The 144,179-nt window shown below is 39.3% G+C and overlaps 1 protein-coding gene across 3 annotated transcripts; it reads right to left on the reverse strand.

Moving 5' to 3' along the window:
* Window positions 1-4,078: 4,078 nt before the first annotated feature.
* ZNF365 (zinc finger protein 365) lies at window positions 4,079-105,395 on the reverse strand. 3 transcript variants are annotated; one of them, XM_054436321.2, is made up of 5 exons: window positions 104,960-105,395; window positions 102,485-103,240; window positions 90,885-91,065; window positions 24,593-24,649; window positions 4,079-4,495 (listed from the first exon to the last, which is right to left on the reverse strand). In XM_054436321.2, the coding sequence occupies exons 2-5, from the start codon at window positions 103,225-103,227 to the stop codon at window positions 4,472-4,474; spliced, it is 1,005 nt and encodes a 334-aa protein (XP_054292296.1). In that variant the 5' UTR covers window positions 103,228-103,240; window positions 104,960-105,395; the 3' UTR covers window positions 4,079-4,471. The 3 variants fall into 3 exon arrangements, with proteins under 3 accessions (XP_054292296.1, XP_054292295.1, XP_063526002.1); XM_054436320.2 differs by lacking the exons at window positions 4,079-4,495; window positions 24,593-24,649 and adding exons at window positions 78,021-79,953; window positions 80,707-80,744 and having other exon boundaries at window positions 104,960-105,363; XM_063669932.1 differs by lacking the exons at window positions 4,079-4,495; window positions 24,593-24,649 and adding an exon at window positions 78,021-79,953 and having other exon boundaries at window positions 104,960-105,377.
* Window positions 105,396-144,179: the final 38,784 nt, after the last annotated feature.

Here is a 144,179-nt window from a genome sequence, read left to right on the forward strand (position 1 = left end):
CAGTTATGTCTTTATTAGCAGCATGAGAACAGACTAATACAGTATGCAATTAAACTACTCATTTGAGCCATGCTGCATAGTACTGTATGCTCCAAGTTGAGTAGCAATAGAAATGTATTTATTTTTCCTGTACACAAATACAGTATAGAAAGAAGATAACTATATTTTAGATCTTTATCATGAAAATCATTAAAGAGTTCCAAACTTATTTTTTATTGCTTAGCTTAAACATTATTCATTCAATATCAATCATTCTACTGAAAAAAAATGCCAAAGAATACAGTTAATTTAAAGGAAAATATTGTCTCCCACTATCCCCAACCCACTTTGATCTCATTAGACCCCTCACTGGCCTCCAAATGCCCAGAGCTTCTTGAAGGGTTTGCTTCTTCCTGTATCCAGGTCTTCCTCTATACCTGTATAACATCTGGCAAGACCTGGCTCAAGACCCATTGGTGCCTCAGTATTATCTATGGGAAAGAACCCTGACGTCAACTAGTCTTGGAATAAAATTCAACTTCAACACCTAATTGTTATACGACTGTAGAGAGGTAAAGAAATATGGCTAGGTACTTCTGTGTCTTGGTTTTTACACAGATAAAAATGAGGATAAGACTTGCCCCAGAAACTTAATTGAATGATTACATTTTCAAAAATAGAATAGGATAGTCCTAGAACTTAGTTATTTCCTCTTTCTTTTCCTTCTTTCAATCTGTTGCCTGGAGAATGTAGTGCACTGTCATTCTTTTCATCTCTGATCTCATATTAACTAGACCACAAAGTCTAGTCCACAATTGGTTTCCATTTTTTCAAATAAGTGAGTTTTGTTTCCCTAGCTGGACTGAGAAAGCTCCATGAAGACAAGGAATATTTCCTGTGTCTTTTTCTATCTCCTATAGAGCTTAGAACAATATTCAGTGCATAGTAACAGACTTGGAAAATAGTTGCTTGTTGATAGAAGAAATAAAATAAAACCTGCCTGAATAATCTTTCTTCTTTTATTTAACTTTTGGTGGAGATTATAAATAACAGAGGAAACCACCAAAATAACAGCAAAGAAAGGAGCCCGGAATATTAGACCCTTTCCCATAGTCAGATTCCTGTACCCAAGTCTTACTAACAAGGAAAGCAATAAATAGGGGAAATATATGCCCATAGCTTCTGATATCGAGTTTTCTAGGAAAAAAGTCAAATTTCTTATTTACTGCTTGACCTTGCAGATAAAAATTTGAGTGATTTTTAATGATTTCCTTTCTTTGGAAGGTTCCTATTGTAACAGGTACAGGTTTTCCAAGTGTAAAAAGGCATTGCAAGCAGGTATCTATGTTTAGCTGTGAACCTCTCTGAATCATCTTTCGATCCACAGAGATTTGCAGAGGTCATGGAACTAGGGGACGCTTCCAGGGGATGTTTGCAAATGAATAATTGAGTGAATAAATTAGTTAGGCACAATTATAAGCCAGAAACCAGAGTTTACACCCATGCAGATTGGGATGTCTCCTTTCAGAGTTGCCTAGTCTAGGAATACACAACTGAGGTAGGCAGTGGCCTAGCCCCAGGGGAGCTCCAGTAGAGAAAGGAGCTGCTCTAAGGTACTTAACCTCTATAACAGAGCAACCTGGTTCCCACAACAGCTATAGCTGGGGTTGCTTTTGATGCTGAGCTAGGCCAGGATTGGCCGGTGGCAAAAATGTAAGCAGCAAGAAATTATGTTGTTAGTATTCTACAACCTTCCCTTTTATGGTTCTTTGCCCTTTCTCCACTTCCTGCCTCAGGTTTCCAGCAACTAAGCCACACACCCATCTAAGAATCAGCATTCCATCAGTCCCCTCCAAAAGAAAAGAGAGTGGGCAATGTTAGTACATTAAAGGTAATGAAATAAGATAAGAGGTAGGGAAAGGGGTAGAAGAGAACAGTCAAGAAGAAATGTCACCAACATCTATTTTATCTGGAAAAATGTAGGAGATATTGTGCTGGGCATTTTTTATACCTGATCTCATTTAAATCTCATTTAATTCCCCCGATAACACCATGGACTCAGTATCATTATGCCCAGAGAAGTTAAGTAAGTTGCAGAAGTCCATACGGTTAGGAACAAAACACCAACCTCAAAATCATGTGTTTAATTCCAAAGTCAAAGTATCTCCATGACATATGACAAGTAAATAGTTCGATTAATTTTCCAAATGATATTAGAGAACTGACGGATACTAGCTTAAAATACAGAGTGGCCGTAAGATCTGGCGGCACAGATAAATCATTTCTTACAGATTGAACTTACTTGATTACTTCTTCTGGGGTATGCTAATGATGCAGGTTTCTTCATTGAAAATCAGAGACACAAATAAGGCAATATGTCACATACACACGTATGGGGAATGATGAAATACTGCATCAATGAAATGCATTACTTGCAATTCTGCACAGCACATTGAGCTATGTATTTTTACCAAGGGACAACATAATGAGTGTTATCATGTAATGTCATTGAACATATCATGTCTTTTTTATATCAATGATCCATTTATCTTATAAAATTACCTGTGTTTCCAGACTTCATGGCTATCTTGTACAATCCAGGAATCAAGAGGTAAGAATACCTTGAGCTCAAAGGAATAATTGAATGATTTTCAAGCAATATGAGAGAGAAGTAGGAGAGATATTTTGGGAGTAGCGAGAACTCCTAAAATCACAGTACATAAGTGACCTGTTCTCCTCCATTTGGTTCTGGGCCACTTTTCACCTTGTGCTACTGAAATGGTCTGACTGTATTGCCATGTCGTGCTGAATCTCCAAACTTCTCTATAGGAAAAGGACCTTAGAAATCAGTGAGTCCCTGGCTGAGCACAGTGGCTCATGCCTGTAATCCAAGCACTTTGAGAGGCCAAGGCAGGTCAATCACCTGAGGTCAGGAGTTTGAGACCAGCCTGGCCAACATCGTGAAACCCCATCTCTACTAAAAATACAAAACTTAGCCGGGCGTAGTGGCGCACGCCTGTGGTCCCAGCTACTTGGGATGCTGCAGCAGGAGAATCACTTGAACTCAGGAGCTGGAGGTGCAGTAAGCTGAGATCGCGCCACTGCACTCCAGCCTGGGTGACAGAGTGAGACTCTGTCTCAAAAAAAGAAAAATAAGAAAGAAATCAGTGAGTTCCTTATCCAAAGTCCCAAAATCCAAGATCATCGAGAATAATCAGCCTTGTACTCTTGTTATTGACCACTGTGAGATTACCTGTGGTACTGTACTTGGATCACACACCCCTCTCTCTGCCACCACTCCTCCAGCTTAATATTATATGAAATAGAAAATGGCAAAGACTGGCAAAAATGGGAACGAAGGTTTGTTCCTCTTATCTTAATTAAGCTGTGGTCCTTAGCACAAGTCTATAACATCGATCTTATCGAATCTCAATAAATGCTTACAACTCATCACTACTAAGACTCTAATTAGACATTTATTGCTTATGTAATTCTGAATTAATGACATAGCAACAAGATTTATGTCTCACATATCTGTTACACCTCAGCACTTTCCATTTTAATAATCAATTGATATTTCGTTAACATACATTAACTATCCTATTAAAACTAAATTAAATGCTATTCTGATTTGATTTCATTAAATAAATGCTGGCAACACTAATGAGGTGCAGGCCTTTTAAATCATGACAGGACCGCCAAATTTGTACCCCTCTGTTAAGTGAAGTAATTTCACAGTGAAAAAAATGAGCAGATGTGTTTCTCAAGCTGACAATTTCATAAATACTTCAAATGAAGTCATGATGGATTTTCAACCAACATCTCAAAAGACTAAGAGAAACTCTCAGAATACACTTCATTTTGAATAAGGCTGTGCTAAAGATGCCTTAAAGAAAAAAATACCTCACCCTTATCTCATGTTGTAAGGTCACTAATTCTGAGAAGAGCAAGATAGTGTTGCTTCACGAAAGAATTTCAGTATTCTGGCAAAAATACTTCTGAAACAAACTAAACTGGACTTCCTCAAACAGTTGAGTGTTTTGCTTTCGGTGTGGTACCAGATTTTGTTTCACCAAGGGAATGGAACTTAATAAATAAATTACTCAGTAACTATTTTTTATTTAACAACTGAGTTGTTAACAACTGCCATGTCCCAAGCTAAATAGAATATGATTCCATCTCATAGGGACAAATATTCTGAAGCCTGTTCCACTTGCTATGATGGGTTATATGAGAAACTCAAAGCATGAGGGATGGGCTGTGCCCTCAGGAAGTCTGCAGTCTTGTTAGGGAGGACCTGGAGCTCATCCATCAGAAGTCTGAACCCACTCCTGGTGAGTAAAGTCACCAAGTAGCCCAAGTTTCTTGTAAAGTTCCTGGCATGTAAAACATGCTTAATAAATATTTGTTGAATGAATGAAAGCTTCTCTGGCACAATTAACTTGTGATTCTCTCGATCCAAGTCCTCATCCAGAATCACATCATTCGAAGTTCATTCTTCCACAATCACAGACTCCTAGTCATAAAAGCCGAAAGGAAAGTTAGTAGAGTTGCAGTGGTATCCAGGTGCCAGCAACAATAGTCAAAAAAAGAAGTGGTTTCAACCATGGGTCCTGGCAAACAATTGTACTGGCAACTCTTCACTTATGTGCTGCCAAATTATGATTGACACGAAGAGCGTCTTTTTCTACAACTGAGAAGTCACACCATTCCAGCAATGTCTGTAATTGAGATCATGTGCTGAGTGGGCAGTTCAGGTAAGGAATTATACATCCTGATTTGAACAGAACAGTCTCTGTTTTTATCCATTTCCTGAAGTAATTATTAATAGCACCAACTCTCAAGAGTGTCCTGGTTCAGATGATAAGTTATATAATCACCATGAGTACAGGATAAAGCCTGATGAGCCAGAGGTATGGGGCAAGATTTCTATTTAAGAAAGTAGTTTGCACACACCACTTTTTATCTTCCTACCTTTGTCAGCTATGTTTGTCTTTTCATATGGTTAATGTTTTTAGTGCTCCAATTCTACAGTATAACTGTAGTTGTCTTCTGCGCTTTTTCTATATGTTGACTCTAAAATTAAGAGTAATTATGACAGATTATGTTCCTAATTATAAAATGTTCTGGTTTTCTTCTATGTGGGAGGAATATGGATATGTCTTTGAACAACAAAGTTCTACTAAAATTCAGCCTCACGGCAAGGATCAAATCAAGGAGTTTCTACAGACCATTTATTGGAACTTTTCAACTTAGTAAGACAACATTCAGTAAATCCCTTTAATTGGACAGAATGACTCAGGGAGAAGAGATTAAGGGTGTTGGTCTCCTTGGAAAGTCTGATAGATGCAAGGCACTAGCAATTAAGGATGTCTAGAGAGGCATATTTCAAAACAGAATAGAAATTCTTTGACAAGAATCAAGTAGATATGAAGTTAAGTTTTTTAAAGCATTGTACTACCAATGGAACTACTAGCCTAAATTTTAAAACATTGTTTAAGACAAAAAACGACACTTGTGGCGGGGCGTGGTGGCTCATGCTTGTAAGCCCGGCACTTTGGGAGGCCGAGGCAGGCAGATCATGAGGTCAGGAGATCGAGACCATCCTGGCTAACATGGTGAAACCCCGTCTCTACTAAAAATACAAAAAAAATTAGCTGGGTGTGGTCGCGGGTGCCTGTAGTCCCAGCTACTTGGGAGGCTGAGGCAGGAGAATGGCATGAACCCGGGAGGTGGAGCTTGCAGTGAGCGGAGATAGGGCCACTGCACTCCAGTCTGGGTGACAGAGCGAGACTCCATCTCAAAAAAACAAACAAACAACAAACAAAAAAATGACACTTGCTTCTTCCCCATCCTTCCTGCTTGAGCTGAAGCAGGAGGAAAAAGTTCTCTAGATCCCAAGGAGATCATGTTCTATAATTCTTCCTTGAGATGTAGCCAAAGACAATAATGTGAAAGTAAGACTTCTCATAGGATAGAGCTAAGGGCTAAGGGTAGAAAATGTCTGGGAGATATGCCCAGGGAATAGAACCATGTCCTAATCAAGGAATCCTTCCCTCTCTGAGATAATATCCTCCTAGAAGGATTTCAGAATCAGTAGAGACTGGTGGCAGTCGTGAGTCCCCTTTCACCTTTCCAAATGGGCATGTTTATTATGGTCATTGTCCCTGTGCCATCACTGTATATTGGGTATGTGAGAGGCAGATGGCGTCTCCTTTTCTTTCTGAAGCTTTGGATCAAGAAAGCTGTATCCATACCTGATACAGAGACCATCTCCTATCACCTGAAGATACTGGCATTTTCCTTAGCAGTTAAGGTGAAGTCCAAATTACTGTTTAAGACTTCTGGTTGTCTTTCTTGGAGAAGGGGTGAGTGTGTTCAGCTTGTGGGAAAAGGAGGATGTGAATAGCTGAATACCAGAAAGGTGGACTGTGAGAGTTTGTATTACCGTTCACCAAATATTTTTGTTTCTATCTCTGTGGTGCCACCTGTTGTAAGATTATAAACACCACCCCACATTGAATTCAAGAGTAGCCATGTGACGTGCCTTGGCCAATGAAATGTGGGTGAAAGTGATGTTTGCTATTCCTGGACAGAAGTGTTAAGAGACATGGGTCACCATGTCTCTTTTCTCTGCCATGAGACTGACAACATTCAAGTGAAAGCCTGGGCCCCAAATTAGATAACATACATCTGGGCTTCAGCTGACCTGTAATGGGCATTTAGTGTGAGGAAGAAATCAGCTTTTGATGTTGGAAGCCACTAAGACTTCAGGTCATATGCAGCATAACCTAGTTCATTCTGATGGTCACAGCAATAAACAGTGCTAATAATATTAAGATAATGTGAAGATTATTCGCCATAATGCCAAGTAATGTTCCTGGACCTATAAAGAAGAAGATATAATCCCACATATCTAAAGGATGAAGCACTAAACACTCAGTGACACAAAATCTTGATACATTTGTTTGCTTCATAGTTGAACTGATTTTCTTATCTAGCATTTAGTTTTTCCTGGACTTTCTAGTTGCCTTTCTTTTTTTCCTCTAGAAAAGTTTAGGATTATTGTTTTATCTTTAGTGTCCCAAAATTTCACCAGGATACCTCTAAGATGTCAGTCTCTTTTCATTTATTTAAGTTAGTGTTCTCTTTCTCCACTGCTTCATCTCAAAAACCTACCCCAGCCTCATTCATTATTTAGCTTTCCCCACCTCATATACCCACTTGCAATTTTCTTAGAATTATATTCAGTCCTTTCTCTTCCATTAGATTATGGGCCACTGTGCAGGGACTGAGTCTGGCTCCACTTTTTAATCCCACCCCCCATGCCAGGCATGGTATCTGGCACAGAAAATGAACTCAATAACAAGATGCTGAATTTTTTACTTCCTGTATGCTTCCCAGTGACAAAAGTAATTAATCACAATATAGTAAATCTAATTTTAAGATACAACTATTTTTTATCTCTCAGTAATATATGATGGACATTGCCCACTAATAAGACAGAACAGGAAACATGAATGGGTTCCAGTGTACAAATGCCCTAACAGCACGAAACAGTAAAATAGTATTTTTCTGCTGAAATTCAAACAGTGATGAGAGACAGCATTCATGACATAGAACAAGGCTGCTTCAATTATAAAAACAATTCAGATCAAGCTCTTAGAACAGTTTGATGTCTAATTTGCTTCCTTAATCATTTGACTTATGCATTTCACTTTTTTCTCTAGAACTTCTATGGAAGAAGAATTAGAGAAGCCTATATTGAAGTTCCTAACACAAGATCTTAGTCTTAACAGCTTCTTTGGCATCAGGTAGCAGAACAATCTTTTCCTCTAGCTGTAACCTTAACTATGACCTTAGTTAGGACGTCATGTAGTGAGCAATACATGTACAGTAAATTTCAGAGCTATGTGAAAGTTTCTCATCCCTCCAAAATATCGAATTGTTGGCTGATATCCCAAATGAAGCCTTCACTTCCTTAACTTAGAACTTTAAAAATAAAACTTTTTTTTAATACCTGAGAGGAAAGATCAGTTAGAATCCCAACTGTGGCACACCTTTTCTCCCAAATCAGGCTCTGTAGAAACTCTATCAAACTTAGGTGGTTCTGAGGAACAGTTTGAAAACAACTGCAAAGCTCAAGTCTATATAACCCTAGAGATACTTGCATAAAAATAACTAAATTATTCAGAGGTCCTTTTCTAAGAGAAGATTTTTCTCCTGCATGAGGAAAAAGCACAGTAGGTGTAGGTTCCTGGGCCATAGAAACACTTCCCCACCCCACCCCTCCCCACAAAAAAATAGACATAGAACAGGAAAACCCAAGGTTTTTTAATATGTCTCTAATAACTTCTCAGACAGTAAACCTTGACCTTGGCTCCCTCCACAGTATCCTAACACCCCTCATATGCAGGAGCTTCAATAAGATCCATCTGTGTTTTAAGAGGGTCTTCATAAATACAAATCAAATTGAAGTTTTAGGCAGCCAAGAGTCTGCTAACTTTCTAGAAAATTCCAATCCAGCCCCCACACTACCCAGCTGCCTGCACCTGATTGGCTTTTTAGATAATTGATCACAGCTGGTGGTTTAATTGGGCCTGCCTCAGAAAAACCAGCTTCTTCTCGAAACAAGGCTTCATCCTGCCATGGTGCCCTCGGGGCCAGTGAACTCACTGGGAGGAAATGTGACTCCCACTTTTCCATTTGAAGAACGTGGGGCATTTCCTAGATGGGGCTCTATGCCAGGGATCTGGTTGCAGCTTGATGAGCTTGAGAAAAGAGTGCAAGCTCCCTCTCTTCTACCCTGACCTGAGAGAGCCTTGTAGTCTCTCAAAGTTTTGTAATTTGTTTTCAAGGTAGCATGAGATGGTATGGTTTTCTTTAATTCCAGTTCATAGTGAACAGTCACAATTATACAGTATCTTTAAATGTCTTTTTAATTTTATTTTATTTTATTTTATTTACAGACAGGGTATCCCTGTGTTGCCCAATGTAGTGTTCATTTATAGGCACAATCATGGTGCACTTCAGCCTTGAACTCCTGGGCTCAAATAATCCTCCCACCAGAGCACCCGAGTAGATGGGACTATAGGTACATGCCACTGCAGACTTTAAAGTGTCTTTCTATTGTATTTGAGTCATCCCAATTACAAGGTTTCTGTCCCCCAGTCCCATTTGATAGACCACTTGTCCATTGTGAGGAATTAAGTGATGATGACAAACTTGTAACCCTCCATTGTTGAAATAGGGGAAAGGAGCTGGCCGTGGCCTGAAGAAAGCCATGTCTTGCCAGAGTGGCCATGGGAACTTCATAAGGGACAAGAGAGCAGGCTGGAGAGCTCCAACTGTGCCAAGATGCATTCTTGTCAGGACATAGCCCAAGAGGCATTGTCTAAAAGGAAACCACTTACTTGAGGATCATAAAGTAAAGAAGCAGAGTTGGAAATTGAGACAGTTAATGGAAAAGTTGGTCAAATTGACAGGACAAGATCCAGAGAAATTAAGCATGTCAGAAACATACAATCAGAGACAAGACCAGGTGAACTGGAGCTACTCCACTGTGAACTCCAGAAGGCCCCATTCTCCTTGATGGTTAGTTATGTCAACTTAGGAGAAAACGTTTAGTTTTGGACTTCTTTGTGATTCCTATAGGATGGACAAATAAAAACTGCCATCAAGAAGGTGAATATGCATATCTGAAGCTCAGAAGAGATCTGAGGTGGACAATGAGATTGGAGAATCATTGGCTTTTTGGCAGTAGTTGAGACCATGAACACTGATAAGATTACCTAGGAAGTGTGAACAGCTGGGTAAAGAAGATTGAATGGTGGTTTCCTTAGAGGAACTGGAGAGAAAAATAGGCTGTCACAGAAATAGTCTCTTTCTCTCTCTGTCTCATTCTTTCAAACACACACACACACATGAAATGGCAAAGAGTATTACTTTCTATGACAATTTATCTGAGGCCAGAGGTACACATTAAGGCAAAACAAAACAAAAATAATTTACCAGAATAAATAAACAAGTAAGAAAACTTAAATTTCAGCAACTCCATCCAGAAATCAAAAGGCAAACTAAGTGTGGTGGAGACACCTGTTGCTGACCTACTGCTGTTTTTCTAGGCTAGCAGAGTCCTGATTTTGTGTGCCTTGCTCTGGATGGCCATATCTTTCATGGAAGATGGCCCCAGCCATGATCATGGGGTTCTTATTGCACATCCAATAATTGGTTAAGCATGGACATGTGGTCTAATTCTATCCAATGAAACATGAGAAAACTTCTGGCAATTTCTGAGAACACTCTACTTGTTCTTTCAAAGGGACTGGTGGTGATGGGGGTACTCCCTCTTCCAACTCTCTCTCTCAATGTTAATATGTCTATGTGTGACTCCTGGAACAGTGACAGACATTCTGTGACCCTGAGGAGAGAAGACTAAGGACAAAAGTCAACATGTTGAGGTGCCCATCCCTCAAACTTTGGTGTTCTAAAGAAAGAAGGAAACTTCATCCTTGGTGCTGTGAACCAGCCACTGAATTACCGACCCTGACACCAACCTCTGGAATTCTTGTTACAGTAAATAATGAACATCTTTATTATTTGAGTTCCTGTTTGTTTGGTTTTCTTCAACTTGCTGCCAGAAAAGCATTCTAATTGATACACTAACAAACCCACAGTGGGACAATTTATAGGTGATTAGTAATACATCTAACACAGCATTTACTATGTGCCATGCATGGTTCTAAGAGCTTTAGCCCATTTAATCCTTATAACAACTGTAAGAAGAAGAAGATACTATTTGTTTTCTTCATTTCCCAGATGAAGAACTTCATTACAGAGAGGTGGAAGTACTTGTTCAATATCACGTAACTAACTAGTAGTAGAACTAGTATTACAAACACAGGCAGTCTGGCCCCCAAATCGAAACTCATAACCAGGATACTAGACGCCTCTCAGATTAACAAACAGGAGCTAGGTTACTCCTATTCAAAGTCAATTACTAGGGAACTATAAGAACAGCGAAGTAGAAGTCAGATCAACAAAGTTTTTACTTCCTATTTGATGACTTTCTTTCCACTTAATCTCCCCAATTTTGCCCAGGTTCCCTACTGTCTCCTTGCTCTACCTCCAAGCAAAATATTCTCTAAGGTCCCAATTGACCCACAAAGGTGTAAATGACTAAATAACAGGAGTGTTTGGATTTTACCAGGAATTGGAGCCTTAAACCTAGCTTGAATTTTATGCATCCATCTGCCTGAATCTACCCAGAAAACAGTTCTGTAAAGTCACACTTATGGAGAGCTGAGATTACACAGAATGAATGAATGGTCTCTTTCCCCAAGGGGTGTATGGCCGATGAAACGAAATGAAGACCTAAACTGGAGATGATCATGAAACTAAGAATATAAGATACAGGTCACAGTGGTTGCCTCTTGGAAGGGAGCTTGGAGGGGTGGGGTAGAGTGCACTAGGGAACCAGCTGAGGAGACTCCGTTTTCACCCTAAGTCTGTTTTTGTGCTATTCTATACTTGGAATTTTCCCCATATCCATATTACCCATTCACCAACAATTAGGAAAAACTAAAGTTCAATAAAATGTGATAAATCTCTTCTAGAAATATAGGCAGAATGCTTTGAAAGTACAAAAAAAGTAAAATAGGCAAGGAAAGTATATTAGTTTGCTAGGGCTGTCATCATCACAAAGCACCATACACCAGATGGCTTAAACAACAGAAATGTATTGTCTCATAGTTCTTGAGTCTAGAAGTCTAAGATTAAGGTGTCCACAGAGCCATGGTCACTCTAAAAGCACTAGGGAAGGCTCTGTCACGGGCCCCTCTCCTCACTCTGCAAGCATCAGGTGTTCCTTGTCTTGTAGATAATGACATCTCTTCACATTATCTTCCCTCTACGTGTTGCCTGTGTTCAAATTTCCCCCTTTTAAAGAACACCTGTAACATTGGGTTAAGGTCTACTCTAATGACCTCATTTTAAGTGGATTACCTCTGTAAAGACGCCATCTGCATACTCAGGATTAGGACCTTGACATAGGAATTGGGAGTGGGTCACAATTCAACTGATTACAGAAAGATATTGGAACGCTTTCCGGAGAAGATTTATTCCATTGACACAGTATTGACAGGAGGCCATTGTGAGGCTTCTTTTCTTAGAACAACAAATTTTCTCAAGCACTTGTGATAAGCAACCCTTTGACATTTTAACACAGTGGGATGACACCACATGGACTCAGCTTGAAGGGTACCACTTGGAAAATGGTAAATGTAATCTATGACAGGTGCATGTTAAATCAGGAAGCCTGATAGCTAAGTAGCAGGCTGTGTATTGTGTTGTGCACCCCAGCTCTGGCTCACTTCTCCCATGTAACTACACCATCAGAAAAGGCAGATTGTTGAAGCTTGAACACTTACAGGCAATTTCCATTCTTATGCTACTGATAATTGCATTTGTGGAAACATAAGGAGTCCCTGATGGCTGATTCAACGTGTAACAATTTTTAGAATTTTACTTTATAACCAAATAATGTATCCTGCTGAAGACAGTGCTGCCTCTTGCGGACAAGGTAATTTAAAAATGCTCAAGTTATGTTTACAATAAAAATTCAGAATAATGTTTTCTTTCTAGATGACGTTATGAGTGTGACTTGTAGGCTGGAATATTAAAAAAATGCAGGAAATTAGAGAACAATCATGCAGATTTTTTTGTACGTCCATGCCAAGAATATAAGCAATGGTGGGTATACGGTATAGGTAGCCAGGATTTTGCAATAGTAAGCCATATAATCATAAATTAATATGAATATCAACAATTTAAAATTTTTAAAATAGCAGTTACTATGATATACTGCCTTTTGCTATTCCAAGTATGGATGCCAGAAAATATAAGAAATACAAATCAATCAATCAAGAAGTCCCTTAGTTTTTGTTTTCAAGATTGATTCGTTTAATAAGAATTAAGTAAATGATGCCATTTCAAATCATTATGAGAAAGATAGAGTACCTTTTTTTTTTTTTGAGACAGAGTCTCGCTCTGTTGCCCAGGCTGGAGTGCAGTGGTGCAATCTCGGCTCACTGCGAGCTCCGCCTCCTGGATTCACGCCATTCTTCTGCCTCAGCCTCCCCAGTAGCTGGGACTATAGGCGCCTACCACCACGCCTAGCCAATTTTTTGTATTTTTAGTAGAGATGGGTTTTCACTGTGTTAGCCAGGATGATCTCAATCTCCTGACCTCGTGATCCACCCGCCTCGGCCTCTCAAAGTGCTGGGATTACAGGCGTGAGCCACCGCGCCTGGCCTAGATTACCTATTTGATCCTTACCTCAAACTATAAATTAAATACCAGACATATTTACCAGAGGTTTTAAACATTTTTAAAGTAACAAAATATGCACGAAAAATCCAAGTTTATGAAGGAAACTGATGAAGGTATATACAGATGAAGGTATATAAGAGGTTAAAACTCTTCCATGTTAATAAAATTATAAAAATTAAAAGGCAAAGAATGAACTAGGAAAAAAATTTTTGCAACATATTAAAAAACAGTAAATTAAAAGGATGGACACTCCAACAGAAAAAATAATCAAAATAAAAGAAAGGCAACACACACACACAAGCTAATTTTACTAAAAAGTATATATTAATATTTTTAAAATTTGACTGCAACACTGATCAAGAAAATACAAAATGAGATGCATGTAAACATAGCAAACCCCAACACTGTCATGGCACGGAAAGTATGTATAAACTGCTAACAACCTTTCTGTGGATCAATTTGGCAATCAAAAGTTATTATATCTGAGATTTGTATCTAACCTAAATTTATCCAGAAAGAAAGCATCAAGGACATAGGCTGTAGCAGATGTTGTCAGTGTCTCTCCTTATGCTGTGTATGCGTGCAATGTAGTTTCCAACTGCCAGCACTGGCAACTTCTGCCTGGGATCCTTTCTGGATAAGGAAGTGTGCTAAATCACAAATTAGGCTGGCTGGAAGTCAAAGGGTTAACAGCCCTGGAAGCAGTCCTCCACCAATGATAGAAGTTGAGGATTCCTCACCCTCAATGGGGACAACTGTGAGTTCAGAACAGACTCCCAGGGGTAATAGTGGAATAGGGCCTCAGTTGCCCATGGTGGTGGCTTGCTCATTAACAAATCCTCCAAGGACTTTCTTCCTTTCTCTTTCTTATTACCTTACTGATGTTTCCTGGATCACTCCTAAATAAGCTATTCAAATCTTTCTATCTAGGTCGGTATTCAGGAGAAACTAACCAAAGTTATAGGCAAACATTTATCTAAAAGGATGCTCATCACACTGTTATTTATACTACTAGAAATTGGAACTATCATATATTAATAATAGCAATAGTTTAATCAATATTATGATACAATATATACACGTTAAAAGACAATAGAAGAACATTTAATGTCTTGAGAAGGCAAGTGGTATTACACAATGGTTAAGAGACAGGTTTTGAAATGTGATATCATTTCAAGTTCTGGCTTCACCAGTTGCTACCTCTATGATTTCAGACAGTTAATTAACCTCACTAAGTGTCAGTTTCCTCACATGTAAAATGAGGGTGACAATAGTATCACACAGGGTTACTGTAAATATTAAGTGAGATAGTTTCTATAAAGTGCTTAGCCTAGTTCCTGGCACGCAGTAATAATATTTATCATCACCATTATTGTTAATATTATATAATAAAGTACAAGTTTACAAAACAATATGTTGTATCATTTTAACACACACACACATACGTGTTTAATGAGACTTCAGAAAGTTCACGGAAAAAGGGAGTTAAAAGATAAATAAAAAATATAAACTTTATTTCTCAATACAAGCTCCATCAAATTCAAGGCATTTTTGTAAGTCATGGTACCAGCCATTCAGTCCATTGCTAGAAAACTGAGAATATTTAACTGTGTCAATGCAGTCTTTTTTTACATTACTAACTGAAGTAAAATGGGTGACCTTTACAGATTTTTTTAAGATTATTAAAGAAAAACAATTCAGAAGAAGCCAAATAAGGACTGTAAGGTGAATATGTTGTGATTTCTCATCAAAATTCTCACAAAATTGCCCTTGTTTGATGGGAGGAATGAGTAGAAACATTTTCTTGGTGGAGAGGGACTCTGGTGAAGCTTTCCTAGGCATTTTTCTGCTAAAGCCTTGTTTGACTAAAGCGCTCAAAACAGTCTATAATAAGCAGATGTTATCATTCTTTGGCTCTCCCGAAAGTCAACAGCAAAATGCCTTGAGCATCCCACAAAACTGTTTCCATGACCTCTGCTCTTGACTGGTCCACTTTTGCTGTGAATGGGTCACTTCCACCTCTTGGTAGCCATTGCTTTGATTGTGCTTTGTCTTCAGAATCATACTGGTAAGGCTATGTTTCATCTTCTTTTATAATTCTTCAAAGAAGTGTTTCAGGATCTTGATCCCACTTGCTTACAATTCCCATTGAAAGGTCTGCCCTTTCTACAGTTAATCTGAGCACAATGGTTTTGGCACCCATTAAGTGGAAAATGTTCTCAGCTTTAATTTTTCAGTCAGAATTGTGTAAGCTGAACTGAGATGTCTATGGTGTTGGCTATTGTTTCTGCTGTTAATCATCAGTCCTCTTCAATTAGGGCACAAACAAGATAAATTTTTTCCTCACAAATTGATGTGGATGGTCTGCCGCTGAAGGCTTCATCTTCAACATCATCTCATCCTTCTTAAAATAAGTTATCCATTTGTAAACTGCTAATCTGGGGGCGGGGGCATTGTCCCCATAAACTTTTCATAAAGCATCAATGATTTCACCATTCTTCAACCCCAGCTTCACCCTAAATTTGATGTTTGTTCTTGTTTCAATTTTAGCAGAATTCATGTTGCTCTGATAGGGGCTCTTTACAAACTTATGTCTAAGCTTTCTCAGTGCCTCAAACTAGACCCTATTTCAGCCATGTTATAACAAGTTAGTATGAGTTTATTTTGGTGCAAAAAATTGAAATTCATGCATAGTTTTTTCATAATATGCATTTTCCATGAACATTTTGATGTCCCTTCATATATATTCATAATACATACATACATATATAAATTCTCACACATGTATATTTATGGAAGTATAGAAACATAGGAAATATATGCAAAGTTATTACAGTATATGACTGTATACTAAGGTGGTGGATGTTTTTTCTTTGTGCTTTTTTATATTTTCCTAATTTTTAGAATTATTACTTTTGTAGTCATATGACAAAAGCTATTTTTAATGAATTTTATAAATAATCTTAAAGCAACTCATAAAGGTACATTACCTGAATTTCTTCACATAAAAATGTGCAATTTTTGGCCCAGGGCTAGCCAATTCTTGTTGATGAAGTCAGGGAAAATATCACTATTTAGCACAATTCATCTTTTTGAGAATAATGGGTATATTCTGCTCCTGAGCTTATATTGTTGATGATGGGTCTCAGTGTGAATTAAATAGAACGTTTTGTCACAGAGCCATGCAAATGCAAACACTGCCCAAAGATTGAGCAGCTGAGTGCCACAGTTACAATAGATACTTGATCATTCAGGAACTTTCCTTATTTAAGCATCAAAAGCAAGTAAAGAGGCTTGAAGCATGATTCATAGCATCCAAATGAGTGAATTGCCTCTGAAAGGGTGACTTCATTGTTTCAGACAGTTCTGCACTTCTTCAGAGTTTCTGATTCCATTAAGTCCAGGCCAGGTCACAATGGAATATAAGTCCAACTTGGATTTGTCATCATCCTTCAACCCATATGTGTAGTATGAATATCATATACCTGTACACTCTTGAACAAATGAGCAATGCTCTCATTCAGTGTGCTCAGATGAATATGTGTCTGCCAAAAAAGACAATCTTGCATCTCTGAGGGGTCTAACAGATTCTTTCTCTCAAGATACTCATTAATTCCCAGAAGTCTTTGATCTGAATTTGATAAAGACCTCCAACAACTTTCTGCTACTCAGCCCTCTAACTGGATAAAATAATCTAATCTTCACAGCCAGTTTTCACTTCTTCCAAATTATCTATAAACTGTCAAAGATGAAGGGTATTGGAACAAAAAAAAATCTACAATTTTGACCACTTTTAGCATTGAATCATGCAGTGAACTAATTTGAAAGCTTTACAGTATGAATTCTGACAAATCATGCAACAAAAGAAGAAAACACCTAATATCTCTTTGGATTTTAAAAAAAATTAAAAATTTAACATTTTATTCCAGTTGCCTTGCCTATGGCAAATGAAATCTGCCCTTTTTTCAGGTTGAAAGCAAATTTCTTAGGTTATTTTACTTGCAAATGGTTAATGTATGCTGAATTTTGGTAAGAAATGTTTTTCTTATTAAAGGTCTCAGCCAGATGAAACTCCATCTCTATAAAAAATACAAAAATTAGCCAGGTATGGTGGCATGCACCTGTGGCCCCAGCTACTCAGGGGGCTGAGATAAGAGAATCACTTGAGTCTGGAAGGTTGAAGTTATAGTGAGCCATGATCACACCACTATACTCCAGCCTGGGCAACAGAGTGAGACCCTGTCCCAAAAAATAAAAACAGTCTCAGCCAGGTCAGACCCTTATAAGGTTAGCATTTCAGGTAACCTGTTGAATGCTCTGGTTAGGCAAAAGTTTTAGCAAATGTTGGTGATTAAGAAAAAAAAGTAAACTATAGTATATACTAAGTGTAATACAAAGGCTAGAGCTATAGATGAAGAAGCAGAAGCTAGAGACCTTGCGCCGAATGCACTGTTGTCACAGAATGCTTAGGGTGTCATTTCACCAGCCAGAAACCTCTATGGCCGGCAGTGCCTCTGCTTGGGTTTTGCTCACTCCTGCTGGGCTTGTCTCACCCATACAGCCCAACAGGCTGTGCTTGGCCCGTGCTACCGGCCCAGATCCCACACTTGCTAAGGGCAAGCCAGGCACAGAGTGCCAGGGGGTGTGTAAATGCGTGAGCAGGGGCAGGGTCTCACTGCTGTGCACAGCCAGGCACACCAGCTGCTGCAGCAGAGTGGGCAGCTCCAGGTGCCAGCACAGGCTCTGGCTTCATGTGAGGCTGCATGCCCCAAGTGACTGCCACTGCAGGCACCAGGGTCTGGACAGACAAGGGGAATGCAGTGGCACCTGAAAGCTTGGAGATGCCAGGAACTACAGAACCCCAAAGAGGGTGTTACAGTGTGTCACAGCTCAGGCTCAGGAAGCCCCAAGGTCTGGGCTTCCAGAAGGGCTGCAACTCTTCTCTCCTTCTTGTCGCCCACAGTGCAGTGAGTGGGGGTGGGCACAGAGTGGGGGATATGTTTCAGCCTATTTGTGTTACAGCTATGTTAGTCCTGCTGCCCCACTCAGGCCCACAGCTCTTGGACTGGCCTGTCCCCACTGCTGCTTCCCATCCCATGGGGCGGCTGCTGGGTGCAAGTGAAGCATAGGAGGGCTGTAGTGTTACAACAGCTCTGGCTCAGGGAATCCTGGGGTCTGGGCCCCGAGAAGGGTTGCAATGCTTTACTTCCACAGTCTGGGAGTGTGACACTGCCTGAAGCTCAGTGAGCCAGCCAGGAATGTGTTACAGCTCCTTTCACTCCCATCATTCAGTGGGTGCCAAGTTCTTGTCCCACATCCAGGAAGAATGAGGTTATGTGGATAACTGGAGGGTGAGCCAGGCAGAGAGGAGCTTTATTGAGCTGCAGAACAGCTCTCAGGAGACCCAAAGTGGGTAGCCTCTATCCACAGGCAGGTTGTCCCAGTGAGTGTCTGAGTCTGGCTGAGTCTGGGGTTTTTATGGGCTCAAAATGGAGGAAGTGCATGCTGATTGGTCCATGGGAAGCCATGGGTGGGCCTGGAAAAAACACCATGAGTTCTCACTCTGGGTCATGGACTCCACCTAGAACTGGCAGCCCAGCCTCCAGAGCATTCCTGGCTTGAAGGTGGGTTTTCACTAGGGACACACCCCTTCCCACCTAGGAACCTGTCTGCCCCCCACCACCACCAACATGCCATCCACAGTGCCCAGGCTGTCCACACCAAAGGGCACCTGCAGGCCTGCACCAAGCCACCCTCAGTACCCTGGCCTCCCTCTCACACTTGTCAGTGCCCAAAGTCTGGAGGAAGCTGAGGTAGTTGGAGAGGGGACTGGTGTGTCAGTGCTGCTCCAAGCATGTGCAACCTGACCAGGTTGCGACAGCACCCAGGCTCAGCTACAGCTTTGCTCTGCACTGAAGTGGGCTCCGGGAGCAGGACAAGGCCAGGGAACAGGAGCAGGCATTTCCAAGCCTGCAGGGGTAGGGGGCTTCCTGGGATCCTGAGAGCAAAGGGATGCCTGGGTCGGAGCTGTAGCTGGGTGGCTGGGCAGCTGCATCTGCACCCAGGAGCACAGGCTCCCATCCCACCAACTTGATAGGGTGCAGGGCTCCTGTTGGCATCACCTGCTTCCAGCCCCTGCCGGTGCTGCAGAGTGCACAGCCCTGGCTGCGCCTCCCTCGCTACAGCTGGCATCCTTGTAGTGGCCACTCCAGATAGGCCACCGCCACCATCACCATCACATAGATTATCTGACCCTGACAATTAACAATTTCTCTTATGACTTCAACTATTGTGTCCCTAACATGAGGATCCATAAAGTGATAATCCTCCTATACTCCCAGCTCTAAAATTATTATTCGTTGCCAGGAAATAAAAACTATGGAGTTTGTGGAAGAAAAATGGGGAAAGGAATACATCTGTCAAACACCAGTGAAAGAAAGGAGGAATAAAGCTAAAATGGATTGATGTGACTGCTTCTATGTGCAGATTCTGTTAGACACATTGCCTCACAATCCTTACACCAACCTCAACAGACAGAGCAACCATCCATTCATTCAACAACTATTTACTGAACATCTGCTATGAGTAAGGCTGTGTACAAGGAGCTTGGGATATCACAGTAAGCAAAAGAAACACTCCTTGCCCCTCTGGAACTTAAATTCCAACAATGGAGACAAATTACAGAGAAAATGATTTAGTTACAATCCTCTTACGTGTTGGGAAGAAATAGGATGGGGTGTTTTGAGAGGAAGACCATGCAGTGGGGGCTAACATATATGGGAGATCATAGCAGGAAAGTTTTTGGAGAAAAATCATATTTACAATGAGCTAGTAAGCATGAATAAGAATTAGCAAGGAAGGAAGAATGAATTGCACAGGAACTTGACACAGAAAAGAATATGGTGAGTCCCAAAGTCATTATAATGCTCACCCTACAGGCAAGGCTTACACATATATTTATCTCTTAAGTTATTTACTTATCCAGGCTCTCATTGCTCAAGACTGGGTTGTGAGGCTCAATATTAGGCCTATTGGAGTTGAAAGACTTTTGTTTTTTTATTGATAATATCTACCTGGCTCCATTTTGATGACTACACCTACATCCCGCTGGTGTCAGTGTTTTAAAGTGATCCCAAAATGCACAGTTTGAGTCTCTCATCCATTGGAGGGGTGACCTGTTGGTTGGTAGTAGATCATTGGATGCAACCTTGAAAAAGCTACCCAGAGTTGAGCAAGTCCTTCTACTAGAAATCCCACAGCAGGAAGGGCTAGAGAAGAGCTAGAAAAGGGGCTTTCTCTTCTTTATTCCTGGAAAGATGGATTGAGCAAGTGTTCCTGCATTTTGCAAAGCCCAAAGGGATACTGGGCATTATGTTTACACTGTGGAAAATATCACCACTATGACTTATTTACCATCTTTAAAGTTTCTAGTTACTGTGTAACAACACTTCTAACCAACTCTAAAGGCACTGAGTTGATTATAGTTATTATTAAGCTGAAAGTTAAGAAATTGCTCACAAGAAATCTGCATCCTGTCATGTACCAAAGCCGCACATATTTGTCCCGGCTCTTTTTCTGAGTGCAGATAAACATGTCCCATGTCAGGGAGCTTTTCAACATTTCAATGGCTTAGTGGGATGCTCTTTTGAGCCCAGAGGGCAATTACTAAAACTTAAGGTAAGTGGGGAGGGGAACAGAAAACGTGATTGCTAGCCCAAACAAGTGAGGTCCAGGGGACGGCTTAAGTTGTGCATTAAGTATAATCTTTTGGCTTTGACAAGAAGGTGAGGTGACCAGTAATTAGCCATTCAAGTTGAACCCTAAGCACCATGACTTGGATGGGAAGTAGGCGGCTGCCTGGCCCACAGTTTCTAGCTGTTGAGAGCTTTGCATGCAGGAGCTCATCTTGAGCCTAATAAAGTGATTTTTAAGAGTGAAGCTGTTTGTTGGTTTGTTTTTCAATGTGTGCACTTTGATGTTTGCTTTTTTTAACCCTCAAAAGTATTGGCAAGGATAGATCAGGGCACTAGCTAAATGAACCACAAAAAGGCCTGGGAAAAACTGGGAAACCAAACTACTGGTATAGTTCAACCTTTATGGCTTCCCACTGCTGACATGAGCTCACCTTTCAGAGATGTATTTTCATAGGACATATCCATCCCAAGCTGGCAGAGATAGATCCCTTGTAGCTGTCAGCAAATCCTTCCCATTAGCAAGGCATTCAACATTTGAAATAGGTGTAATCTCAGTCTATAAATTCATGTGTTCAAGAAACAGATAAAATTTTTAGATTTCCTTACATCAAACTAAATTTGGATTCTGAGTAACCGGCCCACCAAGCTGGCAGGAAATTTCATCCAGCCATGCTTGGGCTGCTCTCACACCCCCACGCACCAGGATTCTGCAAAAGTCTGGGTCTTACAGAGTACAGGGTCTTATGCAATGTTGAGGGAAGACTACTCCAGTATTTTGTCATCTGTCTACACTGGTTAGTGCTGAAATAGCAATTGTCGCAGTCTACATGGCCCACTTAGATCTCATCTCTGCTATTTCAGGCCACATGTGGGATGCCAGGGATCTCTAGGAGGTGAGAAAACCCACCCTTAGGGTCTAGCCTCCCTTGGAGTACACACAGCCTCCTCCCTTCTGAGAGGTACACTTATGGAGTGGTTCCTGGGTCCCACAGCTCACAGGAGCAACAGGGCAGTCTCTTCTCCAGCCTAAAGAAGCTTTCTGTAGGCTTTCTCCTTTCTTGCCTTAAGCAAGGAAGAACAAGTCTGACTACCTATTTGATATGAAGAGAAAGTGTAAAACATAAGGAGAGCAAACACAATTGAGTTCACCACAGTCAGCCTCCTCTGTGTGTGTGTGTGTGTGTGTGTGTGGGAGGGGAGATAGTGGCTGAAACATCTGATGGTTATCAGGTGAGAATCTCATGTACTCAAAACTCACCCTGTATACATGGTTGGGTGGTGGAGGTCCAGCCCTATACAAAGTACTCTGATGTACGCCAGAGTTTGAGAATCACTGAGTTAAACCAAAGGAAGGAACAACCACCAAAAAAAGACTATTTGCAAATGTCTAAAATCCCTAGTAGTAAAAAAAGGATGGGGAGAGAATTCCAAAGTATTCCTGTTTGCCCACAGAATTTACGACATTCTGATTTAATATAAAGCCTCTATATTTTTAATGTAAGTTGATAGGTTTGCTTATTGTCAAAAGGATTAAAGGAGAGAATGCAGATATTTTAGGCAGGGATTAAATTCTAATTTAATTTTTTTGTAATATTTTTTTCCCTTTTGTGTTCTTTAGCTTCACTATGTATGAATTTATTATTTTCTCTTTAATCCTATTTGCTATTTGTGGAGCACATTGAAGTCCGCGATTGTCATTCTTCAATTCTGGAAAATTCTACAGCAAGCTGTTAATTTAATCAGGACTGATGTGACTTTACTAAGTTGTCCTTATTGAGCAGCTACATCCAAGGCCTTGTATTTATTGGAATGGGAGGGGGATGGGATGGATGCACTGTGTGCCAAAGGGGAAAAGCTCCGTGCGGAACACGGTCAGGAAAGCCCAGGCAGGGCGTTCACCCAAGCCCCCATCTGAAGAGCAGGGATGGAGTTTCCCCATCTGTGTCATAACTATGCTCAGAGGCCTTTCCCTGTTCAGACAAGATTTTACTCAGGAGCTCAACCTGTGAAACAGCTGCTCTGGTTGAAGCTCTCCTCCTCCCCCTCCAACTGGGGGCAGTCCTAGAAAAATCACAGGAGACTCAGCCAGCTCTACCAGCTCCTCCAGCGCTAGGCTCTTGGCCCACGTGTGATAGAACGCCCTGCGAAAGCTGATTAAACTGCCCTTTAAAGAATCCATCTCCCACAGTGGAGATGTGTACTTGTCTTTAAGGCCTGCTCCCTCATATTTCTGGGAGGATCAGCCCTAGAAGATTCTGTTAGTTACGGAAATATGATTGTGCGTTTGAGAGGAAGCTTGGGTCTCTCTCTGGGGTGGAGGAGTTGAGTCTGAATGTAGAGGCACAGGGAAGCCTTTGTAGGACGGAGAAGATCTGCAGACAACAACATGAATTGTTTGCATTTTTAACATGAAATTGAAGATCTTTCTGTGGGGGCGTGCCCGTCCTTCTCTCACAGGTTCCAACACTCCCGATTGCTTCACACCTGGTCAGATTCATATATATATGGGGCTTGTCTGGCCCCTATGGGCATCTGAGTTTGTGGACCCCTGGCCTATATGTAAAGCCAATGCTGCCCCGGAATTTAGCCAAGCCAATGAAGTGAAGAATCCTCCCCATACATTTCCATATTGTCGTTTCAACTCTTGTCTTCTGATATGTACACCTGTCTCCCAACACCACATCAGAATTAACCTCTATGGTTCCCATTAGCCTGATTTGTATCTCTCTTAGGGCTTAGAGCAATCTGTCTCATACTACCATTTTGTATACAGTAGTCCCTACTTATCTGAGGTTTTGCTTTTCTAGATTTCAGTTACCCATGGTCAACCATGGCCCAAAAATAGATGAATACAGTACAATAAGGTATTTTAAGAGAGAGAGAGAGACCACGCTGACATAACTTTTATTACACTATATTGTTGTAATTGTTCTATTTTATTATTAGCCATTGTTGTTAATCTCTTCCTGTGCCTAATTTATAAACTAAACTTTATCACAGATATGTATTTATAAGAAAAAACATGTAAGAGTTCAGTACTATCCACAGCTTCAGGCATCCACTGCGGGTCTTGAATGCATCCCTAGCACACAAAAGAGGGACTGAAGCATTACTCCTTAAAATATATCTCTGCAGGGACTTGGACAAGTACTCAATAATTATTTTTTGACTTATTCTCAGTTTGGATCAGCTCTGACTGCCACAATGTACAGAAGAACCGTAACCATCGTTACAGCCTCCATGCCATCACCACCTACCTCCCAGTGATATGGCCCCTCTCAAGAGCTGTTTGGAGGTAGAGAAGAGAATAAGACCAGTGGCAAATCACTCAAATCTCGTACTATTCAGTTAAAAGGAACATCATATATAGGGAGAAAAGCTACAGAATATAATGGACCCTCATTTTAAAGGAAGAAACAGACTTTCCTCCTTGCTAATGATGGCTTGGGAGGAGGAGAATGTGAAAATGTATGTTTTCATACAGAAACCAATGGCCTGCTGCGCCCCTTCCAGTCTCTCTCATATGGACTCAGATGGGCTGCTGGTTATTGTAACCAGGCCCAACCCACTCATCCAGGTGGTGGCTTTACCTCCAATTCCAGGTCATTTTGGCACACCAGGCAAGCTTCGCCAGCACCTTTCCAGCTCTGAAAGGAAAAGAAGGGTACTGCCATCATGAATGGAGCTAGTGTGTAGACTGAATAAGTCACAGCAAGACTACAAGCAGCGCCATGTTCCATTCATTTAAGTAAAGAGAGCTGACATATTTTCCCAGGCTAGAAACAGAAATTGCATTAATGTGCTAATTGCAATCAGGACTATATCACTTTGCCTTTTTATTCCATTCAAATTTTTGTTACCCTATATTAAAAATCATACACCACTCTTCATTTCCCTAAATATTTTAATTGGTATATTTTAGTCTGGATGTGTATACATTCTCTGTTCCCTCCCATCTGGGTGTAATTTTCCATCGTCTCCCCCTGATGATCTGCATTTTCTCCTTCAAGTCCCTCCTGTAAACCCACTTCTGTGGATCTTGCTTTCACATTATGCCATTAAAAGATCCAGCTGGAAGGAAGTGCCTCTGAATGGAGTCCAAGAGAAGAAACAAAGAAGATGGAAACCAGATGCCATTGAAGTCATCCCCATGTGAGTCATGGTTTTCTCCTGGAAAGTGTCTATCCCAATGCTGTGCATCTTTTCAATTTGAAGCCCACTAGACAGAAGCTCTCCCTCCATCTATGTGTGTTTTAGCCATCCTCAGTAGAACCATATATTTGAATACTATTGGCATACAGTAAATGTATACATAGTACTAACAGTAACAAACAAATATTTACTAGTTAGGTTTTAGATCCAACATAAGATAGTCATTTCTTTCATGGGTCATTTACCCACTCTTATTCTAGGCCCATTCTTCACCAGCTACTCTCAGGATTTGAAGTGAATGCTCTAGTTTGATAAGGGTGTATGGTTTAGGATTGTTCAGTATTAAAAACAAATAACAAAAAAACAAAACATAGATAAAGCCAATGCTGACCTCCAGAGGTTAGAATCAACATACCTTTTCTTGTTTTTAAGTACAACTTAAACTGATTTCTGTGTAACAGATCATATCGTCTCTGAAGTTTATCCCTTCAGGTAGGAAAAAAAAGACCAAAAACTCAGCTAATATTATTAAAAATAATAATAAAGTGAGAGGAAGATCCCTGTTTTCCCCAAGTGGTCTTAAGAAACAGCTTTCAAAACTCTTCTAGAGGGTATTCAATTAAGCCAGTAGCAAAAATGTAACTGGCGAAATCTAATGTTGTCTTAAAAAAAACACATGTGCATGCACCCACATACACACACATTTATATACCCACACAATATTATATATATATGTGTGTGTGTGTGTGTGTGTTCAAGATGGTGGACTGGATGCTTGCATTTATCTGCATTCCTTTTCAAAATTCTGCTGAAAAGTCAGTTAAGGAAATAAATTCATAACCATGCTGAAGACAAAAAAGGAAACCATCAGCAGACATTTTGATACTTTTCTGGAAGAAGGAAAGACAGTGAATAGTATGGATAGATGAAAGACAGCAGAGAAAGCAGCAACCCAGATATACTCAGGAGGAGGCTGCAGAAAGGGTGGAATGTTCTTTCCAAAGAAGCCTTGGGAAATCTTCACGTTGGACATGAACAGATTCAGAACTCAGGAATGGAAAGAGGAGCAAAAACCAAGTGATTAACGGAAGATTGTCCAGGGAATGGTTGCACCGTTTGACTTTTGTCATCTCTCTCCTCTTTTCCCATGCATACAGATGGAGCAGCAAGAAGGGATTCAGAAACCTTCGTCCCCTCCCCAAGATCTGATCTATTAAGAAAATAAGATGTCTCCCTAGGAGAGCTAAGGCTTGTTGTATGGTATTTGGCATTCCACAGTGAAGCCCTCTGTTTTTGGTGTTTTGAGGTGAAAAGAAAGTCATTTGCATGATTCTCTGTACTTGCATCCTAAAGGGAAGCTTGTGGTTGACACATCCCACCCACATACACAGCCAGCCACCAACCTCAGATATGCTTACTGAGGAGACACACCTACTCAGTGGCAGGGAGCTGCACCTGACACCCAGCCACCATTGTTAATTACCTAGCCCTTCATTCATAAATATAAGCAAATAGCATGAATGATTGAGCCGACAGAGTGGAAATGGGGAATGAAAGAGAGCTGTTATGCATGTGGAGTCAAAGGATACTATCTAACACCAAAGACTCAAGAAATAAAAGTGTAAGTCTATTGTTTAAAGTTATAATTGTCACTGTGGTTTGCCATCTCACATCCATTTCCCCTATATGTAGCTAGCAGAACCCTGACCTTCATTTGAAGTAAGCCTTCCTTCTCCTCTCTTAGCTCACATGCTTTGGCAAATGTGAATGTAATTCTACACCCATGATGGAATATGGGACCTAGGTCTAGGCCAAAGTATACAAGCTATGCCCTTGGCCACATCACTTGTTTTGAAATGAGCAAGCCAACCCCATTTGCTTAAGTGGTATAGAAAATTATTGTTCAGAAATACTCTCTGCCTCCTTCTCACTCCCATGGGAGGAGAGTACTTCTCCATTCAGTTGATTTGGGATACGGTCATGTGACTTTCTTTGGCTAATGAGATGTTAGCAGACATGACACAGCATAGGGTACACATGTTTGTGCAGCTGGTCTTGCACTCTTGTGCCTCTGTCATCACCATGAGAATATGCTTGGGAAGGGTCACTGGCCCAGGAAAGAAGATAAGAGACATATGGAACAGGCTGAGCTACACTAGCCCAGAAGTGTAAGCAAGATCAGCAGAGCTGTCCATACAAGCCCAGCCTAAATTAGCTGACCCCCAGCTGACCTCAGAAGTGTGAGCAGCTCCTACTAAGATCAACAGAACCCCCAACAAGCCCAGTCTAGATCATCTGACCTCAGCCAACCCACACATACACATGTTAAGTAAATGCTTGTTGTTGTAATCACTGAGTTTGTGTGTGTGTGTGCATGTGTGTGCACGTGTGTGTGTTTTAACTGAGCATCATTGTGGCCACAGCTAAATAGCATGACAAGAAAGACAGATGCTTACTTTCCTGCTAGTCTAGAATCTAAGAGGATATGAAACCAGAGCTACAGCTGTGGTCACCACATAGAACTTGAAGATGAAGCGTGCAGACTGAGGACAGCTGAGCTGAAATCGAGTCCCGCTCACATTGAGCTCTCAATTTAGCCTCGTCTAATGCCAGTTCTGCCTCTGATCTTGTTTATATGAGCCAGTAAATTCCTTTTTTATTGCTGAAATCAGATGGATTTGGCTTTTTCTATCCCACTTGCAATCAGAAGAATCTTAACTAATACCAAAGTATATAGGTAACCAATAATAGAAATAAATTCATAAAAATGAGAAGAGAGGGGTGTGGGAGTGGTGTACACAAAATAATTCTTCATCTTACGTGGCATGGACAACATAATGTTCAATTCAGTAAATCAAGAAATATAAATATAGGCATGTTTTATGGAGATGATCATGGGAAAGGACTGAAATAAGAAATAAAGGTGGTTTTACTGGAACAGAGAATATGACCAAGGGATGAGGTGTTCATTTTTTTTTTTATCTTATAGAGATCTGTGCTGTCCCATGGGTGGCCACTAGCAGCAGTTGGTCATTTAAATTTAAATTAATTAAAATTTAAAACGCAGTCTATTGTTCACAGTAGCAGCATTTGTAGTGCTCAACAGCTAGCTACATGTGGCTAGTGGCTACTGCACTAGATTGAACAGATATTGAATCTGTCCATCACCATCACCGCAGCAAGTTTAGTTGGACAATGCTGTAGTGGAGTGTCAGGAGTCACTGTGTAAAGTCGATGAATCAAACAACAGAAGTTTAAATACATCATTCAAAATTGCCCCATCACGATTTCATGGTACAGGCCCTGGAGGAAAAACAGCTTAGTTTCATTTCAAATCCCAGCTCTGATACTTACGAGTTACTGAAACTTGGGTAAGTCACATTGATCTTTCTGCACTTCAATTCACTTATTGGTAAAATGGCACAACACATGCAGACCTTTCTCACAAGGTTGCTGTGAGAATTAAATAACCAACTATATGTAAGTTCTTATATTTTGTGCCTAGCATGTGGTAAACATTCAATATTTATTTTTTATTTTCTATCCTTCTCTAAGTTAATTTTATTTTACTATATGCACATAGTTTAAATAAACTATGTATATATGAGATTTATAAATCAGTATTTAAATATAAATATAATATTTAATTTTTACCTCTCATATACAGTATATGTACATATACATATATCTCAGCTCCAGTTCATGGGATTATAGACGCTTTCATTTTCTTCTTTGTAATTTCTATAGTTTCCAAATTTCTGTATTGAACATGTATTATCTTTATCACCAGAAAAAAAAGTTTTTACTTTTAAAGATACCAACATATTTTGAGATGAACAATGTTCTACATCTGGATCATTTGCTTTTGCTGATTTAGTCCACAGGGGCCCATTACATAATCTGTTGTTAGCCAACTGGGGCTTCATGACCTCTTTCCTTGGTTATTACAAAATCCTCCTGGCTGTTCCCCTTCCCTGTCCAATTCTCTCCCAGCCTCCCTGTGCTGTCTCCACAGTGCTGCCAGAGTGATCCTTCCACAGCACAACATTTATAACACTCCCCTGCTTAAAACCTGTCAGTGTTTTTCTGTCTTTTACAAGTTAACTGCCCAGTCCAAGGCATGCCCCACCAAAGCCTTCCTATTCTAACTTTGCCTGCCTTTCCAGTCTTTTAACCCCCCACCAAATGTATCCAAGTCTCCACCCACAAACCACAAGGAGGAACATTCTTCTACCCCTTCTCCATTTCCAGTTGGAAGTCCCGTTTATCCCACAAGATGTGCCTAACTTTGCACTAATCTCCAAAAGCAGAGCTCAGAGCTCCCACTCCAATCAGCACCACTGTCTCAGAGACTGTTCTACTGAACAGCAATTATTTGTTTACATTTCAGACTCACCCTCAAGTATGTGCTCCTTGAGGGTGTGGCATCTTTGCCTTCCTGTGTCCAGCCCAGAAATTGACACCAAATAGTGCTTAATAAATGGTTGTTGCACAGATTCAGGAAGAAATTGTTTTAATTAAAATAATAAATGTTCACTGCAGAAAATTAGAAAGTCTAGATAAATCAGAAGCAAAAAAAAAAAAAAAATGTGAAGCACATGTAACCCCACCTCTCAGTAACATCAACACCTTGGTATATGTCCACAAGCTAGATTAGAGGTTCTCAAGCTTTCTCGGTTCATGGCAGTCTCAGTGTTTCAGTAAATTTGTCTAGCATTTTAGACCAAAATAAATTATGTTTATTATGTAGTTTAGTCCAAACACCTTAATGGTAGTATGTAGTTCCCAGTGTCCAAAGGTGTCACTGTGTTTCCCTAGAAATTTTAGAATATACTGGGAGGGGTGTTGCTGTGAATTCACCACAGTGCCCCAGCATGCCTTGGCACACAGTCTGGGAATTACTGGTCTAGACCTTCTAAAAGGATCTTTTAAAATACAATACATTGTCATATTGTACAGACTTTTGTTAACCAATGATTTGTATTTAATAAGAAGTAATACATGACTTTCCTGCTTGGTAACTGCTTATCTACCAATAGCTAATATTTGATAAGTACCTGGTAAGTTCCCTATGAGGAAGGTGTAATGTTACATCATTATCTTCATGAAGAAGCTGAGACACTGAGTTGTACATGAACAGCAAGGTATACGTTTAAAAAGGAAAAAATGAAAAAAGAAACTGAGGCACCGGCAATTTAAGAAACTTTACCAACATCTAACATGTAGTAAGTTCACAATCAGGCTGAAAACCCAAGAAATCAAGTTTTAGAATCCGTACTCTTTTAACCTTCACAGCATCATTTAAATGGGGTGTGAGGCTACAATGGTGTTCTATGGTAAAGATGTATTACAACTTACTTAAACCATATCCCAAATATTAGACATTTAAATTGTTTCCAGGTTTTCACTATTTTCAACAATCTTGAAATGAACATCTTTATGGCTACTTACTTTGATGTTTATTTCCTTGGAGAAAAAAAATCTATAGAAGTAGAATTTCTTTGTCAAAGAGTACAGCTTCTCAAAGAACGAAAAATAGAACTACCATTTGATCCAGCAATCCCACTACTGGGTAACTACCCAAAGGAAAAGAAATCAACATATTAAAAAAGGTACCTACACCCACATATTTATTGCAGCACTATTCACAATAGCAAAGATATGGAATTAATCTAAGTGTCCATCCAGCAACAGATGATTGGATAAGGAAAATGTGGTACATATACACAATGAAATACTATGCAGCAATTAAAAAGAATGAAATCACTCTTTTGCAGCAGGATGAATGGAACTGGAGGCCATTATTTTAAGTGAAACAACTCAGAAACAGAAAGACAAATACGGCCTGTTCTGTCTTATAAGTGGGAACTAAATAATGTGTCCACCTGGACATAGAGTGGGAAATGATAGGCACTGGAGACTCATAAGGGTGAGAGAGTGAAAGGGATGTGAATGGTGAGAAATTACTTAATGGGCACAATGTGCATTATTTGGTGATGGATACCCTAAAAGCCCTGACTTCACCACTACAAAGTCTATCGATGCAATAAAATTAAATTTGTACCTCATCACTTTATTTAAAAAATTTTTAAAAGATGTACAAACTCCAAGTTTTTTAGTACTTGTATTCCAGCTATTCTACCAAATAGGTTGGATAAATTTCTATTTCATTATTTGTTTTTTCTAATTCAGTGTTTCACAAACACTGAATATTTTTATTATCTAAAAAAAGTTACCAATAAATCTCCCTAAGTCAGGAAGATACACTTACATTTTACAAACCTTTCCACAGCAAAGAATATATTTGTGGAACAGTGAAGGTGGCAGTAGGAAGGATTCAAGGGACCTTGGGCCTGCGCAGTCCTTCTGTGACCATAGGAGAATAATTTAATATCTTCATTTCTACTTGTCTACTAACATGACCAGTGCTTTTCAAACTTTTCACAGAAATAGCCCAAAGATACAGGAGAATAAAAACTTATTCCTAGAGTTAGGACCCTGCGGTGTATTGATCCAAAGAGACCCATTGTAGGCATGCAGTTTTTCCTCCTCTCAGATTCAGGCCAAAACTGCCTTCTTCTCCATAAGATGTTGGTGTTTTTAATATAGTAACATGAGTTTTGTTTTTTCATTTTTATCAAATAGAATTGTTGCTCCAGGGAGATAGATGTGCAATAACTTAATATGTAGCTTCAAGGACCCCAAGAGACTGCTGTGTACTCCACTTTGAGAAACAAGGAATTCTCTTCAAGATTCTTTCAACCTTGGTCAGTGTAAGATTCTAGAGAACACGATCTGTTCTCCAGTTAACCATAAAATGTGCAGTCCTTATTCTGGGGGTGGTTAATTTTCCTAGAGGGGTCAGCATTTTTCTTTCCCGTCAATTTCCTTGATTCCTGATATAGAAATGGGCTTTCCTCTCTGTTCTGACCATGCTTGGCCATCACTGGAGAGGCTGACAATTTAGATCCACATCCTAGAGTCACTAATAATAATAGTATTTCCATCTTCACCCTGAAATCAACACCCAGCTTTCTTAATTAACTTCCTTCTACTCTAAATTTGTTTCATGGCAGAGGTAATGTGATGCAGCAATGAAGAAACACTGTTCTTGGCATAGAAAGATCTAAGTTAAACTCCTAGATAGACCTTCGGGAATCACAACTTCCCCGAAATTCAGTTTCTGCACTGGTAATATAGGAATAGTAATGGTTCTTATCCTGTCTGTCTGACAAGTATGTGGTGAAGATCCTACAAACAAACCTTGGGGGTTATGGGTAAGTATTATTTTTATTATTTAATATCCATCCTCAATTCAGAAGTAGGAAAAAATTCCTTGTCACATTACCCATGACAATCCTCCAGTTTGGAATGTTGGCGGTTGGGAAGCATGCTCCAGCTCTGAGGAGGCTGTGGCGTCAGCTGGATGCTGCTGTGGAGCTGCCTGTACAGGTCTGCACCAGACACAGGGGAAGCCCTTTTGGAAACAATGATGGGCATTGTTGAGCTGGGTGGGGCCAGAGAGGGAATGTCGGTAACCACCAGTGAACTGTAGCCAAGCCCCTGCATGGCAAGAAAAGCTCTTTCTCCTGGGATTTGACTTTCTGATGAAGAAGTCACAACTAAGCTAAAATATTTTAGACTTTCAAGGCATCTAAGTCCCAAAGCTCTCCAGAGGCAGGTGGTGAATGCCTCAATGGGTCTTGAATAGGAACTGGAACCTCTGCACCAGTTTCTGCTTTTTTGCTACCACCAGCCCTAACCCTCACCCTCCACAGAACAAGTCTCACCAGGGAAGAGTGAGAGCCAAGCTTTTTGTCGCTGCCAAGCCATGAAGACCCTTGAGGCCACATCAGACAAGCCATGAACGAGCAGCTCAAATTGAGCAACTTGAATAAGGAAACAAGCACAGGCGGGCACCACAAGCAAAACAAGGGCAAAAATTGCAGAAGGATGGAAAATGGAGCTCCCAAAGCAGTCACAGAAAAAAGGAGCATCAAGATTCATATCAGAAAAAGTGGGAAATAAAGGAATCACAGGCAAAAGAAGTGACCAAACTCCTCCCTACATCTCACACGCACGAGTTTGCTCACAACTCAGCCTTCCTCATTCTGTAGCCATTGTTTTTCTGCTGTTTCCTGCACGTAGTTTCAATTGGGGCATGTGAGGATGAATTTACAGGTCTAAACACCAGGCAGTGAGAAGCTATTCCCAGTTGCAAAAAAACAACAAGCAAATCTACAGATTGTGCTCTTGTTCAAAAACGGTTGGTTTCAGAAAAGATAACTCTTGTCTTAACTATATGTGATGAATACAGAAAAAATAAACTTTATGTCAGGGGAATAGGTTCATTTCTTAAAGGAGAGGAAGTCTCAGATATTAATTTCATTTACCAAGCACAATATCCAGGAAATGTTAATCTAAGCACAAAACACCCACTTTTAAATTATTCTTCACAGATTTGTTTCTTGCTGTCTTTACTTACATGCATATGCCATATCAGCTGGTCACCTGTTTCTAGTTTTTTTGTTGTTATTCAGTTGTTTGTTTGGGGTGTTTTTGTCTGTTTTGGTTGTTCTGTTTCCTTGCTTTTTCCCTCTCCTAACTTTATTTGGAGAAGAATAAAGCAGCAGAAAGGAATAGGGGTTAGCGGCATGCCTCTGGAGTTTCTGGCCCTGTTCTACCTCACAGTGCATAACTTGCTGAGCTCAGTGTAAAATGAAAATACATGGCTCCTTGTTCAAGAATTATTAAGAATCTCAAGACAATGACCTCAGAGCATTAAACCAGGTACGGGGCCTTCTTTGACAGTTTAGTTCACACGGTAACTGTGTGACTTGGAAAAATCATCCTGAGAAGCCTCAGGCTTCTTATCTTTAAATTGGGGACAATAATAGTACTTATCTCACAGACTTATGGAATGATTAAATGAAATGATGTTTGTAAAGTGCTTTGCACAGTACTTAGCACACAGCAAGCACTTAAACATTATTAGCTATTGTTGTTACAAATTACCTGCTTATACGTAATACCAAGAAACTGAAAATCCAAACGAAATGAGGAATTAGGCAATAATTAGGTCATATAAGACAATCACCACTAAGTCTTAAAATTTTTTTTAATAGAGTTGGGGATCTTGCTATGCTGCCCAGGCTGGTCTTGAGCTCCTGGCTCAAGCAATCCTTCCACCTCAACCTCCCAAAGTGCTGAGATTGCAGGTGTGAGTCACTGCACCCAGCCTACACTCTTTTCTGTGCTTACATTTGAATTATCTGAACTGGAAATCTTTAACATAAATTACCCAAATAATTACATTAGTTGCCTCATTCACTTTGGCAATGAGTAGATCTGGTCAGTCAAGATTTATTGTTCAAATGTACAGTACAGTTCAAATGTACAAAAAGAAATGAACCAGGCTAAGACTCGTGCAAAAAAGTTGACCAACTGGGAATATTTGGAGATGGAGGAACTACTTTGAGGGGAAGGTGCAAAAGAAAAAGATGATAGTGACAATTTTGAGATGATTGTCATTAACTGCCAGTGTGGACAGATCTCAGAATGAGAGCCTATATAAAATGCCCATCCTTTATAGAGAAGCTAGAGCTTATGGAAGAATTTTTTAATTCAAATATTATATTGTAAAATGTTCCAATGATGCAGAAAAATACATTCATAATGAACCCACCCCATAGCTTTATCAAATCTTAACAATCTTTACATATTTGCTCCAGATTTTAAGATTTGTATTGTAAAATATAAAATACAAACATAGAACCCCAGCAAAATAAGTGCATAGCTTAATATAAGGTGAACACTCTTGTAATCACCATTAGGTCAAGAAACAGAACTTGGACACCCACACTGGAACCCCTCCATGAGCCCATTCTAATCACAAGCCTTTCCCTTGCCCCCCAAAACAACCTCTATTCTGACTTTTATAGAAATCACCAAAGAGAGACTTTTATTTTGGTTTGAGACAAAGAGAGAAAAGGAAATCAATATTGGCCATACAATACCAAAATAACACAACCGATAAATAGTATCATAAGCAAGAACCAAAAATCTAACAGTAGAAATTTCTCTTGGGCAATAAAGACTTCCTTTACTCCCCCTCAAATAATTGAAAGCTTTCCTCTCTTCTCTCTTCTCTCACACATGGATTCAACATTTTCCACATTGGATCCATTTCGGCATTTTTCAACCTATTTCACCTCTAACAGTGGAAACACACTGCCTCTGTTTCTGTAATTATTTAGCTAAAGCCACAAAAACTAGATAATGTTCAAAGTTGGAAATAATAATCAATAAGTCCATTAGGGTCCTGCTTCTAATATTAATAACTATACTTTTAATATTGAGGTTATTCTGTCATTTTTTTGCTTTTGCTTTTATTTAAGTTGGAGATTATGCTTTGAATAAAGATGCTAGTATCTGTGCAAAATTGTTTATTTCATATATATGATGGATCCGTTGCTAGGACCTAGGTAAGACCAATGCTTTCATTTTACCAGATCCATAGTCTCCTAGATTTGAAAGGAATCTTAGACTTTCGTAAGCCGTCTCCACTTGGTAGATACCTATAATAGACACCATATCTGCAATAGACACATAATGCGTTAATTAGAATTAAAGGGGACAGTTTATGTGTTAGGATTCTGGGTGCAAGTAAAAAAAAAACTCCAAATCATTTCAGCAAATATGGGAATTTACAGGCACATTTAACAAACTGAATTAAAAAAGGGCGAAAGTGACTGCAATACTTTCAACATTATTTTTATCTCTCAGCTCTGCCTCCACATTGGTATGTCAGCTCTCTTATCCCTAGCTGGCTTTCAGAATCTGAAGGCTGGAGTCATAGCTGTCCCCCACTCTAGGCTCACATTTTTGAGCCTCACATTCCTGGTGGGAAAGGGACTCTGTCTCCACCCCTGATGAAAATAAATCCTGAGTGTGTACAACTGCCAAAATTCTGCAAATATACCCTTAAGATATGTGCATTTCATTGTAAGTAATTTTTATAGCAAAAAGAAAGCCCACTGTAAACAAATACTGAATCCTACTTAATGAACACAAGCTGAAACATTTATGGAGATGTGTATAATATTTGCAATCCACTTTTAAATGCAACAAAAAGAAATCGAATTAATAGCTGGTGAGATGGATAGATATGAGATAAAGCAAATGTAATAAAATGTTAATGGCTACTGGTAGAGTTTGGGTGGTGGGTGTTCACGATACAGTTCTTTCAACTTTGTGATGTTTGAAAATTTTCGTAATAAAGGGTTGGGAGCAGGAATTAATCCCAAGGAAAGATTGTACTTTAACTAGCTTGGGTCCCTTACCCAGTGCTGAACCAATGTGAGGGTTAAGACACTGACTGCTCAGCTTCCATCAGTTGCCTGCCATGAAACCATCCACCATGACCTGAAAGGCATTGTCACACAGCTCTTGTTCAGGACACATGTTAGAGGAGGGAGCAGAAAGAAAAGAGCTTCCAGGGAAGCGTGATTCCCCCCAAAGAAAGGGGTAAAGCACAGACAAGTACTGGAGCACACCATCAGGAGGCAGGCAGCCACCCCATGTGACTCTTTGACCGTCTTCAGAACAACAGGGTGAATGGTAGGTTCTAACTGAGTCCTGCATTATGATGAAGTCCCTCCTTGCCATTCTCAAATCAAAACTAGCAATGGAATCCGACTTTTCTCAGCCAGTGACTTTTAAATACATGCCACAAGGGGCTGGAGGAAATAACAGAATATGCCAGAGCATGAGTGACCAGTATTTCAGAGTGAAGACATACTTCTTTACAGATGGGCTAGCTTTCAACCATTTGCTAGATCCTGGCCTAAGAGTGAAGCAGTTTATGTCACTTAGCATCTCACTCCTGTGAAGCCCAGATTCCACAATAAAAAACAAACAAACAATATATATATATATTTTAGTTTAGTAGATTAGGTTAGCTTGTATGTAAAGGGGAGGTTAATCTTTTCCTCCCTGCCAAGAGAGGACTTAAGCACTTGTTCTTTAGTACAACCATGTATTAATGTATGTGTTTTTGTACTCAATTATTAAAAGGCCCAAATTTCTTTCTCTCTGAATCTCTTGCTATTCAACTTTTGGATATTGGCTTTTATCAGGAATTTTAATAGTCAGCATTAGGAGATAATACACCCTTGTCTACAAAATTCAAAACACATTTGCATAGTTTTTAATTGACAGGAACATGAGGTCAGGTTTGCTAAATGAAGCCGGGTGTCCTCAAATTGGCTGAGAAAGGGTGTACATTAGCCAAGGCCATCTCAGCCTTTTGTCTTTTCCCACTTGATTTAGGAGCATCCTAGATGCTCCTCCATTCTTTCCTCCGCTACCACCTCCCACACATCAAAACTAGTAACTCAAGCCACTCCTGACAGTCCCAGGCCATAGCAGGGAAAGAGCAGTTTCAGGACCAGCCAGCCATTTCACGCAGTGTGGCAAAATCCCAGAACTCTACAAAACGACCAGCAACTACAGAGTAAACCACACAGGCTTTTTTGAATGGATTTTTTTCCCCAAAAAATTTTGTAGCCATTCATTTCTTCAATATCTGCAGCAGTAGTTTTCAAATTATATTATGATAAAGAAAAAAATCCCTGGAAGCTCTGTATCTGAAACTGTTGCATTTCCTTCTGCCTAGCTCTCCAAAGTTATAAATATAAATTTAAGGAGCAATAATGATAACATCAGCTAGCATGTATCCAGAACTTACACACCATACACAATGCTATTCCCTTTACATATAGTAGCTCATTTAATATCCTCAACTACTTAATGATGTGGTTTCTATTAATATTTCCATTTTACACATGAACAAATGGGGGCATACAGAAGTTGAACAATCTGCCCCAAGTCACATGGTTAGGAAGTGGCAGAACTCGGGTTCAAAGTCAGAGACGGTGCTTTCACTACTATGCTATGAAATTTAAGAAATTCTAAAGGGAATTGTCTTCCCAAGATCACACAGGAGCAGGGACTGGAAACCTGAATTTGCTACTTGGAACTCTGGGTTCTTTTCTGGTACAGTACAAATAGAACTGTGGGACTCCTGAGAACTTTCTCATAAAGAAGGGAAGGAGAGCCATCCCAGAGTGCAGTGACTCGGATTTTCCAACCTTACACTTACAGAATTTGGCTAAAGGTCACAAATTGTGTCTATGTGAGTGGGAGCTGCTCAAAAAAGACCAATAGATTTGGCCAAATCAGCTCAACCCAATCTATAAAGGTATCCGATGAGACAAGACCAGAGTTCCTGGGTTTATGGTGCCTAAGACTACAGTCAATAGAAGATGCTGGATCTCTGCCTTGTTCCAATTGTTTACACATATGGGGACCCTACCATGGTCTGACTGAGGCCGATGAAGAAAAAGAACAATGAGATGAGCAAAACAAATATCAGATTTCCACTCTGAATCAGTGGTTCTCAACTTAGAATCTTAATATGATTCTTTTTTATAGTGAAAACTTTCAAACATACACAAAAGTAGAGAAAATGGTGTAACAAATCCCATGTACCCAGCACCTAACTTGAACAATTATCACCACCTTGCCCTCTTGCTCAGATCTTTTTAAAAATAGAAACTGTAAAACCTCACTCTAGAAAAGTGCCATTCAATAGGTGGGGTCTCAGAATCTGCATCTTTTTCAAAGCTCTCCATGCAATTCTGATGAGCGACCTGGTTGGGGCTGCCTCACCCCTGCTCTTAGAACTGGGGACTGCATCTGCCTGAAAGAGGTAAGAAGGAGTCCCTGGAGTTGATGGCATGGCATTACATGACTTACAAGAAGAGATTCAAACATTCAGAGGTTTAACTGCCAGGGCCCATGCAGGAAAGAATTCATTCCACGTGATTTGAATGAAGAAGACGTAAGGACAGAGGAGAGGGAAGGTTAAGGAAAAGTTAGGGTGGTTGATGCATCCAGAGACTAGCAACAATAGGAGGCTAACACCAGCCTCCTAGGGCCATTACCAGCCCTGGGGCCCAGAGCCAAGACAGTTGCTAGAGTCTACTGAAAACTGGAACCGTAGATAAGGGGCTAATTGGCAGAAGCTGTAATTTGAAGTAATTGAGCACAGCTACTTCTAGAGACATACTACAGAAGCAGAGGGCTCAGAAGTTATACACTGACCTCTCTTCCCACTCTCCTGTCTCCTACCAGGGCCTCTCAATGGCCAAACTCAATTCAAAACCAGCCAGCACACCAAGAGATGTATCTGCAGGGATCAGCCTCCCAGGGCACAGAGAAGAGCAGAGAATGCATCTGGGGAGCAGAACAAGATGGGAAATGGGGGCAGAAAATAATCAGCAGGGGAATAAGTCAGTCCTTCCTGTCCCTGGAGTGAAAGGAAATGGCTGATGCTTCCTGGAGTCAGTCTGACACTTCTCAGCCCTAGAAGATGCCAAGTCTAAGAGCGGAGGGATTGCCTAATCCTTGATAATATCAGTCCAAAACCCTTGTCATGGATGGCATTGAGAATGCTTTGGTGGAACAGATGAATGTACCCCTTTCCTCACAGTCAAACTGTACTCCATGGGGGCAAAAGTTCAAGACTGTAATCATTGCCTATTTAAGTTGTCACAGTGGAGAGGCCTGGCTTAATTTTTTTTTAAGTTAACATTATTTACTGGTCACAGGGACATTAGCTCTCAGTGAAATGCAGTTAAAGGCGATTACCTCCTCATTGCCACTTATTCTCAATTTACCAACTAAAAGGACAATGTAGGGGTTCTGATCACAGAAGTTTTATGGAGCCCATTTTCCCCTTGAAACCTTGAACTCTATTATTTGCCAGTTGTTTAAAAGCTAGCATTTCAGTTTTCAAAGCTACAATCACATTTATTTTCTGGTTAAAGAGCAGGAGAAGAAAAACAATTCCCCAGGTTGAAGTTAATGTTTTTAACTCCTTCTCCCCAAGAGACATATACATATGCAAGCTTGCACCTCTAGGCTCTGGAAACATGATAAGCCATGTAACTGCACGGAACCAGGGAACTGTAATAAGACCAGAACATCTAAACACAAGGCAGAGGAGCCCAAGAAGGAAGGTAAAATTCTAAGCAGTCTCCTTTGAAAGGGTCACTGACCACCAGGGGAATACACAAAAGAGGGAGTGATCAGAGAGACAACAGACATTGAAGGTCTCTATTTGTCTCCAATTTTCTGAAGGAATGGAATAACTAATTATATGCTTTCAAAGGGCAGAACTAGAACCAATCATTACAAGAAAATCCCTTTCACCCCAGAAGGAAAAAGCTGATAACTGATTTATTCACTGCTTCAGTGCTGTACTCAGTGCTTGACTTATAAAGGGCACTCAATGTTTGCCAAATGAAAGGTCATCACGGGCACTGGTCAGTGGTAAAAACTGCCACTGTAGCTAGAGAGCTACGTGTCACTAAACAGAGTGTCCAGTGATTCAGAATTTGAAGCCCGGTTGAGCCCTTGCAGGGAGCACTGTCGAGTGCATCCCTGTATGCCATGGACAATTGAATCTGTTTCGTTTCTGGGGTTCATCAATTCTAAAGCTAATTGACTAGCAAGTGGACTAGAACTTGGTCAGGAGTGGAGAGTAAGGAAGTTATCAGGGCAAGTCCGTCCGCATTCCTGAGGATGATCAGGAGTGGAAGGTAAATCTCAGAAATTCCCCCCATATTGGGGATAAAGCCAGCCTCTCAGATTAGAAAAATAAAAAGCCAATGTGAGGACTCCCTGAGAAGACATCTGAATATTTTCCCTTGTTGGAAAAGAGGAACCAGGAGTTGAGTCCACCATAGCTTGTGTGGAGGAGCAGGATTTCAAGAGACAGGGCAAAGGTGTTTCTGCTAGGTGCAGGCACAGGAAGAAGGCCAGGAGGATTATTTAGAAGTTGACCTTTAAGCAGCCAAATGACATCCATCCCTCCAAACTTCTAAAGGTAACAAGCAAGAAAATGAAGCCATCGTTTCAGCACCAGCAATTGTAACGTAAGCCTGTGAGTATCTCCCTCCACCCCACCCACCACCAAGTGAACACCTTTAAATATCCTCGATTTTGCATACAGTTAATTAAAGAATGTAGTTTGATTGCTCATCTCATCTGTTCTATAGTTGTGAGTCAATGTATGGAATTTACACTCTGGCTTTGATTCATCTCTGAGCATTCAATTTAGCAGGGAAATTTTCCTTCTCTCTTTCGACTTGGGATCCTGGCTCTTTAAATTCTATCCTTATTGCCAGGCTGTTGTCATGGAGAAAAATAACTTTAAGTAGCTCTTTGGAAAGCTTTGAGTTGCTGTTCCTTGCTATTTAAAGATCCCCCAGTAAAACGAAAAGTGCACTCTGTTTCCATATAAGGCTCTGCCACTCCAAGGCAAGAGTGTCACTGGGGTTTGGTTCTGTGTGCTTATAGCAGTGTAAGACATGTCCCAAGCATCTGGGGATCACATTTCCTAAGCATGTCTACCCAGCTTGGGAAGGCAAAAGAAAATCAGAAATCAAGACTGTGCAATCTGAAATCTTTGATTGACAGGGCTCCGGAATCATTATGAGCTGAAGCAAACGAGACAAGCCAATCTTATAATCACCGTCTATTCTACCTCCCACCTGAAGTATTTGCTGTTATGTGGCCTTACTAAATTGCTATAATCCATTTCCCTGCCACCTCCTAGTGAAATATCCAGTATCTCAAACTTTCTTCGATTCAATTCACAAGCATATATTAGACATGTAAAATAGGTCCAGTTATTTGCTGGACATTGTAGGGATCCCAAAATATAGAGCAAGCTTCCAATTAAAGTAAGGTTGGAGAGATAAGACAACACAGATGAAATGCCAAGTGATATAGAATATGTGATTCCCAACTTTGGCTGATGACTGGACACAACCATGGAGCTGTATTACCAGGCCCTTGCATCTGATTTACACACCCAGAGACTTTAGAAGCGGGCCTCAAGAATCAGTAAAGTTCTGCCCTGTGTGGACGACTGAGGTCTGTATGACTTCTAATAAGAACATGTCTCTGAGCCTCAATTTTCTTATCTGTAAAATAAAGAAAATGGTCTAGATGGCCCCTGGGTTCTTCTTTCTCTAGCATTCTAGGATTTTGCTATTTAAATAACTAATATGTATGGTATAGATAAAATCAATGCAAAAAGTCAAAGAAGGCTTCATGAACAACGTGGGACCTGGAAGCAAAAAGAAACTGCCAATGGGTGTAGAATGGTTCTAAGTATGGACTTTAGAATCAGACATCCTTAGATTTGACTCTCAGCTCTGCAACATACTGGCTGTGTTGACCTTAGCCAAGCAATTTAACCTCACTGGTTATTCATTTCTTATCTATAAAATGGGGATAATAATAATATCTGCTTCTTGGACTTTTTATGAGGATTCAACCAAACAACATAGATAAAGCACAAAGAATACTCATAATAAACATCAATTATGAGTAACTGAATATTTAAATAATTTATTTGTCTTCTTAGTTATCAAGGATAATATTTTGCCCACTTGAAGAGGGCCTTTTCTCTTTTGTGAAGGAAATATTTGCCTCATCACATAAAGACATTATGTTTTAAAGGAATGACTTTAGAGATCGGATCACGTGTTCATTCCGTTATTTACTAAATATCTAATATGTAGGAAGGACTTTGCCAGGCACTGAGGCAGTAATTCACAAGTGAGTAAATCACAAGTGATTCCTGGGTGTACTTTCAGACATTTTGTTTCTGTAGTTTTGAGGTAGGGACCAGGAATCGGATTTCAGCAAAGCTCCAGCTGATTCTGAACAATGAGATGACACTTTTACGAACACTACTATAGAGATACACAATTAATAAGGCAGCATTTTCATTTCAAGGAACTTACAATTCTCTATCTCGTATCTGTCAATTTGCTAAATACATTTTGCTGCTTCTAACTTTCTTCCCTTTTCTCTCCCCCTACTTATTTACCCATTGTCTGTAAACTCTGTACAAGGCACAGTGCTGGTAGACATAAAGATGGAAGAAAAACCTCTGCCCTCTAGAAGTACATTTTTATGCAAAGAAGGAAACAACAGACATTGCAGTCTGCTTGAGGATGGAGGTTGGGTGGAGGGAGAGGAGCAGAAAAGATAACTATTAGGTACTAGGCTTAATACCTGGGTGATAAAATAATATGTAGAACAACCCCCATCCCGTGACCCAGTGACACAAGTTTACCTATGTAACAAACCTTCACATGTACCCCTGAACCTAAAATAAAAGTTTTTAAAAAAAGAAAGAAACAAGGAGATACAAAAATAAATAAATAAATAAATAAATAAAAGTATGCATTCATAAAGCTCATAATTATTAGCATTTGCATGGCAAAGTGAGCCTAAGGTATCCTCTGACATACGTGCATTTTGTATAACAGACTCCATAGGCAAAGTTCCTTATTCCAATTTATCAGTCTCTTAGATAAGCATATGAGACTAATTTCAAGAAGTCCATTTTGTGCAGGAGAAAATGCAGAGAGGACAAAGGAAAAACATGCAGATTGCACATGTTTATTTAGCCACCACTCTGTCTCAAGCACTGGGCTAGGTTCTAAGAAGTATCAAAATTAAAAGTGAGATGATATTTTTGAGGGATTTTAATATTTAGATTGTGTCAGTTAGGATATGTTTGGCTCTCAGTAACAGTACACCAAATTAATAGTGGCATAAACAATAAAGACATTACATTAAATAATAGAAGATATAAGAAGCTGGAGGATGGTCATTTCAGAGCTCATTTACCAGCTCCACATTATCAAGGTCACTGGGTTGACATCTTCAAGAGTCCCTTGGGTTTCCCATTTTGTTCACAAGATAATGTTGCAGATCCAGACATTAAAGCTTTTATAACCTCATGCAAAGTCAGGGCAAAGGAAGAGCCGCAGCTATTAGAGGGCTGGCACATATGCTTTCCCCTCTTTGTTATAAAGAATATGTCTTTCTCAGAAGATACCAGTGTATTTCCCCTATGCTTCATTGGCTAAACCGAGCTACATGTCCCATCCCTAGCTGCAAGGGAATCTGGGAAAGGGAGGCATCGTTAGGTAGTGAGTCAACATTTTTTTTGCTAGAGTTGAAATAATCATAAAATTCTAAGTAAAGATTATTTAATCAATTGCTCAATCACGTGAGTGCTTCTGGAATAAACACAATGAAGGAAGACACATGGCATGAGGAAAATGTAAAGAGAGAGAGGAAGACAGAGAGAGACCGAGAAGAGAAAGAAGAGACCCATTATTAGTTGAAAGATGAGAAGAATTTAAATTGGTAAGGATGAAGGAACTTTCAAGTAAGGGAGAAAAACTAAGAAAGGGGGAAATGGAATTAAAATATCTATAATGACCAGAAACCATAAGTGTAGTATCAACAGCAGCAAGGTGATAGTCTTACTGATATTTATATCATTAGAATAATTTTATTTTCCATGCTAAATGACCTTAACTGAGCACTATTTTCTATTTGAAATGTGTTTGTGTGTGTACGTGTGTGTGTATTTCTCAAGAAGCACTCTAGCTAATTAGACAAAATGCTTGCAAGTTACTGAGGCTGTAATGCAGAAGGAATAGAGACCAGGCAAATTCTTTCTGCTTGATGCCTACCTTAATAAAGCTTTCCAAGTACTGTGAGAAGCATACTGAGGAAGGATACTGTTGCTAGATACCATTCATCAGCTATTCCAAGCTTCAAAGGCACCGAAACGCTGAGTTATGAGGATTTTGCCAGAATCTATTCAAGTGGAAAGCACCCGGAGTAAGGCACAGTGTGCCTCTGAATCTTCTGCTTACATAAGAGAATAGCAAAGGCCTTAGATAAGGGAGTGACTTGATCTAATGTTATATCTCTTCCTTAATGCCAGTTATTCTGTATCTGCCCCTCATGGTTTTTTTTTTTTTTTCCCTTTATCTATCTTGTTAACACTCAAAATTACTTTATGTATGTGTTTGTTTACCTGGTTTTTGTAATCTTTCCCCTTTCAATAAAAACTCTATGTGGCTGGGTGTGGTAGCTCATTCCTGTAATCCCAGCATTTTGGGAGGCCAAGGTGGGTGTATCACTTGAGGCCAGGAGTTTGAGACCAGCCTGGGCAACGTGGCGAAACCTCGTCTCTACTAAAAATACAAAAATTAGCCTGGCATGGTGGCCGCGCCTGTAATCCCAGCTACCAGGGAGGCTGAGGCACGAGAATCGCTTGAGCCTGGGAGGCGGAGGTTGCAGTGAGCTGAGATAGAGCCATTGCACTCCAGCCTGGGTGATGGAGTGAGACTCTGTCTCAAAAAAAAACCGAAAACAAAACCAAGAAAATACTGTATGAAAACAGATATCATATTCCTGTTCTCCATTGTATCTTCAGTCCTTGTCACAGGATCTGTGGACTGTCAATATTTATGAAATGAATGCATGAGTGAATAAATGCTCCTATCTGTTAACTAATTTCCCATACACAGTTACTTGAAATCTACAAAGCTGTCCAGCACCAGCTGTTATTCCAAAAGGCCCATGCTATGCATCACGACAGAAGAATGATGTTGGATGTAGAGCGCGTTCAGCAAATAAAACTCATCAAACCAAATCTCACCAGGCGACCAATAAAAGAAAGATTAATACCTACATAATCAAGCCTGTGGTTTGTCTTAAAGTATGTGGATACATTATCAGCTGTCACCCCCTAGTGGTAGAGAATACAATTATCAGGGCTGCTTGTTTCTGGTCAAAGGAAGGAAAGAAGCCAGGGGATTTGCAGAAAAGTGCATTTGCTACCAATCTCACAACCTTTGAATTACATATACTATTCACACACACATGTACGTATATGTGTGAATTTAGAAGGAAAAAGCTTTATGAGTTACACCTTACTCTGATGATCTGGCTGTTTGTTAACTGCCTGGAAAACATAACATGAGATGTAAATAACTTGCTAAAAACTCGCTTTAAACTTTGTCTGCTTCCGTCATTACAATTCCTTATGAAATCCCTTCCTGAGAAAGAATTAAAATAGCTACTTATTCTCAAAGCCTCTTAGAGAAGAATATTGATTTCCTATTTAAAATTTGACATTTACTCTATGACGTGCGTAGAATTTCCAGAAAGCAAGGAAACCATGACGAAGTTACCCTAAAGCTTGATATAGATCAACTTTTTTAGATAAATTTCAGAAAACTACATTTTTTAAAGACAAAAAAAAAGTTAAATTCAGCCAAACTGCTACTTACAAATCATTAGTCGCAAAACAGCCAGTTGCTTAACTGAATTCAACCACATACATTTCCCTGCCTCCACCCAATCCTATTTTCCAAAACACCCACAGACACATATATTTGTATCTATGGGTATAGATTGTGGAAGACTTTAAAATAAACCATCCAAAATGATCTCTGATTCTGAAATCACTGGAAACAGAGAATACATTTCTCATACATACATTTAAATGTGGTATTTGACTCTCCCTCTTAGCTAGAGAGAATTTATGTGGAATTTATAAGAAAGTTTATAGTCAGAAGTCCATCTGCCTATAGGTCTTGTTTGAAATGCTTGGTGTGTGTGCGCTAGCAACATTTTTTGGAGCACTCGTTGTTTACTGTGCATTGAGCTAGGCATTTAACCCTCCTAACCAACTTATGATATAAACAGTACTATCATAACCATCTTACAGATGAGCCTGCTCAGGCATATTAAATTCCTAGCACAAGGTTACCAGCTACGGGGCTAGATCTTACTAGATCCCAATTGGTTGTCCTTCCGTCATTGGCTTTTTCAGTTAATTGGCTCTGCTCAACAAGAAGCAGGAACTTAGTAAGTGCAATGATGTTAGTCATGAAGGGTGCTGGCAAGATTCAAAAGGCTTCAGGAAATATTTATTTCTTAGTGAATAAAAATTTCTTGGTGAAAATATTCCTGCCTTAATGAAATAATGAACCTAATTAACAACTAAGGTCTTGTAAAGCATCAAAATTATCCTTTTTAGCATTATATTTTTATGTGCTATTACAGAAAATCTGGATATGTTCTATAATTTTCTTGTGTAATTAAATCTCAATTGTTATTTATTTTTTTGCCAGTGGCTTTTTTTCTCCTAAATATAAAGAATGATTCCTTGTACCCTCTTTTAACTTCCCCAAAATAATCGCTTAGTTTAATTAAGTGTTTTAGTTACTCTAGTACCAGTTAACCAACTTTTTACCCTATTTAATTTATATGGCTATTGGAACTTTCCTATTTGTCTAGAAGAAAATTCCCACGGTCCGGAACATTGCTTGCTTGCCTGGTGGGATTGCCAGTTACACGCTAATTATAGTATCTTCTATAATGCATTAGATGGTGGTGGCTCGTTTATATATATATAAGTGAACCTCACAAAGATGTTCAGACCAGTGCATCAGTAAGGTTGAATAAGAAAGAAAAGTAACAGTCTTAAAGTATTACGGTATTACAAAAAAAACCAAATACCCATGAAGTAAAAATTTTGAAGAGTCTCAGGTGTGAAATCCTACATTCCAAGCATTAAGTAAAAAGGACAAAATACCACAGAACTGTCAGAATGGGTAGCCTTCTTTTGCACCAATGCTGAAATATCATTTTTTATAGAACTAGTCTTTTGCTAGATATTTCAGATAATGACATCAAATTTGAGTAGGCTGTTTATCCACTTTGCCTATGGGGAACAGACTGGTTTTTAAAAGAAATGAGTTTGTTTTCTTGTTATGGAAGAATTTAGGCATTGCCAGAAGTCTGGATGGAAATGTAGCTGTAAATATCCATGGTAAAAATAATATGCTTGGTAGCTAAAAGAATGGATGAGAATTGGGATTGATTTTTCATTTCTGATGATCAAGCCATTATAGATCTCCATTGATTGGGAACAAGCCATTTTTCCATAGTCTTTGTCAGATGATATTAAAAGTCTATGGTATCTTGCTATTATTGGCTGAGTGTTATCCTTTAATCTCCTGAAAATGGGCTACTAACATTCTGCAGCATTTATGGTGGAGAGCCTTGCACTGTTCCAGATCGCTAACCTTTTTCATCACTTAAACCAGAGCTAGTGCTGAATACAAAAGGACCCAGATAAATATATCTCAGGCATCTGTGAGGCAAAAAATGAAACCTTCTTCTTGGGAGTATTATTCAGAAGGTTAAGTTTATCAGAAAAAAATTTACCTCCAAACGCTAGACCTGGGCGCTGGTCTTGCCATTTCCTTGGTCAGTCCTTTATCCTCCCTGGACCTCAATTATTTCACCCACCAATGCAGAGACACATGCTCATCTGTGAGTGAAGAAGATCATGTCTAAATAGTCCTTCCCAAATCTCAGCAAGACCTATAAACTAAGATCTTTCTTAGTCTGTCATTAGCCAGTCATTCTTTAAGTCGGTTTCTCTGTTTAGTTTCCAAAATACCCCTTTCCACCCTCTGAAATGGTCTTATTTATTTGTCAGATTTTATTGTCTATCTCTGCTTCTGGAATTCAAGCTCCATGCATTCAGGAAACCATCTTGTTCATTGCTGTATCCAGAGGGTCTGAAACAGTGTCTGATGCATGGGAGGTTTCAAGAAGTAATGTTGACGACATGAATAAATAAGTTTCCTCAATAAATAATACTGAATACTAAAAGAAGAAATGTATGATTGATGAGTTTTCACTCATCTGAATAAGGTTATTCTAATGTCCCTTGTTAGCAGATGACTTTGTGAGAAGAGATTAAAACAGCTTAAGGAGGCTGCCCAGAGCTTGCACTCTGAAATGACAGCACTAATTTTGTTCTGTTTTCCAGTATACTTCCTTGCTTAGGGGAGAAATGTCCTATTTTACCGTCCTTCTGAGGCAGGCTTTCCTACTTCAAGTGGGGCCGGTTCCGTGCAGTCTTCCAAGTAGGTAAAGTCATTGACTGCTTTCAGTGCTTTCCCTGCTAGTCTCAGTCCCACCAACTTCTAATTATATTAATATGCCAGAGAGAAAATGCAAGAAGGCTCTTCATTCTAGGATGAATGAATTGTTCAGGCCCTTCCTAAGAGGGAGTATCAATTTAGAGCAGGGACAACACACAGTCCTTGAGCACCTGAGGTTAAGTATACCCACAAACGTTTGTAAGCATTGTGATTGAGTTGCACATTAGCCCCACCAATACCTCTCCACCCATCAGCTGATTTGTTTTTCATTTGATTCTTGTTTCTCCAATTTACAGGGAGAAAAAAAATAAGGTTTGGTGTGTTGAAGCATCATTGAGCAATCTTAGACCTGAAACATATCTTACTGATTATCTAATTCAATGTTTCCCAAACTTGTCTGAATAAAAAAATCACCCAAGGTGCTGGTTAAAATATCAATTCTCAGGACTCACCCTGCTGATTCGGATTCGACAGGTTTGGGTGAGGCCAAGTGCGTTCAGATTTTTTTAACGAGTGCCCCAGGTGATCCTTGTGTTCAAGCAGGTTTAGGAAACACTAACACACACATTTTCATTTACCAGCAGAAGAAACTAAGTCTGAGAAAGCCTTGAAAGTACATCTGGGTCACACAGCTCACTAAGAATCTTCAGTTCCTGGACCTGGATTCTTTCCCTTGTACCAGCCTGCCTCCACTAAATCTCCATCCCACTAAAAAACTATAAAAATACACACAAGGAAACTAAGCACCCCCAAAACGCCTTAACTTCCTCTGTATTTCCAAATGAAAATGTTAGCTGACTTATTTCAATATTTCCTTGTTGTGAAAACATTTTTTTAACTCCAATCATAATGTGTGTTTGGTCTGGATTGGTGTCCAGGCTTTAAAGGCAAGCGCTACAGATGCCATCTCAGGATGCTCTCTCGACCTGACTTGGAGCTCTGTGGAGTTGACCTTCTGCTTCTTAAATCCAAATCTGGATCGTCATCAAGTATCACTTGGTTTATCTGGTGAGTAAAGAATCCAGCGAGGTAGGTGTTCAGAGCCGCTTTTTCATCATCAGGAACTAAAAGCAATTACTAATCTGTTTTCACTAATGCAGTCCATCTGTGCATGAGCAATTTGTGTGGTTTTCCTAAGAAGGACATCATATTCTCTGTTTTTTTAAATGCTTAATACTTGCAATCAGAGAGACAGAAATATCCAGCCAGCCCCAATTCTTATAAAACAGAGCTGAAAGCAGGTGATTCAGCTGAGTTTAGATGACTCAGCCCGCCTTGATGGCCAAAGTTGGTGAGTCATTTGTCTGCTGTCTGAGAGAATTCATTTCAGGAACCCAAATTTCAGGGGCCTCCAAAAGCTCATTAAACTGTTTAGTAACTCATTACTTCTATTGGAGTTATTGTAGCCTTTCCTTTACCTCAGTTTTTATTCCTGTTCAAACAAATCCAAATCAAACTTCATATCAAGCAGTAGGTTCCACAAGAAACAGTCCACGATCTAGGATGAATTTGAAGTTCCTTTTGGTTTGATTTCCCAGATAATCTGAGTTTTTAGGGAAAACCCAAAGTGTGGAGTGGTTTTGCTGTGGACAAATCCTTAAGTTTGTTAAATCTCATGATAAATGAAAAGTGAGGAGGAGTTAATGCTTAATTTGGGTTTACTGGGAAAGATCTCCATGTACATTTTAGGGCTTTCAAGAGAATATTCTGGGGACTGAAACTTTTTCATATTATTAGAGATAAAGAAGTGGTCTTCTATCCTGATTTTCATCAATCTTACTGATATATTTGGAAATCTTTTAAGGCCTGATACTTACCGTAATTGGCTCTTGCAAAATTGCCCATCTTCTGTCATTATAATAATGGTAATAGTTGCTATTATTTGTTGTGCATTTACATTTTACCCAACATTAGGCTAAACTGAAAATATGGAGGTATTAATATACTCACAATGGTCTTAAAAGGCAGTGGTCTTTTAAAAGATTTCAAGGTATTAATTGTTTAAGTAGGGGGCTTAGAAAAAGAACTCAGGAAATGTCAATGGTCAATCCATCTGTGCTAGGTTCGTAAATACTAAGGTACCCATTTCAGTGAAATTCTTCCTGGAAATCAGACTCCAAGACAGAAAAACAGAAGTCCCTCAAACTATAGGAGCAGCCCTGACCTCCTGTCATTCCTAAGGTTGCTTCCTGCTGTGGAAGATTGAATTCAGGGTTGAATTAATGAAGTATTGGCTCAAATTACTTCTGAAGCACATGAGTAAAATGTCTGGGACCAAATGATGGAGACAATATGGGAAACATGAAACTGCTCTCCTAAAAACTGCTCTCCTAAAATATCTTATTTGCCCCTCAGCTCCCAGCAATGCTAATCTGGACAAAGGCTGGACCCCTCACCTCCAGAACCCATGTTCACAGGGCCACGGCTTGCGATTTTAACCTGCATCCACTCATGAACAATACTGCTGGAAGTCTCAAGTGGCAGACAAATCACAGTAAACCAGACTAAAAAATAACTTAAACATTTTCCAACACTTATTTTTACAGATGTGAAAGCTGGGATCCCAAAAAGTAAGTTGCCTATGCTCACAGTATGTTTTTGTGACCAACTATAAGTTACCTCAGGTCTCTCATTCTTCTTTCAATACCAAACCCTGCCTTTGTCAGTTTGGGATCTCAATATCACTATTGGAGTTTCTGTTTGCATTGGGTACTTTAAAAAAAAAAAAGGCAAACAAACAAACAAAAAACCCAAATGCTATTTAAGCCTCTCTAATTAAAATGGACTGGAGAACTTATCAGATGGCTCTTTTTAGGAAATCCTTCTTAAAATAATACCCATTCTTATATCAGAAGCTCATCCTCTGTCTTGCTTTGTCTTTATCAATGAAAGATTATTTTGTTGTGCAAACCCTTTTGCCTAGAGGCTCATCATAAACATTCACTCCCATAAATATACTGAGATCTGCATCGTGGCATTGGTTTGAACCATCAAAAATAGGGTGGACCCATCAGTAGGAGACTGGTCAAAAAAGATGCATTAGACTATGCATTAGACTATTAACAGCATAGACTATGTTGCTGTTAAAAAAAATAATGGGAAAGATCTCTACTTATTGATATAAGCACATGTTCAGGATATGATGTGAAGCAAAACAAGAACAGGATGCATGTATGTAGGATGACTCTGTGTGAATTTGTTAAGTGTGTATATATATACACATATCTTTGTTTCTGCATAGACAATTCTGGAAGGACCCTCAAGAGAAGTACTGTTTTTACTATTAGCATTATTACTTGATAAGAATTTCTTAAGTAGGAAGAAAGAGCAGGGGGGGAGAAAGCCACTGTGTTTCTCTACTTCTAGGGCTGTTGGCCAAAATTAATAGATTTGACCTATTTGTAAAAAGAAGTTAGTCCTCCCAGGCAGGGCTGCTGGAACTACAACCAGGGAAATGTGATAGAGACAGATGGTGAAGCATTTGACTTTTACCAACTGCTTTGGTTTTCCCCTTTGGCTAAACACATTAAGAGCCATTTGAAAGGGAAACACTATAATTATACCATGCATGACAGATAAAAACAGCCACAAAATGATAGTATTAGATTCTTAATCCTTATTACAACCTCCTTGAAGACGGGTGTGACGGCCACTCATTCAGGAATACACCTAAAGACACACCTTATTTGTCATATTACATCTTGTTTGTCAGGTACCTTATGTTTGGTGTTCAGCAGAAAGAAAAATAACGAAAGAAATTCCACCCAGCAAGCTATCCAGGTTAGCTAAGTATTTGCATAGGCCGGAAACATAGCCAATGTCTCTCTCGTCTCTTTCTCCTTCCTGTTTTGGCAGCTTGCATTTTGATGATGGGTGAGGAATGATTGTTTATAAAAGTTGTCAACAAAATACCATTTCCTGTTTTCCCCAGGGCTGGAGTTTTATGGCAGATTAAGTTTAAAACCTCACAAGGGTCCATTCCATTCTATTTTTATTATGTTATTAAACTTCAAATAAGGAAGGTTTTCACCCTCCTCTTTTTAGGAAGACGTGAATCTCATAGAAATTCAATGTGATAAAACCTTTTCCATCACGCCTGTAATCCCAGCACTTTGGGAGGCCGAGGCAGTGGATCACGAGGTCAGGAGATCGAGACCATCCTGGCTAACATGGTGAAACCCCGTCTCTACTAAAAATACAATAAATTAGCCAGGAGTGGTGGCGGGCACCTGTAGTCCCAGCTACTCAGGAGGCTGAGGCAGGAGAATGGCGTGAACCCGGGAGGCGGAGCTTGCAGTGAGCCAAGATCGTGCCATTGCACTCCAGCCTGGCAGCCTGGGTGACAGAGCAAGACTCTGTCAAAAAAAAAAAAAAAAAAAAAAACTTTTCCAAAAGCAATTTTAGGTCTACAAAATAAGAACCTTTAAAAATGTCTTTACTTTTTGATCTAACAACTTTGTATCTGTAATTACATCCTAATAAATAACCAAAGAGTTAGATTTAGGTACAAGGATGTTCTTCAAATTTTTATTATTATAGTGAAATCATGCTTATGTTAAATTATTAGTTGGATCAATTACAGTACATTCATATGATAGACCAGTACAATGTTACTAACAATGTTAATGACAAGATTCATATAAACCCTGCATATAGAATATCATTCTAATTTTATTATTTATATGTTAACTGTCACTGTTTCTGGTATTTGGGATAATTTTATGCTAGGACTGAACCTGAATAAGTTTCTCTGGTGAGTAACGCTAGTGCAAGAAGATCTGAGCTTTAACCTTTCACCACTTCCAACTATGACTCCTAGTGGTAGGCAAAACATCTAGCTTCAGTCTGTCTTAGTTTCTGATGGGCAAAAGAAAGATAATAACCCAATACCTATCAGGAGGAAAAAAGCTAATTTCTCCCCTTATTAAATAATATGTTTCAATTACTGAAATTGCCCAAGAAGTTAGAATAAATGACATTTGGTGGTACTATGTTCTCAATAAATTGAACTGTGCAAAACTAAGATAAGTAAGGATATCCATCCCTAAGAGCAACAACAACAACACCATCTCTCTCAATAATTGCAAACACAGTCTACTCCTCATGCCCCCAATCTCACGTAACAGTTAAGTACATTTATTCATCTTCTAGTCTATGTTCAAGGTCAAAATCTAGTTCTGCTTAGAGTTAAGCATTGTGTAAAGGTCTTCACAATTCTGAAGGAAGTTTATTGCAAACAACCTCTTTAAACGGCAGCTATGCTTATAGTAATTGTTTTTTAATATAATGAAAACCACTTTGAGATCCTCAAGGCCAGGTGCTAAACAGCAATCAGTGATTACTTAGTCAACACCAACAATATGTGAAACAGAACATCCCTGAGAGGTCAAGGCTGAGATTAGGACATACACTGTTAGACATGCATAAGATGCAACAATGACAACCATTCCCACTTCTTTCTCTATGCATCCCTGGTTTAAATGGAGGCTGGGAAGCTCCCATGGAGAACTAAAACCCTGTCCGTAACTAACGCTGGCATACATTGGCTTATCTAGTTAGAGATAGAGGCCAAAGGCACAAGGAGATGAAGAACTCAGAGGTGTGCTAGAGCCAGCTCCCATCAGCTAGCAAGTGCCTACTGCGTGCCTCTCATCTCAACTCTGTTTAGTGACTGCACACTGATAGCCTGAAATTGGCCACAGTGTAAGCATTTATCCCAAGAAAAGCAGTAAATGCTATAAATCAGGCTACATCACCCCCACTTCTCCCCTCTCCCAAGCCAGCTGTTAAATATTTACTAGCATACCACTGGGAGAGCCCCTGAAAGAGAACATATCTAGGGAAGGAGTCTAGAGTGACAAGCCACATTCAGTGCCAAGTGGGATTTTTACTCAGTATGGGGTTGTTAATTGAGTGAGTTTCACCCCACCAACCCTAGATGCCCCCCTCCAACCCTAGATGCCTCAGTGTGCCCTAGAAGGAGCTCCTCTATGGACCTGTATTAGTCCGTTCTCATGCTGCTGTAAAGAACTGCCCAAGACTGGGTAATTTTTAAAGAAAAGAGGTTTAATTGACTCACAGTTCCACAGGGCTGGGGAGGCCTCAGGAAACTTACAATCATGGCTGAAGGGGAAGCAAACACATCCTTCTTCACATGGCAGCAGGAAGGAGAAGAATGAGAGCCAAGTGAAGGAGGAGGTCCCTTATAAAACCATCAGATCTTGTGAGAGCTCACTCACTATCACGAGAATAGCATGGGGGAAATGACCCCCATGATTCAATTTCACCCACCAGGTCCCTCCCACAACATGTGGGGATTATGGGAACTACAATTCAAGATGAGATTTGGGTGGAGACACAGCCAAACCATATCAAGGCCTCTCTAATGTTGGGCTGGAAAGATAGGGCATGAAGTCCAGCATGTGTTTTGAGTACACATCTACATCCCAGAAGTCTTTCAAAAATCTAATATTTCCAACCTCACAATAGTACTCTAAGGTAAATATCATAATATTTGTGTCCTGACAAGCAGGGAATTAATCACGTAGGATCAACACTATAGCAAGCAAGGTGAAAAATGATATAAAAACTGGTTCTCTAACTAAACCTGCGGCTGAGGCTGCAAAGTTCCTACGTCACTCTTGGTTTTCCATCATATTGGCTTCTGTGATGTTCAAATAAAGTGAATATGGAATTTTCCTCTGTGTCCAAGTTTCCCATGGCTAATTTCTTCTCAACTCAGAACACTTCTGCAAGGCAAGGAGTTGTGATCTATAGCACTAGCACCTACTGCAACAACAGAAACAAAGAAGATCCCCAGTGCAGGAGTTGCTTTCTAGCACCTACAAGCCTGTTAACACAGAGGGCTAGCAGCCATTTCCGTCCTCATTTCATAGACCCAAGACATTAGCAACATAACGGGTGATTAGCAGGCCAACATTCCTCCAGGGTAACACCGTGAAGCAATGCAAGTACACAAAGTACCAAGCAGATGTAAAAGAGAAATGATCAAGTGTTAAGGGGTATGTTTGGCAAAAGATTTTCTTTCTACAACAGCATACACAGAACTACTGTATTGCTTATATTTTTCCTTTTCTGTGTAAGTCACGCATCCTTAAACAACAGGGATACATTCCAAGAAATGCATGTTTAGGTGATTTTGTTGCTGTACTAACAAAAGAGTGTACTCACACACACCCAGCTGGCATAGCCTGCTACGTTCCTAGGGTATGTGGTATAGCCTATTGCTCCTATGCTACAAACCTGTACAGCATGTTACTGTACTGGATACCGTAGGTGATTGTAACACAATGCTAAGTATTTGTGTATCTAAACATAATAAAGGTACAGTAAAAATATGGTATTATAATCTCATGGGACTGCCATCATAGATGAGGTCCATTGTTGACCAAAATATCATCATGTGTCATGTGACTGTAGAAGGAGTACACTCTAAAATAATGATAAACAGTATAGAAAAAGCATAAGCCAGTAACATAGTCATTTATTAACCACCACCACAAACATGTGAGTAATGTGTTGCGCTAGGATGTTAGCACAGCTACAACTTCACTAAGCTATAGGAATTTTTATGCCATTATAACCTTATGGGACCATTGTCATATATGCGATCCATTATTGACAGAAAGGTCATGACTGTTATTATGATGTTTTAACATTTTACAAACCTTGCTGGCTGGAGAGAAGACTCTGCCCCTCCCAGGGCTAGCCAATTCTTAGAGTTGGCAAAGTGCTCTCAGTGGGTTGCTCACCTTTGATGTGCAAACTAATCATCTAGAGCCACACTTCTATCTGTCCAGTACACCCCAGGAGGTGACATTCCTCTAATTTAATCATCCCAGGGCCAGGTATCAGGCACCTAAGGACCATCCCTATAGCTTAGAGCCCCATGAAATGATTCAAACTCTCCAATCCTAAACTGTTTGCCCTGCCCAGCCTTGCCTTTCCCACAGAAACCCCAGTAAAAGCTCTAGCCTTGCTTCCTCTTGCTCCTGTCTTCTACCTCTTGACCAGAACCTGGTGTTCCTCAAATGACTTTGAGTGATGTGGTGTGCCTCCTATTTTTAGGGCCTGTGAGTATAATAAACTTTGTTTCCAGAGCCTCCCCTGTAGCTGCACCATCACATTAAAGAACACAGAACAACTACAAAGGAACAAAGCTCTGGGTATATTTAGGATTCTGGAACTTGGGCTGTGTAAATCTAGCAGGGTAGCCTGCAGGGAGGTTTGACTGGATCGTGGAAAACCTAGACAATTATGGTGAGGAACAGACCACAGAGGCTTCTGGACAGGGGAGTGACAGGTGCAGAGCTATGATTCAGATTAGTTTCAGCTATGTTTCAGATTAGCATGGCACTGATCAAAGCTGTAGGTAGGGGAACCAAAGAAGTTATTTCAGTCATCCAGATGAGTCAACCAAAAGGAAGAAAGAGGAGTCAAGGATTAGAAAGACAGTGACATCATCAATCTAGTAGGCGAACCACACAATCAGGTGTGGGGGCAAAGATGAAGAGTTTGGTTCTGGAGTTCTAAAAATAAAACCACTAGTATAGGCTTTAACATATAGGGAGGGATTAAAACATTTTGACTGATTATTGACAAGTTTGTCAATCATTACTGAGTCAAAACGGTTGTTTGGACTTGCATTTCTTTAATTATGACCAACTTGAGCATCTTATTATTTATTCATTTATTCATTCAGCAAATATTTGTCAAATTCCTACTATATGCCAGGTATGAGTCTAAGTGTGAAGGCTATAGCAGTCAGCACCATATTCCCTGCCTTCATAGACCTTGTCTTCTAATGTTGATAAATGAACAATAACCAGATAAATAAGAAAATATATGGTACATCCGATGGTGATACATTCTATGAAGAGAAGTAAAGCAAGGAAAGGAAATGGGGAATGCCGAGTGTGCAGTGTGAAGTAGGGAAGGCCTCCTGAGAAAGTGACATTGACCCAAAGGCTTCACAGGTCAGCCTGAGAGCCAAAAGAAAACCTGGGGAAGGGACAGTTTAGGCAGAGGGAAAGGTAATCACACAGGTTCTTGACTGGACCATATCTGGCCCCCTCTTTTCAAGTAATCATTGAGAATCTGTAGTTGTTACTCTGTGAACTGTTTGTTCATATGCATATTTGCTCTTAGCTTGCCTGTCATTTCTTACTGATTAGGAATCCTTCACATGTTAAAGAAATCATCCCTTGCCTAGCATATATATTACAAATGTTTTCCTCAGCCTACCATTGTGTTTTTATTTTGTTTATATTAAGATTATGTATTTTTATATATGTCATATATTTAATCATAATTGCTATACAAAAGAATTACATTTTAGGTAATAAAATTTATCAACCTTTTCTTAATGGCTTCTAGATTCTGTGTCTTATCTAGGAAGGTTATCCCCACTCCATGAATGAAGAAAAATTTATTCTTTTTTTTCTTCTTTTAATTTTATGAACTTAAACATAACATTTAAAGTGTTAATACATCTGGAGTTTATTTTGGTGTAATCAACAAAGTCAGTTTACTGTTTGAAAAACAAGGGACTCTTGAAATGAAAAACTTCTAAGACCCAAAAGGATGGGTTTTTAAAGGTGACAGAGCAGGGAGGTTGTGTGGAAATTGGCTGCAGAAGACCCTGCTGAAGCCTGCATTCTCGGATGCCAACAGCCATTCTCTAGCCTCATTTCCCAAAGTGCTTCTGTGGCACTCTGGTTCCACAAGATGATTACAGGTATCCGGCAAAAACGTTTTCCATCTTGAAATAAGTTTCAGAAACCTGGGATAACTGTGTAGTAACTCATTGTAAGTCCCCAACTGGGGCACTGTAGGCCATGGAACATTTGTCTCATAAAGCATCTTGGCTACCAGTATTCTATATTTGGAGCGGTACTTCCCAGACTTTGGTTATATCAGAAATATCTAGAGAGATTTTTATAACACATACTGCTGAATCCCATTCCTGATCAATGGAATCCAAATCAGTGAAGACGGCATGCAAGAATTTTTAAAACTCTCATTGACAGGTGTTTTGTGATCAGTGGTCCAAAATAGCCTCTGTTTAAAATGTTTTCACTAGAGAACTAGGCCTACAGAAAATTATCAAATGACTATTTTCTCGATTATCCCAAGGATGAGACATAGCTAGTATCACTTTAGATGCATAGGAGGGAAGTTAATTCATTGCATATAATAGATTCCTGAGAGCATCATGCTTCAATTCTCTCCTAAAACCCTGGTTGAGAAGAGCTGGACATGGGACTGGTGCCTGCAAAAAGGTGTACTTTCTTGGACCTTACCACCTCTTCATCTCCTATCACTTACAAAAAGAACGTTAAGTGCTACATTTGATAGCAAGGGGGCAGTAATGGGATCAAAATCAAACTAAGCTTCGTTGGATAAGCATACTCACTCACAGGCTTCTCAAATTAATAGAGTTCTCAGAAATTTGGTCTGATCAATCATTTTTTGTTCTTTCCGCAGATAATATTTGCTATATTCTGTTATAAAAGTTCATTAATAACACAGTTATCTCTAATAAGATCTAATTTTTTTCTTTATCCTAACCTCGAGCCCTTATCTTGTTTACAATTCTTTTCTTCCATCAGCGTCTCAAAAGAAAGTATAATATACTTCAGACTCCATAAACTTCGCATTGTGCAAAACTATGTACATTCAATTTTGAAAATAAGAATGATTTTAACAATCTGAATAACCTAATGTGTAATCATAGTGCCAAATATCATGCTTATTATTATAATTATTTCCTCTCTAAATCAATTGATTTGTAAGCTCAAAGCATGCATTTTATTAGTCCTAATTGGATTCAGAGAGCTGTGATCTCCTTGTAACCCTAATCCCTATTATAAAATGGAAAAATCATCATTAAATTTGATTTACATGCTCCTTTTGGGTAGTGTCACCTACGCTACCCTCATGGCAAGGATTTTCTATTAAAATATCTTTTTGAACTAAGAATTCTAGTCATTTAGAATAGCCAAGATGAGCACATCTCACATCCTAGAGTTAGTATAAAAATTTAATGCTTTCCTTCCTGGCTATCAAAACTAATATTCTGAAAAAACTGGAATGATTCAAAGTACCCAAATCATTCCTGGTTATCAGAACTAATATTCTGTCCAAGTCTGAATTGCTGAAATTCCCAAGGTAGATTCTGAAAAGCACTAATCCTGTGAAATACTCTGTGAAGTAGGAGTCTTGGAGTCAAATAAGCTTGAGAAATGCTGAAATTCAAAATGTATCTTAGTATACCAACTCCTTTAGAACTCCTAAAGCTTGAGAAATGCTGAAATTCAAAATGTGTCTTAGTATACTAACTCCTTTAGAACTCCTGGAGTTTTATTTTTTTTAAGTTTTTATTAAAAATTTTGTATAGACCAGGAATTCTTTTCAAGTATCTTATTTAGTGACATGCTACAGAACACAGTTTGGAAATTGATAAGAAAGACTAACATTTATGGAGTACCTATTATATAAGTTAGTTGCCACTATAAATTCATTTAACATTATAGTAAGTCTCCCCCTAGCTGATGCCAACACATTGTGTGAAACCATCCATGAAAGAGGCCCAAATATTTCCTTCCTCAGACAACTCATTAGGGATATTCCTTAGGAGACTAGAGGTGTGAGTTGAGAACAAGTTGGCAAGACAGCAAAAGTAGGTGCCAAGGGAGTCTGTGCCAGTTACTCACACAACTTAGTTTCTTCTTCAAGATCAACTTCATTTCGATCTCATATGCAGTTTTGTTTTCTTGTGATCATGGAGTACTCTACGAACACCCAGTTGTAAGGTTTGGTGGATGAGATAACACCTAACTCATGATAGGCTACTTAGGTGGTATGGCATTCCGTCTCTACTAGGGCCCAGTAGAGAATTAAGAACCATTTCCAAACTGAAGAAATGATCATTTTCAGAATAGAGCATGGCCGCGCTCTAAAGCCCTAGGTATCTGCACTGTTTCTCTTACTGCATTTTCTCACAGCTCCATTTGTACAGCACCTCTAGCTGCCATAGACTTGTTGTGCATCATTGGGTCTGCTTGGTCATTAGGCCTAAATAGTGGAGTGGTTTTCACAGCAGTCCAGACCAGCTGCAGTGCCTCCTTTAGTCTAGGTCCATTCAAAACTGGCAAATTTACTGGTTATCATCTGGTAAATGAGTCAGAGCAGTACACTCAAATGTGTGGTATGTTGCCTTTAACAACCAAAGAAGTTCACAAAATATTGTGCCTCCTTAATGATGAGGGTGTAAGGCATAGCAACTTATATTCTCTTTCTTATGAGATATCACATTTCCCAGTCTACCCAACCCTAGAAGTTTCATTAAGATGAACAAGATGACATGCCTTGAATTTTCATGGGGTGTTTCTCCCACCTCTGGCATGCATGCAGTTATCAAGGCATCTAAAATACTAGTTCCTTCCTACTCACATAGACCACTCAGCATGAGTCATCAATATAATGGACCAACATGCTGCCCTGTAGAATGGTGATACTTGGTTTCTCTGGACTAGATTATTGCTGAAAACCAGAATACTAACATAACTCTGAACTAAGACAATGAAGGTATATGGCAGTACCTTGCAGATAAGAGGAAGCTGCTTCTGATATTTTTTTGCTATTCAGAATACAGGGGTAAAACATTATCCAAATCAATAGCTGAGTATCAGCTATTGATCCAGCAAGGAGTTCACATCTGTAACAACTATAGTTGTAATAATCTACTGTCATTATTCCAGATTCATCTGTATTCTGCATAGAGCAAACAGATGAGTTAATGTTGACCTGAAAGAAATCAATAGCTCTACAGCTTTCAAGATTTTGATGGTGGCACTGATCTTTTCAATTACCTCGGGGATGTAGTATCAATTATTGTTTGCTATTTGGAGAAAGAAATCCCAAGGACTTCTTGCATATCTCTATCATTAAAGCCTTTACTTCAATAGTGAGCATGCCAATGTCGGGAGGCTGTCAGTACATAATTAAATCTATTTCAACCATGCTTTCAGGGATTAGCACAGTGTGGTTTTGCAGAGTTCCTGGTTTTACGTGATATGGACTTGGGTTAACATTTCATTTTATCACCCGAATTCTAAAGCCCCCCCTCTAACTAATGGAGTATCGAGGATTTATGGTCCTGAGGAATTTGCATCAGCTCAAGGCTGATGAGAAGTAATCCCTAAAAACATTGAGTATTTTACTTTATCAACTGTGGATTCACCCTTGTAAATGGCCCCAGATTCTTTTGGTAAAGGCCAGGTAACAGATTTGCAGTACATAATTGTGCCAGTGTTGTATGATCTTTCATCAAGTTGACTAGACTCTCCTACATTCACAAGACCTGTTCAATTTGTGAACTAGCTCAGTTCAGAAAATTGGTGATGACAATAAGATTGTTGATGACTTAGACATTAACAATCAAATCAAAATAGACAAATACATATTTTTCCAATATAAGCAATGAGCTACCACTATCAGTTGCCAATGTCTCTAAACCCAAGCAGGCCACATTTCTATCTTTCGACGTCTGTTTTCCGGACTTCTTCTGGTACAAAATGCTTTATCAGTCAGTGTTCAGTTAAAAAAACAAAAAACAAAAAACCATCTCTACAAAAATATAAAAAACTAGCGGGGTGTGGTGACAGGTGCCTCTGGTCTCAGCTACTCAGGAGGCTGAGGTGGGAGGATCACTTGAGCCAGGGAGGTGGAGGTTGCAGTGAGCTGGCATGGCGGCCACTGCACTCCAGCCTAGGTGACAGAGTGACAGAGCTTGTCTGAAAAAAAAAAAAAAAAAAAGCCTGAAAACAAGAAAAACAGAAACCATTCTAGAAGAGATTAGGTGCATACAAAACCAATGGAAGGTCCAGATGACAGAAAGTCAAGGTAGGTCATCCCTTTATTTTCAAGTTCACTGCCAACTTGCAATCAATCAAAGTATTACTTCTGTAGTCCAGGCCAAGAACTTATCGAGGCTGCCAGAGACAGTAAAGCTTGCTAAGTATTCTATTTACTTTCCTTTATTTCTTAGCTTCTTTGCAGTTATGTGGGCCAATTAAAATGTGAAAAAATATGTGAATCATTTCTGAGTTAAGACAGAGAAAATCCTATATGCAATTCTCTTGTCTCTTTCTGTGACATAGTTACCTACAAGAATACAAACTTAAATTGAAGCTTAAGTCTGGGTGTTACAAAGATGGTGGAAGCTCCATCAAACTGAACAATAACAAAAAAATTGAATCACCGGTTCAAAGAAAACAAAGTCCCAAATGTTTTTACAAGCATGTTCTAGCAAATATTTATTATGAGTTAATTTCAAATTTGCACAAACTGTTTCAGAAATAGTAAATTCTAGTCTAACATTGATATCCAAATAAGACAATGTCAGTACAAAAAAGGAAAATTGTAGGCCAATTAATTTTAACCTAAATGCAATAATGTATATAAAAGTAATATGTAATGACCAAGTATGATTTATTCCAAGAACTCAGGTTTATTTAATGTTATAAAATAAGTTAACATAGTCTACTACATTAAGATTTTAAAAGAGAAATATAAAACAAAATCTCATTCAATAAAGGAGAAAACATCTCATAAAATTTACTTATTTTTGTGATACATCTTAGCAAACCAGGAATTGATAGGAACTATAATAACCTAAAAATTATACATACCAAAAACTTACAATAATGATCATACTCAATGATAAAATATTAATTATTATATGAGGATATTTCCATGACCTTGGGTAGGGAATAAAACAAAAAAGCACTAAGCATAAAGGAAAAAACTATTGATGAACTTGACTACCTTAACATTCTGACCTTTTGTTCATCCAAAAACAACAATAAATAATACAAGAAAAACCCTACTCCCCACTTTGAGCCATATATTCATCTTTCAAAACGTTTGCTGTTGCTACAAATAGCTATAAATTAACTGAACAATGATGTCACATCAGACACTAAAATCCATGCTCAATAGCTTAACAATGTGCACCCAATCATTAATCAGTGTTACCTCTGTTAACCAATGAGAATTCCTGACAAACCACTTTGTATAAGCCCACCCTGTCCTTTTTTTTTTTTTTTTTTCCTTTAAATACCTGCTTGTAACAAAAACCAAATGGAGCTCATATTCAAGGTTACTTGGATCTAAGTCTTCCAGATAGCTGTCCTCACTTTGGCTCAAGTAAACTCTTTAAATTATATGTTTTGCCTCAGCCTCCCTCTTCCTTTTAGATTGATAAATATCATTATGTGCAGTTTTTACATATGCAAATGGAAGCTCAGAGAAGTTAAGTAATTTGTCTAAGTTTGCAAACATAGTAAAATTAATCCAACTGTATAGCCTCAAAATCAAAGCCAGGACATAGTACCATCTTTAAGAGTAACATGGTCTGGAGATGGGCCATGTAACATATGTTACACTATCTTCAGGAGTAGACTGTATCAAAGCAGAATGCACACATTTACTTTTAGATTTCCTTTCATTAGATATACTGACCACATTGTTTGAGGAAAGCAACCTTGAAGTCAATGTTGATATTGGCAATAAATTTCCAGAGTATATTTATAATGTTCTTCAGATGTGTATAATATTAGTAAGATTGTTGGCTATTTGCTTAAGGTTCTTTGTTTCTATTGCCTATCTGAGCTTGCACTGAAAGAGTTCAGAATAAGTAATCACAAAATTATACCACATTGGCATAAGGATTATTTTGAGCTAAAGGCAATTGAGACTCAACAGATGCAGGAAGAGCTCTCTACTCTTCTAGGCTTTATCTGCCTAAAAGCAAGGTATGGATTGCCCTTTGAGGAAGATGCCCCTTTTATACTAGGGAGAGAAGAGCTACTATTCTTACTGAAGACAGAGCCAATACCAAGATGAATATGCTTAAACAGACTTTAATAAAAATAGCCCTTATCTTCCATTACTTCGCCCGCGTATTTTCATACTGCCTAATCACTTGAAGCCTGATTTTTTTATTATGAAAAATTTATTATAAACATCTAATTGACTTTTTCTAGAATCATTTCAAAGTTAATTTCCCTAAAGCTATAACGGAGAGGAGACATCCTTATGCTGTCTCAGGCACCCCTTCTGATTGGTTGCTGCACATCACTTCTTTTTTTGAAAAGAAGTCATTTTAAAGATAGATTACGTGGCACCTAGCTCCAGAAACTCCATTCTGGTTAGGTCATTTCACACAATGGCCTCCTATAAACTTTGTTTAAAAACTCCAAACCTGTTTTTATCCATTAGAAGGGTAAATAAGCCCCTGCGTCAACTTATTCAATTCTAACCAGCCTATTTTTTGTGAACCCCAAACCATATAAATATTGACAAAATGTATGTGCTTTTTTTCTGTCAAAAAAACAAATATTGACCAGAGTTGAGACTTTCGTTTTGATGTTCAAATATCAACACTATAAGATAGACCACTTAAAATTATTCCTGATAGTAAATATATTAGATTCTATTTTTTATTCCTTTAGTTGTTTGTGCATTTTTGTCGTTATTTTTCTATATTTTCAATTTTTCTACATTTAAACTGTTTATTATGTCCAAAATGAAAATCATAAAACAAGGTAATTCAAAGTCTTAGTTCCATTCTTTTCCCCTCCTTCCTGTTCTCTCACTCCCTTTAGAATTAACTATTTTTATTAGGTTTTAGTTTATCACTTCATTGCTTCCTTTTGTAAATACATATGTATTTCCTTTTTCATATATATCCCTTTCCCTTTCACACAAAAAGTCAGACTTTTTAAGAAAAGCAAATTTGTTACTTGTTGTCAAGGAGCTTGAAGTTTGAGAAAATTAAGAGACTCAGGCTGTATTCCGTGCTACTCTCTAGGTGATTCCTGGAATGTCACTCTATTGAACATGTTTTAGTTTCCCCAAGTATTAAAAAAAAAGACAGGAGATTAAAGATCTCTAAGTTCTGTTCATTTCTAAGGCAAAAATAAAACAACAAAATTTGAGCTGTGGATGTTGAATCACATCTAGCTTAAGTTGGAGAAAGAGATCTGAGGAATATTAGCAAGTGTCCCAATGTTTTTATTTAGATGAGCTGATTTTCATTTCTTCTCATGTTCTATGCCAACCCTTTAGAGGTAAAGCCTGTAGGAATGAACTGTAGCTGAACCAAACATGGCATTAGCAAATTGATGAGAATAGACATTTTGTTCATTTTTATAGCAGGCTCTATTTATGAAAGACTATTAAATGTTTTATCCACTGGGATCATTACCGGTATTTTAAAAAATGACTGCTAGGGCACAAAGTACTAAAGTAGTCTACTCCAAACACTTCAGACAAGATGCACAGTAATAATCAGCATTAGGCTGATGCAGGAGCAAACGTTATAATGACGCAAAATAAGGAGAAAGAATCACATGTTTAGTTCAAGTACATTCAAGTCATTGAGGACAAATGTTGGAAATTTTTAGGAACAACACAAGTGGCCATTGGTAAACAAAGTAAGTATACTTCCTGAGGTTATTTTTCTTGAAAAGGAATATATATTTTAATATTATTTCCAGTAAGTCTTATGCTAGCTAACAAAATATCTCTATTAGACCTCAAATAATCTGAAATTCTCTGGGTTAGTGAATTACCGAGAAACATGCCTTCAAGGGCCCTTTAATTAGTTTGGAGAAGTACATTAAATTATAGTAATACAGGTTAAGCATCTCAAATCCAAAATACTAAAATCTGAAATACTCCAAAATCTAAAACTTCTTGAGTACCAACATGACACTCAAATGAAATGCTCACTGGAGTATTTTGGATTTCAAGTTTTCTGATTAGGGATGCCCAACTAGTAAGTATAATGCAAATTTTCCAAAATGTAAAAACAAACAAACAAAAAAAAAACACCAAAATCCAAAACACTTCTAGTCCCAAGCATTTCTGAAAAGGGAGGCTCAACCTGTAACTTCATGTTCTACAATTATGTGTCTGCTCAACTCTCTCTGCCTCAATAAGATTCAACATGAATAGAAAAAGTTATTTTGAGCTGCAAAGGATCCATGACCTTTCAAACATCTTTAATCCATCCATTTTTTTTTTCTCATTTTCTGTCATCAAGACATTCGAAAAATAGACTATCCATTCGAGATATCGGACATTTGGTTTTGAGATTCAGTATTAGGAAAACATGGGAACATTTCATATGAAAAGCATTCTTCAGAGAATGAATACCTAGAGAAAGTACTTCCCTTTCTTTTGTTAGGAGAACATTAACTTGGGTACAAATCACTCTTTTACCAAGTTATTTCTTGCATTTGGCTTTCTTTGTGTTCAGCTTATGCTGAGTTTTAGTTTCATAGTTGTTGTTTTTTTTTTTCTGGTAATATTTTATCTGACCAGGTAGAAGCCTAAGACCCTTGACCTGTGTAAGGACCTGTGCTGAGGGAGGAATCAAGAGATTTGCACATCTCAGCGCTGAGGGCAATCTAAGAAAATAGAATGCAAAGGTGAAATCAAAATGAAAAGCCAGGGAAATTATGTGATTGAAGTGTCAATCCAAGAAGCAAGATAGGAACATCCAGTTCTGAGTAGAAGGGGAATAATTTGTGGCTGACCAATGCCTCCTTCAAGAAAACTGTAAACAGAAACCTGAAAAGAGCCCAAATAGCCAAGACAATCCTAAGCAAAAAGAACAAAGCTGGAGTCACCATGCTACCCAATTTCAAACTGTACTACACGGCTACAGTGATGAAAACAGCATGGTACTGGTACAAAACAGACACATAGACCAATGGAACAGAATAGAGAACTCAGAAATAAGACTACTCAGCTACAACCATTGAATCTTCAACAAACCTGACAAAAACAAGCAATGAGGAAAGGATTCCCTATTTAATAGATAGTGCTGGAAGAACTGGCTAGCCACATGCAGAAAATTGAAACTGGACTCCTTCCTTGTACCTTATACAAAAATTAACTCAAGATAGATTAAAGACTTAAATGTAAAACCCAAAACTGTAAAAACCCTAGAAGAAAATCTAGGCAATACCATTTAGGACATAGACACAGGCACAGATTTCATGATGAAAACACCAAAAGCAATTGCAACAAAAGCAAAAATTGACATGTGGAATCTGATTAAACTAAAGAGCTTCTGCACAGCAAAATAAACTATCATCAGAGTGAACAGACAACTTACGAAACGGGAGAAAATTTTTGCAATCTATCCCTCTGACAAAGGTCTAACATCCAGAGTCCACAAGGAACTTAAACAAATTTACAATTAAAATAAAAACAAACAATCCCACCAAAAAGTGGGCAAAGGGCATGAACAGACACTTCTCAAAAAAAGACATTTATGCAACTGACAAACATATGAAACAAAGCTTAACATCACTGATCATTAGAGAAATGCAAATCAAAACCACAATGATACACCATCTCGTGCTAGTCAGAATAGAAATTATTAAAATGTCCAGAAACAACAGATGCTGGCAAGGTTGTAGAGAAAATGGAACACTTTTACACTGTTGGTGGGAGTGTAAATTATTTCAACCATTGTGGAAGACAGTGTGATCATTCCTCGAACATCTAGAAGCAGAAATACCATTTGACATGAAAATACCAAAGACATGGAATAAACCCAAATGCCCATCAGTGATAGACTGGATAAAGAAAATGTGGTACATATATACTGTGAAATACTATACAGCCATAAAAATGAATGAGATAATGTCCTTCACAGGGACATGGATGGAGCTGGAAGCCATTATCCTCATCAAACTAATGCAGGAACAGAAAACCAAACACCACATGTTCTCACTTATAAGTTAGAGCTGAACAATATGAACACATAGACATAGGGTGGGGAACTACACACACAGGTGCCTATGGGGAGGGAGGAAGAGCATCAGGAAGAATAGCTAATGGATGCTGGGCATAATACCAAGGTGATGGGTTGATCTGTGCAGCAAACCACCATGGCACATGTTTACCTATGTAACAAATCCTTCACATGTACCCTGGAACTTAAAAGTTGAAGGGAAAAAAAAAGAGAGAGAGAGATTCCTCTATACATTCTACATACTGCAGGAATTCCTCAAAGTCTTTTCATTGTCATCTCCTGGTCAACAGTAGCTATCCCTTAGCCCTGCTCCAAATCACAGCTCAAGAGAATTTTCTCTCCAGAACCAATTTATTGGTTCTTTGAACAAGGCTTAGTTAATCAGGATTTTAGTAGTAGTCAGTGAACAAAACCAACAAGGCAGTCCCGTGAGGTAAAAGGAAGGGAAAGACAATAAACAAGTAAACCAATAAATAAGATAATTTCAGATAGTAGTCAGTGCTGTTGAGAAAATACATAGTGCCATGGGACAGAGAATGACTAAGTCAGGGATTCTGTTGAGATCCTGTGATCCTAAAAGGCTATAAATGCACTAGGGCCAGTCAGGGTAATGTGGACACCATCACAGAGAGGAAATTGGCCCTGATAGTTCAGATGGGATTGGCCCTGATGGTTCAGAAAACTTCACCAGCTACCCCCATATATATCTGGTCATGAGGCAGCCTATATCTCCTGTACCCACTATTGCATGACTGGCTTATACAGGAACCAAAATAAATATTGGTGAATGGTTGGTTGGTTGGATGGATGAATATCTAGTTAACTCTAGTGATTCTGACAAGATCCATCTGGTGAGGCCTTAAATCAGGGCTTGTTTAAGCTATTGAGCCAAACTGATTATTCTGTTTGAGGAACAGCTCCCTCCTATTAGGCATAGGCAGTACTCTGTACCTGACCCTGAAACACAAGAAGGAAATGGGCTAAGAACACAAAAAAACCCTTTTGTGCCACAGAATCAATGACCACTTCATTACAGCCCAACTGGAATGCACTACAGACCCTTAAAGGGAAATGTTTCCTCACTTCCCCAAGTACTTGAAGTGGATGTGGTCTGTTCATCAGGGTTCTTAGTTGCAGGCAGCAGAGACGGATTCTAGCGATTTGTTAGAAAAGAGTTCATTAAAATGGCATTCTTACATCACATTATCTCTGGGGAGGACAGAGAACCAGATGTGGAGGTGCTAGCCAGCCAGGAACAGTGCCAAAATTATACCATTGAATTGGTCTACTGAAAACACTAGGATTCTGCTGTCAGAACTGTCATTGCCAATGCCTCAGGCAACTGGATGGAGCTGCTGCCTCCACTCTCTTCCATGACCACACAAGATTTTATACACACCCTACCTCTTTAAGTTAATTCCTTTGGACTGAAGCTTGGGGTGGACATATCTGATAGGCAGAGTCTAAGTCACAGTTTCAGGAAAAGCCAGGAAAATGAGCATGTGGCATTTTCAGCTTCTAAGTAGGAGATGGCCCTACCCCATTAGGGAAGGAATCTCCCTGCAGACACAAGAAGGGGGTTTGAATTTCGAACAGCCAAAAAGAACAGCAGATGTCAACTACAGCTGGAGTAGAGAAAGTAAGACCAAGAAAAGAAGACCAGGGGCGCTATCTTGACCCTGCTGGGGAATAAAAACATAGGACGCTAAGAAGCAAAGCAAAGCAATTGCATGAAGGTACAAAACCAACGCATCAAGATATGAGTCCAAAGGCTGTTCTACAATCTAGTCTTGCCAGTAGCTCTGATATTTTGGTCTCTAGGCATTGGGCTTGTGTGTTAATAAGTATAGGTTAATTCATAACTTGGGAGGGGAATCTTATTTAATGGCCCATATATCCCCCAACAGATGCTGTTAGTATTTGTTTTCTGACACTCTCTTTTCTAAGTCTCCATATTTAGCCAATAGTCTCAAATAAACAAATATATTAAGTACTGACTCTGTGCCAGGTATTATGCTAAAAACTTTGTATGGATATCTTATTGAATCTGCACCATGATCCTGAATACAAAGAGAGACAATGAGGCTCTAATAGATTAAATAAGTTTCTCAAGATAATAAAACTAGTAAGTGGCAGAGTCTGATGTCTTTCTTTAGGTATGTTAATACCTATCTGTTTCTATTAGATAGGTTAATATCTTCAAACAGGTTATAGTCAGTTCTTTACCACCATTCAGACTGTTTAATGTAACTTAATGATTTTCTGCTTTAGTTCATTAAACGTTGCCTTTTGTTTTAGTACACAGGGAAGAATCTTGTTTTTCTATTTTCAAGGTCTTGGTTAGAAAGTTATTAGGGGAGAGAGAAGACTTCATGGTTGTTCCCATGTGCTTTCCACATGGCCAAGGCAAGACATCATTCTATCTATTTTCCAGATGAGGAAACTGGACCCACAGTCAAGGCAGATGTTAAGTTGTAAAGCAGGATGCCAAGATCAGTGCCCTTTCAACGGCACCATTGTTGAGGAAGAGCAAATAGATTGTGATTTGTGTGCTGACTAGCTGGTATACTCATTTTCTATGGCTGCTGTAACAAATTATCACAAGTTTAGTGGCTTAAACAACACATAGTTATTATTTAAAGGATTCTTCCAAAGTCAAAAGTTTGAGTGGGTAGACATTCTGCCTACCACAGCTGGTTAAGGCTGTGTTAAGAAGGATTCTGAGGCTATGTCTGTGTTCATCAGGAAAGATAACCCTGGCCAATTAGCAATGTCTACCATGGATTCAGAAGGAAATGCCATGTATTTTCTATCTTACCATAGATGCAGGCTAAAAGAAGGAGAGTACTAAAATACCTACTGATAAGGCTTTAGGACCAACAGGTTCATATGCCTTCTACACAGTAATAGTGCAATACACTGAGGCAGCAGGGTTTGCAGCAGAGAAAGAGTTTAACAATCACAGGGCACCGAGTGAGGAGAGGAGAGGAGACCCTCAAATCCATCTCCCTGATTTTTCCTGGGCTGGCGTTTTTAAGGGGATCAGGGACAGTGAGGGTCAAAAGTCAAAAGTTTTCCTAAGAAGGGTAAAGGCGATGTGGGAACTGCATTCTTTAGTGAGTCAGCTTCTTGTGGGGTCCTTCAGGCAAGCAGGTGTCAGTAGTTTCACTGGCACACAGGACCTGAAGGAATATCTCAAAGGAAAAGTTTAACGTTTTGTAGTGTTTGAGTTGTTATCTATACAGCAGTTCAGGGGAGCTTTAGTCTTACAGCAGGGTCTGCATGATTCTGGGGCAATAGGCCACAAAGCACTATGAGGAAGTAGGTCGGAGAGCAAGCTGACCTCATAACAAACACTGACTGTGCTGCCAGGTTGGTTTATTTTTGTTTCTCCCCTCCATGCTTCTCTGATTAATTTTATAAAGTTTGTAGGAATGGCTTCAATAAGAGGAGTGACAGCCAGTTTGTGGGCTCCAGCCCTTGCTGGAAGAACCCTTAGAAGCAGAAGCAGAGTGCTCCAATGCTCTGCCTGGTTCCATACCGTTGTAGTTTTTCTCTTCCTAGAGCTGGAGATACTTGATGCTCTGGCAAGCTGAGCCCCTGCCCAGGTTCCAGGAATGATGCTGTCTCACTGGATCTCCTGAATCCCTACACAGCGGCAGGCCCAGTGCTGGGTGCTAGAGCATCAGGGTAGATACAATTCTCTCACAATGGGATACAACACTACAGGATAGCTGCAGACCTGAGGGGCTTACCCTTAAAACGGGAGACTGACTGGCCAAGAAATGGATATTCAAGGAAAAATTATGTTACTTCCCAGGGCTCACTTGTCCTATGCTTTCTACCTCCATGACCACGTTCAGACTGCCTAAAATGCTCTGCTCTGTTTTGCTAACTCCAATCCTGTTCATTCTGCAAACACTACTTCCTCTTTGATCCTCTCCAGCTGGAAGAAAGTCCATTTTCTCATTGTAGTTTTCTTTTTTAGCATATCTGAGGCCACCGATGTTCCCACAAATACCTTACTGAGGACCCACCCTATGCTGGGTACTGCATCTGGCACTGGGGACATACTAGGGATAAAAGGTACAGACTTGACCCCTTGTTATGGAAACGACAGGACAGTGGGGAAGACAGATATGAGTCAAGTCGTCACACCATTAAATATTATAAAGGGGCACCTAGAATCAGTTCTACAAGGAATAGGTATATGGTATTCTGAGAGTTAGGAAGCTGCCTTGGGGAAGTGACAATTGATCTCAAATCTGAAGTCTGAACAGAAATTAACTAGATGAAAAAGAAAGAGAGGGCCATTCCAGGCAGAAAACACAACATGTCAGGGAAGCAGTGCGTGGAGAAAGTAGGGTATCTGCAATACTCTGAAAGGAAGGCAGTGGCTGGAAAGGAGCAAGAGGTCTGGTGCTGGCTGGAGTGGAGAGGCAGGCCACAGCCAGGGCATGCAGGGCAAATTCAAAGCTTTGATCTTCGTCCCAATAATTAACTGTGTGTCCACTCCATTTGCCCTTACCCACTCTAAGCTCCTCGGGTATCCCTTACCCTTTAAGAATCTTGGTTCCCTCTACCAGATCTCTGTGTTTAGGACTACATGAGAAGTGTTAGCTATAATTTCAAGCTACAGGCACACTTAAAGATAAAAATAAAGTACATTCCTGAGAATGGGGAAGTGGGGTTCACTCTTGAACAAATAATTAGGGCTTGGAAAGAGGAGAGGTTGAGATATAAAACCATCTTTCTGTTTCTCTATGATATACTCAACCAAAGTGAACAACGCCACTTGTTAGTCAGCAAACGACCAATGTGAAATGTCCACAGAAATATGCACTAAAATCTAACAGACTTCAATCTGAGACTTTGAAATTCCTTGGCAAGTTGGGGTCCTCATCTCTAAGGGGTGGCAGGAGTCTGGAGCTTACAGAGTGGCAACGTCTATAAACCCCACAGTGGCTTGCATAGGTGCAATAACTGATCATAAATGTTAAACAGAATTTTAGGACACTGAGAACCTTATGTAATCAACAAATGCATATAGGATCATTTTTTGGAGTTTTGTCAATGAGGAGGCAGAACACGGTGAAGGAGCATTGGCTGAGATGTAGAAGGACAATTTCTTTTTCTCACTCAAGCTCTGTCACAGAGGCGTTCCTGGGCCCTGGAAACCCTTTCAAGCCATCATAAGCCCCCCTCTCATTGCAAAATGTGATGATGTCACCATCTTAAGTATATTCATAAGAAAGGCAAAAGCTGAAGAATAATCAAAACTACCTGGAAAATGCCTGAAGAAGGCACGATGCTGGAGCCTGACATGACACACACAATTTCTAAGTCCAACATTGCCAATTTATCTTCCAGTGCTGGAAAGAACTGCTGTTGATTTAACTGAACACCAGATGAGGTTCCTGGCTTGCACTCAGGAGCCATGTTGTAACAAAAAATGTACCTTCTCTTTAAACACTGAAATCACATTCAGGGAGATGAGATGCTTCCGTTCCAACAAGCACATCATGCTGAGGTAATAGTACAAGATGTACATCTCCTGTTTCCCCAACTGCTGTTTCTCCACCTGCTATGAGTAGAAAATTGTACCTCCTCAGCCCTACTTGCTTCAAAAGGATTCTGTAAGGATAAATATGGGTGCGTGTTATCTTTGTAACTTGACAAAGTTTACGAACTTTGCAAAGCCCAAGTCAGTGAAATAAAATCTCCAAAATCAAGTTACCATGTCAATACTAAGTTTTGTGTGGCCAACATTTACATTAATGTAACATCAGTATATATATAAAACAATAGAATCCCAGGGTACAAGTATTTTTGGAAGAACCCAGCCTAATTCCCAACCCAATGTAGAATCCCAATCAAAAGTTACTCATGGATTTTGAATTACGCAGGAGTCGGTGTCCCTAACCCTTGCACTGTGCAAGGGTCAACTATAAGGGCAGACTAAGGTCACCTCTCGAATAACTCTCCCAGCTCCTAAACAAATGGAGTCCCCTAAATTTTCCTGATTTCATGGTTCTTAAAAGAACAATGGCTGAGAAAAGGAGTCGCTAAGAGAAAAGTAGTACTCAAAGGAAATAGTAGCTCAGAGACAGGGAGCTCGCTTTTTAACTAGGTGACCTATTCCGTTGTGCTTAGAAATTTTACATTTAGTGATTTGACATCTGCTTCCTCAGAACTTTCTCTCACAGATTTCAGTAATATCTTTTGCAGCCACACAAAATATGTATTTTTCTATGTGATAACACCTCAGGTACTTAAGGGCAGCAATCATCTCTCCTCTTCTCACAGGACATTGGTAACAAAGTTCTCATTTACCATCCTAGGCATCTACCTCCACATATGCAAAACGTATCAATGTCCCCATTACAGGGTGGGAAGGAGAATCTAGCCTGCCTATATGTGAGGTTCCTCTACTGGAAAAACTCTTTTCCATCCTGGAATAATAGCTGAAACTCCAGAGTAAATTTAACATAGTGCTACAGTTCGAATACTCTTTTCTTAAATGAAAATTTCAGATGTGTTCTGACCCAGAACATGAACAAAAAAAAGGAACACAAAAGAAAAAATTTACTTAATTCCACAAAAAGGAATTCAATTTCTAAAGCTCTCCATCATTGAAACATCTGAAATTGCTCCGGGGCTTCTTTTTGGAATCATGCAGGCATGCCACCTCTGGAATTCACTTCTGAAGGATCCAGATTGAGCAGAATCAAGATACTGGGATTTATATTTTCTAATAAACTGAGATAATCGGGAATGTCACCGCTATTTCTCAAAAACACTGTAACCTGGGGAACCCATTAACCTTGACATAACTACAGTTGACTCTTGAACGATACAGGTTTGAACTGAGTGGGTCCAGTTCTTTTTTTTTTTTTTCTTTTTTTTTGAGACGGAGTCTCACTCTGTCACCCAGGCTGGAGTGCAGTGGCGCGATCTCAGCTCATTGCAAGCTCCGCTTCCCGGGTTCACGCCATTCTGCTGCCTCAGCCTCCCGAGTAGCTGGGTCTACAGGTGCCCGCCACTGTGCCCGGCTAATTTTTTGTATTTTTAGTAGAGACAAGGTTTCACCATGTTAGCCAGGATGGTCTCGATCTCCTCACCTCGTGATCTGCCCACCTCGGCCTCCCAAAGTGCTGGGATTACAGGCGTGAGCCACCACGCCCGGCAGGTCCAGTTCTATCCTGATTTCTTCTGCCACCAAAGGTAGCAAGACACACCCTTCCTCCTCCTCTTCCTCCTCAGCACCCCCAACGTGAAGACAATGAGAATGAAGACCTCTATGATGATCCACTTCCACTTAATGAATATAACTGTATCTTCTCTTCCTTATGATTTTCTTACTAACATGTTCTTTCTCTAGTTTGATTATAAGAATACAGTAGATCATACATTTAACATACAAAATACGTGTTAACTATGTTATCAGTATGGCTTCTGGTCAACAGTAGGCTATCAGTAGTTAAGTTTTTGAGCAGTCAAAAGTTACTCATATATTTTGAATTATGCAGGAGTCGGTGTCCCTAACCCTTGCACTGTTCAAGGGTCAACTGTAAGTGCAGACTAAGGTCACCTCCTGAATAACTCTCACAGCTCCTAAACAAATGGAGTCCCCTACATTTTCCTGACTTCATGGTTCTTAAAAGAACAATGGCTAATTCCACCAGTCACATACTTCTCTCTGTTATCTATTCTGATCACTCTCTGGGCTTTGCAATGTCTTGGATGTATAGCATATACAGGCTGGGATATATACTGTGAGATCTGTTTATGAATTGCTAAGAGCTGACAAGTTTAAAAATACAGTGTAGGAAAATTACTCATGGTTGTGGAGGAAGATGGGGAAAAGTGCCAAATGGGCTTTTAATGAAGCTGTCTCAGTGTGAACATATGTAAAAATAACCTTTAGATATAGGAATTATGATGAACAAAAATGATCTAGCTAAGTTAAGAAAACCTATAGGTACACAAGATCCTGGTGATAATATGTATGATGAACAGCTTATTCATGAAGGACCATTTTGTTTCCTGTTAGTGGATCAACATACTTGGCTCCCCAAAAAACACTCCAACTAGACAAAACATATCAACACATTAGTCAGAAATATAGCTTTATTATCATAATATTTCATAATCTAAAAACTTCTTTAATTCTGGAACAGAATATTCCAACTTCTGTACAACTGACTGGCCCTGCAGAATACTGGAAAACAGTGTCTAAGCAACTTGAACCTTGCAGATAAGAATCTGTAACCTAGTTTGAGAAAAAGGGAAAAAGCAAGAAAAACAGTTCAAAGGAAGATTTCTTCCCTACAAGACAAATAAAATTAAATCTACTCTCCAGTTTAACCTTGAACATAGTTTCCCAGAAACTTTGGCGATTTCTTCAAAAAAGCAACCGCCTTAACTCTGTCAACTGCCCATGTGGACAAAGAAAATATTTAAAAATAAGACACAAACAGGACATGGTACTTAGCTCAGGCCATGGTGTGTTAAGTGGAGTATGCTTCTGTGTAAGCCATCTCCCATGTTTTGACACTAAATTTATGTCTCTAAGGAGGCACAACATACATAACACATTTGTTTATATGGGGGTCAAAATTTAGTGAGAACTTAAAAAAAAATTTAATATAATAAATCTCAAAATAATTTGTCTTGTGAAATGTAGAGTAGGATGACATTATGGTACTTTCTGAAGATCATGGGGGTACCACTGTCAAAGAGAGTTGCCATGCCCTCTAGGTATGTTAGATGAAAATCCGAAATGTCAGTTACTTTAAATAAAACAGAAACAAGTTGTCATTGCACACACATTACGGGACAAAGAGCATGCAATACAACTAACAAGTCATGTTTTTAGTATGTAAAAGGCTAAAGTGCAATCATGGTATAAGCATCAATAATAAATAACTTTAGAGGGGGAAGTTAATTCTCCAAATAAATAATAATTATAACATTACAATTTTTACAATGTTAGCCTAAACAGTGATATTCACAGCAATGTTTTTCCCCACTTGATAGCTGCTTATATATCACATGAATGATCTACCCCCCATAAACCGAAAGTCAAAGTGAAGATTCAAGAACATTTTCATTATGACAGGTTCAAAATGTTTGTATAATGATAAGTTACACTTTTCAATTGACTGGCATTTTAAGCAACTGCTTTATTTCCTATTTTTAATGCGCTGCTAATTTGATGCTTATTGCAATAACAATCATAATTCTGCCAATGTTAATCACATTACAGTTTTGATTTTTTAAATAAGAGAATTCAGTTTACATGAACAAACATATATAGTTTAAAAACCACCCACCACAAACACACACTTTCTCCATGAGTATTTAAAAATAAATTATTAATATACTTAACATATATATTTTGTATGTGTTATATATATGTATATATGTATATATTTGTGGACAAAATTATTCCTGTTTTCAGAAGAATGTCAGCACTTATAAACTCTGCATGAGACCTGATGATATTGCTAAATTTAAGGAAAAAATAACATGGAAATTCATTCTTGAGGAAAATCATACAGCAGGAACTTCTTAACAGCTCTTTGTGGAAACAAAAGCCATTTTAGGGAGGGAAGGAGGGGAAGACAGTGTCAGATTCTGGCTCCTACATGCATTGTTTATTTCAGAAATTACTTTAGAATGCAACATACAGTGAACACTCCAGATACTTGGTTGAAAGATACCTGAAGCCTTAACAGGGCACAGAAGCAGCAGGAGGCGAAGTGAACCACCCAGTGGAAAAGTTAAGCCAGCGAAGAGAAAGTCATGCCCATAGCAAAGAGAGAGAGGGCCACTGACACTGTCCGAGAAGCAGGTCTTAGGAAAGGGCTTGGTGACACCCGCAGTGCTTCCAGATGGTCACGATGCACCAAACGTGCAGTCCACTGTCATTCCAACCACCTAGTCGCTGAGCCCATGCTGGGTGCTAATCAAAAGAGGGTTTTACTTCGCTCCCCAGCCATATCCACAGAAGCAGCTATTAAGATAGAGGCTGGCAGCGTGGTCTGTGGGTGCAGAATACTCAGCCAAAGAAGACGGCAGAGGTGTACCAAAATCTGAATAAACATGCATCTAGGCCACCAAAAAACCTCAATCAAACAAACAAACTGAAAGACACTCTGTCGGAATGAGAACTGAAGTCTGACTGAACGAGTCCCTCGAGCAACCCAGAAATTGAAATCTTGATTAACCAGAATACTCGGGGAATGGGAATCCTTATTTTGTAGGCTTTCAAATTAGCTGAGGGGAAGGTTATACACAAACACAAATATCTTCATTTTACTGCTATTAACAGAACTTTACACTCCCATTCCTTGCCTCACGCTTTGGAGAGCAGTGGGCACAGATGAATTTTCTCCCTAGGCCTGACATTTTGTGTGGCCTTGGTCCTGAAAATTAACGACCACTGCACAGACGCCCAGATGCCAAGATTACTGGAGACTGGGCCAGTCACTTTAGAAGTTAGAGCTTTAAGATTGATTTTTTTTTTTTTATTCTTTCTGTAATTTGCAAGCTTCTAAAAGGGGGCTTTAATAAAATTCTGGTTCACTAAGATTCCCATTTGCTAAGCTCTGGCTAATCGAGGTGCTTGCCTGTGTTATGCCCTTGGCTTTTCCAATGTGTCTTACTATGGAATGTTTCCAGAAAGACATTACTGTTGGCCCCTGGAACAACGTTCCCCAAAGCCCAGCGATGATTGGTCCAGCACCACCCACCCTTTTAGATGATGTTCACAATGGCTGTTGGCTTTTTTTTAGCCATTTTGGGCCTGATGTTGCCTTTGCGGCCAAACCCCAGGAGCTCCCCTTTCTTCGGAGGTCTGCAGAGGTCTCTTGAGGACTCGGCCTGTTCGTGAATGGCCTTGGCAGGCTGCATGCTGGCTCTGTCATCCTTGGCCTTTTTCAGGTGGTTCCTTCCCTTTGGGTGGAAATGGGCCTTGAGATCAGAGTGGTTACACACCGAATGCGGGTGCCCTCGGCTTCTACAGAGGATTGGGTGGAGGGGGAGTGGAGAAGAGATGAGCAGAAAGAAAGATTTCTTTAAAACCTTAAAAGAATAACTACTCATGGCACAATCTCTCCTACATGCTACAGTGGTGATAAGGCTACCACAAAGGCAAATCATAATATGAGTATTTTTCTTCCAAAAATTCCTGTGGTCTCCATGAAATGATCACATGGTACTAAATTCCCAGGGAGATATTACTAGTCCTATTTACAGTGATAAGACTGAGGTACAGAAAATGTTAATGACTACCCAGAATAATACAGACAGTTGGTCTATGGAGAAGATGGGACCAGAACTCATGTCTCTTGACTTGTTAAGTGACGACTAGCAGACTCAGAAAAATTCACTGCATAGATGTTGTAAAGCATATGACTGCCAGGATGAATTTACATAAACAATGTAGTACATGAACTACATTAATAGTACTATAGAGTTACTGTGACCACACTATACCTCAATAAGAGAAAGTTATACTATATAATACTCTAAAAATATTCCTCCAGTACCATCATAGTGGCATATACTAATAGACTAGTAGGATATTGAAAGGTCACACCAACTTTTCACAAAGTTAGGTATACATGCAGGTCAGTTTTCACTTAAGCCTGTCAAAGCCATTTATAATATAGATATCATATAAAATAGATATGATCTCATATAAAATGCAACAGGAAAACATACAATACAAACATTATCAAATGGCCCAAGTATAAAAATACATACATACAGGCATTTAGGCTTCCTATTTGAGGAGATGTCTGTAAGCTGAAGGAAAACAAATAAGAAAAAATGTTACTGCATTTGAGGACTGGATTTGGTTTTTAAAATGTTTCTTATACTTTCTAAAAACTGCATTCCCATTAAGGGAGTCAGTGACTGCTACTGGTAGCATGACCTGCAGCACCATCCATTGTATCAGTGAACAAGAACATCTCATGCTCAGCCTTTGCTTGCTTACTCCAGGAGCCTCTGTGGGCACTTGTTCTGAGATTTCTGAGAAGTCTATGTCAGCAGATCTCAAAAATCTCAAACACGCAAAAGAGCCTCCCAGTAGAGCAACATTTGAAGAAATATGTTTCCAAATACTGGAATGCCTTTGCATCCTCATAGCTTAGTTCTCACTTATAAATAAGAACATAAGATACTTGGTTTTCCATTCCTGAGTTACTTCACTTAGAATAATGGCCTCCAGCTCCATCCAAGTTGCTGCAAAGACCATTATTTCATTCCATTTTATGGCTGAGTAGTATTCCATGGTTCACATATACCACATTTTCTTTATCCACTCGTTGGCTGACAGGCACTTAGGCTGATTCCATATTTTTGCAGTTGCAAATTGTGCTGCTATAAACATGTGTGTGCATGTGTCTTTCTCATATAATTTACTTCTTTTCCTTTGGTTAGATTCCCAGTAGTGGGATTGCTGGATCGAACAGTAGTTCTACTTTTAGTTCTTTAAGGAATGGGGTGACGGATAAAAGACAACATATTGGTATAATGTACACTGCTCACGTGATGGGTGGACCAAAATCTCAGAAATCACCACTGAAGAATTTATTCATGTAACCAAACACCACCTGTTCCCCCCAAAACCATTGAAATAAAATAAATACATAAAATGTGAAAACCTGAAATGATCTGCCATGATTTCTTGATTGATTCAGGCTATATTTGCAGCTAATCTATAGCTGTGGCCAGTCACAATGTATCAACTAAGGGGAACATTGACATAAAACCTTTCTTGCCTATAATACATCATTCCTAAAATGAGAGAATATGAAGAACAACCCCACAGCTGTCCCTGAGGCTGTCTATCATTGAGATGATTTCCCACTCCTAATAACTCATGCAATAAAATATCTGCATGCACTTTTGTGGCTGGGCTTGGTATATTCTCATCTGCAGAATAAATTGATAATTATCATTTTGTGATAGAGATGTCACCATCCAGTGTATAGGCAGTATATTTCCATCCTCCGGATCCTGATCTTCCTCATGTGGCTTTCACTAGAATAAGTGGTGTCACATTATCAGGCAGACCAACAGAAGAGAAACGATAAATAAAATATGGAGAAAAGGCCACCTTGGTATTTGGGCCAGTGTGGCCAAGACATGTGTCCCTGCTGTACTGAAATAATCTGAAAACCCAAGCTCAGCCTAACAGGATCACTGCCTGCATTATTCCGTCTGCAGCAAGCCACAAATGAGGTTCCTTAAAAAAAAAAGAGGCTCATGTCATGAGGAGACAAGATAGGATTCTTGTGTTCTGTCTTTTGACACAATCAGAACTCAGCAATATTTTGAGCCTGCTCATGCAGGCTGGGTTTGGCTTCAGATTAGTAAATTGTAACAGAAAAAGGCACCGTTCTCACATGAGGTCCCAAAGATTATGCAACATACAAAAAAGGTGGGACAGATGGCTCCGGCAAACACCAGGCTGGTAGCTTCTGGGGAACCGAAGGCACTGGCATCAACTTTCTCTACCCCACCATCACCAATAAGTATTTCTCAGCTGGGCTCCTTCAGTGAACTTCAGTCAATGTATAAATTATAAAAATAAACAAGGTTTTTCTTCCTTTAAATCTTTCCTCATTTTTTTTTAATTATTAGAGCATAACAAAATGTGTTCACTTTACCGTTTGTATGTATGTAAGTGGCAGTTTAATGATTTGTTGCATACATTTGTATACATACTGCTCTTTGGAATTTTATGCTAAATTGAGAGAGAGAGAGAGAGAGAACAAATACATGTGTGTGTATGCTTCTGTCCCTGAGAAAAAGGCTAACAGTGTTATCACATATTCAAAGTGATCTCTGACTTCAAAATGTTTTTAGAACTCCAACTTTAGTGACTATGAATGTCACTAATGGGTCCTGCTGGGACCTCAAGAAATGAAAGGACTTTACTGTGTCTTACCAAGAGGGAAACGCATGATAAAGATGAGTAAAGATGGGTCATGAAGCTCACACATATAAAGGTACTATAAATTGTGCATGTCTAGATGTCACACACCAGATCAAATACTGACCACATAACAGGCAGAATTAACCCTCACAGCAGCCCTAGGAGGTAAGCATCATCATTCCAATTTTACAGATATGGAAGCTAAGGCAGCAGAGTTAAGTAACTGATTTAAAGCCTCAGTGCTTTACCAGTGTTCGGGCTGGGCTTCAAATCCAAGTTAGCAGACTCCAAGCCTGAGCAAGCCTTCACTCTGTACTGTATTCTTAAAAACTATGTGTTCATGTACATACATATAAGAACAAAGAAGTACGTACATAATAAATTAAGTGGAATCAATAGCTGGACTAGAATTCCTCCAAGGATCCTATAAATGATGAGGTTTGGGGTGGAGGCCGGGGCTTATCATCACAGCCACCACAGAATTTCCTCTGCCCCGCCCCGTGAACACAAGAGGCCACTGTTCCTCCTGGCCCCTTTGGCGTCAGGCAGATGGAAAACCTTTTCCCACTTAGCCCATCTACCTACTTCCATTTTCTCCTAGTCCAACATTTTTGTCTTCTTTTTGATTAGGGAGAGGAGGATGTTAAGATGAGGATCAAAAGTGCCTTTGATCAAGGTCCCAGGTTGGAAAAATATAAATAGCCTTGTACTAAAAGCCAACCTAAGTACAGGTTTGACTAACTCTTATCCAAAATGCTTGGGACCAGAAGTGCTTCAGATTTAGAATTTCAGAATATTTGCATTCTACTTACCAGTTCAGCAACCCTAATACAGAGATATGAAAACCGAAATGCTCCAACGAGCATTTCCTTTGAGCATGACCCTGGAGCACTCAAAATGTTTTGGATTTTGGAGCATTTAGAATGTCAGATTTGGCCTGGCGCAGTGGCTCACACCTACAATCCCAGCACTTAAGGAGGCCGATGTGGGCAGATCACCTGAAGTCAGGAGTTCAAGACCAGCCTGGCCCATATGGTGAAACCCCCGTCTCTACTAAAAATACAAAAAAAAAAAAAAAAAAATTAGCCGGGTATGGTGGCAGGTGTCTGTAATCCCAGCCACTTGGGAGGCTGAGGCAGGAGAATCACTTGAACCAGGGAGGCAGAGGTTGCAATGAGCCATGATCATGCCATTGCACTCCAGCCTGGGCAACAAGAGTGAAATTCTGCCTCGAAAAAAAAAAAGAGTGTCAGATTTTTGGAATAGGGATGCTCAGCCTGTAATATACATTCACCTATAAAATAAGAAGCCACATCTTTGATATCATCAAACTGCCAAATCTGTGCCCAGGATATCATCAAAGTGCCAAATCTGCCCAGGGTATCTGTGGCTATAGAGACAAAGAATAACTCAGATGCTTTTAACAAAGAAAGTTTTGAATAATATCTTTGGCCCAGCTTAGTGAAGATATAGAGAGCCCAGAAACCCACGCTTCTGAAGCCTCAGCCACACCGAGGACAGCTTCTTGCCCCAGTGCACTGCAGAATAAGCAGAAGATTCTGACTCTACTCCCCACTCTCTCCTTCTTGCTTGCACACCTGAGCTCCCTCCTTTAGAACAATGAGGAATACCATCCCCAGCCCGGATCTCACTCTCTCCACTAAGGCTGCACTACAAAAACAGTGTAGATCCTCATCTCCCTTCTTATAACCACCTTAGTTCCCTCCCTCTCTTCTCTTCCCTCTTTTTCTCATTACCACCTCTAGAGAGCAGTGAAATTCCTAGACTGATATGTAAGTTGCTTCTTTCTAAGGTGACTTATAGCATTAAAGAATCTTCTGTGCTATGGAAAAATCTTCTTCCCCTCACATTTAGTGTCTTTGCTGAAATAATGTTTTGGCATCTGTATCTTTCCCTCAATTCCCTTGAGCATTTATGTTCTTGTTCACCTGGCTGATTTCTAAAACTATAATATGCTTACTCAGATATTTTATCTTTATGCTCTGAAAAATGCTGCCGAATTAGACACAAAGTGACCTACTATCCCATCTGTCAAAATCACTCACACAACTGCTCAAATGGAAGGTCATGGAACAGCTTGGATAATCTTATTTTAAGTGTTGCATTTATGTCCTGCAGGTTGCTAAATCAGGACTAGCAGTAATTCATTTAACACATATTTACTGGGGTGCAGAACTTACTGGTACTGAGGAAACTGCTCTCAGTGAGGAGGGGAACATAATTACTGATTAAACAAATGAATATAATTTTACATAGCGCTAACTACCGCAGCCTGAATATCCCTAACCCAAACACCCAAAATCCGAAAGCTCCAAAATGTGAAACTTTTTGAGAGCCAACATGACCCTCCAAGGAGCTACTCACACTGGAGCATTTTGGATTTCTGATTTTGGATTAGGAATGCTGAACCAGTAAGCCGAATGCAAGTATTTCAAACTCTAAAAAAATCTAAAATCTGAAACATTTCTGGTCCCAAGCATTTCAGATAAAGTATACTCAACCTGTATGACAATGAAACACACTGTTATAAGAAAAAATGGTCTACAGGGTCTGCAGACTATGTCATAATGTGGCTGACTATGGTTCAAAGCAGAGTTTAGAGTATTATACAAGGAAACAAGGGGAAACCACATCTGCCTAATCCTTTCAGAAATCACATACCTCATTCTTGGTCTTCCTAGGGCAACGTATCCTCCCTCCAACCCTCAAACAGTTCCCTCACCACAGCCTGATCATGCCCCACTCATACACAGCTCTCGTCTCTAAATTTCTTGCTATATTCTAACTGTACTTTATTTTATTTGAATTAGTCCATTTTTCCTTCAGCAGAGCAAGTCCATGAAGCTAGATCATATCATATTTGGAATACAGAAGGTACAACCATAAATATTTATTAATTTCCCACCATTTGTGTATGTATATATGTATGTGTACATTTTTGTGCATGTATTTATGTGTGTATATGCATGCATGTACATGTATATGTACATTTGTGTGTGGCACACACATATACACAGTCATGTACTAAAAAACAATGTTTCAGTCAATGACAGACTGCATATACAAGGGTGTTCCCATGATATTATAATAAAGCTGAAAAGTTCCTATCACCAAGTGACACCATAGCTGTTATAATGTCGTAGCACAATGAATTGTTTGTGGTGATGCTGGTGTAAACTAATCCACTGTGCTGCCAGTCACATAGAAGTATAGCACATACAATTATGTACAGAGCATAATACTTGATAATGACAATAAATGACTATGCTGCTGGTTTGTGTATTTACTACACTATACTTTTAATCTTTCTATTTTAGAGTGTACCTGTTCCATAAAAATAAAATGTTATCTGTAAAACAGCCTCAGGCAGGTCCTTCAGGAAGTATTCCAAAAGAAGGTGTTGTGACCATAGGAGATGACAGCTCAGTACATGCTATAGCCTCTGAAGACCTTCCAGTGGGACAAGATGTGAACAGGAATATTGATAATCCTGGCTCTGTGTGTATTTGTGTCTTAGATTTTAACCAAAAAAAAAGCTTAAAAGAAAAATTAAAAAATGTAAAAACAGAAAAAAAGCTTATTGAATAAAGCACATAAAGAAAATATTATTGTACTTCTCTGGTATAAAAATAAGCACATAGGGCCGGGTGCGGTGGCTCATGCCTGTAATCCCAGCACTTTGGGAGGCCAAGGCAGGCGGATCACCTGAGGTCAGGAGTTCCAGACCAGCCTGGTCAACATGGTGAAACCCCGTCTCTACTAAAAATACAAAAAATTAGCTGGGTGTGGTGGCAGGTGCCTGTAATCCCAGCTACTCAGGAGGCTGAGGCAGGAGAATCACTTGAACCCGAGAGGTGGAGGTTGCAGTGAGCCGAGATCATGCCACTGCACTCTAGCCTAGCAACAGAGCAAGACTCCATCTCAAAAACAAACAAACAAACAAACAAACAAAAGGCACATAGACCAATGGAACAGAATAGAGAACACAGAAATAAAGCCAAATACTTACAGCCAACTGATCTTCGACAAGGCAAACAGAAACATAAAGTGGGGAAAGGCCACCCTATTCAACAAATGATGCTGGCATAATTGGCAAGCCACATGTAGAAGGATGAAACTGGATCTTCATCTCTCACCTTACACTAAAATCAACTCAAGATGGATCAAGATCTTAAATCTAAGACCTGAAACCATAAAAATTCTAGAAGATAACATCAGAAAAGCCCTTCTAGACAATGGCTTAGGCAAAGACTTCATGACCAATAACCCAAAAGCAAATGCAACAAAAACAAAGATAAATAGATGAGACTTAAACTAAAAAGCTTCTGCACAGCAAAAGAAATAATCAGCAGAGTATACAGACAACCCACAGAGTGGGAGAAAATCTTCGTAATTTACACATCTGATAAACGACTAATATCCAGAATCTACAAGGAACTCAAACAAATTAGCAAGAAAAAAAAATCCCATCAGAAGTAGACTAAGGACAGGAATAGACAATTCTCAAAAGAAGACATACAAATGGCCAACAAACATATGAAAAAATGCTCAACATTACTAATGATCAGGGAAATGTAAATCAAAACCACAATGTGATACCACCTTGCTCCTGCAAGAATGGCCATAATAAAAAAGTTTTTAAATAGACGTTGGCAGAGATGTGGCGAAAAGGCAACGAACACTTTTATACTGCTGGTGGGAATGTAAACTAGTACAACCACTATGGAAAACAGTGTGGAGATTTCTTAAAGAACTAAAAGTAGAACTACCCTTTGATCCAGCAATCCCACTACTGGGTATCTACCCAGAGGAAAAGAAGTCATTACATGAAAAACATAATTGCATACACATTTACAGCAGGACAATTTGCAATTGAAAAAATACTGAACCAGCCCAAATGCCCATGCCCATTAATCAACGAGTGGATAAAGAAATTGTGGTTTATATATACCGTGGAATACCACTCAGCCATAAAAAGGAAAGAAATAATGACATTCTCAGCAACGTGGATGGAACTGGAGACCATTATTCTAAGTGAAGTAACTCAGGAATGGAAAACCAAACATCGTATGTTCTCACTCATAAGTGGGAGCTAAGCTATGAGAATGCAAAGGCTTAAGAATGATACAATGGACTTTGAGGACTCGGGGGAGGGGGTGGAGGAGAAAAGGATGGGAGGGGTATGAGAGATAAAAGACTACAAACTGGGTACAGTATACACCACTTGGGTGATGGGTGCACCAAAATCTCAGTAATCACCACTAAAGAACTTATTCATGTAACCAAACACCACCTGTTCCCCCAAAACCAATGCAAATCAAAAATTAAAAATTGAAAAAAATTTAAAAAAGAAAATATTGTTGTACTTCTATATAATGTTTCTGTTGTAAGCTGTTATTACAAAAGAGTCAAAAGGTTAAAAAATAATTTAAAAGTCTATAAGGTAAAAAAGTTACAGTAAGCTAAGGTTAATTTATTATTGAGAGAAAAGTTTTAAACAAATTTAGTGTAGCCTAAGTGTACAGTGTTCAAAAAGTCTACAGTAGTGTACAGTAATGTCACATTCACTCACCAGACACTCACTGACTCACCCAGAGCAAATTCCAATCCTGCAAGCTCCATTCATGGTAAATGCCCTATACAGCTATACTATTTCTTACCTTTTTTAATATCATATTTTTACTGTACCTTCTCTTCTTCTCTATCTGTTTAGATACATAAATACTTATCATTGTGTTCCAATCACCTACAGTATTCAGTACAGTAACATGCTGTACAGGTTTATAGCCTGGGAGTAATAGGCCATATACCATATAGCCTAGGCATGTGGTAGGCTATACCATGTAGGTTTGTGTAAATACACTCTATGATGTTCACACAGTGACAAAATTGCCCAACCACACATTTCTCAGAATGTGTCACATTGTAAAGCGACACAACTGGATATAATTTTGTATGTACATATCTATCTAGAAGAGCCAAAATGCTACCCAACTTTTGATTACATTATTTGGCATGATGAGAAATAATGACTGGCTATGTCTCTTTAAAAAATGTTCAACTTTCAAGCCAAAAAAATAAACTAAGCAAAAGAGGTGAGCAAAAACAATTTTAAAAGAGAGAATGAATGGGCTTCCTTTCTTCCTCCTTGCCTTCCATTGTTTTCTCTCTTTGAGATTCCTCTTGGCTGAGTATCAGAAGATTTCATACATTTCTTAGCTCTGGATGACTTATAATTCTAAATATGAAAGTGTCAATGCTACATTTTAATTTTAGAATTCCTAGCCATTAAAGTCAGGTGATGCTCACATAAGAGGCCAAAACAACTTGGAAAGCACTGAATCCAACCCCTTCATTTTACAGAAGAAATATAGGCCCAGGAAGACTAACTATCTTGCCCAGTCAGAAGCAGAGTAAGAATAAACCGGAAGCCAGGCATTTTCAGGCCTTTTCACCTCACATCTGGGCACCATAACCTCATGCCCCAACCCTCTCTTAAGAGGGCAGGATGAAAGAAGACGGCAGAAAGAGGCTCAGATAGTCCCTCCAGCCACAGCTAGTGAAGGCTAGACACTCTCATGGTTTCCCAAGGAGGAGACAGAGAGGGATCAAAGTGTGGTGTGACTTCCCCCTCAAAAGCATTTCACGTAAAAGACCACAGACATCCACCCAGAAAATAATAAATATGTTACATGGATGAGACTTCTTTGAATATAGTTCCTGAAACCTCACAGATGTAACACACTTCCTTCCAGTCTCTTTTTGTTCTGGAAAGTTCTGGGGCTTATATCACTGAGCTGCGCTAAGGCCAAGTGTACATGATTACAACAAGCACCATGTAGGATTTCTTCATTTCTTTCCATCCCTCTTCCCTTCCTCTCTGCTGTTCCTTCTTGTATCCACCTGCCTTTCATTTCATTCCTTCTTCTGGACAATTAGTTTTCTTATTTAATCATGTTGCCTTTTCACCCTGGCTTCCAGAAAGCTCTAAGTAAACTTTTAAATCAACCAATAGCAACCTTGCTAATCTTTTGATCAGCATAAATGTTGCCTATTTTTCTTTTCCTTATAATAGAGCCCATTTGCTGCAGGGTGGAAGCAGTAAAAAAAAACAAAACAAAACTATTTTTAAATCTGCTAGGAAGGAGGTAAGCATAAATAAAGTTCAATAAGTAATGAAAATGTTATAAATAAACCGCTTAGAGGTATCCAAAATATTTCCTTGGCTTTGTTGTAGGAAACCGTAGAGAGGGCAAATATGACCACCCACCCCCGCCCCCTGCCGACCTAGAGTATGGTTATTTGTACCTCCCTCCGCCCTCCAACAAGACCAAGGGAATCCTGATCAAGCCACTTATGAGAACCTGGATCTTTATCCACATCCAGGGATCTCATCTGGGCTTTAGGAGTTTCTTAAACTCCTGAAACTATATGCAAAACTGTACGCAGGAATCTACCCTACAACTATCACCTGTGAATCTTTCAGTCTTTTTGAAAATCTATATGAAGAATTTCAACCTATAGAGACTGTTGAACAGTGCTTGCCCCCCTATTAAGAAAAAAAATGTGTATATGGTTTGATCTTACTTTACTGAATTTCGTAAGATTCTCGAAGAGCTCCAAAACATGATAATAACTTCTGAGCTACTTGAACATCAAAATTGGAATGAATGATTTCTTTGGATACTTCAAACTCTTCTATTTTACAAATTTAAAATATATATATTTCTACCAACTCAGCATGATGTGGAGTGGGAGGGTGAAGAGGGACTGGAAACGGCACATGCAGCATTTACCTTATTTCCAGGCGTCCTGGACTCCCCAGTAACATTTCCACAATACAGGCATGGCCCAGGCAGTGCTCTCAAATGATGTCTAGAGAGTCCCTGCAAGTCACCCAGCTCCCTTTTCTCTGTCCTCAGCCCATTCTCACCAACCACAGGGACCTTACACTTGGTGGCTGGCCCGGGGTGACTCACCACATGCCCGCTGAGATCATGGCCAAAGCCAGAGGCCTGTTGGCTCTGATAGTACTCGAGCTGCTTCTCCGCCAGTTCTACCCGCTGTAACAGATTCTCAATAAAGTCCTGGAGCCGGGCTTTCCCTTGAACCTCCTTCTCAGCTGCCGCTTCCAGGAAATGGTTGAATGTGACAACTTCTCTGCAAGGCAAAAATGTCAGAACACAAAATGGAAATATGAGGCAAGGAATTCACTCATTCAACACATATTTATTGAGTGCCTACTATTTGTCAGTTAACACCCTAGGCAGTACTCCATGGCAATGATGAGAGAGGTAATCACCTCTTAGTGATTACATTTACAGACTGTATTTTAGTAGAGGAAGATAGTCACTATAAAACAAACAAATAAATATATGTCAGATGGTCATAAGTGCTAAGAAAATTGAAACTGGGTGCAAGGGGACAGTGACAGAGGAAGGAAAGGAGTGAATAATATTTTAAAAAGCAAAGTTAGAAACGACCTTTTGAATGGGGTGACATTTGAACAGAGACCTATGGAAGAAGCCATGCAGGTGTTTAGGAAGAGCAAACCAGGGACATGCAGATGGGTCTGAGGTACAGCAAGGGGGTCTACATGGAGGAGGGAGCCAGGTAGGACCTCACAGGTCACTGTGAGACTTCTGGTTTTATTACAAGTGAGATGGGAAACCATTGTATGTATTGCTTTTAAGACAAGCTCTGACTTGGATTTTTAAAGTCTGGCAATTGAGAGAGAAAACTCTACACAGAGAGAAAGTATAGGAGCAAGAGGCCAAGCTGAGCACCAAAACAGCATATCAAATGAGTCATCTTGTCCAACAGTATATTTTTTAGCTTAGAGCTTAGAACAAAACAGCCCATACAGCTACCACGAGGTCAACCCAAAGACCACCGGGAAAACTATTCTAATGCTGACATAAGAGAAGCAATGCATGGGTTGCCCTCCCCTAAGAAGCTGAGCAAAATACTTCAACTACTCCTTTATCTACATAATTCACAAGTAGATTACAAATCCAGAAAAATTCTAATAACTTTATTACCATCTTATATTTTGCTTTCATTTTTAATGGAAATATGAAAATAGTATTTTTTTCTGATTTATAAATAAGCTCTTTATTTAAAAAATTCAAATAACCCATTAGAAATATAAAAAGGAAAGATCACCTGAAATTCCATTATCCTGAGACCACCACCACTATCTTGGTAGCCATCCTCATGAACATCACACTCATCCCCAAACACACCCACCCAAGCACACATACACATTTCCTTCTTTTCCTACCTTGCCCTCAGCTCTCAATTCCCCTCTCTCCACACCCTCTTTCCCAGGCCAAGGACCCAGTAATCACCACTATGAATAGGTGTATATTGCCAGAGTTCTCGCCACCCTATTGTCTTCACTTAATAAGAAGCCATGAATATCCTTTTAGTCATCACCCTTGTATGTTCTGCCAGTCCCAGTGGAGCTAACAAGTTCCATAATTTTACTATTCGTTGGGTAGTATTTCCTTTACGTGTCTCCAAAATCTCTCTCAGTCTTCAAGGAATGGCCTCTCACTGTTTTTGCCATGTTCAACTTACACAAGATTCTAAAGACTCTACTTTCTGTCCTTTCAGGCTCTTTCAATTTTGATTCGTGAATGCTAATTTTTGTTTATCTAAACTCATTCAGTTGTTCTAGACAGTCAATTAAATTCATTGGCTTCTCTGCATCTTCTCAACCCCCACTTGATCTTTATTTTCCACTGAGCTCTGTAATTCTCTTGGGAGTAGAACTTCAGGGAAGTCTGGCTCAGGAAGTCAGAGTTTTACATAAGATCTTTGCAAAATAGCTGGTAGTGACTTCCAGCTCTTTTCTTCTGTACTAATAGTCAGTGTGCCACTTTTACAATTAGTCATGATTTTTCTCTCACAAATATATTACGCCACACATGGCCATACTGAAACTTTTCTGACACTTCCTATAGAATCACACATCCTTACAAAACTTTGGGAATTACATATTTATAAAAACAGACAACAGGCTGGCTCTAATAATGATTCACTCAAAGAAATTCTAGTGATACCAGCCCCTGTTTTTTCTAGTTTCTCATCCAGGATCAAACATAAACCCTAATTCCATAATAATTCCATCATCTTTCAGTAGCTAAGAAATATCCACACACAAGAAATAAGAGTCCTTCTGGAAAAGAATTTTTTTCATCATCAAGTTTCAAGTTTATTTCCAGATGTTTCCATATTAGCCCTCAAGAGAAGACGTGTACTTTTCAAAGTCTTCATTATTCAGGCCATGAACACAAGCCAATTTTTAAGCTCTACCGTCATTCACTTTGATCTGCTTCCTACATGAGCCACAAACCTTAACTAGCAGCAAATGAGTGGCGGCCCCATGTGAATGCATCCCCAGACCTTTCATGGTTCTTGCTTATGGTTTAGGTCCTTTGGGATGGAGTATTCTGGAAATACACCACAGGAAAATGGTTACTACTTCTTATTTCCAACATTAAGGCTTCAATTCATTTGGAGTCTGAGAATCCAAATTTCTACAAGCCTGTTGTAGAGATTTCCTGGGAGATATTTAGGATAACTGAATGATGCAACTGTCTCCAAACTGTACTTATAGGGCAAACAACCAAAAGTTAAAAAAAAAAAGTACCATTTTTAAAAATTCATTTTGGTCAATATTTCCTATATCTTATTATGGAAATGGTTCACATATATTAAGGAAAATATAAAAATTGACCTTTTGGAGAATTCAACTGGGAAGGGACAGAATCAGCTTTTGTTCTCTGTTCTAAGTCCAGCACTCAACACAATTGTGTTTGACACACAATATTGAATAAGTATTTGTTGTAATTAATGTTTATAAAGGACAAGGAAGAAACTAAAAATGACCCAAAATCCCACCACTCAGAAGCAACTACTGTCAATATCCAGTATATTTTTTCCTGTCTTTTATCTCTGTGCACATTTACTATTCCAGGGCTCTCATGCTATACAGTCTAGCATATGCGAAGACAGCAACATTTGATGGCTTAATCTCAGGGGATTAGCATCACAAAAGCAAGAGAACAAATTTGAATGCAACACCTTTTATGATTGTGGCTGTATTTTTAAATCACATATTTTGCCACTGTTTCTATATGAAACTTTTAAAAATTAATATTAATGCTGATATTAATTTTTAATATTAATTTTAATACACTCCTGGAATGTTATGCCATGTTATAGAAAAGAAGGATCTTTTTTCTAACTTCTCTCAACCAATTATCTCGTGCCCTGAAGCTGAGAAGTTAATACCCTCTGTATTTTTCAACCAACCTGGCACAAACTGCTAACCTAATTTCAGTTCGTAGATGTATTACATCAACTAGGGTGAAGAAAACAGTTAAAACAAGCTTAATGGTATACTATGATTTTGTTTTAAAAGACAGGTTAAACATAAGACAAAGACTGGAGAAGTTCATCATACTGAGACTGTGTAGGGTATCTTTGTTAGATGAAAAAGGTATCAAAACCAAGTGACTAATTGTGGAATATCATGTGTGTACCTCTCAGATTCACCTTTCATTCACATCCTGTTCAGTCTGGATGAATATCCAGAACCACCTCTTATTTCCCCATAGAATCTTGGGGTTTTTCTGAATGGAAAAGAAAAGGGGTTAAACACATTGCATTTGTAACCTCTTTCATAATTATACTCCAAACAATAAAATATCCATTCAAAGTGCAAGACAGACCAATAGATTTCGACGTAAGAAAGTACAAAATGTTCACTGATATGGTTTCAGATCCCACATTGCAATGACTCTTTAAGAAACTACCAACTGTCACATTTGGCACAGCATCAAAGCAAAATATCCATGATTATCTGAGAAGGCTATTAAAATACCCCTCCATTTCCTACTACGTATCTGTGGGAGACTAGATTTTCTTCATCTGTTTCAACCGAAACAACAAATTTGCAACAGACTGAATGTGGAACTACCAAAGTCCAGCTGCCTTCTATGAAGCCACACATAAACTTTTAAAACAATACCACTCTTTTCACTAAATTATTTTTGGGAAAACAGTTACTTTTCATAAAAATATGTTATTTACGTTAGCATATAATGGATACATGTAGTGAAAGAGTCAAACAATGAAAGAACGAAATACTGAAATAAACACATAATTACAAAGCTAGTTAAATGTGACTAAGAAGAAGAAGAATATGATGCTATCAGACAGAACAGTAGAAGACTTGTGTGGTTTTATTTCTGGTTCTCAACCCTGTGACTCAGGATACAGTGTGAAAGCTGGAAGGCCAGATGAGAAGATAAGGGCCAACCTGAGTGAAACTCAATCAGGGTGTGGGTGCAGACCAGTGTTGGGGAAATTTAACTGGTTCTAAGCCACTTCCGGCCCCATCTTCGACTTCTTCTTTATTAAAAAAAAAAAAAAAAGGCCAAATATCATTAAATCAGAGGTTTTAGGCTTCAGTAGAAAACATGCTTATTTAAAGCAATATTTGACACTAAAAAAAAAAAAATACCAGTACAATATAAGAAACTGACCTTGAAGCTCATTATTATGCAGACTGATTTCCAGATCTGGAAATCTGTCAGATTGATAGGTATCCAGAAACCAACACAGTAGAAGGGGAGCAACGAGGGAAAAAGCCCTTTCCAGAGAGCCAAACCTTCAGTTATATCCATTCACACATGTGTTCATTAATTTACAGGATGACCATATGGTCTGAAAAATAGATAATATTATTTCATTTTTTATAGATGGAATCCTCTCAGTTACTTCTTCTGAGATGGGTTAAAGACAGGTTAATTCAGAAAAATCAAAGACATGCTATCATGTGACCAATACACCCTAGAAGCACGTGCAGAGATTAATGGAAATACGCGTTCACGCACTGTGGTGCTCACTGCAATTTTGCATAAGCATTGAACTATGCATTTTAATGAGTGAAAACACGCTGATCCTATCATCTATTATAATCTACTATCCACAAACCATTTCTTATGTCTATTTTAACTTCCTTCATTTTTGCACTGAGCCACGCTTACTTTTGGATATGCTGTTCTCTCTGCCAGGGTCATTCTTCCTCCTCTTCCCAAGCCCCCACAATTAATTATCAATTAACTATTCCTCTAACCTCAGACTCTCTTGCCAGGGAGTATTCTCAGACACATGCCCAGGTGTACATGACATGGCCTACTGTGTTTTCCACAGAAGTTTGTACCTTATCACCATGCACATCACAATGAACCAGTGTGCCGTTTCCCCATTTGACCATAAAATCAGTGAGTTCAGGGACCTTGTGTGCTCCTTCACTGTCTGCAGGTGCCCCCTGTACCTAACCTGAGCCCAGCACACAATACAGGATTAATGCATTTCTGCTGAATGCATGAAATGTGCAACTATATCTCTACTTGAAAATCATTAACCAACACAGAGATCCTTAAGTTTCTTTTTTCCTTTTTCCAGACAAGTACTGGGGCATAAAACCAATGAGTAACCTACGGGTACCTCCTACAGGAGTAGGGGGTGGGATCTAAAACTGATGCCTTTCTTCTATTCTTAAACACTTTAACATCAGCTTCTCCTCCCAAAGGCAAAGCTCTACCAAGTTATTTAAATTTCATTTTACATGACTGATTTATGAACCTCTTCAGAGGAATATGAAATGGTAAAAATACCTCCGGCCAAAAATAGCCCAGCTATTGATCACAGAGCACCTCAGACAGACCATAATGTCAACCACAAGGCAAATCCCAAAGCAGAAGTCGACCACCTCCGAGCACAGGGAGCTTGGCTGCAAACCCATAGCATGGAGTCGGCTCCTGCGCTCTCTTTGCGGCACCACAGGCCTGAATCTGCAACAACTGCACGTCTTGAGGCATGACCCATCTCTACTCTTTTTGGCCCTTAACGCTAATGAGAAATTCAAACTATTCTCATTGGTTGTAAGTTGACCAATACTATATTCTGAGTCCCAAGGGCCTAGAGTGGGGATGTGATAGGAGGCAGGGGAGTGGAGAAAAGAATATGCAGAGATAGAAATTGAAAACTTTTCTGGGTTTCCAAATTTTACCATGTGCCAACCCTGAGAGGATATGCTTGACACCTCGTTTATTCTATATGAGTTTCTAAGTCTGCAAGGAACACATCCTGAAAAGAGAGGACCCCATTTATATGCACAAACCAACAATGTGGAGCAAACAGACCCTTCTCCACCCCACTGACCTCTATATCCAGTGTGATTTTTTCTTGGCCTGCTTCCTAGCTATGAATCAGTCTGGACACTACATTGCCTAGTCACTGCTTTAGCTGATCAAAATGTGGGAATGAATTAAATGGCAAGAGGATTTGGTTGTGCAAAGCAAGTTACCAAATCAGATTTGCCTTTTAAAGGCCAGCATTCCAAGGTCAGCTCTGGATAAAAACCTAAATGGGCATTACCTAGCTCAGGCCACCCCTTCTATGTCTCTTTTTTCATACACCCTAATGACCTGTTTAATGTCAAATTTCTCTTCTGGTCTGTAAAGTCCATGAAGGCAGGAACTGGATGCATTTGGTTTACCATCCCATGGTCGGAACCTAGATCAGTATCTGCTGCTCAGCAAACACTCAATAAAGATTTGTCTTCTGCATGGCTTTAGTCTGGAACGAGGCAAATGATGAAGGAAAAAGGGAAACAGATTCTATGTGTCACTGCCTGCAAGGGAGTAGGATGGAAATTAGAGATGGAATCACAAAGAGTCTTCTCATTGTGATCAAAGCCTAGCAGTGGCAAAAGCCCTACCCCGATTAAGCAAGGACATCTGAGAGTCAAGTGAAAAGCCCTGGGCTGGATGTTCTGGAAGCTTAATATCATGACCACACTGATGATGCCACCCTTCGCCTGCCTCCCAACACCTCAGATGCCAGCTGACATTTTCTTTAATCACATCAGAAAAATAAATGATGTCACCATGGCAGCCCTCTCAAAATAGCAAAGAAGCAAGCCCATCCAAAATGGGCCACATTCAGTATTACATAAGTCTTGACGCTTTGGGGAAAAAAAAATCACATTTTCAGGAGTCTGGCTGGGACAGAGTGAACTAATGGAAAAAACACTCAGCAGAGAGACAGGGAAATTGGATTCCGGGTTCAGCTTTGCTACTAAATCTCTATCCTTGGGCAAGTCATTCCCCTGCTCTGGGCCTTATTTTCTGCATGTATAAAATGAGTGTGTTATCCTGCAGGAAACAGGGGCAACCTTCTGGTTCTCAAATCAGAAATCACCTGGTCTACTCAGGGGCCATCTCTAGCAGCCCTCCCTGCTGCCCCTTCAAGGTCACTCTCTTCTGGCCATCAGTGCAAATTCTGCCTTTCCTCCTCATTTCATCAGTGTGGCCTCTCCACACATAAAAATCTGTTCTCTAATGTATTACCAACTTGAAACTGTGGCTTATATTGAGGCACTTCTCAAAACTCCCCTTGCATGTTCGTGAGTATCCCTTATTCTTCCTATACAGAATACAAACACCTTAGGGAAAGACAGCAAGCATTTTATGTTCCCCCTGACACACCTCACACAGCACTGGGCACATTACAGATGTTCAATCAGGACTTTTCAACCATATTGCAGAAAAGCGTATATGTAAATTTTGTATTACTTTTATTACACTCAAATTTTCCAAACCCCACAGGACCAACTCAGCCAGGAAACTAACGTTAAGGGATACCTTAAAGCAAGGTTTCCAGGATTGATTTACCTGATTACAGGCAGCACGACCCACCAGTTCTGAATACTCTTCAATAAGTAAATACCTGTTTCACTAGAACTTTTAAAGTTACACTGACTTTGTCAAGACAATGAGCAACTTCTTTCTAGGGTTTGCACTCCAAAACCTACAGATACCTTCTACGGGTTTACAATGAGACTGACCAGTACAAAAGTGCAAAATAGTTGACCCTTGAACAATGCAGGGATTAGGTGAACCAATCTCCTATGCAGTTGAAAATCCAAGTATAACTTTTGACTCTCCAAACACTTAACTCCTAATAGCCTACTGCTAACCAGAAGCCTTACTGATAACATAAACAAATGATTAACACAGATTTTGTATGTTACATGTATTACATATCTGTATTCTTAAAGTAAGCTAGAGAAAAGAAAATGTTATTAAGATAATCATAAGGAAAATCTATTTACTTCTCATTAAATGGAAATGGATCATTGTAAAGGAGAAGGAGAAAGAGAAGGATTGGTCTTGCTGTCTCAATGATGGCACAGACAATAAAACCTCAGTGGAACTGCACAGTTCAAACCTGAGTCATTCAAGGGTCGAGTGTATTCTCAATTCAAACAGCCTCCTCCGCTATGAGTATATGTACAACTTCTACAATCTGGCTGATTCGGCTTATAGATGGCCTCAGGGCAGAAGCAGCCTTTGGGTCTTTTATTTTAACTTGAAAGAAAGGATTTTAAAAGTTGAAGGAAAAGATCCATAAGCAAAAGAAGCTTATGTGAATTTTAAATAATAGATGTTTGCTTTTTTTTTAAACCAAATCTACTATCTGTGTTTCAAAGGGTCCCTGGAGTTTAAGTCAATTGTGAATGAGATGGTTAACAACCTACTTTCTCTCACAAATGGGCCTACGGAGCTCATGTGGAAGTGTTTGGCAGGGGAGCACAATTCCTGGTATGGTCCTTGGCAAAACAGGGTCTTCCCTTACTGAAAGGCCAACTCTTTGGTGGAAGGCACAGCTGTCTGAGGTGGTGGTTAGGATGGAAGATGCACCCACCACGCAGCCAGGCAGATGCAGTCAAATCAACCCAGTATTAACAGTGTGACAGGTGGGCAGCTCCCTCTGCATCCCCATTCAGAGGGCAGGGGTGCGGGGGTGGGGAGGCTAGACGCTGCAGACACTGAGGGTGCTGTCCACAGTCCCATTCTTAGACCAAGAGCTCCAGTGTCCTCCCTGGAAACAAGACTCTTTCAGTCCCATTTTATGTACAGAAAGAGTGATTATTTGAGGCCTGAATACAGAAACTGATGGGACTGGCCCAAATGAACGTTTAAAAAAAATGAAGACTTTGTTTATGTTTAAAAGTTTAAGGCAATTTCACTGCACTTTCATTTAAAACACTTTGTTTTCTTTTTTTAAAATATCATTGCTTTTTTCTATTAGTCCAGAAATGACATACAAAAATCACCTTGTGGCTGGGTATGGTGGCTTACTACTATAATCCCAGCACTTTGGGAGGCCAAGGCCAGTAGATCACCTGAGGTCAGGAGTTCGAGACCAGCCTGGCCAACATGGCGAAACCCCGTCTCTACCAAAAATACAAAAAAATAGCTGGGTGCAGTGGTGGGTGCCTGTAACCCCAGCTACTTGGGAGGCTGAGGCAGGAGAATTGCTTGAACCCAGGAGGCAGAGGTTGCAGTGAGCCAAGGTCATGCCATTGCACTCCAGCCTGGGTGACAAAGTGAGACTCTGTCTCAAAAAAAAAAAATCAACTCATAATTTATCCTCAGGTTTACTCAGAAAAATGTGAACAAACATGTACAAGGATAATAACCAAGGCACTATTTTTAATACTAGGAAAATTGAATAAAACTATATATTCATCAATAACAAATTGGTTAAATGCATCATGATGCATGCATACCATGGAATACTACACAACAGTCAAAAAGAGTAGTATAGTTCTGTACTTAGTAAACAAAAGATGCCTGAAATCTATTATATTAAAAACAAAAACAATTCAGTGTGCAATTGGCAGAACAGTATGTGTCACGATTTCATTTAGAAAAATGGAATCTGTGTGTGTACGATTGTAGGCACGCAGGAAAGGTCTGGAAGGACATTTACGGAACTTAACAGTGGCTGTCTCTGAAGGATAGGATAGGATGTGCTTGGATTGAAGAGGCTATTTTTACATATATAATTCTCTCCTATTCAAGTTTTTCCTGTTTTAACATGTCTTAGTTTTTCAGTTGGTGCTCAGGTGGCAGCCTTGGATTAACAATAACATGTAACTGACCTATGCATAGCCCACTTTTATTTAGTCAGATGTTTTGAACAATTAAGCATTCTTGAACCCATCACTCCAGGCAACTACTACCCCAGATCTCATGTTCATTATTACTTGTGTAATTAATAAGTAAAATATAACAAATAAATAAGTTCAAAAGATTAATTTGGTTGCCTTTTAAACTCACTGCTCTTGAATGAAGCAAAAATTTTCAAATTTAATTCTAGGTCTTTCTTTACGCATAGAATAACCATATCTGCCCTTTTTTCAACAGCACAGTGTGGGTCACTCTGGTGGCCATTAACGGGTCTAGACACTAACTTCCCACCAGGAAACACCAGAAACCAAAAGGGAAACATTTTTCATTAGAGATTATTTCCCTAGGGGCAAAGTAAGTCAGAGGCTGATTCAAATCCATCCTAACTACGTAATTTAAAAAATGTCTTGCCTGAACAAAAAATGTCTAGGCTTCCCCTCAAGGTAGAATGTAAGCATTTAAGTGATAACAAGTAATGATCTCTTTAATCTATGGAGTGTCTCAGAAAGTTTTAATTATTACATTTTAAGAGACAACACAAAATAGAAGAGTGTCAGAGGGCAAAGAAAAGATGAAATTAAATCAATCTCTATAATAGAGCTCAAATTATTTGGAAACCTACCTTCTAGGATGTTTTACTCCATCAATTTTAATGTCCTTTGATTTCATGAATTTCTAAACCTCTATTTAAAATGAAATCTGACATTCTGCATTTGGGAAATACACTGACTTGTTATGTATACTTTTCTAGTTTGGGTTAAATCTATACTTACTGATAAAGAAATGCTTCTTTAAGTATGATGATTTCTCAAGCAATAGCTTCTATGATCTATAACTTGTGAGAACCAATCTCAACTCTTTGCAAGTGGGCAAAACTTAATCTGATATACATCATTTGCCAAAAAGTCAAGTCTCAAACTTAAATCATAGAAGTATAGCAATATCAGAAAGTCTTTCCTCTGGGTTCCCTAATGTCTGCTTCTCCCAAATATAAATTAAATTAAATGGATTCTCAGCTACTAACATTTAATTAACCTGGGCAGATAATACAAAATGGCAAATAAACCAAACTTATTTATACTGGAGGAATGTTTTTGAACTTAAGACAGCATCTTGCATTGACTTTATAATACGGAGACTGTCAAGAAGGAACAGCTCACTTAGCTCACTCTTTCTGCCTTCCCATTCAACTCACGCTTGCACACCATTTGGTGCTAGGAATGGATCCCACCATGGCTAGGCTGTGCTAGTCTTCTCTCTAAAAACATTGTCTGTGGTTTACAAATTCCCAGTTGAGAAGGAATTAGATATTTGACTTTAATGTTGCTAGGTTGCCGACCACGCACACAGAGGGTAAATGATATCAAAGCTTTGTTCCTCCTGGTTCAACTATATCAATAAGAAATGCAGTCAAGGCACCTGCAAATAGCAAAAATCAACCTTGCTTAGCATTTGCTTGTAAGGGGATTGGGGTGCTGCTTAAAGCAATGGGGTTAGCATCCCCTGTCAGCAACACTTACTCTTCTTTCCTAAGAAGCTCCTCCTCAGATTCCGTCAGGCGTTGCCTCAGTACAGCTATCATTTCCACGGCCACATCCACCTGTCTGTTTAGGGCCCGCTCTCGTCTCTGAACTTCCTGCTTTTTCTGAGTCAGCTGCACAAAAGCTGCCCGAACTTCCAACAGTTCCGCAGTTTTCTGGGCCAACTCTTTGGTGAGTTTATCAATTCTCTTCTCAATGGTCCTATCCACAGCCTCAACCATTCGATTGAATTTTTCTCTGACATGTGCCTCGAAAGAAGCTTTGGTGTCTGAAGTGGGCAGTCCAGGACCCGACCGTGGCCCATCCAGCGAGTCTGCACGGAGGTCCATGGCAGTGTAGGTCTGCACATAGGACACAGGCCTCTCTGCCACCACCTCAAATGGCTTCCTGTCCTTGGAATGTTCATGTGAAATGCTGTACAAGTTAACATAGCTCGGTTTCTGCTTTACCACGTTGCCACTGCTCTGCAATTTTCCCGGTTTCAGGAGTTCTGAGGAAGTGACTAGGTCTGTGTCTTTGAGGGATGGAAAGAGACTGCATTTTGTCAAGAGGGTTCTTTCTTCGTAGCTGTGACTGAACTCCAGATGGGCCCTCAAGGATGACAAGCTTCTAAATCTGGTATGGTCTCCACACCTCGGGCAGCGGAATGGCAGGCACACAGCAACATTCTCAAACGACTCCTGCCAGGGATATCTGCTTTCCTCAAAAGCCTTCTGTTGCATTACTCTAAAAGTCCTGGGAAGGGGGAAATAGGTAGTTTACAAGTTGGCTGAAAAACACACTACTAAAATGATTACTGCTCATCTCCATGACAGCAGAGGCTTTTTGGTTTCAAGTGATTTTTGCACATAATATTTTATGTTGCACTTAAAACCTACAGCCCATGGGCCAAATCCATCCACATCAATTCGTGCATTATTTACTGCTGCTGTATCAATTTCTGTATTATTTATTGTAAACCACAATGGCAGTGGTAACTGAGACAGAGACTCTATGCTCCTAAAAGCTAAAATATTTACTACCTTTACAGAAAAAGTTTGCCAACTCCTACCTAGAATCAAAAGGGTGGGTTACATTCCCTCTCCACAGATGAGAACACTGAAGCAAGGAAGTAAAGCCATTAATCCAAGGTCAGATGGAAAGTGGTAGATCCAGAAGTGGAATTCAAGTTTCCTCCCCTCCTGAATTTGGCACACTAAATGCAAAACCGTGCCCCATTTTAAGGATACAATCCAAGATGCGTGAACACAAGAACATATGAGAACTCACATGAATTGTCAAAATGGGTCCTAAGACAGCAAGCTCGGGACCTATCCTCAAGTACAGGAACGATTAGTCAAGCTATGCACAGTGGCATCAAGCCTGCAATCGGCTGAAAATTTTTCACCCTGAAATTTTTGCCTTTTTTTCCTTCAGGTATTGCTGTGATGACATAAACCAAAGTGCTAATCATAACAATCATAGACCCCATACGTGAGTTTCACTGAAACCTGGGGACCCAATGTGTCAAATACCATTTGGCATAAGTGGGGCCATGGCCAAGATTTTTATTATAATAGAGTGTTCTGGATGGATTTGTCTTGTCTCAGATGCTATTTTATATGACAACCTCTAGGGATGGTCAATGTGTGAACCAGGTAGGTATCAGCATACTCTCTTAATAACAGGAAGTTCTGGTTTCCTTGTAGGAATGTATTATCTTCACCCTAGCAACAGATGACTGTTGGCAACCCAATTCTGCAAGCAGTGCATATCTTCTATTCCTCCATGAAAGGTTTCTACTTAAATGTAACAAGCATTGGACCCGAAATGAGGGAGCCCAGCTGGGGTCTTTGGGTGAAAAGTGTCCTCAACCTCTTCAAAAGTAGAGGTGCAAATGGTCCCCAGGTAGCGAGGTAGGCAAGGCTTCTAGGTGAAGCCCTCGGCCCCCAGAGAGGGGAACCTCTTCCTGTGATGGGTACACCGGGATGTTTAACCACTGGTTTTCTGGGAACGAGATGCAAACCCTGGCTCAGCATAGGGCCAAAGACGCTGGCAAGAGGTAAGGAAAGGGGAAGTCAGGATTCTAATGGGGCAATGGGAAAAGGGTGGCATTTTGGATGGGGAAATGGGTAATCACACACTCCAGAGCACGCAGGCTTTTATGGGCCCAGAGGAAACCCCAGTCCACGGGGCTGATGAAGAGCCCTAAGTGAGTCTGCCAGAGAAGGGCAGGCTGGCAATGACCCTGCCCCGGGGTCCCAGCTCTCCCCGCCCCCTCTCCGCTGCGTGCCAGCCCACGGGTGCCAGAGTGGATTCGTGTGCACATGAGTTCCTGCTGGTGGGGGCCGGGAAGCCGGCTCTCCCAACTCCCCGCCATGCTGCGGGCTCGGGGACCCCCTCCCCAGCCCCGGCCACCCCGGCAGGTCCCCTCCGCCAAGCCGCGGGCGCAGATGGCCGGCGGCCGCCTCTTACCCGACTTGTTGCTGCTGCTGCAGCCGCCGCCACCGGTGCTGATGCTGCGGGAGCGAAGCGGTTTTCAGCAGAGCCGTAAATCAGACTGAGCCGGGCCGGCTCCCACTCCCCGCCGCACCTCCGTGCCGGGACCGGCGGCGTCCAGGGCGGAGCGAGGCGCGGCTAGCCAGCGGGGGCGGCGCTCGCGGGCACCGGGGGCACCGCGCCGTGGGTGCAGGGGTTCCAGAACGCCGCGGCCCAGGGCTGCCGCCTCCGCGGGGAACACCCTTGCTCTGCCCAGCTGGCGAGAGCATCATCTGCCCCCCCGCCACCCAGCCGGGAGCCCGATCCGACTCAGGATTACACTGACATCACTGCGAGAGATGCTGGGATCATTCCCCGGGGGAGGGAAGGAAAGACGCGTGTCAGCCTCGCAGGCGCGGCGCTTTCTGCAGGCCCTGGCAAGCTTTTTTTGCACTTAGTTTGGGGGGAGCGGGAGAGTGTGGATGAGGATGCGGCATAGCTGGGCATCTTCTTTGAAAATCTGCCCGTTGGAAGGTCCGGGTATTTAATTAGGACCTCTTCATCCCAAGCAGCAGGGCGAGAATGTCCCAAAATAACTAACCCAGAGAGTACACTCCAGCCTTCCTAGCCAAGTGTCCTGAAGCTACGTTAACAGGCAGAACTAAATCTAGTAAAGTGCAGGGATTATGAACAAACAGTTAAAGCAACAAGATCCCTCACCTACACCCCCATTTCTGAGGAGGACGCCCCTTTCCCTGGAGAGAAGATTTGTCCTCCTAAAGAGGGGATGTCCTGAAGAGAAGACGGCAAATCATTCCTTCTGAAGGACTCTGATGTCTCAGCTTTTGGTGGGCTTTTGCTTTTTTTTTTTTTTTTTAACCTGTTTTGGTTTACCCCTACTGTAACTCCTGAAATGTGAAACCTAGATAAAAGTTACTGTTGGGTTTTCTTGTTCAAAGAAGAGAAGAGATTCTGTTCGTCTGTAGACAGTTAATGCATCCTCTTGACTCCTCAGGGTGTCTTTTCTCAAGGCTTAATGTTACTCATTTCAACACCCGATTTTATTTTAACTGTAAAGAGCTCAACAGTTATCTTAGTTGAGATTTTGTTTTGTTTTTGACAAATGAAAACAAATGAATTGCTTTGTTTTTTCACAAATGAATTATCACATCAAATGCAATGAAGATCCCAAGCTCTGGCATCAGACTTGATTCAAATCCTGGTTCTAGGGCCTGGGTCAAGTAACTAGACTTTTCTGTTCCTTCAATTCCTCATCTATGAAATGGAGATAATCAGGACATACCTCGTAATATAGCGGTGGATCGAATGCGCTGATGATGATGGAGGTAAAAACGCTGCCTGACCGGGACACACACTGATAAAGTCAGCTGTTATCGTTGTTGCTACTTCATTTATAATTATTATTAATTCCATAAAAAAGAGGCCTACACACATTTAAAAAGCAGGAAGGAGAAGAGGAATTAATATGTACTAACTTCTACATAAATGGAGATAGGCTATTGTGCTGGGGTGTGTTTGCTTTGAAAATATTATATTTCATTGAAGTTGCTTTTTGACTAGCTCTCAAGACTATTCCAAGAATCAATTTATTTAGTACAAAATCTTAAAGTCTGAAAGACACACTCATTGGAGTGCCAAGTTATCTCGGTCATCTTGTGAGGTGCCTGCAGTTTAACCTCTTACACCCGCTGCCTTCATGGCAAAACACAACAAAAGCATGCTCTGGTCCTCCCTTCCCCCTTTTTTTTCTTCTTTTTGAGACGGAGTCTCGCTCTGTCTCCCAGGCTGTAGTGCAGTGGCGCAAGCTCAGCTCACTGCAACCTCTGCCTCTCGGGTTCAAGCGATTCTCCCGCCTCAGCCTCCCTAGTAGCTGGGATTACAGGTGCCTGCCACCACTCGGCCAATTTTTGTACTTTCAGTAGAGACGGGGTTTTGCCGTGTTGGCCAGGCTGGTCTTGAACTCCTGACCTCAGGTGATCTACTGGCCTCAGCCTCCCAAAGTGCTGGGATCACAGGCGTGAGCTACCGCGCCCGGCCAGCTCCTCCCATTTCTTAGACAGCTGCTACTTCTTTTTTGGTCCTAAGTTCCTCCCCTGTTAAATGAGAGGATGGAGATTTTCAAAGTCCTTTTCTCACCCTAAAAATATAAAATATTATCAAATAATTATGGAGAGGTTATTCTGTGCAGGGCCTAAAGCTGAGTATTGTGGGAAATTCAACTTGGTCAACAGGCATTTAGGACCTTAAGTGGTTCTCAAAGTGTCACTTGTGTATACCAGCAATTACCTCATTTAATCTTTGAACACCTGTGAGGTAGGGAGGACCTTGTACACTCAGTTCCAGCCACCTTGGCATCCCTTTACTTAAGCCCTGCTTTTTCCCGTCTCTAGGGCCTCTTTATCTGGTACTGCCTACTCATCCCTCAGAGCTAATCCCAAGTATGCCCTCTCTGAGGAGGTCTTCTCTGACACTCCTGGACAAGGTTAGTGCGTACTAGGAAAATTTATCATGACAGAATTTGTCACAATAATTCTGTGTGCTGGGTTATGGATGTAGTTGTCTGTTTAATATTTATGTCCACTGTTAAGTTGTAAGCTATGTGAGTCAGGGTCCCTGTCTGTCTTACTCTCCGGTATATTCCCAGGACTTAGCACAGTGCTGATCAAAGTGCTCAAAAAATATTTGTTAAAATAACGAATGCTAAACAAATAAATCCCCTTTCTACACAGGAGGAAACAGGCCCAAAGAAGTTAAGTAACTTTCTCAAGATTACAAACCTAGGACGCATTACAGCCAGGATGGCAAACCCTGGGCTTTTAACCACTGTACTCATTGGCTTTCCAGTTTTTGATGAAGAAAATAAAGTTCTAGGAAGTAAAGTGACTTGCCTGAAGTCGTATAGGTAATAAATAATAAAATCATGGTTAGAGTTCATGTCTTCAAACATTGATGTTTTTCTATGCCACATTATGCTGTTTTACTCTGCCCTCCAGGCACTTACAACTAGTGGGATGAGAACAAGGCATATATATATATATGGGACACATACATATAGGATATATATATGGGACACATACATATAGGATATATATATGGGACACATACATATAGGATATATATATGGGACACATACATACAGGATATATATATGGGACACATATATAGGAGATATATACATGTGGGACACATATATAGGAGATATACATGTGGGACACATATATAGGAGATATATATATGTGGGACACATATATAGGAGATATATATATGTGTGGGACACATATATAGGAGATATATATATGTGTGGGACACATATATAGGAGATATATATATGTGTGGGACACATATATAGGAGATATATATATGTGTGGGACACATATATAGGAGATATATATATGTGTGGGACACATATATAGGAGATATATATATGTGTGGGACACATATATAGGAGATATATATATGTGGGACACATATAGAGGAGAGATATATATATGTGGGACACATATAGAGGAGAGATATATATATGTGGGACACATATAGAGGAGAGATATATATATGTGGGACACATATAGAGGAGAGATATATATGTGGGACACATATAGAGGAGATATATATATATGGGGGACACATATAGAGGAGATATATATATATGGGGGACACATACAGAGGAGATATATATATATGGGGGACACATACAGAGGAGATATATATATATGGGGGACACATACAGAGGAGATATATATATATGGGGGACACACACAGAGGAGATATATATATATGGGGGACACATACATAGGAGATATATATATATGGGGGACACATACATAGGAGATATATATATATGGGGGACACATACATAGGAGATATATATATATGGGGGACACATACATAGGAGATATATATATATGGGGGACACATACATAGGAGATATATATATATGGGGGACACATACATAGGATATATATATATGGGGGACACATACATAGGATATATATATATGGGGGACACATACATAAGATATATATATATATGGGGGACACATACATAGGATATATATATGGGGGACACATACATAGGATATATATATATATGGGGGACACATACATAGTATATATATATATGGGGGACACATACATAGTATATATATATATGGGGGACACATACATAGGATATATATAAATGGGACACATACATATAGGATATATGTATAAATGGGACACATACATATAGGATATATGTATAAATGGGACACATATATATAGGATATGTATATATATGGGACATATATATAGGATACATATATGGACATATATATGGACATCTATATATGGGACATACATATATAGGAGATCTATGTATGGGACATACATATATAGGAGATCTATGTATGGGACATACATATATAGGAGATCTATATATGGGACAAATATATAGGAGTTCTATGTATATGGGACAAATATATAGGAGATCTATATATATATGGGACATATATATATAGGAGATCTATATATATGGGACACATATATAGGAGATCTATTATATATGGGACATATATATATAGGAGATCTATTATATATGGGACATATATATATAGGAGATCTATATATATGGGACACATATATATAGGAGATCTATATATATGGGACATATATATATAGGAGATCTATATATATGGGACACATATATATAGGAGATCTATATATGGGACATGTATATAGGAGACATATATATACGGGATATGTATATAGGAGATATATATATACGGGACATATATATAAGAGATATACATATATACGGGACATACATATATAGGAGATACATATATACGGGACATGCATATATAGGAGAGATATATATACGGGACATGCATATATAGGAGATATATATGCGGGACATATACATATAGGAGATATATATACACCGGACATATATATAGGATATATATATATACGGGACATATATATAGGATATATATATATGGGACATATATATATAGGATATAAATATATGGGACATATATATATAGGACATATATATATATACGGGACATATATATAGGATATATATATACACGGGACATATATATAGGATATATATATACACGGGACACATATATATAGGATATATATATATATACACGGGACACATATATAGGATATATATATATACACGGGACACATATATATAGGATATATATATGGGACACATATATAGGATATATATATATGGGACACATATATAGGATATATATATATACACACGGGACACATATATAGGATATATATATATATGGGACACATATATAGGATATATATATATGGGACACATATATATAGGATATATATATATGGGACACATACATATAGGATATATATATATGGGACACATACATATAGGATATATATATGGGACATATACATATGGGATATATACATGGGACATATATATGTGACATATATATGGGACATATATATGGGACGTATATATGGGACATATATATATATGGGACGTATATATGGGACATATATATATGGGACGTATATATGGGACATATATACATGGGACATATATATACATGGGACATATATATACATGGGACATATATATATGGGACATATATACATGGGACATATATATACATGGGACATATATATATGGGACATATATATACATGGGACATATATATATGGGACATATATATACATGGGACATATATATGGGACATATATATACACGGGACATATATATAGGATATATATACACGCGACATATATATATGATGTACATATACACGGGGCATGTATATATAGGATGTACATATACACGGGGCATGTATATATAGGATGTACATATACACGGGGCATGTATATATAGGATGTACATATACACGGGGCATGTATATATAGGATGTACATATACACGGGGCATGTATATATAGGATGTACATATACACGGGGCATGTATATATAGGATGTACATATACACGGGGCATGTATATATAGGATGTACATATACACGGGGCATGTATATATAGGATGTACATATACACGGGGCATGTATATATAGGATGTACATATACACGGGGCATGTATATATAGGATGTACATATACACGGGGCATGTATATATAGGATGTACATATACACGGGGCATGTATATATAGGATGTACATATACACGGGGCATGTATATATAGGATGTACATATACACGGGGCATGTATATATAGGATGTACATATACACGGGGCATGTATATATAGGATGTACATATACACGGGGCATGTATATATAGGATGTACATATACACGGGGCATGTATATATAGGATGTACATATACACGGGGCATGTATATATAGGATGTACATATACACGGGGCATGTATATATAGGATGTACATATACACGGGGCATGTATATATAGGATGTACATATACACGGGGCATGTATATATAGGATGTACATATACACGGGGCATGTATATATAGGATGTACATATATACACGGGGCATGTATATATAGGATGTATATATATACACGGGGCATGTATATATAGGATGTATATGTACACGGGGCATGTATATATAGGATGTATATATATACACGGGGCATGTATATATAGGATGTATATGTACACGGGGCATGTATATATAGGATGTATATATATACACGGGGCATGTATATATAGGATGTATATATATACACGGGGCATGTATATATAGGATGTATATGTACACGGGGCATGTATATATAGGATGTATATATATACACGGGGCATGTATATATAGGATGTATATATATACACGGGGCATGTATATATAGGATGTATATATATACTTGGGACAGATATATAGGATATATATACCTGGGACAGATATATATATAGGATATATATACCTGGGACAGATATATATATAGGAGATATATATATGTGGGACACCCATATATAGGAGATACATATATGTGTGGGACACCCATATATAGGAGATACATATATGTGTGGGACACCCATATATAGGAGATACATATATGTGTGGGACACCCATATATAGGAGATACATATATGTGTGGGACACCCATATTTAGGAGATACATATATGTGTGGGACACCCATATATAGGAGAGATATATATGTGTGGGACACCCATATATAGGAGAGATATATATGTGTGGGACACCCATATGTAGGAGAGATATATATGTGTGGGACACCCATATGTAGGAGAGATATATATATGTGTGGGACACCCATATGTAGGAGAGATATATATATGTGTGGGACACCCATATGTAGGAGAGATATATATATGTGTGGGACACCCATATGTAGGAGAGATATATATATATGTGGGACACCCATATATAGGAGAGAGATATATATATGTGGGACACCCATATATAGGAGAGATATATATATATGTGGGACACCTATACATAGGAGAGATATATATATATGTGGGACACCTATACATAGGAGAGAGATATATATATGTGGGACACCTATACATAGGAGAGAGATATATATATGTGGGACACCTATACATAGGAGAGATATATATATATGTGGGACACCTATACATAGGAGAGATATATATATATGTGGGACACCTATACATAGGAGAGATATATATATATGTGGGACACCTATATATAGGAGAGATATATATATATGTGGGACACCTATATATAGGAGAGATATATATATATGTGGGACACCTATATATAGGAGAGATATATATATATGTGGGACACCTATATATAGGAGAGAGATATATATATGTGGGACACCTATATATAGGAGAGATATATATATATGTGGGACACCTATATATAGGAGAGATATATATATATGTGGGGCACCTATATATAGGAGATATACATATATATGTGGGACACCTATATATAGGAGAGAGATATATATATATATGGGACACCTATATATAGGAGATATATATATATATGTGGGACACATATATATAGGATATATATATATGTGGGACACATATATATAGGATATATAGGATATATATATATGTGGGACACATATATATAGGATATATAGGATATATATATATGTGGGACACATATATATAGGATATATATATATATGTGGGACACATATATATAGGATATATATATATATATGTGGGACACATATATATAGGATATATATATATATGTGGGACACATATATATAGGATATATATATATGTGGGTCACATATATATAGGATACATATATATATGTGGGTCACATATATATAGGATACATATATATGTGGGTCACATATATATAGGATACATATATATATGTGGGTCACATATATATAGGATATATATATATATGTGGGACACATATATAGGATATATATACATGTGGGACACATATATATAGGATATATACATATATGTGGGACACATATATATAGGAGATATACATATATGTGGGACACATATATATAGGAGATATACATATATGTGGGACACATATATATAGGAGATATACGTATATGTGGGACACATATATATAGGAGATATACGTATATGTGGGACACATATATATAGGAGATATACGTATATGTGGGACACATATATATAGGAGATATACGTATATGTGGGACACATATATATAGGAGATATATGTATATGTGGGACACATATGTATAGGAGATATATATATATGTGGGACACATATGTATAGGAGATATATATATGTGGGACACATATGTATAGGAGATATATATATATGTGGGACGCATATGTATAGGAGATATATATATATGTGGGACGCATATGTATAGGAGATATATATATGTGGGACGCATATGTATAGGAGATATATATATGTGGGACTATATATATATAGGAGATATATATATAGGAGAAGTTAAATATGTGGTAAAATGAATTAAATGGGAAGTGTCTATAGGGCCTAACATGATGCCTGGCACATAGTAGATGTTCAATAAATGTTTGCTGAATTGTTAATGATCATAGCTCTCACCTTTAGAGTAATTACAATGGATCTTACTATACTAAATATTTAGGGACATATCCAGTGTTTTTCAAAGTGGGACCTGTGGAGCCTGTGGAGCTGGTCAAAATGCAGATATCTGGAACCTTGACCTAATAAATCAGAATCTGTAGGTGTGGATCTTGAAGATCTGCATTTTCACCTATCTCCCCAGGTGACTCTCATGACCACCAAAATTTGAGAAACACTCCTTTGTTACAGTAACCAATGAGGCAGACATTGGTAGCCCTTCAAACACAAGACAGAATGCTGCTGGAGATGTAATGAATACAGCTGAAGGTCATGCCACTAAAAAGCATGAGAGGTAGTAAGAATTTGAAGCTAATTCTGACTCCAAAAGCCTGGGATTTTTCCATCATGACTGTGAAAGGAACGGTGGTGGAGAGGAAAAGAGGTGGGCAGAATGGAAGAATAGGTAGGAAAAGAGACAAAGAAAGAGGCAGAAAGGAAGGGATGAAGGAGGTGAGGAAGGTCAAATGATTAATATAGAATATAGATTTCCTTGAGACGGGAAAGAGCCCTTCAGGCCAGGATGGTTAGAGAATTTCTGCTGAAAGACCTAGGAATTGAATGGAGATTTTTTATCTCCCTTTCCTCTCCATTTATCAAATAACATTCACCCCTTGTGGCCAGAAGGGCTGCCTTTCAAATACAGGTTTGAAAGGTTTGAACCAGAGAGGCTGTTTAAATTTTTTTGATCCATTTATTAAATATGTTGATTACATTTGCTAAAAAGCAGCCTTATGGGGACTGAATACAGACCCTCTAAGATTTGAATAATTGCCCCAGATAAAGGGCCTGCAAGGGGAACCCAGAGCAGATTCCTGCTACTTTTTCCATGTCTGCAGCAAACATCTGTGTGCAGAAGGAACGTTCCCCTGGGTTGCAGAGCTAATAAGTGGCCTAAAGATCAGACACAGTCCTTTGGAATCAGACAAATCATTTCTCACACAGAGTGTCAGGTAATCATGAAAATCCAGAGCTACACCACTTCCCAAGGAGGATATGATAAACTTGCTCCACACTGACTTTTAAGTATTGACTTTAAGTAACAGCTCAGTTCTCAGCTGTTAGGTTTTCCAGCTCCCTCATGCAACTAATTGCATATATGTATTCATTCTGACTTTCAACAAGTATTATGGTATGCCTACTATGTGCCAGTACAAATCACTTGCATCATTTAAGCTTCAGAGTCAGAGCTGTAATCTGGCTTTAAAGCCTTCACCAGAATACTCAACTAGAAAACTCTATTTCTATTAAATTTCGTTGTCATGGCAACCACCAAGCAACACCATGGAGAGTGCCTTAAATCCCACAGTAGTCTGTTAGCCAGAGTGAATCTGCAGGGAGTAGGCCTTCTATAGGGGCTAAAAATAGAAAACTTATAGCAAGGTAAACCCCCCACCTAGGAAGAGCAGTGTTACTTCTTCCCTTGGTGGGGTCAAACATGAACCAAATGAGAGGATGGGCTAATTTTCTACTTTGCAGGTTTCTCCAGCCCAGTGCCTGAACTAAGAATGTGCAGACCCAAGATCTAATACCCTAATTAGTTGTGTGAGTTTTTATTTAAGCTGGCCAACATCTCTGGGCTTCATGTCTTCATTTGTAAAAAGCAGGAGCTGGAATGAACTAAGGACTTTCCAGTATCACAATCCTAGTTGTTAGTCCAGTTAATGCATTTGTCATTTCTGGCCGGACACCGTGGCTCACGCCTGTAATCCCAGCACTTTGGGAGTCCGAGACAGGTGGATCACTTGGGGCCAGGAATTCGAGACCAGCCTGGCCAACATGGTGAATCTCCATCTCTACTAAAAATACAAAAATTAGCTGGGGTGTGGTAGTACACAGCTGTAGTCCCAGCTACTCAGGAGGCTGAGGCATGAGAATCGCTTGAGCCTGGGAGGTGGAGGTTGTGGTGAGCCAAGATCGTGCCACTGCACTTCAGCCTGGGTGACAGAGTGAGAGTGTTTCAAAAAAAAATTCTCATTTGTCATTTCCTTGCTAGATGGATTGCATGGCTGGAGAAGAGGGCATGGAAGGCAGTCATGGTGATGGTAGAGAAGGTTGTCAATAGGTGATTGGTCAAAATTGTTAGGTGTTGTCTTAGTCCATTTGTGTTGCGATAAAGGAATACCTGAGGCTGGGTAATTTACTAAGAAAAGAGTTTCATTTGGCTCACGGTTCTGCAGGCTGTACAAGAAGCACATCTGCTTCTGTGGAGGGACTTGGGCTACTTCCACGCATGGCAGAAGTGAACAGGAACCAACATGTGCAGAGATCACATGATGGGTAGGTTGGAGGGGCAGAGAAGGTGCCAGACTCATAGAGTGAGAACTCACTCATTTTCTGAAGGAGGGCACCAAGTCGGTATGAGAGATCTGCCCCATGACCCAGACACCTCCCAGTAGGCCCCACCGCCAACACTAGGGATCAGATTTTAACATTTGCTGAGGCCAAACTATAACCAAACCATAACAAATGTCATCTCCTCTTGTAAAAACAACTGACAGGTATTAAGTCCTTATTATGTGCAAAGGATGATTCTAAATGGTTTTCACATGATATGCCATTTAACTTTCCTAATAAAGCTAGGAGAAAGGTGTTACTTGTATCCCTCTTTCATAAATGAGTAAACTAAGTCATAGAGAAGTAAAGCAATTAGGTAATTTTTAAAAAGATAGTAAGTTATATAGCTAGGATTTGAACCCTGCCTACCTAAATTAAGAACCTATGTGCTTGGCCATTACTCTGTTGTATCTTTAGTGCCTAGATCCTTGCCTGGCATCTTGGGGACCCTCAAAAACTAATTGTTGAACATGCAATAAATGACTGATGTTCAGAAGGTTTTCGGTGCTTATCATTTACAAATTTTAAAGCCCTTTCCTTTCTTGATAGTTTCTAATGTGAAGAGAAATCTTTGGCACACCTCCCCTAAGCAAAGTGGTTGTGGGAGAGCTAGAAAGCATGTTGCTATGGAATAAAAGATACAGAAAAAAGATACAGTTAAAATTGACGATTGCTAAATAATTAGTTTGAATTATGTAATTACATGAAGAATAAATTATGGAACTGATGCTCTGTCAAAATAGGGTCCATTTTCTGGGACCCTATTTTCTGGGACATAGGCATTTTTATTCTACTATTTTAGGTGAGAATTACATTTTTTTTAGTAGCAGAGAGTGAAAAGAGAGCCCTTGTAACTATAGGAAAGAGAAACTGAACTTGAAAATAAAATATACGCAGACTTTTCTCCTGTATATAAAGAAAACCCATGGTGTACATTAAAACCTAGTGAAACTCCTAACTCAACAGTATAATATGAATCATTTTTAACATTATACCCAAATGCAGATACCTGAATGTTAATTGGAGTAATTTTTACCAATGAGTTGTTAGATTCTTTTAAAATTTTTATTGGAAACTAACATACATACACAAAGTTTTCATAAGTCCCAGTGAACTTTTACAACTGGACACACTCATGTAACCAGCATCCAGATCAAAAAACAGAGCAAGTTTCTGTTTCCCAGAACACTCCTGTGTATTGCTATCAAGTATTTACCCCTCCCCTCAAAAGTACCATCATCCTGACTTCTAATAGTGTAGATTAGGGTAGATTAGGGTTGCCTCTGTGTGTTTTGAATAAATGGAATCCTATTGTATGTACTCTTTTGTGTCTGACTTTTGTTCAACATTATGTTTATGAGATTCATCCATATTGTTGTATGTAGTTGTAGTTTGTTCATTCTCATTGCTGTATAGTATTTCATTGTGTGAATTTGTCCCATTTATTTATACATGATGCTAATGATGAGAATTTGGGTAGTTTCCAGTTTAGGGTTATTGTGAAAAATGTATAGGAAAATTCTAGTGAGTCTTTGAATATATAAACAGATAACTGCCAGAGCTTATATAAAAACAGAACCCTGACCTACATTGGTAGCCCTCATTCCAGGATGCTAAATCACAACCTTTGTAGGAATTGGCCCCAAAGTGGCCACAAGTTGACCTTAGCTATCATTTTCCCTAATTTTTTGCCCTATTTATAACTTAGGACCAACCAGAGAAAGCCAAGTATGCGCATCTAAATGATCAAATAGTATGCCCCACTTCTACTTAGCCCACCTACAGCTTCTCCATTTGAGAAACCTCTAGTCAGGGCATAGTCGAATCCTTCTCTTTTTTCCATTATGAAGCTTTCCTGGTCCTCTGCCTGCCTTTGAGTCTCAGCCAAATGCAAGTGAGGGTGGCTGACTCCCTTGCTAGAGCAAGCTCTGGGTAAATAGCCTTTGCTTCTTCGTATTTGCATGATCTTCATTTATTTCCACACAAATATATGTCTTTTGGTGAGCATATGTACATATCTCTGTGGTGTATATACCCAGGAGTGAAATTGCTAGGTCATAAAATATGCATATGTTTAATTTTGGTGGATAATGCCTAATAGTATTCAAAAATGTTATACCAATTTTCAAACCCACCAGCAATGTATAAGAATTCCAAATGCTGCATAATCTCTCCAACTCTTGAAACTTTCTGACTTTAATTTAGCATTTTTATAAGTGAGCAGTAGTATCTCACTGTGGTTTAATTTACATACTCTTGATGGCTAATGAAGTGGAAGTCACTTTTCACATGTGTTTTTGATGTTTGCATATCCTCTTGTAAAGTGTCTGTTCAGATCCTTTATTTTTTCTCTTGTCGTCTATATTATTTCTATTGATTAACATTTTCTATGTATTCTATATATGAGTCCTTTGTCAGATATACAGATGGGAATCCTCCCTTTCGGGTTAGTGCCTTTTATGTTTTGTTTAAGAAACCTTTACCTACTCCAAGGTCATGAAGTTGTCTTCCTATGTTCTCCTCTGAAAGCTTTATTGTTTTATTTTTCATATTTAGATCTGCAATCCATATGGAATTTTGAGCAATGGTATAGAAAGGGGTCCGGATACATTTTTCTCATATATCACATTAATCCAGCAATGTTTATGGAAAATAGGATTCTTTCACCCACTGTATTGTGGCCTTCATCTTGAATTAGGTGGCCATGCATGTGTGCATTCTCTAATATAGAGAGGGCATTGGTTAGTTTATTGATCCTTGTGCCAATAGTGTGAGGTCTTCAATGCTAGCTTTATGATGGGTTTTGTTCTCAGGTAGAATAAGTCATCCAGCTTTGCTCTTCCTCTTCAGTTACCTTGAATACTCTTGGCCCTTTGAATTTCCATATAAATTTTAGAATCAGTCTGTCAGCTTCTGCCAAAAAAGAAAAGAAAAGAAAAGAAAATCCAGGTAGGGTTTGGACTGGGATAGTGTTGAGTTTATAGATTGATTTGGGAAGAATTGATGGCTTTACAGTATTGAGTTTCTAAATATTAAAAGTTTATATCTAAGTTTATTTAGTTTTTCCTCAAGGATTTTTATAGTTTTCAATGTTGGGGTATTGCAAATCTTTTGCTAGAATTGTTCCTATGTAGTTTATATTTTGATGATATTATAAATAGCGTGTTTTAAAATATAATTTTCTCTTTGTTTGTGGATGGTATGTAGAAATATAAGTGGTTTTTAAATAATAAAATTGTATTAAGCAACATTGTAGATTCAGTTATTAGACCAAATAGTTTATTCTTTTGAATTTTCTTAGCATATACTAATTATGTCTACAAATAATGACAGCTTTATTACTTCCTTTCAAATCCTAATTTAAAAAATATATATATATTGCAATGGCTGGGACCTCCAGTAAAATGTTGAATGTAGGCCAGGCGTGGTGGCTCACGCCTGTAATCCCAGCACTTTGGGAGGCCGAAGCGGACAGGTCATGAGGTCAGCAGATCGAGACCATCCTGGCTAACACAGTGAAACCCCATCTCTACTAAAAATACAAAAAATTAGCCAGGTGCGGTGGCGGGTGCCTGTAGTCCCAGCTACTCGGGAGGCTGAGGCAAGAGAATGGCATGAACCCGGGAGGCGGAGCTTGCAGTGAGCCGAGATGGCGCCACTGCACTCCAGCGTGGGCAATAGAGCAAGACTCTGTCTCAAAAAAAAAAAAAAATGTTGAATGTAAGTAGTAATAGCTGGCATCCCTGACTCATTCACAATCTTAGAAGTAACGTTTTCAGTATTTCACCATGTATATGATGTTTGCTATTGGGTTTTTATAATGTTCTTTATTTGTTGTACCTCTTATTCCTGGTGTGCCAAGAGTTCTTCAAAATATAAGCACAGGGAGGGGCTAATTTTGTCAAATAATTTCTCTGCATCTATCAAGATATTCATATAACTTTTCTCCTTTTTATTTTAAAGTGATTGTGTTAATTATTTTATTTTATTTTATTTCATTTTGAGACGGAGTCTCACTCTGTCGCCCAGCCTGGAGTGCAGTGGCGCCATCTCGGCTCACTGCAAGCTCCGCCTTCCAGGTTCCGGCCGTTCTCCTGCCTCAGCCTCCGGAGTAGCTGGGACTACAGGCGCCCGCCATGACGGCTGGCTAATTTGTTGTATTTTTAGTAGAGACAGGATTTCACCGTGTTAGCCAGAATGGTCTCAATCTCCTGACCTCGTGATCCGCCTGCCTCAGCCTCCCAAAGTTCTGGGATTATAGGCATGAGCCACAGTGCCCGGCCGGTGATTGTGTTAATTTTTAAATGTCAAACCAATATTGTGTTCCAAAGGGAAGTTCAATGTATATAACATATACACACACACACACACAAAATATCTAGATTCAGTAGTTTAATATTTTGATAAAGATTTTTACACTATGTTTATGTGAGATTTCTCTGTAATTCTCTTTCTTAGAATATACTTGTCAGGTTTTGGAATTGTGGTTGTTCTAGTCTCATAAAAGATACATGAGAGAAACAGTTGTCTCTGTCTGTTTTATGGAAGAGTTTATGCAAGATTCGTGTTATTACTTCTTTAAATTTTCACAAGAATTTACCAGTAAAGTCATGTGACTCGAGTTTTCCTTAGGGTAGATTGTTAAATAGTGGATTAAATATCTTTAATAGATATTGAGCTATTCAGATTTTCTACTGCTCACAGTTTTGGTAAGTTGTATTTTTCTGGGAATTTGTGTCGCCCAAATTGTCAAATTAATTGGTACTAAATTAAAATATTATGTTATTATCCTTCCTTTCTCTATTGGATCTGCATTAATATCCCTTTTTTATTCCTGATAATGGTAATTTGTGCCATCTCTCCTTTTTCTTAAGCAGTCTTGCTCTGGGCTTATACATTTTATTAATCTTTACAAATATTCAACTGTCGCTATTGCTGATATTATTAATTATATGTTTGTTTTGCCTTTCATTGATTTCTGCTTTAACTTTATTTTTTCTTTTCTCTACTGCCCTTAAATTTAATTTCTCTTTTTTTTAGCTTCTTGAGATTGAAAGTTAAATGATTAATTTCTTTCTTCTTTCCTAATACATGCATTTAAAGCAATATATTTCTGCTTATGCACAGCTTTAGCTGAATCTCATAATTTTTTATATGTTGTATCTTTATTATGATTTAGTCAAAATTTTTCTAATTTCCATTTTGATTTATTCATCGATGGTTTATTTGAAAGTTTATTGCTTAATTATCAAACAGTTGGCATCATTCTAGTTACTTTTTGTTATTTTTTCTGCCTTGATTCTATTTTGGAAAGATAGCACACTGTGAATGATTCTGATTTTTTCAAATTTGCTAAGCCTTTTATTATGATTTTGGCAAAAGATCCATTTGCACTTGAGAAGAAGGTTCATTGTTTGATGCAGTATTTTGTAAAGCCAAATTGCTCAATTGTGTTGTTTTATGTTTCTAAATTTTTTTCTAGACTATTTTATGAGCTTCTTTTAATTCAGCCAATTTTTGCTTTAACATTTATCTTAGTTTGGGCTGCCATAACAAAATATGATAAAGTGGGTAGCTTATTAACAACAAATGTATTTCTCATAGTTCTGGAGTATGGGAAGCTTAAGATCAAGGCATTCACAGATTTGGTGTCTGGTAAGGGCCCACTTCCTCATAAATAACACCTTTTCACTCTGTCCTCATATGATGGAAGTGGCAAAGGGGCTCTCTGGGCCTCTTTTATAAGGGCACTAATCTTATTCATGAGGGCAATGCTTTTATGAACTAATCACCTCCGTAAGACCCTACCCCTGACTATCACATTTGTGATTAGGTTTCCACAAATAAATTTTAGGGGGGACATAAACATTTCAACCATAGTAACATTTGAACCTCTGTTATGGAGTTTATACAGATTTGGGGTGTGTTTGCCTCCTGCTAAAATGGCCCTTTTATGTTTATGAAATTTCCATCTTCATAGTAATTATTTTTGCATTAAATCGATTTTGTCTGATTTTGGTGATGTCCGTCAACATATGATGAGGTTACATCCTGAGAAACCCATTCTAACTTGAAAATTGATATTTTGATTTGATAATCAAAAATGCATTTAATGCATCTAACCTACTGAAGTTCATGGCTTAGCCAGGCCTGTCTTAAACATGTTCAGAACACTTAACGTTAGCCTGCAGTTGGGCAAAATCATCTGGCAGCACAGTACACTGTAGGGTATGGTTATCTACTCTCGTGACCATATAGCTGACTGGGAGCTGCAGCTCACTGCTGCTGCCCAGCATCGCAAGGGTTTCACACTGCCTGTCACTAGCCCAGGAAAACATCAAAATTCAAAATACAGTTTCTACTGAATGTATATAACTTTTGCACCATTGTAAAGTAAAAAAAATAATAGTAAGTTCAACCATCATCTTCAAGAACTGTCTACATAGGCACACCATCTTCCTTTTGTTTAGTGTTTATACGGTGTATTAGTCAAGATTCTCTAGAGAGATATCCCACCATTCTATGAAACCAGCTCCTTCCGGATGATAGGAGACATGACGAGAACAGTGAATTCCATGAGCATAAGCCCATTTTTGTACTTCTTTGTCTGTGAAGTGAGTTCCTTAATCAGAAGCAATGGGATGTGGAATATTATAACAGTGGATAAGGCATTCAGTAAGTCCATGGATGATAGTTTTGGCAGAAGCATTGTGTGCCATAGAACATACATAGAAACATATGAAAGGGGATTTATTAGGGGAATTGGCTCACATGATTATGGAAGCTGAGAAGTTCCATGACAGGCTGTCTGTAAGCTGGAGACCCTGGGATGCCAGTAACATCCAAGTCCAGAAGCCTCAGAACCAGGGACGCTTATGGTGTAATTTTCAGTCCAAGGCAAAAGGCCTGAGAACCAAGCGAGCAGCTGATGTAAGTTTTGGAGTCCTAAGGCCAGAGAGCCTGCAGTTCTGATATCCAAGGGCAGGAGGAGGAGAGTGTCCCAGCTCCAGGAGAAACATCAAGGAAATTCTGTCCTTTCCTTTTTTGTTGTATCCAGGCCCCCAGCTGATTGGATGGTGCATATACACACAGCCACTTTGAGGGCAGATCTTCCCTACTCAGTCCACTGAGTCACACAGCTGTCTCCTCTGGAAACACCCTCACAGACACACCCAGAAGTGATGATTTACCAGTTCTCTAGGTATTCGTTAATACAGTCAAGTTGACATCTAAAATGAACCATGACAAGTCCAGCCTTTGTTAACTTGATAGCCTTATGCATACCCTTGAACCATACTTAACCTGCAAATAAAGATAATAAAAAGGAATAATTCCACCTAATATGATAAAATTATCCTATGTACAACCATAAATGCACTAATCTCTGCCCAGAGAGGAGGTAAAGTCCTTCGATGATGTTTACTTTTCTCCTGATGTAACTTAAATACTATGATGTAAAATTAACAATACTTAAAGACTTATGTAAAGTTAATATATCTTATGTTACATGAAAAAGGAATAAGAAAGGAATGAAAACATATATTTGCTTAATGTATGTATAATATACACAAAGATATTCTTAACAAAATAAGGAAAAAATACTCATGACAGTTATAGTCCTTGTTCCTGTAACTGGTCACATGTTCATAGCTGGTTTTGATAACTACCTTCTTTTACTACCCATTCTGTATTCCCTTTGCCTTCAGCAAGTACCTCAGCTGGTTGTGGATATTTACATGGTGAGGTGACACAAACCTTTGTTCCTGAAGGGTCTGGACCATTTATAGTCCTGCCTGTATTGGGTTGCTGTAATTTCCCATTGACCTTAATCACAGGGCATGATAATAATAAGAGATGCCCTAAAGGATCTCCTATATCCCACCCTTCCTTACCTTCCTAGAGGTGAGAACTACCAGTTTACCCCTGGTAGTCTGGATCATTCCTCTAGCCAACATTGTAACTCCCTTAGCCTGTTGACTCAGTCATGAGGAGGTCAAGGCTGCTTGGTGGTAGTCTAAACTTCGGTTCACTGAAGTCAGTGTTGTGTCTCCTGGTGTCAGCATTCCTCTCTCTGGAACTAAGACCTGTAGGCCAGCAGAGCATAAGGTCATGGGAACAGGGAGCAAATATTTTGCCACTAGTTCACTGGGGGCAATGGTAAGTGGTGCCATTCCCATTTTCACCCCTTGATTCTTGGGCCCATGAATCCTGGCTGTGGGAGAAACTGTACCCTATAGTGAATGCTGACTTGGGGCATACACACCCTTCTGGAGAACCTTGCCTGAGCCCTGCCACTATTATAACCTAGCTGGTACTGTAACTGTGACATCAAAAGGCCATCCTACTGTTCTGTGAAGCCAGCTGCTTCAGGATGATGGGGAACATGGTAAGAACAGTGAGTTCTATGAGTATGAGCCCATTTCTGCATTTCTTTGTCTATGAAGTGAGTTCCTTGATCAGAAGCAGTGCTCTCTCTGTGGAATACCATAACAATAGATAAGGCATTCACGGATGGTAGTTTCAGCAGAAGCATTGTGTGCAGGCAAGGCAAATCCATATCCAGAGTAACTGTCTATTCCAGCAAGAACAAAATGCTGCCCCTTCCATGGTGGAAGCAGTTCAATGTAATCAACCTGCTACTAGAGAGCTGACTGATTACCCCAGAAAATGATGCCATATTGAAGACTCAGTATTGGTCTCTGCTGTTAGACTGAGCTCTCAGAGGTGGCAATAGCCAAGTTAGTGAGTGGAAGTCCACTTTGCTGAACCTAAGCTGATATGATTTAGCTCTGTGTCCCCACCCAAATCTCATCTTGAATTGTAATAATCCTCACATGTCATGGGAGGGACCCAGTGGGAGGTAATTGAATCATGGGGATGGGTTTTCCCCATGCTGTTCTCATGACAGTGAATAAGTCTAACAAGATCTGATGGTTTTATAAAGAGGAATTCCCCTGCACATGCTCCCTCTTGCCTGCTGCCATGTAGGACAGATGTGCCTTTGCTTCTCCTTTGCCTTCTGCCATGATTGTGAGGCCTCCCCAGCCATGTAGAACCATGAGTCCACTAAACCTCTCTTCTTTATAAATTACCCAGTCTCTGGTATATCTCTATTAGCAGCATGAGAACAGACTAATACACATGCATAACCTCCATCCCTGCCACCATGGCCACTTTGTTCATGGGCCCACTGTGTTATGACAGGAGTGACTGAGGAAAGAGATTGACTAGTATGCACAGAATGGATCATCCTATTCACCTGATGATTAAAGTCCTCTGCTGAGAAGGTGAGCATTCATGTAGGACACAAATATCTCCACATCTTTTGCCCACTCAGATCTAGCCCTATATGTTTTCCCAAAATTACTTTGTCACCAATTTTCCAATCCCCTTCCTTTCAAGTCCCTGACCATCTGGCAAAACCATTGGCTACAGCCTGTGTGTCAATATATAATTGCACATATGGCCATTTCTACTTTCAAACGAAGTGTACAATCAGGAGAAGTTCTGCCCATTGAGAAGAATTTTCTTCACCACTTTTCTTCAGAGATGTCCCAGAGAGGGGATGTAATGCTACAGCTGTCCCTTTTCAGGTGGTACCTGCATATCATGCATAACCATCTATAAACTAGGCCCTGGTCTTCTCCTCCTCTGTCAACTGATCATAAGGTACTTCCCAGGAGGCCATGGGTGTAGGCTGGGAGAGAAAAAGCTGTGTAGTACGAATAGAAACCATGATCCTTTGGGCTACTTCTTCATGTAACATACTTGTGCCTTCAGAACCTGCTAAGGCCCCATCAAATATATACAACTTCAATTTGATGATAGAGTGCTGCTGTGCAGACCTAACTTTATGGTTTGGTGGGTCAGATAACACCCAGATAGGTAGCTCTGGTCATGTAGTAACTTTATAACTCATGTTCAAGCATTCAGTTTCTTCTAAAGCACAGTGGCAGGCCAAGAGCTGTCTCTCAACAGGAGAGTAGTTACCTAGGATGATGCCAGGGGCTTGCTCCAAAATGACTAAAGGTCTCCACTACAATTTACCTATAGGGGTCTGCCAAAGGCTCCAAACAGCATCCCTGTCTGCTACTGACACCTCAAATACCATTGGATATACTGGATCTTATGGCCCAAGTGGCAGAGCAGCTTGCATAGCAGCTTGGAGCTCCTACTGCTCCAGGAGGCTGCAGAGCCTTCTCCTGGAGTTCCACTCAAAACTTGCAGCTTTTTTCGTCACTCAATAGATGGGCCAAGATAACACATCCAAATGAGAAATGTGTTGCTTCCAAAATCCAAATAAGCCCACTAGGATTGTGCTTCTTTCTTGGTTTTAGGAGGGGCCAGATTTTCACCTTAGAAGGGATATTTTGACATGCCCCACACCGCTGGACCTTAGAAATGTCACTGAAGTAAAAAACACCTGAATTTTAGTAGAATTAATTTCCCATGGTCTGACACACAAATGTCTTACAAGTAAGTCTAGAGTAGTTGCTAGTTCATGCTCACTACTAGGTCCAATCAGCATAATGTCATCAATGTAATGGACCAGTGTGATATCTTGTGGAAAGGAAATGGAATCAAGATCCTTGCCAACTAAATTATGATGTAAGACTAGAGAGTAGATATACCCCCATAGTATGACAGTGAAGGTGTATTGCTGGCCTTGCCAGATGAAAGCAAATTGCTTCTGATGAGCCTTATGGACAGGTATGGATAAAAAGGCATTTTCAAGATCAATAGCTGCACACTATTGTTACCAAGAGAAGTGTTAATTGGCTTAAGCAATGGAACCACATCTGGTAAGGCAACTGCAATTGAAGTCACTGCTTGGCTAAGCTTATGATAATTCACAGTCATTCTCCAGAATTCATCTGTCTTTACACAAGCCAAATAGGAGAGTTGAATGGGGATGAATATGCCACCTTTGCATATTTCCTGTCCTCACAACTTTATGCTCTGCTGGCCTACAGGTTCCAGTTCCAGAGGGAGGAAGTCTGCCACAAGGAGACACAATGATTCCATTAAACTGGAAGTTAAGACTGTCACCCAGCCACTTTGGGCTCCTGATGCCTCTGAGTCAGCTGGCTAAGAAGGGAATTATGGAATTATGAATTGTGGTAGTCTGGAGTAATTGATCCAGACTACCAAGGAGAAATTGGACTATTACTCCACACCAGAAGTAAAGAAAGTATGCCTGGAATACAGAAGATCCCTTAGGGCATCTCTTAGTACTACCATGCCTTGTAATTAAGGTTGATGGGAAATTACCCAAAATTAACCATCACACATGGCATTTTTTTGTTTCTTTTATTGTCTACTTTTCCGTGTCTTTATATTTAAAGCATGAATCTTGTGATCACAATATAGTTGTTGTTGTTCAATCCAATCTGACCACCATAAGACTTTACTCAGTGTATATAGATAATTTACAATTAATGTAATTATGAACATTATTGAGTTTATATATACATTGTTGCTATCCATTTTCTATTGGGGTCATATGTTTTATGCTTCTTTTTCTATTTTTCTTTCCTTTTTAAGAACTAAAACTTTTTAAACGATTATTTCATTTACATTTTCTATTATCTTGTAATCATATGTCATTAACTATTTATACAGTTCTCCTAGATATATAATATATAGCCTTGACTTATAATAAACTATTACAAATTGTTACCTTTACTATTACCTATCTCCCACTTTTGTGAAATTGTTTTACATATAATTTAAACCTCAGATCACATATGACTATTGTTTTGTATAATTAATTATCATTTATATTTACCAATTTAGTTCCTCTTTCTGGTGTTCTTTATTCCCTTCCTGGATTTTTATCTTTCTATTTGGGAATGTTTTCTTTCTGGCTGAAGATATTTATTTAATTTACTTTTAGTGAGGACCTTATATCAAAAAATCCCTTAATTTTGTTTGTCTGAAAATATGCATATTTTCCTGTCATTGGTAAAATATATTTTTTTACTGAATATGGAATTCGAAATTAGTAACCATTTTATTTTAGTTTCCAAACTAAAATAAATTTTCATCAATTTTCTTCTAACTTTCATCATGTAGAGGTTGCTGTGGTAAACCACAAAGACTCTCTTTCAAGTATTGAGTACTTACTCCTTCTCTTGCCAAGAATATTGCATTCTGATAGCCCAGAGCTTGTTCACTTCCTAAGAATCACCACTGGATTAATATAATGGCTTGCTCAAGGTTGGGGCAACTCTCCAGGGAGAATTCACATTCAGTGACTGCTTGATGAAGGTATATAAAATTTGTCCTTAATTCAGGACACATCTGAAAAGCTTTTGCAGCTCTGGAGTTCTCCAGGGGTTTGGCTGGGGTCACTGTTAAACTTTTCCTTCTGCCTTATGCTGGTTTCTTCTTTCCCTCACAGGTATTGTTCCTGCTGACAAGTTCAAATACATTTCTGTATACAAACCCTTATCTGTATTTCCCATCCCCTAATATTGTCCCCATTGATCCTCATCTCTTTGTACTCATAACCTTGTATAGTTCCTTTCACATTGAATTAGAGTGGACTTGTGTAAATATAGATTCTACAGAAGTGGTGGTGTTTAACTTCTGAAGATCATAAATGATGTTGCAGCGTCCCATTTTCTCTAGGATTTCTCACTGTGAGAGAAGTGAGCCACCAGATAGAGAGGACACTCAAACAGCCCCATGCAGAGGCCAATATAGAAAGGATAAAATAGCCAGCATCAGTTTGCCAGCTTTGTAAGAGAGCCTTTATAACTGAATCCACTGCCCCCGTCAAGCCTTCAGATGACTGCAGCTCTAGCCTACATCTGGCTGCAATCTCAGGTGAGACCCTGAGCCAGAGTGTACCAACCATGTTGAAAATGAATCCCTAACCCACAGAAACCAATAGAAATAAAAAATTACTTTTGTTGTTTTAATCCAATAGGCTTTGGGATGACTTTTTTTTTTTTTTTTTTTTTGCACAACAGTAGATAAATACAGGTTTTGATCATTGAAAATGAAGTGCCACCATCACAAAAACCTAAAAATATGGTGATAGTTTGGTGAGAAGAGTGGAAAAGACTATGAGGAAGTTATTAGTGGAAACTAAATGTCATTTGAGACATTTAATGGAAACTGCATGGTGTTCAATGAGTATATAAAGTGAGAAATTAAATAAAAGTAAAGAAAATGTTACTGCAAGCTGAAAAAAAGAGGACATATTATTGACTGATGGGAAGCTTATTTGTATTGTTGACTGGGGTAGAATGGAAAATTTTAAATATGCTCAATGAACTGGAAGAATTCGCTAAGAGGATATCAAGACAAAGTGTTAAATGTATCGCCTGTCTTCTACTTGCTGTTCATAGTAAAATACAAGAGCAGAAAGAAAAGCTAAAGGAAGAACTGTGAAGAATTTAAAATTGCAGAACATGATGGGTTTGAAATTAAAATTGTTTCTTATTCCAAGATTTACAGATGGCAAACAATGCTAAAATTAAGAAATGACTTTTAGGCATATATCAATCTAGGGCACTCTGAGGAAAAACATGATCTAAAGATGAAGCAGATGGTATGACTGTAAAATCTTTTGTTCAGAGTGTAAAGAAACCTAAAGCAACGTCTCAGGGAACTGTTTAGTAAGATAAAAAGTCCTATAAGAATTTGAAGGATGCTCTTTGCAGATTTTTGTTAAATGTTGAGGCTTCTAAGCATCTTGGAGATGTTTATTTCAGTAGCCCCAGAGGAAGCCTAAGGTTCAGGAGGGCTTCCAGTATAGACATTTGTGGGTGTGGCTTATCTCTAATGGAGTAAATGCTAATAAGATCCATAGGAGACCCATAAAATTTTTAAAAGTTGTACTAATGTTAGCAGTACATGAACTAAAATGTACCAAGACAGTACAAAATGGCAAGAGGTCTTTAGACCCCAAATTTCTAGTGTCATAAAGAAGGCTGAGATAAACTACTCAGCTGTAAATGTGTATTATCATTTGTGGAATAGGAAAGATGATTTAGAGGTGGAACTGAACCAAGAATCCAGAGAGTGGGCCTAAAGTGCCATAGAGAATCATTTCTAGGCAGTAGTAGGTTTGAGTCTTAATAATGAATTGACAACATGTGCCCAGGTCGATTTCAGTATTTCTATGTGCCAGTGAGCCCTGTCTGCCTCTCATTTCCTCTTTTTTTTAAAGGGGGGCCATAGTGGTTATCTTATGCCTGCCTCACCATTGTAATTTGGATATTTGGGAGTATAAAACTTGCCTCTTTTGTTTACAGGTGTTCAGATCAAGGGAAACTACTCTAAGAGGCTACACTTGAGGAACAACAACTAAGGAGCTTCAACTGCATCTGAGTTTCAGGGTAATGCTGTTGATGATTAGATTCTGGGCTTTAGGCTAATGCTGTTATATGATGCGTCTTTTGAGATACTTAAGAGGGAGTGAGTTTATTTTGCATGATGGAAGGACATGAATCATTGAGGATCAAAGAGCAGACTGTCATAGTCAGCTTACACTGCTCTTTGTTATTCATGCTGTTGGTTAGCACCCTCCCACATGGAATCAAAGCTGACTCACATGGCCAATAGAACACTGGATTTTGATTGTGTATGGCTTCTTAGGCTAAACTATAAAAAACATTGCAAATTTTTCTTAATTTCTTGGATCACTCTCTATGGTGGAAGCTAGCTGCCATGTCATGAGGACACATAAGGAAGCCCATCCCAAGGCCCACATGGACAGGGACCAATAGCTAGCATTAACTTGCTAGCTGATATGGTTGGGGGCTTGTCCCCACCCCAGATCTCATCTTGAATTCCCAAGTGTTGTGGGAGGGACCCAGTGGGAGGTAATTGAATCATAGGGGCAAGTCTTTCCCCCTCAGGTGACTTTTGTCACATTTTAGCAAAGAGACTGGCAGCATTTGGCCCCTGTGCTAGAGATTTGTGGTACTTTGAACTTGAGAGAGATGATTTAGGGTATTTGGTGGAAGAAATTTCTAAGCAGCAAAGCATTCAAGAGGTGACTTGGGTGCTATTAAAGGTATTCAATTCTATAAGGGAAGCAGAGCATAAAAGTTTGGAAAATTTGCAGCCTGACAATGCAATAGAAAAGAAAATCCTATTTTCTGAGGAGAAATTCAACTAGCTGCAGGAATGTGCATAAGTAACTAAGAGCCTAATGTTAATCTCCAAGACAATGGAGAAAATGTCTCCAGGACATGTCAGAGGTCTTCACAGCAGCTCTTCCCATCACAGGCCCAGAGGACTAGGAGGAAAATGTGGTTTTGTGGGCCAGGCCCAGGGTCCCCATGCTGTGTGCAGCCTAGGGATTTGGTGCCTTGCATCTCAGCCACCCCAGCCATGGCTGAAAGGGGACAACACAGAGCTTGAGTTGTGGCTTCAGGGGGTGCAAGCCCCAAGTCTTGGCAGCTTCCACATGGTGTTGAGCCTGCGAGCACACAGAAGTCAAGAACTGAGGTTTGGGAACCTCTGCCTAGATTTCAGAGGCTGTATGGGAATACCTGGATCCCCAGGCAGAAATTTGCTGCAGGGGTGGGGCCCTCATGGAGAACCTCTGCTAGGGCAGTGCAGAAGGGAAAGGTGGGGTTGGAGCCCCAACACAGATTCCCTACTGGGGCACCACCTAGTAGAGCTGTGAGAAGAGGACCACAGCCCTCCAGACCCCAGAATGGTAGATCCACTGACAGCTTGCACTGTGTGCCTGGAAAAGCCACAGACACTCAACACCAGCCAGTGAAAGCAGCCAGGAGGAAAGCCGTACCCTGCAAATCCACAGGAGCGGAGCTGCCCAAGACCACCACTTGCATCAGTGTGACCCTAATGTGAGACATGGAGTCAAAGGAGATCATTTTGGAACTTTAAGATTTTACTCCCCTGCTGGATTTCAGACTTGCATGGGCCCCGTAGCCCCTTTGTTTTGCCCAATTTCTCACATTTGGAATGGCCAATGCCTGTAACCCCCACTGTACCTAGAAAGTAACTAACCTGCATTTGATTTTACAGGCTCATTGGTGGAAGGGACTTGCCTTTTCTCAGATGAGACTTTGGACTGTAGACTTCTGAGTTAATGCTGAAATGAGTTAAGACTTTAGGGGACTTTTGGGAAGGCATGATTGGTTTTGAAATGTGAGGATGAGGATGTGAGATTTGGGAGGGGCCAGGGGTAGAATGATATGGTTTGACTGTGTCCCTACCCAAATCTCATCTTGAGTTCCCACGTGTTGTGGGAGGGACCCAGTGGGAGGTAATTGAATCATGGGGCAAGCCTTTCCCATGCTGTTCTCATGATAGTGAATAAGTCTCCAGATCTGATGGTTTTAAAAGCAGAGTTCCCCTGCACAAGCTCCCTCTCTCTGCCTGCTACCATCCGTGTAAGACGTGACTTGCTCCTCCTTGCCTTCTGCCATGATTGGGAGGCTTCCACAGCCACATGGAACTGTAAATCCAATTAAACCTCTTTCTTTTGTAAATTGCCCAGTCTCAGGTATGTCTTTATCAGCAGTATAAAAATGGACTAATACACTAGCCAAGTGACTTCAGAACCTTGGAGGTGAATCTTTGAGCTCCAGCTGAATTCAGACTGTTAAATGACTGCAGACTCAGTCAACATCTAACTGCAACTCTATAAAATAGCCTGAACCATAACCCAATCAAGCTACTTTTAAATTCCTGCAGTTTCCACAGAAACAATGAGAGATAATACATTATTGTTGTCAACTTAGGCCATTACATTTTGGAGTGATATGTTATGAAGCAATAACATCTAATATGCCATCACAGATTCTATTTCCATTTATATGCATTGGACGTTTTGAGCATTTCTCACGTCTACTCTATTTTCTCCATTATTTCTTCTCTATTTACTTCGAGTTCTCCATCCCCATATTCTGTTTGTTCAATTGCTATTAAACCTATCCATTTACTTCTTTATTTTTTTTCTCATTTTTAGAGATGGGATCTTGCTATATTGCTCAGACTGGAGTGCAGTGGCTATTCACAGGCACCATCCCACTACTGATGAGCTTGGGAGTTTTGACCTACTCCATTTCCAACCTGGGCTGGTTCATCTCACCTTGTGCAACTTGGTGGTCCCCCACTCCTGGGAGTTCACCATATTGATACCAAACTTAGTGCAGAAACTCAACTGGCATAATGCTATAGCCAAGAACTCCTGGACTCAAGTGATCCTCCTGCCTCAGGTGAGGCTGGAAGATATTTTCACTCCAATTATCTAGTGTGGAAAGACACCAAAATAAGTGTAGAACCTAAAATGATCACGTCTTAGTAGTAGGTCTAAATAAGCCCCAGAGTAAAGGCTGCTGTAGCCCACTGTAACCAATTTTTAAACAAAGATCAAAACAACCAAGCTGATGTAAAAGTAATTTAACCAACTGCCAAAGTAAAATTCAACACACTTTAAAGAAAGACAAGAAAATCCAGACACTTGAAAATTTAACATCACAATATCCAGCATTAATTTAACACTTTCTAGACATACAAAGAAACAGAAAAATGTGTATAACTAAAGGAATATTCAGTCAGTAGAAACAGATTTGGAAAAAAGAGATGATAAGATTAGCAGATTAAAAACTTAAGACCTTAAAAGTATATGCTCAAGGTCTTAAAATATGAACATAATGAGGAGAGAAAAACAGAAGTTATAAAAATTAACCAAATGTAATTTTTAGACTTGAAAAATGCATGTGTAAAATAAAAACTCAACTTATTAGCTGATTAGACACTGCAGTAAAAAATAGATCAGTAAACTTGAAGATACAGCAATAGAAAATATACAAATATGTAGATGGGGGAAAAGTATTAATATTGAAGAAGAATGAGCAGAATATCAGTGATCTGTGGAATAATATCAACCAGACAAACATTTATGCAATTGGAATCCCAGAAGAAGAAGAGAAAACAAAGTGAGGCACTTGAAAAAGTAACGGTTGAGGCTGGGCACAGTGGCTCACACCTGTAATCCCAGCACTTTGGGAGGATGAGGCCAGTAGAACACCTGAGGTCAGGAGTTCAAGACCAGCCAGGCCAACATGGTGAAACCTTGTCTCTACTGAAAATACAAAAATTAGCCAGGTGTGGTGGTGGGCACCTGTAATCCCAGCTACTCAGGAGGCTGAGGGCGGGGGAATTGCTCAAACCCGGGAGGCAGAGGTTGCAGTGAGCCGACATTGTGCCATTGCACTCCAGCCTGGGTGACAAGAGTGAAACTCCATCTCAAAAAAAAAAAAAGTGATGGTTGAAATTGTTCCAAATTTGATAAAAATTGTAAATCCATAGATCCAAGATCTGTTTGCAGAGTGTGCTTGGATCAGATTAAATAAAGACAATAAACCCAAGAGAAGAAACACAAAGAAAATCAAACCACAATATGTCATCATTGCACAAGTTATCAATTTATTGCCTCTCAAAAACAAATTTATTCTTCACTATGTGCTCTGTTATAATGAATTGGACTCTTTATAATTATTTCTCATATATAGTGAGCATAATATTAAGTTTTGTCAGTGCTAGATGCTGGAGGGAGATTGCAGGAGTGCTTCTCTTTCTGGTCCAATTTGCTGCTGTTTTGTTTCTTCTTATTCTTGTACAGCAAAATATATGTGTGCAAAATATATTTCTGTCAACTGAGCATATGTGAGGAAACATCTTAGTGGCACACTGTCCCTGCTGCAAGACAGGGCACATAGTGCCTCAGTGACCTTGCAGCTCTGGCCTGAATCTGGTGACCACCTCACTGAGGTCCTCCAATGTATATAATGCACTTAAATACTCATGCTAGAAGTGCCATCCCAACTCCTTCTGCATGACTGTCCACAAACCTCTGCTCATCTGAATCGTTGAAGGCTGTTTGATTCTGTCCAGGGATTGTGGACCAATTCTAATCCAGATAACTCAGTGAACTTCTCTGCCATTCAGTGGGCAATTTTCCTCAATGAGGATTGAATGCTAGCTTCTACAGTAAGACTCCCATTCCAAATTCATTCTTCATTGAGCACTCCCTTCAGCCCTGAGGGATCCTTTCAAAATCTTCTTACATGATGAATCATTTTCTCTTGCTGCTTTTAAAGTTCTCTCTTTGCCTTTATCTTCTGGAAGATTGAATATAATGTGTCTAGGTATGGAGTTTTTTGCATTTATGCTATTTGGAGTTTGTTGGGAATCATGCATATGCTAGTTAATGTTTTAAATTTAATTTGAGAAGTTTTTTTGCCATTATTTCTTCAAGTATTCTTTCTACCACTCCCCACATCTGGGACTCCCACTGTGTGTGTATTGGTATGCTTGATGGTGTTCCACAGAACAAAGAGTTTGGAGGCTCTTTGTTTTCTATATTGTTTTAATCTTTTGGTTTCTCAGTATTTTAACTGACCTGTCTTCAAGTCAGCTGATTCTTTCTTCTTCCAGTTAAAACCTGCTTTCAAGTTCCTCTAGTAAAGTTTTCATTTCAGTTATTGCACTTTTTAACTCCAGAATTTCTACTTAGCTCTGTTTGTAAAATTTCACCTCTTTACCAATATTTTCTATTTGGTGACACATCATTCTCTTATTTTCCTTTACTCTGTAGACATAATTTTATTTGGTTCTTTGTGTACATAATAGATGTTTAAATATATGACTAATAAGTTTGACATCTGAGTTCCTAAAGGGTAGTTTCTATTGACTGCTTTTTCATCTATATGGGTCAATTTTCCTGTTTATTTGCATAACTTTTTCTTAAAAACTGGCCATTTTGAGTAATATTATGTGTCATTTCCTGAAGTCAGATACCTCCCTTCCACAATAATCATTGTCGTTGCTGTTTCTTTAGTGATTTTTCCCATACCAATTACATAAAGTCTGTATGTTTTGCCATGTGCAGTCATTGAAGGCTCCACTCAGTTAGCTTAATGATCAGCTAATGACTGGGTAGTGATTTTCTTAAATCCCTTGAGCCAATAAGGCTTACAGCCTTCGCTGATGCACTCACCATGATAAGTCATGCCTTCAATGCTCTGGCAGACAGTTTACAACTCTGCCTAACACTTCACTTCCTACTAGCACGGAGCCTCAAAATCAGCCAGAGGTAAAAGCTTAGTGCCTTCTCAGATCTTTTCTGGGAATGCACACAGTCCTAGACATGCTCACAACTCTTGACATGTACACAACCTACTAGATTCCTAGTTGATTTCCAAAGGCCCCTGTGGACATTTCATGCCCTGGTTTTATCTTTTCAGCTCTTATCCAACCTATTGTTAGCTTCAGCTGGTAATGCTGCCTCAGGCAGCTGAGATTTTTTTTTTAATGCCACTGTTTATAATAAATGTCTGAAGGTAGGGCTGTTTTCAGAGTGGGATCAAAGAAAGACAAGCCCTGAAAATTGAACTTTTTAGCAAGCTGCTCTACAAGCCAAATAGTGAAAATTCTCTAGAGATGGGGCTTCGAGGAGCTCCAAACTTGTACTGCCCCTCCAGTGGCTGATCATGTAGTTGTAATGCTGTTAGCCTCCAAGACCATGACAAGAAAACTGGGGAGAGGATAATGAGATTAAGCAAGTTAAAGTGCCATGTGGCTCACTGTTCTTATAGAAATTTAGCTGTTTTCCTTGACTAATCACTTCTCAGATTGTTGAAAGCTTTCAGTTTATTTCCAGAGTTCTGAAAATGTTAATTTTGGCTAGTGTTCTCATTGCTTTTATGGAGAAGCAGATTTTCATAGGTCCTTACTCTGTCATTTCAAAAGTAGATCCTGATTTTTTTAAGTCTCATTTACAATGCATCAAAAAGCATGAAATGTTTAAGGATAAGTTTAACAAACTTGAGCAAGACCTGTGTAGAAAATGAAAACTAAAAATGCATTGCTGGAAGACATTAAGAAAAATGTAAATCAGTGGAGAAACATACCATGTTCATGAATTGAAATGCTAAATATTGTCAAGATGGTATTTCTCTCCAAATTGATCCATAGATTCAATACAAAATTGACAGACTGAAACATTTATATGAACATGCAATGGGCCTAGAATCGTTCAATGATTTTGAAAAAGAACTCAGTTGAAAGACTTTAGCTTATTTCAAGATTTGCTATAAAGCTACATATGGTGTGGTAATGAAACAGAATGCAGAGTTCTAAAACAGAACATATGTAGGATGAGTTGCTTGTCAGATGTTATGTTGTTTTGTTTGTTTGTTTGTTTTGAGATGGAGTCTTGCTCCATTGCCCAGGCTGGAGGGCAGTGATGACATCTCAGCTCACTGCAACCTCTGCCTTGTGGGATCAAGCAATTCTCCTGCCTCAGCCTCCCAAACAGCTGGAATTACAGGCACCTGCCACCATGCCCAGCTACTTTTTTTGTTTTTAGTAGAGACGGGGTTTCATCATGTTGACCAGGCTGGTCTCAAACTCCTGGCCTCAAGTGATCTGCCTGTCTCGGTCTCCCAAAGTGCTGGGATTACAGACCTGAGCCACTGCACCTGGCCTGCTATGGTTTTTATATGGTTTGTTTGTTCCAAAAACAAACCGTTGTGAAATTTGGTCCCTAGTATGGTGGTATTAGGAGAAGCAGCCAAATGGGAGGTGTTTGGGTCATAGGGGAAGGTTTCTCATGAATAGATTAATGCCCAGAGTTCTCTTTCTCTTAGTTCCCATAAGAGCTGGTTATTAAGAGCTTCCCCACACCCCCATACACAACTGTTGCTTCTGCTCTTGCTGTGTGATTTCTGTACACAGCAATCATATATTATACATTATATATTATATATTATATATTATATTATACATATTATATATTATATAATATACATTATATATACTATATTTTATATTATATATAATATATTATATATACTATATATAATATACGTATATTATATTATATATATAATATAATATACGTATATTATATTATATATATAATATAATATACGTATATTATATTATATATATTATATAATATACGTATATTATATTATATATATTATATAATATACGTATATTATATTATATATATTATATAATATACGTATATTATATTATATATATATATATATGCCAGCCTCAGGTATTTCTTTAGAGCAACATGAATAAACTAAGACTTCAACAAAAGTGGCAAAGTAATTTACTTAGAAAATGGTACCTTTTTCCCAAAATGGTGCATTTCCAACTGTATTCCAAAATTTGAAGAAAAAAAAAACCTGACTTCTCTGTCTGTGGTCTCACTCTGCTGCCCAGGCTGGAGTGCAGTAGCGTGATCTTGGCTCACTGCCACCTCCACCTTCCTGGTTCAAGTGATTCTCCATCCTCAGCCTCCCAAGTAGCTGGGACTACAGGCACACACCACCATGCCCAGCTAATTTTTGTATTTTCAGTAGACAGAGGGTTTCACCATGTTCGCCAGGCTGGTCTCGAACTCCTGACCTCAAGTGATCTGCCCGCCTCAGCCTCCCAAAGTGGTGGGATTACAGGTGTGAGCCACCACACCCCACCTACTTTCTTTTTTTAATGTCCAAAAAAATTGGAACAGATCCTGTACTCTCTTAATAAACTTGCTTTCACATTACTGTATGGACTCACCCCAAATTCTTTCTTGCATAAGATCCAAGAACCCTATACTGGGGTCTGGACTGGGACCGCTTTCCAGTAACATCTTTCGCGAAAACCACAAAGAGGCTATACTGAGGAGACCCCTAACCCAGAGGAAATAGACTGCTGCGCTGATTGGCCAACTTTGGGTAAGTGGTGGCATACCCAGGTAAATGATGGGATTGGGTTAGAAGCCCAACTTAGGGGATTTAGAGTCTTTCCTAAGACAGAGAGGGTTAAAAGCCTTTCTTTATAAAAGACAAGGACACTTGACTGAACTTGGGTTTGAGGCCCAACTTAGGAAGGTTAGAGTCCTTCTTAAGATTTAGGGGGTTGGAAGTCCCTCTCAGTAAAGTCTGTTGCAGCTAAGAAGGAATTTGGTCTTATAGAATATTAACCACTATTTTCTTTGGATTGATCTGCCTTGCACACTTTGCTGATGGCTGTGGATGACAGGATTAGGCAAGTACAGGATCATGGGGCATGGGGAGCTTTTTCCTTCCCAAAGAGGGGAACTTGAGAGCTGACAGGATTGCTGGAAAAGATCCCTTCATGACCAACAAGCAGCTGCCTGAACTTTTGATTCAGTGTTGCTGCAGTGGGTGGGTCTTCATCTGGCCTTCCTGAGCACCTTGCCTTCCCCACCCTGCCACCAGCAATGTTTATCTCCCTTTCTCTCCTTTCTCTTTTCTACTGTTTCGGTTACTCAGGGTGACCATCTTGCCCAGAGAGCACATGTTGAAAAATGTCATTGGGATCTTGACCTTGTAACCACATGGTGGTACTTCCTCTTAGTCTCTGACATCTGGAGGACAGGAATTGGGGGTTCATGTCAGCCCTAAAAATTATCTCAAGCAGTTAAAAACCATTGCAAGCTTAAAATTGGCTGCCTCTAGGCTCCTCCCAGGAAGGGTAATGGAAACTGCCCAATGCTGTAGCTCAGCAGTTAAGGTTTGCCATTTTACAGTGGCAGCCTGGGTTCAATTCCCAGCTTAGGGAATGAGTCCTTTTCTGGTTTGATATCTGTGTGACCTTTACCATTTTTTTGATATTCTCCCTTTCTATGAACCACCTTGAATTTTCCTTTCTCTAAGCCCCTAGGAGGTTATCATTGGTAAAGTCCAAAAGCCGGAAATATCAGCCGTTTGGCATGGCTAAAGTTGGATAATTTAAAAGAACTTTTTTTTTTTCAAGTGCTATGGTTAAAAATCAGCTTAATTAAAAGTGGATATTCATGTTCAAACAGTGTGGGACTCCTTGGGGAAAACCTGTTTTCCTCATGAAACCCTAGGAATTGAAAGTGGATAGATCCCTCTCAAAATCTAAAACTTTCTTCTGTTTGCATTGCATTATTTGATGTTTTTAACACTTAGGGGTATCAGAAATTACTTCACATTATAAGAGAACTTTGGTGTGTAATAACTAGGTAGGAAATATACTTTTAAGAATGGCTAATGGCAGTTATGGGGGGATACATGGCCCTTTGCATGCTTGGATCAGAGAGGCATGCTCCTGGCTGCCTGGAAGGTATGGACATATTCCCTCACTGAGAGATAAGACTCCCATGGGAGATAGGCTAATTCCCTCTTTTGGGGATCCAGGATCTGCTATAAAAATGGGACCCTTAATTTTTTGGGATCTGTTTTGCCTTCCAGCTGTGCCTGCTTATTAGGCCCTAGAAATTGCATGCTTTAAAGAGAAACTTAGAAACTGGCAAATGAAAAATCTTACAACTACTGAATATTTTTCTGTCTGTCTGTGTATTCATATGTGTTGCATGTGTGATATGGAAAAGCTGAGATTAATTGGCTTAAAAATAATAATGGCCAGGCACGGTGGCTCACGCCTGTAATCCCAGCACTTTTGGAGGCCAAGGCAGGTGGATCACCTGGGGTCAGGAGTTTGAAACTAGCCTGCCCAACATGGTGAAACCCCGTCTCTACTAAAGATACAAAAATTCGCCGGGTGTGGTGGCGAGCGCCTGTAATCCCAGCTACTCAGAGGCTGGGGCAGGAGAATTGCTTGAACCAGGGAGGCAGAGGTTGCAGTGAGCTGAGATTGCGCCATTGCACTCCAGCCTGGGTGATAGGGTGAGACTCGATCTCAAAAAAATAAGAATAATAATAAGTGCTTAAATCAAATATTTGTCAGAAAAGTAAAAATTGTTATGCCTTTTAGATCACATGACTTAAGTAATCTTTGGGGCATAGAAAGAGTTCTACATGTAAGAAAAGTGAAATATGTTTTTGGTAAAGGATTATAATAAGTCATAAGAATGTAAATTTTTTTGCCTAAAGGGTTAAAGGATTGTTTTAAGTTAGATAGGATAAAGCTGAAGGTTTAAACAAGTTGTGGAAGGTCTGTGAAAAATTAATCTTGTAAAAGAAATTCTGTATGTGAACATATTAGCTAAAGTTGAAGGAGTGTTATTTAGTTTTTCTGTAAACTAAAAGCACAACAGATTTTTCTTAGAGCACTGGTTTGCTCTTTAACAAAAATTTGTAAAGGTTTTAAAAGATTAATGAAAATCTTACCTTATGGTCAGACATTAAAATTGGATGGATTTGTCTGTAAAGTTTTATTAAGAATTGGGTTTAACATTAATAGTACACTAATATAAAGGTGAAATTTGGCTTATTTGGTATACAAATCATACAGGAAACATTGTCAAATATAAAATGGTGTTTGGCTTTCTTTGGGCTGTATTTGGACAAATATGTTATCACATGTGTTCCAAAATTATGGAAAACTCCTACAATCCTGATATAGTGTATGTTATTAATAATTATAATTGTTATGTAAAATTTTTGTATGCTATAGAAGTTACCAAAATTTCCTCATCAGCTGTGGCTTTAATAGTGGCTGTCCTAAGACTTTTTGTCATCAACAAACAATTGTCTTGTTTTGATCCTCTTTAAAAGGAGATCTGTAGTCAGCTATAGGACTTTGACAGGTGTTTTTGAATGCAGATTTCTGATGACTTTGGAGATTGTGACATCAGAATAGAGGAAAAGCTTTCAGGACTCTCATGGAGAGCTGAAATGTTCATGAATATCAAGCAGAACAGAAGTTAACTGCATGGACTGTACTAATAGAAGACTGAAGTAGTCTTTTCTAACTTTTTGCTTAAAATTTTGCTTATCCTTTGTTTTGTTTTTCAGAGTCTGGAAAACTTTTCTTTTGAGCTATTGACAGCCTTTAACAACTGAGTAAAGTGTACTCCTGTGAACAAAATTCAGAGCCTGTTTGTTTCTCACTACCTGATTTCTCCAGAATTTGGAAACTATTTGTGAGTATTCTCAACTTATGGAAACATAGTTATTTGTATAAGTGCAATAAGAATCTGTTTTCATTTGTAACAGGACACAATTGGAAAAACTGGTTATTTTACCAAGGCTTTTACTGGAATGGTGTGCTTTCTTTTAAGGAATCAAACTTGACTTATAGAGCCAATAAAAGCCCCTTGGAAACACTGGCCTTATGTGTTGTCTACACAGTCTCTGTGTAGGGTTCCTAATCTGTGAGTAAAGAATTTCACTTTTTAACAGTCCCAGGAGCCCCCAAGTTATATTGGGACCTGAAGAGGAAAGGAATTTACCCAATAATAGATATTTGAGTGTACAAACCCATGGCTGGGCTTAGCTTTAGAAAAAAGTCTTGTCTGAGATTCCTTATAGAACAGAGTTCCATCAAAGCCAATTTAAAAAGCCTATGTGAAAGATAATTATTCTTGCTGCACTTTATATGAATAATCAGGCCAAGTATAATAAAGTAAATCAGTCTTACAGTAATTTGTCTTTAGTAAAAATGGGAAACAGGAGAGAGAAAAAAATTGTTTCAAGAACTATGGTACAACTGTTACTAGATTCTAGTCTCATTCACCGTTTTTGAATTTTTTTCTGCAATTTAGACTGACTCTTCTTATTTCTGTTAACCAACCAGTGATCTCTGGCTGATGCTCAGAAGAAACAAGAAGGGTGGATAATATAAAATCCAGATCAATATTCTTATTCTGGGCACATATTGGAATCAGCTGACAACCCCATATCAGTTTGGTTCCAACAATTGCCCAGTTCATGGAAAGCCTCTAATTTTGTTTATTTGGGATAATTTTGCTTATTTTACTTTACTGTTGTGGAATATATTGCTGTTGTACTCTTTGTATAGGAATGCAGGATATGTTTGCTGAATGTTTTCTTAAATTGAACCCTTATTCCTCTTCCAGATACCATCTTTTGTTGGAACTCAGTTACAAATAACCTTCACCATACCAGCACTTTCTGAATGAGCTCCTCTCTACCCTGAAGGCAAAAGACCCAATAGTTAGGCTGGAATATTATCACCCCTATTCAGCCTGAAGAAGTTACAGAAAATGGATCTTCATCTGTCTACAACCCTTAGGATTAAGTGTTCTCTTATAATAGGGAGGGGGGAAATGTCAGAGGCATTTGAATCAAAGCAACTGCATTTCACACAGGAGCTAAGTGAAATAAGGCTAAGACCTGCTAGGCTGCATTCCCAGGAGGTTAAGACATTCTAAGTCACAGGATGAGACAGGAGATTGGCATAAGATGCAGGTCAGAAAGATCTTGTGGATAAAACAGGTTGCAGTAAAGAAGCCAGCCAAAACATTGAAACGAAGATGGCAACAAAAGTGACTTCTGGTCGTCTGCACTGCTACCCTCCCGCCAGCACCACGGCAGTTTACAAATGCCATGGCAATGTCAGGAGGTTGCCCTACATGTTCTAAAATGGGGAGGATCCCTCAGTTCCAGGAATTGCCCACCCCTTTCCTGGAAAATTTGTGAATAGTCCACCCTTTGTTTAGCATATAAACAAGAAATAACCATAAAAATGGGCAACTAGTTGTGCACCACTGCTCTTCCTATGGAGTAGCCATTCTTTCATTCCTTTACTTTCATAATAAACTTGCTTTCACTTAAAAAAAACTTGACCCTTACTTTATGCCATGTATAAAAATTAACTCACAATGAATCAGGAGGTATTCCTTTTGCCTGACTGCCTTTGAACTGGGACACCATTTTTTTCCCTGCCTTCAGACTTGAACTGAAACATCAGCTTTTCTTGAGTCTCAACCTGCTGTTCTTTGGACTAGAACTGAACCATTGGCTCTCTTGGGTTTCCAGCTTAACAACTGTAGCTCTTGGAACTTGGCAGCTTTCATAAATACATGAGTTAATTTCTTAAAATAAATATATTCATATGTATGTATATAAAA

The sequence above is a fragment of the Pongo pygmaeus genome, chromosome 8 (assembly GCF_028885625.2).
Source record: "Pongo pygmaeus isolate AG05252 chromosome 8, NHGRI_mPonPyg2-v2.0_pri, whole genome shotgun sequence".
NCBI lineage: Eukaryota > Metazoa > Chordata > Mammalia > Primates > Hominidae > Pongo > Pongo pygmaeus.

Bases quoted from the DNA above. Each gene is read 5' to 3' on its own strand.
- ZNF365 (XM_054436320.2), bottom strand. From the start codon at position 103,227: ATGCAACAGAAGGCTTTTGAGGAAAGCAGATATCCCTGGCAGGAGTCG. The intron at 91,066-102,484 runs GTAAGTGTTGCT...TTTGCCTTGCAG, and splicing joins GAGCTTCTTAGGAAAGAAGA to AGAAGTTGTCACATTCAACC. The intron at 79,954-80,706 runs GTATGTATGTAT...AATCCTCTGTAG, and splicing joins AATAGGAAGCCTAAATGCCT to AAGCCGAGGGCACCCGCATT.